The sequence below is a fragment of the Ziziphus jujuba genome, chromosome 6 (assembly GCF_031755915.1).
Source record: "Ziziphus jujuba cultivar Dongzao chromosome 6, ASM3175591v1".
Lineage (NCBI taxonomy): Eukaryota > Viridiplantae > Streptophyta > Magnoliopsida > Rosales > Rhamnaceae > Ziziphus > Ziziphus jujuba.
Window position 1 is genome coordinate 29162033 of NC_083384.1, and position 144179 is coordinate 29306211.

Below are 144179 nucleotides of genomic sequence, written 5' to 3' on the forward strand. Positions count from 1 at the left end.
AAACGGGCTTTATGACGAAGGATCGTTCCATCAGGATTGCGTTTTAGTTTAAAGACCCATTTATTACCAACTAACCTTTGAGTAGGGTGAGGGGGCACTAGAATCCAGGTGCGGTTGTCTTGTAAAGCCTTAAACTCAAGTTCCATTGCATGCTTCCATTGAGGACATAAGAGGGCAGACTCAACAGATGGTGGCTCACTAGCTGATGCGGTAGGTTGAAGAGATGCTGAATAGTATTTTGGTTTGAAGATGCCTGCCTTACCACGGGTGACCATGGAATGGGTAGGTTGCAAGGATTTGATAGGATGACTTGATAAAGGAGTGGAATGAGGGGAGTTGGTATGAGTGGGAGTAGGTGGGGAGGTATGAGTGGGAGTAGGTGGTGAAATACTATTTTGTAGAATTCTAATAGCACGAGAAATGGAGGCATGGGGGTCACCTAAAAAGGAGGTTGTGGTAGGTGGTGAAAAGGACGGGTTAGGTGAGGAGGTATGATGCAAGGAAGAAATGGTAGGCATGGAGTCTATTTCTTGATTTGTTTCTGGACGGGACTGATTAGAAAATGGTAAAGTTGGCATGGCTAAAGAAGGCTCCTCACGTGTTGATGCCCCAGACGTGTTGTCCTGCATGGAATTGTTAAAAGGTAAAATAGAAAAAGGAGAGATAGAAGAAGAAGGAGAGGAATTTTGGTTGTGGGTCCCAGCTTTTTCAAAAAAAGGATATACATACTCATTAAAAATTACATTGGAGGATATATATATTTTGCCAGAAACTAAACTCAAGCACCTTTATCCTTTATGAGAAGAACTGTAACCAATAAAAACACAACGTTCAGAATGGAAAGAAAATTTTCTTGAGCGATAAGGTCTTAAAAAGGGAAAACACTCACAACCAAAACTCTTGAGAAAGGAAAAATCAAATTTTTTATGAAAGAATTTTTGAAAAGGGGATTGAAAATTTAAGACTTTAGTAGGGAGTCGATTTATTAAAAATGTGGCAGTTGAACAAGCATCCCACCAATGAGAAAAGGGCATGGAACTTTGAGCGAGCAAAGTTAAAGCAGTTTCAGTAATATGACGATGCTTACGTTCTATTTTGCCATTTTGGTTATGAGTGTGAGGGTATGGATGTTGAAAAAGTATTCCAAAATTGTGTAAAACATTTTTAAGAGGATGATACTCTCCTCCCCAGTCAGCTTGGAAGACTTTAATTTTTTTATTAGTCAAATTTTCTACCATTTTTTTGAAATGAAGGAAAATATTGGTTACTTCAGATTTTTGTTTCATAGGATAAATCCAAGAAAAACGTGTAAAATTATCTTCAAATAAAATATAATATCTATATCCTTCAAATGATTCAACAGGTGCTGGGCCCCACACATCAGAAAAAACTAATTCTAGTGGAGTATGACTAACAGTATGCGAGGGAGGGGCAAAAAGCCTTTTATTTTTGCCAAATTGACAGAAGGGACAAAAGGAATCACAAGAAGAACTAACAGAAAAAGAATTATTGTACTGTGAAGCAACTTTATTCATTATCAGAGATGATGGATGACCAAGTCTATAATGCCACAACTGAGAAATAGGAAACTTAGTATGAAAAGAGTAAAAATGTTCAGGATTATTATGTAAAGATGCTAGAAACAAACTGGAAGTCCTAGAAAAATGATTAGAAATTTTGGGCAGCAACACTTGATAGAGTCCGTCTTTAAGCCTTCCTTGAAGCAATACCTTCTTTGAATCCTTGTCCTTTACAAAAACAAATTTAGAGTTAAACTCCACAATAACATTATTATCTTTAGTTAGACGAGAAATACTCAACAAATTTCGAGTAATATGGGGAACATGCAATATTTTTTGTAAATTAAGTAAACCCGAATGTGTATTAAAACTTGAGCAACCAGTATGTTTAATCTGCAAACCTTGACCATTACCAACAACACGTTTGTCATCTCCCAGATAATCACTTTTTTTGGTGATATTTGAGGGATCAGAAGTAATGTGATTAGTTGCACCACTGTCCATCAGCCATTCAGGATTAGCCACCACATCAGGAGAGGCATAGAAAGCCTTGTTATTATTTTGGGCAGTAAAACTTTCATCATACCGATGCCAACATCTATCTGCACCATGTCCTGGAAGTTTGCATATTTGACAAAAAATTCTATTATTATTATTATTATTATTATTATATTGACCTCCTCTTCCACGTCCTCTGCCGCGACCCCGTGAAGGATTATTACCTCTCATACTTGAAGACCCAATATTTGTATTATAGTCATAGCCACGAGTAGTATCTGTAGCTCTCCCATAATTCATGCTTCGGCCAGAAACAAATTTTCTTCCCTGTCTGTCAGCAACCTGAGCTGACATAATCTCAGGAGAATTGGCTTGAAGAATGCGCACTTCTTGATTCAACAAGAGAGACTGAACCTCTTCAATATCAAGAGATATATGGCTGGAGTTAATATTTGCTACAATTGCATCATACTCCAATGGCAATCCTGCTAATAACTGCATAATAAAATCCTCATCAGAAACATGAAAACCAGCCATAATTAACGAGTCTGTTATGCTTTTTAATTTGGTGAAGTATTCTATCATGGACATTGATTCTTTCTTGGTTGTTTGAAATTGGACTTTCAATTGCATTATTTTTGTTTGTGATTGGCTGCTAAAGAGACGTTCAATTGAACACCAAAGTTGATGAGATGTTAGCGACATTAGTGCTGTTGAAGCCTTAGTTAGCTGTGTGTGAATTTCTGGCGAGATGGAAGATAGTATCCAGCCATGAAGGGCTTGGTCTAGTCTTCTCCATTTGTAAAAGTCAGGATTTGGTGCTGGAGTCTGCACACTTTGTCCATCTTTGGTGGAAGAGACCATAATAGTACTTGGTGGAGGAAGCAAGCTTCCATCAATGAACGATTCCATGTTACCTCCGATGATGGCAGGTGGCATCTGTGATCTCCAAATAAGATAATTATGTTGTTCCAAACGAAAAGGAAAGTTATAATTTGGTAGGCTAACATCTGTAAAATTGGGAATAGCACGAGCAGGAATGACAGCAGAGGACATAATGGAAGATGAGTTGTTGGCCATTGGATTAAAAGAAATAACTCGTTGGAGCTTTAGAAAGGCTCTGATACCATGTAAAATATTAAAAATAAATGAAATAACCAAAGGTAATTGACTTTCATTTCACGTGCAAGGTCCAGAAATATATACAAGAGATGGGAGACTTATCTAAAGCTTGTACAAGTTACCAGATAGATACAAACTCTTGTGAGCTGATATATCACTGCAGATAAAGATAAATAGTACAGCTAATAGGATAATACACAACTACACCTAACCCGGTTGGACACCATTATCTAATAGTCTATCAGCTAGACTGAGGATGTTGCTGACCATGAGGTTCCATCTCCTTGACCAAAAGTCCTGTGGAGACGTGGCGAAATATGGTTAGTCGAACTGCAGCTCCACCTCAAGCCCCAGAAGAACTCAACAAAGGGAAGCAATGATGGCTAACCTGAGCTCCAATATCAAGTATATGTGGGAATAGAATGCACAACCAATATCAAGTTCGGGGTACATGTGTTCAGTGTAGTCGTGCGCACATAAAACCACAAAGCAAGACTTTTCTATCACGTATTTCCCAAGGGATTGATGGGTTTGAGGTTTTATGGATGGTTTTGGAGGTGGTTTTGATCCATTTTGATGGGTAAACAAGCAACCGCGATGAAACTCGGGAGAGATGTTGAATTTGAAGTGTTATTTTTAGAAGATAATGGGCTTCTATGGAAAGCGAAAAGTAAGAGCTTGAAGTTGGCAAGCTAAGCTATGAAGAAAGGTGTGTTGCCTCCAAGATTGGCAGAGAGGTTGAGAGGTAGGAAAAGGAAGAGGGACATAATTGGCAGTAAGGCAAAGAGTCCAGGAATACCTATTGGAACAAACTTAGCCATGGTGTAGCAGTAGCATAGCGATATGAAAACGTAGAGCCATACTTTGCAGAAGTTGATTATCCCCCCCTCCATTTTCTCCATCTTATTTGATCAGCCGGAAAAATGGTTGTTCTTGTATGGTTGTATTATATATATATGAATTTAACGTGAGCTATATAGAGCTTCTAGCTAACTGAAGCAGTGGGTTAGCAAGGAGGATAGTTCCAAGTTGGCGCATGTGTGTTGACTTTTGCTTTGCGTTATATCAAATGGGTGCATGGGTGCATGGCTGCCACCTGGCCAATATCTATAGCCTATAATAAAAGCGCCATGCGTTAAAGTTATTAAAGTTTTTTTAAAGAAATTTTGAAAAATTCTACCGCTGTTAAAACTTAACAACATGAATCACAGATATACAAAGATTACGGTTAAAATTTCTACTGCATGATGCTAACACAGGACAATTGCAAAAAGTTTTTCAGGGACTAGTGACTGAACTTTTTCAGGGATATACTAACACAGGACCATTGCAAGTGCTATGATGCAGAATATTTGCACTTTTAATTTGACACATAATCTAAACTACTTGACAATGAACCGGTAAAAATTGCTTACTGAATATTACAATCCATTTCACAAAAAAAATAAATAAATAAATAAAATAATAAAATAATAAAAATCCAATTTGAGCATTTTCACCATCATTAACAAAACCAGTCTAAGTGAAAGGAGTATACAGAGTTCCACAACATATTTTAGCAAGAAAAATATTTGAGGCTCCCATGTGTTTAGCAGCATGTTGCAATGTTCTTCATGTATTTATTCAATGGTACTTTCCGTAGAAAGATACTTTATGAGACCTTGTAGAGTGAACAATTAGTTGAGGAAATAAATTAGAAGAGAAAATAGCACCAAGCAGTCCAAGCTCCAAGCTCCAAGCTCCAAACAAAACTTTCAAATACATGAAAGTTGAAGCCTCGATCAGAAGGGGGAAAAAAAAAAAAAAAAGAGCAACTATTTGGTAAATGTACATTATCCAATTCAAAGCAAATTATTATGTTGCCTAAAATCTACTGTTGAACAAGTGATGAAAATAAACACTCATTTTGGCAGACAATTCAAATTAACACATAATAACCTACCATGTGCAAACACGTTTTATCAAATACTTGGCAGAGACTAAACATCAAATTAGGAAAAGTCAAAAATCAAGAATTCTCTTTCATTTCCTTTGAACAATACATATATATATATATATATACAGTCTGTCTATGGTGCGGACGGTCCTCATACGGACCACAGTATTGGTGACAGTTTTTCATAGTATTGGTGATGATTTTCTAAGAATCATCGTTAATACTATGAAAAACCGTCACTAATACTGCGGTTCTCATACGGACCGTCCTCACCATAGAATTTCCGTATATATATATATATTGAAACCAAATTAAGAAAAGCATTTTGAATACATATATACAATTGCATGCTCAGAAAGTTACAAGTTAAGAATGTTCAATTAGACGTAAATTAAAATCATATTCATAGGTAATATATGCTTTATTTTATTTCATTTCTCCGCAAATATATGTAGAATGGCTCATAGTAGTTAAAGAAATTTATACACTTATCACACAAACATGGTATTCCAATACCAAGATCAGAAAAGTAAAATAAAAAATATAAATAAATAAAGACACAAGAGGGAAAGGGAACCTTTCAAAGGTACCACATCATTCATTTGAAGCGTAGTGTTAAAGCATTTGCACACTTGACACACAGGTTCTTCATAACCTGAAACCAAAAGAGAAGCCATATTGAGAATAAGGAAAGTTCCCCGACATATATACATACACACACACACACACACACACACATACACACATACACATGAAAAAGTCCATAAAACAATTTTTGAAACAAATAAGTTATGTTCCTTTTTTTCTAGAATAACATTTCAAACAAAAGAAAATTAACTTTGACTTTAATTTGCAAGCAACCACAGGATGAGGATGGCTTATTTTTAAATTAATCGTAGGATATACTCTGTGACTTTTCTTTTTTTTCTTCCTCATACATCAAACCCAACAAAAAAACTCACTTACATTGGTTACAATAATTATTAGCAAAAAGTGTCCCATAGTTGTAGCAGCAAATTGCTCTGTTTTCTAGTTCATCAACATCCAATGCTCTTGCTTGTACATGCCCCAACCAAATTTTACAGGTTTATTTGTAAACAGTCACATAATCTTGAATTTCTTTGAATTAATTGCAGGATTCAATTCATCATCATCATCGTCATCATCTTCCTCATAAGAGCAAACAACTTCACGTCCACTTCCTTCACAATACTCATCGAAGTGTCTCTTCCTCTTAGATTTTAATTTCTGCATCAAATTGCTCCATATCTTCCTTGTTTACCAACCAAATCCCACACTTCTTTAAAAAAAAATTATTTCCCAAGACTCAATAGACTACCAATTTTTTTTTTTTTTAATCCTATGACATGGCTTTAATTATAAATTACTAGTCTCAATTATTTATTCCTTTAAATATTATCTTCTTGTCTCTCCTACTTTTATTGTATAGAAAAGCACTTGGAGGGTTCATACATCATAGTAATTACTTAATCTCAAGAGTTTGATCATCACCAAAAAAAGAGAAAAGGAAAAAATAAATAAATAAATAAGAAGGGGATTTGGTGAAGATTGCCCAACTTATGTGTTTTACAGACAATGACAGAAGCATATAAATTAACTATAACAGAAGCTTTGTTGGAGCCGAGTAAGCAAACCAGTATTAGATCAGGTTATATATAAAAGAATAATCAGAATTCCGAAAAGAAAGAAGTAAGATTTGTATTGCTGCTTATTTAAATAGTAACAAAATTATTGAAACAGATTAAGTGATATTCAGGGAACTGCAACCCTGCTTCACTGCCAGTCCAATATGAAGTAGCGTCCTTACACTTTTAATTTGATACATAACCATAACTAGACAATAAACCTATAAAACTTGCTTACTAAATATTACAATTTGTTTCCATCAAAAAGAAAAATAATACAATCCATATTGAGCAATTTCACAATAATTTTAACAAGACAAGTCAAAATGAAATCAGTCACTATAGATAGAAACCCACACCATACTTTATCAAGAAAAATATAAGGCAGCAAGTGTTCAACTTGATGCTACAATGCTGTCCATGTATTAATTTAATGGTAATACTACTCATGTAGAAAGATATTTAATGAAACTCTGAAGAGAAAATAGTTAATTGAAGGAACAAATTAGAAGAGAAAACAGCTCCAAGCTAACCAGTAATATCATACTTGTTTGACTACTTGGTAGTGACGAAGCTAATATTTCAAATACATGCATACTTGATGCCACTGATCATAAAACCGATATATTTTGAATACATGCATACTAGATGCAACTAATCATAAAATCGATATATTTTGACAAAATGGCATCATCCAGTTCAAAACCAAATCTATGCTGACTCATAATCTACTATTTAGCACCTGATGGAAAGAGTATTTGTTATGACAAAGTACAATTCAAAACACAAAAATGTCCAACCATGCATGAACACATTTTGTCAAAAACTTCCAAAGAAAATAATAACAAAGTAAGAAATTAAATCAGATAGATAAATATTATAGTCAGAATGTTAAGAATGTTCAACAAGATGTAAAGATTTACTTGCCCATAAAAGGCACCATAAACAACTCAGGATCATAATTCTTATGCAATTCATTCTCTATTTCATTTGATTTCCTCTGCAAATATATGTAAAATGGCTCATATGTTTTAAAGAAATTCATATTGATATTATAAAAACAATTATTGCAATGCCAAAATAAGAAGAAAGATAGGAGGAAGAGAGAACTTCTCCAAGACACACTGTACCCTTCATTCATTTGAGGCTATGTGCCATGGTGTCTATAGCTCACACACATATACTTCAAAGCTTGAAACTAGAAAAGACATGCCAAATGGTGATAAATGAAGTTCATCAATATATACATGAAAAGTCCATCAAAATACTTTTCATATCAAATATTTTTTCCCCTCTATGTCTATCATTTCAAACGAAAGACAAAATTTTCCTTAAGAAATTACCCTACAATTTATAAATTTATTAGTTTACATATTAGTACCATTAAAATATTATAAAATGCATGTTGTAAATATTGTGGTTCTCTGACCACTTTAGAGAAGAAATACAGAAAGAAAAATAAAAAGATTTCTATTACCCTCTTGGAAATAGAATACAAAACACAAAACTTCTCTCCCTCAGATTCTCACGTGGAATCTTTCTTTATTTACTATCAAACTCTCTCTCCTGGAGTTTCAACTCTTCTCTCAAGCTCTCTCTGGAGACTTAAACACTCTCTCTTGGAGTTTACTCTTAATACTCCTCACTTAGGATGATATTGAGCTTGCTCAACTTTTTCTTGGAGATGTAATGGGATGGAGCCTATTTATAGGCTCACAAATTTGGTGCATGTCCTCCATTTTCAACCTTTTCTGACATTCAGCACTGGCCTTCTGACATTGCCCACAATTGTTGAGCAAGTTGGAGTTCGGTGTTAAATGTAGCAATGGCCATTGTTAAAAATGGTGAGCTGCTAGTTTTACACTATCGGTGCAATGTGTTACGGCTAGACTTCATAATTCTCCCCCTCCAGCCGCATTTAAACTAATGGTCATCTGCCATCCATTTCAGCTATGTCTCTGCACAGCTTCAGCTTCTCTTGAGCAATGACTTTTGTTAGCATATCCGCTGGATTCTCTTTTGTATGGATCTTCATCAGTTTCAACAACTGTTGATCTATTACTTCGCGTATCTAATGATAGCCGATGTCAATGTGCTTTGTACAGGAATGAGACATTGAGTTTTTGCTTAAATCCATAGCACTTTGGTTATCATAATGTATCTTGTAGTCTTCTTGCTTGATGCCCAGTTCTGTGAAAAAATGCTTTAACCACAACATTTCCTTACCCGCTTCTGCTGCGGCAATGTACTCTGCTTCTATAGTGGATAAAGCAACACACTTCTGCAATCTTAACTACCATGACACAGCTCCCCTTGCAAAAGTGTAGAGATAACCTGATGTGGACTTTTTATTATCAAGGTCTCCGGCCATATTTGCATATGTATAGCCTTCTAAGACTGGATCACCTTTCCCGTAGCAAAAACATAGCTTTGATGTACCTTTAAGATACCTGAGAATCCATTTGACTGCTTCCCAGTGTTTCTTTCTAGGGTTTGAAAGAATCTACTCACGACGCCTACTGCATAAGCAATGTCTGGTCTGGTGCATACCATAGCATACATCAGACTTCCTACAGCTGAAGAATATGGTACTAAAGCCATCTCTTCTATCTCTTCTTTGGATGAGGGACACGATTTCTTGCTCAACTTGAAATGATTTGCAAGTGGAATGTTGACCGGTTTGGCTTTATCCATGTTGAATCTCTTTTATCACCTGTTTAACATACTTCTCTTGAGATAGCAATAACCTTCTATTCTTCCAGTCTTGGATTATTTGCATTCCCAAAATTTGTTGAGCTGGTCCTAAGTCTTTCATATCAAAGGACTTAGACAATTCTTTCTTCAGCTGACTAATCTTCATTGCATCTTGTCCAACAATCAACATGTCGTCCACATATAGCAAAAGTGCAATGAAGTTTCCACTTAGAAATTTTTGAATATAAACACACTGGTCTGCTGCAGTCCTTTTATAGCCTTAACTCACCATAAATGAGTCAAACTTTTCGTGCCATTGTCTTGGTGCTTGCTTGAGGCCATATAAACTCTTCTTTAGCTTGCATACGAGGTTTTCTTTCCTTGAAACCTCAAATCCTTCTGGATGCTCCATGTAGATTTCCTCATGTAAATCATTGTGAACAAATGCTGTCTTCACATCCATCTGTTCAAGCTTCAGGTTTAGACTTGCTACTAAACCAAATATGACTCGGATTGAAGTCATTTTTACCGCTGGTGAAAAAATCTCATTAAAGTCGATTCCTTTCTTCTGAAGAAATCCACCAGTTCCCATAATCTTTGCGAAACTGGAATTTCCAATCTTTATCGTACCAAAGTCTCTTGCTTTGTACGTTTTGAAGAAATCTCTGTGTGGAGTGACATGGTAGGATGCTGTAGTATCAAGTACCCACTTAGCATCTTGGGTTGATATATGAAGGCATGTCTTTTCTTGGGTGGAGCAGAGCGCCACTTCTCCTGTAACAATGACTAGTGTCTCTCCATCCTTCTTCGGCTGAGTACCTTGGAGTCTCTGCTCTCTTAACAACTTTTTGTAGTTCTTCTTTATGTGACCCTCCAGGCCACAATGATAGCATTTATATGATGATTTCCTACCATTTGTAGATCTGCCTCTGCTCTTGCTCTTACCTCTCCTCTTATCTCGACCACCTCTTTGCTGTCTTCCTTTCTCTGTGACGAGGGCATGTGACTGGTCCATGCCAATGTCCTTTCTTTTGGCCTCTTCATTAAATAGGGCATCCTTAACTATAGATATAGTAAGTTTGCCACTCGGGGCCGAATTACTGAGAGAGACTATTAGCGTTTCCTAGCTATCTAGAAGAGAGCTTAGAAGTAGGAGATCCTGATCCTCATCCCCTAGTTGGTAATCTACACCAGATAATTGATTTACGAAGCTCTGGAACTCACTGGTATGCTTGGCTACAGAAGTTCCACTCTGTAATTTTAGATTTACCAATCGCTTAAGCAACAGGGCTTTATTCCGAGTAGTTTTGGCCTGGTACATGTCCTCCAATTTCGTCCAGAGGGCATATGCATCTATTTCGTTAGCAACATGATGGAAGACACTGTGATCGATCTATTGCCTGATATGACCGATCATTTTCTTATTTAATTTCTTCAATTATGCTTCTTTACTGGGATCGGGGTTTACTCCTTTAGCTTCTATAGGATCAAACAAATCTTTACAATTGAGGAGATCTTCCATCTGAGGTCTCCAAAGTGTATAATTTGTGACAGTGAGCTTAACCATAGCTCCCGAAGATAATTTTTCCATTGACATAATGGCTTGATCAAAACGGCGCTAAATTTAGCAAAACGAAGTTAATCGTTGGTCCAGAACGATCGAAAATGGTGGACTTAACTCTTCCGGGGTCAAAATATAATTACCAAAATTTCCGAGGCAAAAATACAATTTCCCAAACTTATGGGGTCAAACTATAAATACAGAAACTATAGGGGTCAATCTGTAATTTCTATAAATACAGGGGCTATTCCACAATTTCAAAAACTTCTGATGACTTGATAGAATGTGATGATGTGTCAACACGTGGTAGATGATGTGGTGATTATGTGGCTGACGAAGTGTCGGGTCGCATGATGTGGTGGCATGCAGTGACATGTCAGCTGATGTGGTCGTCTTCAACCTCCAGACGGCATGTGTGGGGCGTGATCTACTGTAGAAAATTTAAGGCGGCACGTGAAGGCGCGTTTGACTTGTTGTTTCTCTCCAACTAACTTGGTTGTTCTCATCTCGTTGATTAATTTCACCTAGTATCCTCAAATATTTGATTCGAGCAACTTTTTGAAACACCAACTTGAAGAACAGAGGATCTGTTTCCTCAAATTTGGAACCCAACCTCTCAATCTGGAGCTCTGATACCACTTATTGTGGTTCTTTAACCACTTTAGAGAAGAAGTATGGGAAGACAAATAAAAAGAATTCTATTACTCTCTTGAAAATAGAATCCAAAACACAAAACTTCTCTCTCTTAGATTCTCACGTGGAATCTCTCTCTATTTACTATCAAACTCTCTCTCCTGAAGTTTCTACTTTTCTCTCAAGCTCTCTCTGGAGACTTAAACACTCTCTCTCTCGGAGTTTACTCTCAATACTCCTCACTTGGGATGATATTGAGCTTGCTCGACTTTTTCTTGGAGATGCAACGGGATGGAGCCTATTTATAGGCTCACAAATTCGGTGCATGTCCTCCATTTCCAACCTCTTCTGACATTCAGCACCGCCCTTCTGACATTGCCCACAATTGTTGAGCAAGTTGGAGTTCGGTGTAACAACCCAGTCCACCCGCATGAGATACTGTCCGCTTTGGGCCTAGCCCGCACGGTTTTAAAAGGCCTCTTAAAGGAAAGGTATCCAAACCCTCTTATAAGGCCTGCTTCGTTCTCCTTTCCAACCGATATGGGATCTCACAATCCACCCCCCTTGAGGCCCAGTGTCCTCGTTGGTACACCGATCCGGATCCGGCTCTGATACCATTTGTAACAGCCCAGTCCACCCGCATGAGATATTGTCCGCTTTGGAAGCTAGGAGGTGAGCCCAATCCTACCCTTCATGGTTTTACGTTTACTCATGGGAAGGCCTCCCAGTGGTTAGGGGGAATACTCTTCCAACCCCTACCTGCCAGTCCCACTGGCCTGGGCCTCCCAGGCCCAACCGAGATATTGTCCGCTTCGTAAGTTAGGTGGTGAGCCCAATCCTACCCCTCACGGTTTTACGTTCCCTCATGGGAAGGCCTCTCAAGGGACAGGTATCCACACCCTCTTATAAGGCATGCTTCGTTCTCCTTTCCAACCGACGTGGGATCTCACATTCGGTGTTAAATGCAGCAATGGCCATTGTAAAAAATGGTGAACTTCTGGTTTCATATTGTCGGTGCAGTGTGGTGATGCTGGACTTCACAGTAAACGGAGTATACTAACTCATACAAATTAATTTACCAAAAAAAAAATTAAATTGATTTACCTTAGGAGACAAATATTTGATTTTCTTGTTCCATATACATCAGAGCCAATAATGATTTCATAATTAGCTACAAAGCATTTCTTGAAGTTGTAGCACAAAATTTTTCCTTTTTTTTTTTTTTTTTTTTTTGAGTTCCTCAACATCCAATTGCTCTGCATCTCTAAACAGTCATATAACCTTGAGTTTCTTAGAATGTGATTCATGATCATCGTCTTCTTCCTCAAGAGAGTCAACAGCTTCACTTCCATTTGATTCACAACATTCATTGAAGTGTCTCTTATTCTTTCTTTCAGTTTGTGTGTCAGGACCCGTCCAAAATTCCTCACCGGAACCTTAAACAAGTCCTGATCCTAGGAAAACCCTACCGGACCTTCCAATGAAAAATCCAGCAGAACCTCCCCTAAAGGTTGGATTTACCACAAAATGCATGAAAAACACTTCTAGAAACATCCCCCTTATTCCTCCCACCTTACTACAATTTGGTTCCACAAATTTACAGCAATCCAAAATAATAGCAGGGAATCAGTAAGCAATTAAATAAATATCTGTCCAATCCGTATACAGAGCATTATACAAATAAATATGAAATCAATACAATGATAGATGAAGCAATACAAGATGGAGAGGAAAAAGGGAGGAAATGCTTTTTGGACTTTCGACAATGAACTAAGACGTCGGGCTCGTCTCGGATGATCAACATCTCCCAACCTGGGCCTAGAGGAACAGAATTTAAAAATATAAGATGCTAATCATCTCAATGAGTGACCAAATCTATTACACAATTATAATATTAATAATATAACAATAAAAGAAACTTAATTGATCAAAACCAAACAATTAAATAAATAATTATAATAAATATTTGAAATAATGTTTTCTTTCAAAACTCTCACAATTTACTCTGTTAGAAATGTTCTCCTTTTTAAAACGTTTTACAAAACCCGCTATTTATATGCCCTGAAAACCAAGGAAACAATTAGTCTACTAAATATCAAATAAAGTATAATAAATCACGGATCCAAAATTTATAATGAAAATAAAATAGAAATAGAAATAAAAATAATTTTGTAACAATTACTAAATGATTGATAAATGTCATAAACAAATAATACAAAAATATTAATGAAACTTACATTTAGACAATTCAAGAAATAATTAAAATAATTAGAATGAATTAATTAATTGAACAATTAAATAAAGGAATAATTAAACCAAATTAAAACCTCCATTTAAAATAAATGGTAAGAACATAGTAAGATCTCTTTAAAATCATCAAATCAATGTAAATAGTAAAATCAAGATAAAATGCATTGTTAAAACATTAATATAAATAGGTAATTAAAAACATAATAAAATTCCATAAAATTTGTATTAAAATCTCCAATTGAAATAAATAATAAAAACAACATTAAATACATTCTAATTTAAATATAATTTCAAAATATTTATTTTGAAAATCATGTTCCGAAAACCACTTGATGCACCCACTATATACCAGTGGCGCCAATGGTATCCAGCGTCCCGAGCACCGCCAGACAGGAGGTTAAAGAGAGAAACTGGCATACGGTTGCGTGGCGTCCCACAGCACCACTGCTAACAGGCGTCCTGGCCATGGAAGGGCAAGCTACCCTCATTCCGATGACAACCACAGGACAACCTCATAAATCAACTGCGCGCTAATCATATCCATGTGCGCACTAATCACATCCATATACACAGAACACCAGTACATGTATGGTACATCTAAAAACTCATAAATCATAAATCAATATTTTTCAAAATCTCAAAATTTCATAAATATCATCGGGTTTATTCCATCCAATTAAACCCGTAATTTTCAACATTCTCTTTTAAATCATCATTATAAATCCATCAAGTTCAAATCCATCAATTTGAATATACAAATTTTTCAATAGCATAAGGTCAAGCTATTAATATTTCAATGCATAAATATTTTTGAAACATAATAATTTAAATCCATATTTTTCTCAAATTCTCAAAAATCAATTTAAATCAATAATATGAAAATCATATAAATTCCATATATAATTAATTCATATAATTGTGCACAATAATTGAATAATAACCATAGCAATAATTAAAATAAATCAAAACCACAATTTCTTTAAATTCCCAAATATATTCTTTTGGCACCAAAACATATATTAAAAACATTATAAATTGGCAATACAATTCTAGATAGAAATTCTCATAATATCGAACACATAAACATATTTTGGAAATATTCAATTATGAAATATTCCAACAAATTAATTTAATAATTAATAATTTCAATTTCAATTTCATAAAATTCTTTAGATCAAAATATTTATTAATATATAAATATTTTGATTCACTCAATTGAGCATCAAATTTCCAAATATAAATCTACTAAATATTTATCACATAGAATATCAATATCAAATATTCAATTAATACAAAATATTCACAAATTTTATTCCCAAAATTAATTTGAAGGTGGGTCACTCACCTCGAGCACGCAATCCAACTAAGATCCTCCATAGGATCAATTCTACGGCTCACACGTGCTCCTAAAACAGCAATATTATACAGGATCAAATAAATTAATAGTTTATTCGGGTAAATAATACCTGGTACAGGGGGGTTTAACACAAACGGTGTCCAAAATTCGTATATAAGGTATCAACGGAAAGCTAAAGAGACGAGAAATACGTTATCGATCTCCGTTGGACTCAACTTGACTGGAGGTGACCGGAAAGTGGATGGAAGCTTTCGGTCAAACTTCAACTTGTCGTGTCTCCCAAACAGCAGGGAATTGAGCTGAATGGACCTCAAAATCGAGCTCTGGAGATCCAAAATAGGTGGAAAGAAGTATCAATTTAGCCGGGTGGTGGCCGGATCGCCGACGGAGCCAATCTTGTCGTCGTCGGCAACGAAGCCCGATCCGGCTGCATCCGGTGACGGTTGGGCTCCATTTTCCGGCTGCTGATCGGAATCTTCCCCCTCTTCCTCCCCATCAGGCGCGTGTGGCTTCATATGATCGAAAACAAAGAGAAACGGGATGAAGCTGAGAGGGAGAAGGAAGGAAGAAGGAAGAAGGAAGAAGGAAGAAGAAGAAGAAAAGAAAAGAAAAAGAAAAAGAAAGAAATTTTCGTGGGTGTTTCCCCATGTGAGGAAAAAATGATAATTTTTTTTTTACATAATAATAATAATAATAATTAAATAATAAAAATAATAAAATAATAAAATAAATAAATAATATTAAGATAATATAGTATTTAATACGGTTGACATGTGGCATCTTCTCATTGTGACACATGGCACCCTTTTAAGTCACATGTGGCATACTGTTCACATATTTAAAAATAATATTAAAATAATACTGTATTTGAAAAACTTTACAGGTCTATAACTTTTCAACAAAATGTCCAAATCAGGTGTACCACTAGTCTACAGACTCGTATCGATGATTAATTCACATTCGTACATGAGTCAAAGCTCATATCCCCAAAAATAGAAAGTCAACCGGACACCCTTGGAACAATTTGGACCTCAATTTGTTTTGCTCATAACTTTCAAACCGTAGCTCCGTTTTCGACGTGGTACTAGTCTATGAACTCATGCCAACGTATACTTCGTAATGGGATCTCTGTCAATGTGAAATTTGTCAGGATCTGTCTAAATTCCTCACCGGAACCCTAGACAAGTCCTGATCCCAAGGAAATCCTACCGAACCCTCCAATGGAAAATCCGGCAGAACCTGCGCTAAGGGTTGGACTTACCACAAATTTGCTGCACTGAAAACACACTTCTATATACACCACCTTATTCCTCCCATCTTACTACAATTTGTTTCCACAAATTTATAGCACTCTAAAATAATAACAGGGACTTAGTGCAGTATTTAACAAAATGTGTCCAATACAGTATACAAAGCATTATACAAATAAATATGAAATTAATACAATGTCAGATAAAGAAGCAATACAAGATGAAGAGGAAAAAGAGAGGAAATGCTTCTTGGACTTTCGGCAATGAACTGAGACGTCAGGCTAGCCCCGGACGAACATCTACCAATCATTGTATCTAGGGGAACAGAATTTAAAAATATGAGATGCTAATCATCTCAGTGAGTGCCCCTATCTACTGTACAATTATAATAGTAACGATAATTATAGCATATTTGATTAATTAAGAATAAATAAGTAAATAAATAATAACTAAATGAAAATAATTTTTTCTCTCAAAACCCTCATCATTCACTCTGTTAGAAAGGTTCCCCTTTTAAAACATTTTCGCAAAACCCAATCTTTTGTGCCCCAAAAATCAAGTAATAATTAATTAAATAAATAATTAAATAATCCAAATACGAATAAAATATAATGAAATATAATAAAATAAATTCACGATACTTGCATTAAAGAAATATAACATAAAAGTGAAATTCAATATATAATTCATAAAATTTGATTTAATAAATCAAAATAAACAGTACCAAAAATATAATTTAAATAATTACAAACAATCATGTAAAATAAGTGGTAGAAAAATACTCTAGTATTCATTTTGAAATATTCAACCAACCTATATAATATTTTTATGGCAAGATGCATTTTAAAAATATTAATTTAAAATAAGTGACATAAAATATGAATAAATACATTTTAGATCATACTAATTGGAAATATATGATAAAACAAATTAAATACATTTAATTCAAATATGATTTTAAAACTTTAGGATTTGAAATTTATATCTGGAAAATAATACTTGACACACCACACTATATACCAGTGATGCCCTATGATACCCAGCGTCCCGAGCACCATCTGGCGGGAGGTTAAAGAGAGAAACTTGCATACGGTCGCTTCAGCGTCCCGAAAGTGCCACTGCTTAAACCCTCAACCCGGCCATGGAGGGGGGCGGCTTATGTGCACCATATAGAACTTGCCTGCCCTTGGTCCAATGGCAACTCATAGGAGACATTATAACTTGCGTGCTCATCCACATATACAGTACAGAACACCAGTACTGTATGAGTGCGTCTAAAAAAAATAACCAATTTTATTATTAAAATACGTAATTTTTTTCAAAATTCGCCGTGGGAATTATACAATTTTTCAAACTCATCATTCCCACATTTTTCTTTAATAACACCAGCATAAATCCACCGATAATAATATACAAATAATTCTTCCCAAATCATAAAATCAATCAAATAATATTCCAAGGGCAATATTATATGATTTGAAACCACCAAACTTAAACCAATATTTTTCTTGAAATATTTAAAATCAAATCATGCCCAAAAATAATATTAAAATCCAAATACACTTAATTAAATGAAAACACCTTGCTCATGCATAATAAATACAATTAAATCACAATAATAAAAAATCAAGAATTCCTTAATAAACCAAATTTTCATTTAGCATCAATAAACATATATATATATATATATATATAATAAAATTTTTACCATAATTATATTTAAATTCCACCACAAATCCTCAATACCATAAAATAATTTCCACAATGCATAAATTTATATAAATGCATTTTTTATTAATCAAAATAAATTCACAAATAAATTCCGTAATAAATCAAATAATATTACTTTTACAATTCTTTTAAATATCAAATTGTCATAAAATCTAGATTTCCATAATTTATCAAAAAACATATATTTCAGTTTATTCAAATATGGGCATCAAAATTTAATTCACAATTTATCTAACAATTAACATAAAATAAAAACATTCAGATATTAAAATATCACAATATAATTAATTTGACTCCCAAAATTAATTTCAAATGTGGGTCACTCACCTCGAGCACACGTACTCCTAGAACAATAATATTACACAACTCAATAAATTAATATTTTATTCGGATAAATAATACCTGATAACTCGGGGGGTTTAACACAAACGTTAACCAAAATTTATGAGTAATATACCAAAACGAAGTTTATGGAATGAGGATTACGAATCTGGTCTTACTTCCCGGAGATCGGACCCGAGGTGGCCGGAATATCGCCGGAAAGCTCTCGGAATTCAAGTCCTTGATTCTCACAATCCGTTAAGAATCGAGGAAAGTGGACACCAGATTTGGGTTCAGAGGGTCGGAATTAGTGGGAAAGGATGGGTCGTGCAACTGGAAACTCATCGGAAAGATCGACTTCCGGATGAGCCGCCGTGGTCACAGGAATTCGCCACTGCCGGCGGTGCGTCCGGTGGCCACTGGCCGTGATTTTTGGTGGGAAGGTAGATTTGGTGATGGGTAACTCAACAGGACTAGCGATGAGGCAAACGGAGGCCAGAATAGGGAGAAATCTTGGTTTGAAGCAATCGGTGCCACCGCTGGAAAAAGTCTCGATCCCGGCGCGTCGGTGGTCGGTTGGCAGTGATTTTTGGCTATCTAGCCGGTTTTCAGGTGGGCTTCAAGGTGGGGTGGCGCATGTATGGAAAGGGTGGCTGGAAAATGGCTAAGCGGCGGTGGCCGGTTGGTTTCTCTCTCTAGCTCTCTTTCTCTCTCTCTCCTCCCTTCTTTCTCTCTCCTTTCCCCGGCTTCCGTGTTTTGCCAAAATAAAAGCCACCCGTGGGTGACACTGTTCACTCATGGGATTGGCTGAAAAGACGACACGTGGCACACACTGTTCACTCAAGTCAAAATATATTAAAATATTACGATATTCGGAAAACTTTACATGTCCATAACTTTTTAACCAGATGTCCAATTTAAGCGTGCCGCTAGTCTATGAACTCATATCGATGAGTACTTCACAACCATGCATGAGTCAAGCTCAACTTTTCATGAACAAAAAGTCAACTTCGGCACCCCTTGGACAATTTGGACCTCAACTTGTTTTGCTCATAACTTTCAAACCGTAGCTCCATTTTGGACATGCTACTAGTCTATGAACTCGTGCTAATGTGTACTTCGTAACGGAACCTCGGTCAATGTGAAATTCCACTAGAAGAAAAAAGTCAACATTTGATCCCTTCTCGGTCAACAACGGTCAAACCTGGTCAACCTTGGTCAAATTTTAGAAATTTCCTATGTACTTCGGGACGGGGTGTTACAAAGTTCTACCGGAAGCAAAAAGTCAACATTTAACCCCTTCTCGGTCAATGATGGTCAAACCTGGTCAACCTCGGTCAAATTCGAGAAATTTTCGGTGTACTTCGGGACGGGGTGTTACATTTTGCATCACATCTCCCCATGTCTTGTTTGTACAAAAACCAAACCCCAAACTTCTTACCAAACCCCAAACTTCTTAATCTCGGCATACTCATGTCTTGTTTGATCACTTCCAATGTCTAAAGTTTGCTCTCTAATATCAAAATAAGGACGGACAGGGAAAGAGGCCTCATTGCTACACGTGGAGGGCCATTTTAGTCAAAATAAAGATTAGAATCTCCATTTGTGAACACCACGAAATTATCTTCCCAAGCTTCTCTAATTCCTCTCGGCAACTTGGTTCATCATATCATCACGATCTCCTCCTTCCTTCCTATCATCTATCGTTCTTTCTTTCCTTTATAATAACCTAGAATGTCAGGACTCGTCCAAAATTTCTCACCGGAACCCTAGACAGGTCCTGATCCTAGAGAAACCCTACCGAATCCTCCAATAGAAAATCCAGAGAACCTCCCCTAAGGGTTGGACTTACCACAATTTTCTTGCATTGAAAATACACTTCTATGTACACCACCTTATTCCTCCCACATTACCACAATTTAAGTTCCACAATTGGCAGCACTTCGATAACAAATTATTTAAACATCACACATACATTTTTCAGATTACCACATTAAAATAATATTATTTTATCCAAAAATGGCATTTTTCAAAATACTCAATCACAATTCACAAATAAGGTACCAAATCGAAGCTTATAACGAGGACATCAAGAATATACCTTCAATTTGCCCCACCGCCGCCAGAGATGGCCGGAATCCCATCGGGGAGTCACGGTCAGTTTTGAACTCCACAATATCCCACAAACGAGCGAGGTTTGAGCCAATTTGAGCTTGAAAACGGACTCAAGAGGTTTATATTGGTGGGAATGGACTGGTTGCACTGCTGCTAGTAGCCGGAAAACCAGCCGATGGGGAGGAAGCCGATTGCCTACGTTATGCACCGATCTTGGCGCGTTAACCACTCCACCAGCCGGAGATTGAGTGGTTGAGGTCGTGCCATCGTGGGTCACCGGTCTGTCCAATGCGTGTGGCCTGCTGCCGTCTGCACAGTGGTCAATCGGCCGGAGATGAAGGAGGAGGAAGGTGGACCGTTGAGGGGGGAAAGGAAGAAGAAGAAGAAGAAAATCGTGCCCCCCGTGTTTTTCCCCCTTTTTTCCTCACGTGGGGAGAAGAAAAAAAAGAAAAAGGCAAAAGAAATAAAAAGAAATAAAATAAAATAATTAAATAATATTATTGTATAGAATAATAATAAAATAATATGGTATTTAACCATAGTTGACATGTGGCATCTCATCGTTGTGACACATGGCACCTTTTATTAAGTCACACGTGGTACACTGTTCACATATTTAAAAATAATATTAAAATAATACTATATTTGAAAAACTCTACAAGTCCATAACTTTCAAACCACATGTCTAAATTGGACGTGCCGCTAGTCTATGGACTCGTATCGACGAGTACTTCACAACTACGCATGAGTCAAGGCTTAATTTTGCATGAACAAAAAGTCAAGTCCGGCACCCCTTGGACAATTTGGACCTCAACTTGTTTTGCTCACAACTTTCAAACCGTAGCTCCGTTTTCAACATGCTACTAGTCTATGAACTCGTGACAATGCGTACTTTTTAATGGTACCTTGATCAATGTAAAATTTCATCAGGGGCAAAAAGTCAACATTTGACCCCTTTTCGGTCAACGATAGTCAAACCCGGTCAACCTTGGTCAAATTTGAGAAATTTCCAGTGTACTTCGGGACGGGGTGTTACATAGAAAAACAGAGAACCAAAATCAATAACGGTCTTCCTATTTCCTTAATTTATGTATTTGACAAAAAACAAGGACTCCAAAAAGGAAAACAAACGACTTATTTTTTGGGCTTTGAGTTTAATCATTCTTCATAATTATACTTTGAGCTAATTTGGTAAAGATCACCTCCAAATGAACTAATTGAACTTTATGATTGATCTTAAAACCTCTAGCTCTAAATCATCAAGGGTGTTTACAAGCACTTTTGGGTCTGTTTCTTTATAACTATTTCAAATTGGTCTTTGAATATTTTGAGACTCAGTCTTTCAAAATATACATATATATATATATATATATATATATATATGTATGTATATTTTGAGAACCAGAGCTTCTGTGTTCGAAGCGTGCGAGGTTGAAGGAGAGTCAAGAGCAATGAACTTCAATGGCATGCCTAGTAATACTATAAAAACTGAAGGCTTATTACTATTGTTCTTGATCTTGTTGCTAGTTGAATCTAGAGAAGAGCCAACGGGAATTGAAGTTCATGGGCAACCTCCATTGCCCATGGCATCGAGATAGTTGGCCGTTGCTGGTACCCAAAAAGCATGAGATCAGAGAGATGCTTGGAACTGCATTGCCTGGTTTTTACCTCGTATCTCCAACAGGTAGATTTCAACATCAACACGTAGTTTTGACCTCATAGCCATCAGAAAAGGGTGTAGAAGTCAAGTGGCCAGAGTGGAATCTTCAAAGGACATGCGGCATGTGTCGCTGAGCAGAGAGAATGGTGACAAAGGTGACCTGCGCTCCGATAGAAATGAGTCAATTTGAAAATGGAAGATGTTGGAATGCAGTTGCCGGAGTTCCATCATGATTCACAGATGGAGGCTCTGAACTTTTGATGTAGCGGAAGCTTATGAGAAAGACGAGTGTTAATCAAATATGAGCAACAATATTTCAATACTTATTGATTTGCGCATGAATTCCAAAGATTAAAATGAAAATAGAATAATTTTTGAAATTTTATTACTTAATAGCTACCATTACAATTACTAAAATAAAACTTAAATAGAAGAGCTTAAAAGAAAGAGTGCCGCTTTTTAGACGATCTGTTTTGCTTTTTACACTGCATTTTTGTTTGAAATTACTAAAATCCATTTATTTTTTACTTTTGAATGTTCTAGTAAATGTTTGAAATACCTAAAAAGTGAAAAATAATGGTTCTCCATTGGCATTCATATACAGTGTAAAAAATAAAAAATAAAAAAATAAGGAAAATTTAATGATTATGGTTTTAAAAGAATAGGAGGGTATTTTAATATATTTAATGGATATATAACTGCAGAGTTATTTTCGTATTCCAACTAGCAATTCTTTAAAAGAAATTCTAATATCTCAATAATTATTGAAATTATAATAAATACAAAATTTGTTAAAAAAAGAAAGTTTTGCTAAATTAAAGTAATATTAAAATCCAACAATCTTTTGACTTACGAACAGTTGGCAGAATTCAATGTGGACATTCCTAGATCAAAATTTAAGTCAGTCAAAATATGATCAAGAATAATAATTTTGACTTTTTGAGCCTTAAATGATGAAATTTTATCATGGGATCTTGTGGATCAGCTTTATGGCATCGTTTCCCATCAAATTAGGCTAATGGATCAGTAAAATCCCGTACTTTTTGAATTAACAGATATCCATATATATATATGTATATATATATATTTTCCCTTTTAGAAGAAGAAGAAACCAGCCAGCTTTATTTTTATTTTTTTTAATACTTTCTTTTCTTTTCTTTTATTTATTATAACATATATTTTCTTTGCCATTTTTCAGTTATATATTATATTGCCGGTTTTTCAATGCCTATAGTACAACAATTTCAGCTTTTCAGATTTTAGGGAATGTTCAATTACCAATTTATTTTTCTTACTTATATCTAACAGAAATTGACTAATGCTGGAAGTGTTATTGAATTGTTTAAAATTTTTAGGTATAATTTAGAATCAAGGTATAACTTAGAAGGTCCAAGTGAAATTAACCCTTTTGTTTATCATTTATTATGGCTCTTTTCACTAGGGTGGTGTGAAGGGGAGTTCTACAGACGTGGATGTGAATAAGATGCATGATGAGCCGTCCAACCGTGGATGTGAATTAGATGCATGATGAGCCGTCCCACCGTAGTGTTTTCTGTGAAATAGAGACTTTGTTATTTTCTCATATAATTTATTCCGTTGGGGTTTGATGAGTTGTGATCCTCAAGGAATTGGATATATATATATATATTTATATATATATATATATATATGTATATATGTATATATATATACACCAATATAAATTAAGAACACTGAACGAGGTATTCACCAAAAAAAAAAAAAAAGAATTGGAAATCTATTTTATAAACCAGCAAACCAACGTCTAATTAAACTAGATGCTGACTCGGGTAACTCGGCTGTGATTATAATAATCTGAAAAATTGGTTAGCTCAGTGAAGCAAGAATGTCTCATCATCTTGTGTCTTCCTCAATTTTCCTGGAGGTGGGAATATACACAATTAACGACCAAATTTTTAGGTGATCACCGAAAAATTATATTTTATTTGACAAATCCATTCTCTAATTGTTAATTGACAATATTCTTTTCTTTATTTTTCTTTGATTATCTAATTAACAATATTTTTGTGGTAACACTAACTAACAATATTCTTAAGCATATATATATATATATACACACACATAGGTTATATAACTATTAAATTAATTAGACTAAGGAAATATGAGTACTAGTTTTCTTTTTCTTATTTTGAAAAAGAAATATGAACAATGCTTAATAATATTCCATGCAAGACTAAAGCGGCTATCCGTTTTTAGCTTAATTTAACCTTCCTTTTGATACCCAAGGTCACTTTCTTTTATAAATTAATTTGGAAGCACGGCTTATCGGCAATAAGTAATATACTAATATATATAAACACGAAGTCTTTATTTTTTAACCTTTTTTCAACACATCTTGCTGGTTGTGTCGGATTTGTTATATTAAGGCCCATATGTCCTTTAGTCGGCCTTTTTATTTTACGCATCAAGCTTTGTGTTCAAAATATCTAAGGCATCCTATATGCCCTTGGATTGGAATTTTATGTTGTGGTGCCTACTGTTTAATACCTTATTAAAATATAATTCATCATTAGCCATCATTGGATTCTGTTAATGGATTTTATCCTTTAGTTATGTATATGTATATATTGAAGCAATATGTCTATACATATATATATATATATATGAATACATAAATAATAATTTCCAGGTTGGCTTGCTCTTTATCTGCATTCTGTAGTACTTGTCAAATTCAATTACAATTATGGAATGTTTGGCGGGCAATAGAGTTATTTTATTCATTATTGTTCTTTTATCTATGTGACGCTCGAAATGTGGCCTGTAAATTTTACATATAATTTATTTCTTTGGGTTTGATAAGTTAGTGATCCCCTCAAGGATATTTAGTCAAAATTAATAATTTTCCTTTTTTTTTTTTAACTTAAAAAATTTGTTTTATTGTCTTACCATGAGTACGTATGGTTGATAAATCCGGATGCAAAACACATTTTTTTTTTTTTTTTTTTTTTTTTTGGGGTGACAAGCTAATGATCTCTTCAATTGAGGAATTTTTAGAGAAATGATAAAGTAGTCGTCGCTAGTTTAATCGCATTCTCTCACTGCAGTCTGCAGGGCATGTGAGTCTATTAGAAATTTACATTTTATAGTCCTATGGTATGGCTTTACTTATAAATTTTCTAAAGTCTCAATTATTAATTCCCTTTGATACCATCTTCTTTAATTACTCTTCTTGCCTGTCCTATTTGTATGGTATATATAGAAAAGCACTTTAAGAGTCCATACATCATTGTAATTAGCTAGTAATTAACCCCCAAGCTTTGGTGACGTCTGCCCAGTCTATGTATTTTACGGAAAAATGACAGTAGCATATAAATTAACTACCCAAAAAAAATTAAAAAAAAAAGAAAAGAAAAAACTTTCTTGTTGCCCAGTAAACAAACTTGTACTAAATCAGGTTATATAAACATAATATTGATTGCATCTCCTGGATGGAGAAAATCATGAAAATTTGGCTTCTGCTTCATGAACTGGGAAATTAATAAACTTTGCTAAAAAATTATAAGAATCTCAGCAAAGGAAGAGAAATATACCTGTAGATCTTGTACTAATGAATTAGTTGGTTTTTATTGAGGGCCTGTTCTCTCATAGGGATTCTTTGCAATGAGAAACTGGATACTTCAACGACACGAAAGGAAGAGTATTTTTTCAATACATTATTTTTTTTTTTAAAATTTCTCTGCAAATATATGTAAAATGGCTTATAGAAGTTGTTAAAGAAATTCGATTTGATATCACAAAAACAAGTAATCCAATGTCAAAACAAGAAGAAAGACAAGAGGAAGAGAGAACTTCTCCAAACACCATTCATTTGAAGCTACGTGCAGTGGTGTCCGCATAGCTCACACACTTAATTCTTCAAAGCCTGAAACTTAAAAAGATTACAAAATTCACCAATGTATATATATACATGAAAAATCCATCAAAATACTTTTCAAAACAAAATATTTTTATTTTCCCTCTGTGAGTATCAAAAAATTTTCCTTTAGAAATTACACTAAAATTTGTTAACTTATTAGTTTATAAATTACCACTAAAATACTACAAAATGCACGTTGTAAACAGAGTATATTAACTCCTATTAGTTTATATGCAAAAAAGAAAAAAAGAAAAAGGGAAAAAAGAAAAGATGAAATAGACTTACATTAGCATGCGCGGAATATGCTTTGATTTTCTTATTCCTTATCCGTCAGAGCCAACAATGATTTCATAAGTAGCAGCAAAGCATGTCTTGAAGTTATAGCACGGAATTGTTCTGTTTTTCCTCAATGTCCAATTGCTCTGCATCTACAAAACAGTCAAATAAGCTTGGGTTTCTTAGACTGTGATACATCATCGTCTTCTTCCTCAAAAGAGCCAACAGCGTCACTTCCACTTGATTCACAATATTCATTGAAGCTTCTCTTATTCTTTCATTCAGTTTCTGCATCACATCTCTCCATGTCTTGTTTGTATACAAACCGAACCCCAAACTTCTTAATCTCGCCATACTCACTTCCTACGTTGCTGAGCTTCGAGACCCAATCATAATAATCAAGACAGACATGGAAAGAGGCCTCAGTACTACAAGTAGTGGGCCAATCTAGTCCATCCAATCCTTGGCAATATTTCGAAGACTGTCTTTTTACATACCATATGAGCACGTGATCTGAACTAGACTTGTTAAACATGTCGTACTTAGTACAATTATGATATTTGTAAAGACTACCATCGTCGATGGTCTTGAAATTCAGTTTACAATTAGTAATTAACGTTGTATTATTGTCAATTTTATTCCAATGAAAAACAATGCAGAAAGCCAAAGCCAAGAAGTCGTCATTATTCCAATATGGACGAAGCATAATATTATTGATTAAAGTCCCACAAGTTTGATGGTTGAACCACTTTGGAATTTCATCTCCCGGATAGCAAAAACTATGATAATATATGTCCTGTTTCATGACCGTAGGAAACTAATCAACTTGCTCAAAAATTATAAACCATCTCAGCAAACGAAGAGAAATAGTTATACATACCCATGCAACTTTTATACGAGCCAGAATTTGAATTACTGCACGATCAGCTATCATGGTGTTGTGTGTATTCTGATCCCATTTTTCACATCCGTAAAAATCAATAGAATCAGTATAAACATAGATATCGGACAGATGGTCCAATAGTGGGGCGGCACTCCAGGTTGAAATGTTCTCCAGTGACGTGCAGCCACTTGCAGACAAATTCTTACAAAGCGATGGAAGCTCCGGTAAATATTTCAATCTCTCACAATTATCCACACACAACTCGTGCAAAGATTGTGGAAGGGAAGGCAATTTTTTATTTTTTGAACAGTAGGAAAGCGTTATCCTCTTAAGGTTCCTTAAAGTACATAGATAGTTGGGAAGAAACTCAAGATCCTTGCAACCACATGTCTCTAAATATCTGAGGGATACTAGATTTACAACGGACTCTGACAAATCTTTAATCCCTGAGTAAGATAACTTAAGATAACTTAAGCGTTTCATGGGCTTCAAGATTTTGGGAAACTTTTTCAGTTTCTCACAAGCACATAGATTTAATGATTCAAGAGATTTCAAATGACAAATGCTTGATGGAAGACTTTTAAAGTTTCTGCAAGAAAACAAATCTAGTTGCACGAGACCCGAGAGATCCCCAATTGATGGTGGCAGTGTCTCTATAGCTGTCTGACGTAAAAGTAAACATCTTAAATTGGGTGCAAACTTTTGGGAAATGTGACCCTGAGATGAGTAGAGACATAAATTGCCTGTAAAATTTTGGATGCAACTTTTGAGATATGTGAAATTCTTCCAAAGATTCTTAATGCCTCCTAACCTTGCAACATCCAAGTACCCCTCTGCTCTTTTTGATTTATCATCAAGATCTCTGTGTTTGGAGCAGCCATTCAAATTTAGATAAGTAAGCTTCTCAAGATTTTGAAGAGATGAAAGCACCTGAACCAGGCTTTTACAGCCTTCAAGATTTATACTCAGACTCGGAGCCAGAGACAGATTTGATATTTGAGTAAGGAACTTGGAATAGCTAAGATCGATCCTCCTTAATGTTGGAACAGACTGTAATAGAAGGAGAAAAAAAAGGATTAGAGTTAATTAGAATGCAAGTTCATAATATGTAATTACAGTAGAACATATTAAGCATACCTTAACTTCATGATGATTCCAAAGTTTTTGTATATGGCTGCCACGTAGTATCAGTTCAACAAGATTTTCAGGAGAAAACATTGATGGCAAAGATTTTAAAGGGTATAACCAAGACCTTGAGGAAGGTACAGTTTGAACTTGTTTTCATGAATATTGTCAGAAAGACGAGAACCAAGACCTTGGGGAAGCTACAGTTTGAACTTCTTGTCACAATAAATTTTGAGAATTCGTAGATTATACATCTCTGAGAAGGCTGCATGGCACACTTTTATATCTTTACTAATTTTAGACATGTTGAATGAGATGCCTTCAACTGCTGCGGTACCCTGACAGCCAAATGAACAACAACATAGATAAGAATACTATATAATTAAGGATATCTACTAAGAACTCTTATGTAACCTGATAATTTTGTTTCTTGGAAATAATTTTGCATTTAATGTTTCTTTCATAAGAAGATATCAGTCATTTTTAAAAGAAATCAATAGTGTGGTAGCACTTACCGTATTTCTTTCCAAGACATGGCAAACATCTTTAACATCCCACAATCGACTACGTTTACCAGGTTCTCTGTGTTCGTCACGAACAATTGTCTGACCCACTTGCCGCAGTAAATCATGCATCCAGAGCTCGTTGTTTTCACAACTTTCAATTAAAGACTTTTCAATAAGAACAGTTAATCCAATTTTCACAAAGGAGTTACCTGCATCTAACATCTTTTCTGCATCTTCTCTAGTAAAAGACTGGTTAATTAGACATGCAATGTAAAGAAATAGATTTTGCTCCCTTTTGTCTCATCCCTCATAACTGATTCTAAGCACATCTAGGATGTCCTTGTTGGGAATTATTTTCAATTTATTTAATGCACTTTTCCCATTCATCTGTGCTTTTGGAGTGAAGGAAAGAACCCAACACTTTAAGAGCCAATGGATGTCCATCAGCGTAGCGTGTCGCATGGTTTACCAGCATTTCATAATCTTTTGAAGGAGAATTGTTTCCAAAAGCATGCAAATTGAACAGCTCTAAAGATTCTTTATGATTTAACCCTGCAAGCTTGTAAATATCATCAGCTTCTTTTTCAATTAGCACTTGCTTGTTTTTAGTTGTGACAATGATTATACTCCCAGGTGCAAAGTGGTCATATGGTCCAACTATATCATCTAACTGCTTTGAACTATCCACATCATCTAGAACAATGAGGACTTTTAAGCGGCTGAGCTTGCCATGAATAAAAGATGATGCTACAAATGGGGTTATCCATCCTCAAAATAGATTCATCCCTTAATAAGTCAGATAGAAGTTTCGTTCTTATATAATTTGGCCCATGTCTTAAATATTCTTCCCTAACATTCCAAAGAAAGCAAGAACTTTCAAATTGAAAATATGACAATCTTTGAAATACAGCACTAGCAAGGGTTGTCTTGCCAATACCTGCCATACCCCAAATACCTATAATGCGAACATCTTTTGTGCCAATGCATAATTTTGATTCAATTTCCTTGATCTTTTTTTTAATTCCAATGAGTTGCCCATTCATATGCACATTTGATGAAGGATATCTAAACAATTTCTTTGAAATGTCTTCAACAGTTTTATGAACTAATTTGTTTTCGGGCCTACAAAATAATCCAAAGAAAAATATAATTATTAGAAAAATAGAACTGACATAACATTAATTTATATAAAATGTCTTAGGTGAAAAAAGAAATGGAGCAACATTAGTAATATATTTATTTATTTATTTGAATTACACAATTTATATATTTTTACTGCGGTTCTTACCAATTTAGAATTAAAACATAATTTTTTTTTTATCGACTGCATTTTATTATTATTTTATTATATTTTAATATCTTTTATTATCTGAAAATGGAGTTATCAATTTTCTCACATTTTTTTATTCATTTAGAGAAATTTAGTTAAACGATTGTAGAATAGAGAAGTTACCTGCATTCCTTTGAATCCAACCCCGAAAAATTAGAGGCTTCTGTCAAAGCAGCCCTCCACTAATGCACCTTCTCCATTGTATCTCTAAAACATTCTTCAAGTTCAGCAAATGAAACTCCATAACTCCCCGTCTGCTTTCGTACAACTGATGGATCTACACAGTAAAAGGTTGGAATAACAATTTGTCCTCGTTTTTTCTTGCATTCAAGGATTTGCACAAGTTCATCCAAACACCATGTGGATGAAGCGTAGTTTTCCGAGGAAATAATCACCGAAATCTTAGATTGTTCGATGGCTTTGCTAAGTGTTGGTGAAATTTCATCCCCTCTCTCAAGCTTTTGATGTCAGGTGTCAGGACCCGTCCAGAATTCCTCCCCGGAACCCTAGACAAGCCCTGATCCCAGGGAAACCCTACCGGACCCTCCAATAGAAAATTCGGCAGAGCCTCCCCTAAGGGGTGGACTTACCACAAATTACCTGCACTGAAAACACACTTCTATACTCATCCCCTTATTCCTCCCGCAAACTACAAATTGTTCCACAAATTTCAACACTTCTCAACAATAACAACAGTCCAGTGCATAAATAAAACATAAGTGTCCCAATAGTATACAGAGCTTTAAGAAGTGCTAAACAACAGAAATACAACAAGGATGAAATAAATAATACACTGAAATGAAAGAGTACAAAAGTACTTCTCGAAACTCGATAGCAGCGGAAAATTTGTTCGCTCCGAAAGGACGTCTACCACCACTTGCACCTAAGGGAACGGAACTTAAAAATGTGAGATGCTAATCATCTCAATGAGTGACCTTAACTACTGAACACTTTTAATGATAATAAAATAATAATAATAATAACAATTAAGGAAATTGAATAAATACCAACAATTAATAAATAAATAATAATAACTGTTGGAAATAATAATTTCCCTCAAAACTCTCACCAATCGCTCCGTTTGAAATGTTCCCTTTTTAAAACCTTTTCACAAAACCCGATGTACGTACTTCCCGAAAACCAAGGGATTAAACCATTTGATAAACAATAAATAAATAAATACATACCCCAATATATAATTAAAATGTAATAATTTATAGTAAATAATTTTTGAACACCTTTTGGGTTTAAAACATTATTTGCAAATTACACCTGACGCACCACACCATATACCGGTGATGCCCTCCGATACCCAGTGTCCCGAGCACCGACTGGCGGGGGGGTTAAAGAGAGAAACTTGCAAACGGCACTTCGGCGTCCCGACAGTACCACTGCTGAAACCATCTCCCAGCCAAGGAGGGGGGCGGCTGTGGCCAATAACAAACTTGCCTGCCCACGGTCCAATGGCAACAACGGGAGAAATAATACCTGCGCGCTAAACCACATAATACTTGCGCGCTACCACGTGTCCATACACCAGAACACCAATACTGTATGAGTGCGTCTAAAAATAAACATTATTAACCAACCGTACCGTTTTCCAAAATTATCGTGGGAAATATATATTAAATTCTCACACTTACCATCCCACATATTTTTATTTAACACATCGGTACGAACCAGCGATAACAACAAACCACAATTTTCTCGAAATACGAGATGCAACCATAAAAATACCGCAGGCATAATTTATAAAATTTAAACAAATATTTTCACAAAATATTTAACCCAATTATGCCCAAAAAATATTACTTAAAACCACGTACAATTAACACCGAAACATACTTTGCTCATGCATAATAAATAAATTAAACCACAATAAAACCATAATTAAATCATACCACATGAGCATAATTCAAATACCAATTAAACATAATTAATTGCCCAAAATAATTTTTGAAGGTGGGTCACTCACCTTGAGCGCGTAAATCAACTAAGATCCTCCTCAGGATCAACTCCACCACTCGTACGCGCACCTAAACAACCGTAGTGTATCAACCAAAAAAATATTAATATTTTATTCGGGTAATTCCCAAACGGGTACCCGGGGAGCGAACACCAAACGATATCTAAAAGTTACGAGTTATATACCGAATCGAAGCTCGAGTGATGAGGATCACTGATTTGGTCTTACTTTCCGGTGATCGGACTCGACGGGGTAGGAATCTCACCGGAAAGCTTTTCGGGTTTCGGCTCCACAATTCTCCCAAACCATCGCGAATTGGCGGAAACGGATGCCGGATTCAGGTTCAGGAGCCAACCATCGCCGGCGGCGGCGCGTGCAGTAGCCGTTGGCTGTGATTTTTTGCAGATTTGTTGATCGTGGGGAGAACAATCCAATGGGACCGACGGTGAGGCAAACGGAGGCCGGACGGCGGAGAAATCACAGTTTGAAGATTTCTGGCCCTTCGCCGGAAAACTCTCCGATCCCGACGCGTCGATGGTCCGGTGGCCATGAAATTTGGTGGGTCGGCCGGACTTGAGGAGGTGGTGATGGCTAGCTGACGCATGTGGCCGGAAATGGGCCAATCGGCGGTGGAGGGAAAAAGTCGCCGCCGATCTTCGAACGCTCGATCCGGGCGCGTCCGGAGGCCAATCGCCGTGAAACTTTGAGGTTTTGCCGGAAATGGGGAGGGGAATCTTTCTGGCCAGCACGTGTACAGTAGATCGGCCGGAAAATTTGAAAATCTCCGGTGGTCGGTCGGATTCTCTCTCTTTTTCTCTCTCCTCTCTCTCTTTCTCTCTCTCCCCCGAGATTTTTATCAAATAAAAGCCACCGTGTGATACTATTCATGCCACGTGGACCAATCAGGAGCTGACATGTGGCATCACTGTGCACTTAAGCTAGATATAATAAAATATTATGGTATCCGGCGAACTTCAAACGTCCATAACTTTTTAACCAAACGTCCGATTCAAGCGTGCCGCTAGTCTATGAACTCGTATCGACGAGTACTTTACAACCGTACAAGAGTCAACACCAAATTACACCACAAGAAAAAGTCAACTCTCGGCACCTTTTTAGACTGTTTGCACCTCAACTTGTTTTGCCTATAACTTTCAAACCGTAGCTCCGTTTTCTACGTGCTACTGGTCTACAAACTCGGGGCATCATGCACTTCGCCACGGTACCCTGGTCAACTAGAAATTCCAACTAGAACAAAAAGTCAACTTTTGACCCACTCGGTCAACGGTCAACCTCGGTCAATGTGCACGGATTTTGGTGCAATTTGGGACGGGGTGTTACATCAGGACCCGTCCAAAATTCCTCATCGGAACCCTAGATAAAGCCTGATCCCAGGGAAACACTATCGGACTTTCCAATGGAAAATCCAATAAAACCTCCCTTAAGGTTGGACTTACCACAAATTTCCTACACTGAAAACACACTTCTATATACACCATGTTATTCCTCCCACATTACTACAATTTAATTCCATAAATTTGCTGCACTCCAAATGAATAATAGGAAATCAATGCATAACTAATAAATAAATGTCCAAGATAGTATACAGAGTTTCATAGAGTACAATTAAGTATGGAAGTTATACAACAAGGATGAAAGAAATATTACAATAGAAATAAATGAAAATAAAGAGAACTCCTTGAAATACGACAGCAACGAAGATTAAGCTCGCTCCGGACGAACGTCTACCAATCCTTGTATCTAGGGGAACGGAATTTAAAAATATGAGATACTAATCATCTCAATGAGTGACCCTATCTACTGTACAATTATAATAGTAACGATAATTATAGCACATTTGATTAATTAAGAATAAATAAGTAAATAAATAATAATTAATTGAAAATAATATTTTCTCTCAAAACCCTCACCATTTACTCCGTTGGAAAGATTCCCCTTTTAAAACATTTTCGCAAAACCCAATATTTTATGCCTCAAAAATCAAGGAATAATTAATCTAATGAATAATTAAATAATCCAAATATGAATAAAATATAATAAAATAAATTTAGAATACTTGCATTAAAGAAATATAACATAAAGGAAAAATTTAATATATAATTCATAAAATTTGATTTAATAAATCAAAATAAACAGTATCAAAAATATAATTTAAATAATTACAAACAATCATGTAAAATAAGTGGTAGAAAAATACTATAATATTCATTTTGAAATATTCAACCAATCTATATAATATTTTTATGAAAAGATGCATTTTAAAAACATTAATTTAAAATAAATGACATAAAATATGAATAATTACATTTTAGAAAATACTAATTGGAAATAGGTGATAAAACAAATTAAATTCATTTAATTTAAATGCTGCTTTAAAACTTTAATATTTGAAATTTATATCTGAAAAATAATACTGATGCACCATATTATATATCAGTGATGCCCTACGATACCCAGGTCCCGAGCACCATCTGGCGGGAGTTTAAAGAGAGAAACTTGCATACGTTCGCTTTGGCCTCCCGATAGCGCTGCTGCTTAAACCGTCATCCCGGCCATGGAAGGGGCGGCTTATAGCCAATATCAAACTTGCCTGCTCTCAGTCCGATGGCAACTCACGGGAGACATTATAACTTACACGCTCATCCATATACACAGTACAGAACACCAGTACTGTATGAGTGCGTCTAAAATAAATAACCATATTTATTATTAAAACAAAATTCACCTTGGGAATTATACCATTTTTCAAATTCACAATCCCACATTTTTTCTTTAATCTTCATCATAAATTCATCACTTTAAAATCCATCAATTTCACCATAAATAAATCAATTCCATAATATTTAAATGCATAAAAATATTATTGAAGCATAATACTTTTAAAACAAATATTTTTCTTCAAATCCTTAAAATCAAGCTGTACCAAAAATGATATTAAAAACTATATCAAATCCGAATGCAATTAAATTTATATAAATCACCATCATAACGCCAACATTAAACTTAACAATAATTAACTAAAAACCTTAAACCATAATTCCTTTAAAATCCCAAACACATTTTTCGCAACAACACATATATTAAAACCATTATAAATCGGCATTGTAAAATTAAATAGAAATTCCTTCAAATATTAAACATATATTAAAATTCACATGAAAGCATTTCTAATTACATAATATTCCAACAATAAAATTTAACAATTATTAATAAAATTCCATATCCATAAAATTCTTGAAATCAAAATATTTTTTTTTTTTTGATGCACAAATAATTATGATTCATTCAATTTTTGGCATCAAGATTCCAAATATAAATTTACTAAATATTCAACACATCAAACATATTTTTCAAATAATCAATTAACACAAAATATATATATTTTAACATCCCAAAACAATTTTGAAGGTGGGTCACTCACCTCAAGCATGCAATCTAACCAAGATCCTCCATGTAATCAATTCTACGATGCACACGTGCTCCTAGAACAACAATATTACATAACTCAAATAAATTAATATTTTATTCGGATAAATAATACCCGGTACCTGGGGGGGCTAACACAAACGACAACCAAAATTTACGAGTAATATACCGAATCGAAGCTTGTGAAACGAGAATTACGAATTTGGTCTTACTTCCCGGAGATCGGATCCGAGGTGGCCGGGATCTCGCCAGAAAGCTTTCGGAATTCAAGTACTCGATTCTCTCAATCTGTTGCGAATTGGAGGAAAACGACCTCGGATTTGGGTTTAGGGAGGTCGAATTAGTGGGGAAGGATAGGTGGGGTGATCAGAAACTCACCGAAATTAGGTTTTCCGGTGAGCCGCCTTGGTCCCACAATCTGCCACCGCCGACGGCGCGTCCGGTGGCCACTGGTCGTGATTTTTGGTGGGAAGGTAGATCAGTGAATGGGTGACTCAACAGGACCAGCAATGAGATAAACGAAGGTCAGAATGGAGAGAAATATGGGTTTGAAGTAATCGGTGCCGTCACCTGAAAAAGTCTCGATTCGAGCGCATAGGCGGTCGGTTGGCCGTGATTTTTGGCTGGCTGGCCGGTTTTTAGGTGGGCATCAAGGTGGGATGGCACGTGTATGGTTCTGGTGGCCGGAAATGGGTGGACGACAGTTGGCCGGTTGGGTTTCTCTCTCTCTCTCTCCTCCCTTCTTTCTCTCTCCTTCCTTAACTCACGTGTTTTGGCCAAAATAAAAGCCACCCGTGGGTGACACTGTTCACTCATGGTATTGGCTGAAAATACAACACGTGGCACACACTGTTCACTCAAGTCAAAGTATATTAAAATATTACGTTATTCGGAAAATTTTATATGTCCATAACTTTTTAACCAGATGTCCAATTTAAGCATGCCACTAGTCTACGAACTCGTATCGACGAGTACTTCATAACCATGCATGAGTCAAAGCTCAACTTTGCATGAACAAAAAGTCAACTCGGGCACCCGTTGAACAGTTTGGACCTCAACTTGTTTTGCTTATAACTTTCAAACCCTAGCTCCGTTTTTTACGTGCTACTAATCTGTGAACTCGTGACAACGTGTACTTTTTAACGGTACCTCAGGCAATGTGAAATTCCATCAGGAGCAAAAAGTCAACATTTGATGCCTTCTTGGTCAACGATGGTCAAACTTGGTCAACCTCAGTTAAATTTTAGAAATTTCGATGCACTTTGGGACGGGGTGTCACAATCTTCACCCCTTACAAAAATTTCATCCTTGAAATTTTATACGTCACAGAAACGCATAAGAATATTGATTGCGGATTTGTGCCTCGAGCTTCCACGTCGCTTTCTCGACTAGATTAATTCACCATGAGACTTTTGACTTGAGAAAATAGTCTTATTGACCCATACACATTCTTCATGATTTAAAATCTGCACTGGTCGCTCCTTACATGACAGGTCTTCGATGTCTTTTTGTAGTTCCGATGCGTGAAATATGTTACATACCTATGTTAACTCTTCCAAAAATGCTAACTCATACGTTACAACACCAATTCTTTTGCTAACCTCGTAGAAACCAAGATAATGAGAACTTAGCTATCTCTGTCAACCAAAGCGTACGACTCTCTTCTACAGAGATAAATTCAAAAAAAGCTCAATCTCGGACTTCGAATTCAAGATCTTTTCCATGCACGTCGGCTGAACTCATTTGTCGATCTTGAGCGGCTTTCAAACTCTCTCGGATGACTTTCACCTTATTCATAGTCATTCGTAGGTGTTCATATCCAATTCAAGTTGGTCGTCGTATGGTGCTTCTCCTCACCCACTTCACTTCAACACTGTGGAGTTCGGCGTTGTCTCTTATATAGAGCTTCGTACGAAGACATTTCAATACTCGCTTGGTAGTTAATATTACAACGGACCTTATCAACGAAAATTGCTTATTCCCACTTCATTCGACATTACATAATGCACGGTCTCAGCATAACTTCCAAAGTATAAATTCTGCACTTCGCTTGTCCAATGACCTGTTGTGGAAGGCGATGCAGTAGTTAAGCCTCGCTCCAAGTGTATCTGTTAACCTTCGTCATAGTCTTGAAGTAAAGCTCGAATCTCAAATAGTCGTGATGGTGATTGATGCTCCGTGCAGATTCATAATACGCTTTACGAATAGCTCGACCGACTTGTCTCAATGAGAACCACTCTCCTCCCAATAAAAAGTGCGCTAACATTTCTTCTTCCCGCTTCCACTTGTCGGCAACTTACATACCTTGATTCTAATTCGGCAACTTCCTTTATCGTGCCAATCCACCAATAATACTTAGTGAGCGTTCGATACATTTTCACACCTTTGGAGTGTATCGCATATATCGAATCACGTGCTCCCTTTAGGATCTCCTTTTGTTTAAATTCAACGATATCCTACTCTTAAATTCTCAATTGGCAATATTTAAACCTTAAGTTGCTCTTGGAAAACCATAATATAAAACAAATAATAAAATATATTTTTCAAATATACCACCAACATAAAATATATGCAATTTATCAATCCAAATTAAATTTCCAAACTCCTTCAAAAATCAAAATATAATTTATGAAATTTACTAATTAAATCAATGAAATAATAAATAATAAGGAAATTATTTTACTTAGTTTAAAATACCTTAACTTGCATAGGCAATTGTTAAAATTCCATATTGAAACAATAATAAAAACATGAATAAATGCATTTTAATAATCATTTTAAAATAAGTATAATAAATCGATTAAATAATAAAAGAAATATTTAAAACATGCATTTACAATAAGAGTAACAATATAATAAAATTTATTTTAAATCATCCAAACAATTTAAATAATGCACTTTAAAACATTAATTGAATAAATGATAAAAACACATTTTATGTAACCTCTCATAATTAAGGTAAATTATAAAAACATGTTAAAATATATTTTAAATCACAATTTTAAATAAATAATAAAATCAATGCAAATGAAATTCATGCTAAAACATCGATTTAAATAAATAATAAAAACATGAATAAAATACTTTTAATTTCAAATATCACTTTGAAAAGCATTTAATTTTTCATAATCGATCGGAAAAATATCTTGACACCTTGAGGTTGATTGACATACATTCATACTCGGCAACGGGTATCGATTATGGGTGGTCACCTTGTTAAGTTGTTGGTAGCCAATATACACCCTTAGGCAACCATCCTTCTTCTCCATGAGCGAAACGGATGTCATTCACGATGATATGATTGATCTAGCGAAACCTTTATTCACCAAATCCTGCAGCTAAGCCTTTAAGCTCCCTTAACTCTTATGGAGCCTCACGGTATGGCGGTAAGGAAAATATATCGGTATCCAAAGCCAATTCAATGGTGATTCGATATCCTTTTTATGGTCGTAATCCAGGTAACTTGTTGGGAAAACGCTTTCGAATTGCTTCCCACTATGAGCACTTCAACGATCACCATCTACTTGGGCATCAACCACATGGGTTAAATACCCTTGACAACCATTCTTCGATAGCTCATTGGAAACGAGGATAGAAATTAACCACGGTAAAGGCCTTCTAACTCCTCCATGAAGCACCACTTCAGGTAAGCTGCTCCTTTATGGTAGCAGTCCATAAACATAAGATTCATAACTACTCAATTTGCATCTCGGGCTATTTAAACCCAAAAAGGTCCAACTTAATCAGGTCTCCTCCTCTCACTTGAGCTTTAGTAAAGAAGAGGCAATCGTTGACCATCTAGCTAGGCCAAACGAATTCCCTGTTAGGATAGGTGATTCTAATTGGCACCCTCGAAGATTAGAGTTATTCAAACTTGGGCAACGAATTTGCCTCGAGACAAGAGAAATAATGCTTCAAGACAGGTAAAATGAGAGATTAGACACGGATGGGATGCATAACAATGCACAGTCCCTTAGGAATACTAGAACCTAGAGCTCTGATACCAACTGTCAAGATCCGTCCAAAATTTCTCACCGGAACCCTAGATAAGCCCTGATCCCAGGGAAACCCTACAGGATTTTCCAATGGAAAATTCAGCATAACCTCCCCTAAGGGTTGGACTTACCATAAATTTTATTCCCAAAATTATTTTGAAGGTGGGTCACTAACCTCCAACATGCAATCCAACCAAGATCCTCCATGGGATCAATTCCACGATGCACACGTGCTCCTAGAACAACAATATTACTTAACTCAAATAAATTAATATTTTATTCGGATAAATAATACCCGGTACTCGGGGAGGCTAACACAAACGACAACCAAAATTTACAAGTAATATACCGAATCGGAGCTTGTGAAACAAGGATTACGAATCTGGTCTTACTTCCTGGAGATCGTACCCGAGGTGGCCGGGATCTCGCCGGAAAGCTCTTGGAATTCAAGTCCTCGATTCTCTCAATCTGTCATGAATTGAAGGAAAACAACCTCAGATTTGGGTTTAGGGAGGTCAAATTAGTGGGGAAGGATAGGTGGGGTGATCGGAAACTCACCGGAATTAGGTTTTCCGGTGAGCCGCCGTGGTCACCGAAATCCGCCACTGCCGGCGGCACGTCTGGTGGCCACTGGTTGTGATTTTTGGTGGGAAGGTAGATCGGGGAATGGGTGACTCAACAGGACTAGCAGTGAGACAAACGGAGGTCGGAATGGAGAGAAATCTGGGTTTGAAGTAATTGGCGCTACCGTAGAAAAAAGTCTCGATTTGGGCTCGTCGACGGTCGGTTTGCTGTGATTTTTGTCTGGCCGGCAGGTTTTCAAGTGGGCGTCAAGGTGGGGTGATGCGTGTACTATTCTGGTGGCTGAAAATGGGTGAACGATGGTTGGCTGGTTGGGTTTCTCTCTCTAGCTCTCTCTCTCTCTCCCCTCCCCTCTTTCTCTCTCCTTCCTCGGCTCATGTGTTTTGGCCAAAATAAAAGCCACTCATGGGTGATACTGTTCACTCAAGGGATTGGCTGAAAATATGACATGTGGCACACACTGTTCACTCAAGTAAAAATACATTAAAATATTATGGTATTCGAAAAATTTTGTATGTCCATAACTTTTAAACCAGATGTCCAATTTAAGCGTGCCACTAGTCTATGAACTCGTATCGATGAGTACTTCACAACCATGCATGAGTCAAAGCTCAACTGTGCATGAACAAAAAGTCAACTCGGCACCCCCTGGACAGTTTGGACCTCAACTTGTTTTGCTCATAACTTTCAAACCGTAGCTCCGTTTTCAACGTGCTACTAGTCTTTGAACTCGTGACAACGTGTACTTTTTAACAGTACCTCAGTCAATGTGAAATTTCATCAGGAGCAAAAAGTCAACATTTGGCCCTTTCTCGATCAACGCTGGTCAAATCTGGTCAACCTCGGTCAAATTTTAGAAACATGAAAGTTAAGATGTGCTTTGCTGATAGAGCTCCATAAAGATAGCTAGCGAATGTATTGCGTGTGTCCTCACCTCTGAAACTGAGAAGCACATCGTACTTTTCTTGAAAAGAAAGAGAAGAAGAAGCCATGCTTTCTATAACCAGCTGCAAATCCACAAGTTAAAGGAAAATATCAATTGGAAAATTAAACCTTAATCAGAAACTCTCTCTTCAGTGAAGAAGGGTAGAGATATAGTAAATTAGAAATATAATTAAGCTTACCCTTAGATTTAGCATTAGCAAGCAAACAAACTTTTATTGCTTTAATGACTTGGTTACGACAACTAGACCGTGTGGGGTTATACCAACTTTTCGCCTTTTTTCCATGCATTTCGACTTTTTGCAAAAGATTCCCTTCCTTTTTCCCCTTTGCTATTGTGGACTTGAAGTACACGGCTTAAGCTAAGATTATCTAAATTTATATATATTGAAAATGGCCAATAAGATCACTGTTTTTTTTTTTTTTTTTTTTGGGAGATTGAGAAAGGCAGAGTATTTTGGAAGTAGTAGAAAGGAAGTGGATGATACTAATTATATAACCTCACTAAAATCTCTCCTATATGCCACCAAATTGAGCGGCTCCTCAAGAGACAGAGGAAAAAGCAGCTTAAAATGATGAGGTGTTTAAGTTATCATCTTCTCATTATTTTTGTAAGATTTGAACATTTTAGATAAGTTCTATTAGGATCGAAGCAGAAGGCTAGCTAGACAACTAGTTTTTGATACCATATTAAGTTATCATCAGCTCAAAAATTTAAATTCTTAAGAAATGACCCAAATTATGTAGGCTAGCTATCACATAAAGTGGCAAGGGGTAATTAATAATTTATGTTAGCATGATCGTGTTGATGAATGTGGTGTGTCATTGTCACATGTGTTTCTTTCTATTCTATACACCTTCTCCGTTACTCAAATATATATGTAAAATCTTTAATTGAAAATTCAGACTTTGATCATAGAAATAGCTGTGCAGAATTTTGATAATGTCAAGTTCAGGTTGGATGTGATTTCTGCTTAATGGGTATAAAAGGAAAGCAAGTGTATAATGAACACGCTGAGACTCATGATTGTTGCTTTTATTAAAGGTCTTTTAACAAACAAATTATGAAGAAATTGAGGTCCTCCTGCAGATCTTGAATTCATAAAGTTGGTTTTTATTAAAGGTCTCTTTAATCTGAGGCATTCTTTGCATAGGAAACCGGTTACTTCTAGGATACAGAAGAAACAGGAAGGAACACATGAAATAAATTGTCATTTTTCTAGATTTGAATCTAGTTGTCAAGTAGTAGTTAAAATCCGTTCAAACTTTATATGGAAAAAAACACTTGAATAGCTACAGACAGATACACGGCATAGAATAGGAATGCCAATATTTTGCAGTTCACGTATTTTGCGGACAACCACATAAATCAACTCCAACAAAAGCTTTGTTGGATCCCAGTGGTTAAAGAATTCATACTTCTATCACAAAAACAGGGCATTCCAATGCGATGATCAGGAAAAAAAAAAAAAAAAGTGTATTTTACACTAAAAAAACATGTAAACAAAATTAATGTGTCAAGGCTGCCCAGTACATGTCAAAATTGTCATCTCTCTATTCATTCGAAAGCAACCGTTTTGGTGTCTGCATAGCACACAAACAGATTCTTAATTTTATCTAATTTTCTCTGCAAATTAATATTTGTAAAAGCAAAGAAATTCATATTGATTTCACGAAAAACAAGCAATCCAATGCCAAAATAAGATGAAAGACAAAAGGAAGAGAGAACAGAGGAAATGCATTGAAACATGTAAACAGAGTCAGAAAACAGAGGAAATGAAAAGGAAGCAGAATCAGCAAGAACAATAAGAAAGGAAAGAGGAAGTTGGTTTGTGAAGGAAAGCAGTTTGGGGAATAACAGCATGAGGGTTAAAATTGTTGTGACAAAAGAAGAGCTAGAGTGGTTGATGCTTCAGCTCAAGAACAAAGGAGGGAAGAGTTTAGAAGATGTTTTGGAGGAGATTGAGAGAAGCAGAGAGAAAGCTGAAGGTTGGATATCATGGAGTGCCCTGAAGTTCTAGAGATGGATAGATCATCATGAGTCATTTAAAACTACAAAAATTTTTTGTTGAATTTGTAAATTAAACGATGAACCAATTTTTGTAAATATATTTTTAAGAGAGCTCTAGTAGTTGAGGTTCTTGAGATATATACAATATTAAATATATATATATATATATATATATTTGTTTGTGATTTTGTTGTGCTTGTTTGTTTTTTTTCGCACATGGTTCATGAATATATGCTTGCATATCCTTATTTTTCTAGTATATGTAAGACACGGTTTCTTTGGGGTGAATTTGAATACTGCTTTTTCTCAGAAGTGTGATAGCAAATATATGATGTTTTTGTGCTTCAAGATTAACATTATTTTAAGGGAAAATTGACACAAAATTTACAGTGGTGGGATGATTTAGTTGTTGAAAACCACCCTCTAAAAGTCCTTTGTATAGTATGTCTTCAATGATTACACTTGGTTGATGTGTTATAAGGTAAAGGTTTAGCAGTTGATTCTGAACCCAAGGAGAAAAACCAGAAAGAAAGTTGATGTTCTTTAAATAAACCCACTAAAACATTTAACAGCACCCAATTGAATCGGTAACTCAACTGAAATTTCCTCTCCTAAGTAGTCCTCTTACTTTACAATTTGAACCTATTGTGAAGTTAAGGTCAATTCTGGATACCGACGGAATATTAATTAGACAACTTGGCTAAAGAAACTTAAAAGAAAATCTATAAGCTGTCTTCATTTTATTTTATTTTTTGGCTTTTTATTTATTTATTTCATTTATTTATTTATTTATTTATTTTTTAATGTTCAAGCACTCAAAACAGCTCTGCTATTTGACTTTAGGGAATGAATTATACTTAAAAACTTTGACCAAAATTCATAATCAATTTAGACTTACCAATCTAGGGCCCTGATATTAAAGTAATGAGTAATTAGAAACCAAAATTTGTGCATTGAACAAATAATATTGGTAAGATAGATCTTGATGATGAATGAGATATATGATGTGGTTTGACCACATGTCTCTTTCTATTCTCATGTGATCTTTCCATGACTAAAATTTACTGGTCATTTGGATCTATACTAATTTGGAAAATTACGGTCAAGTTTAATTTCTTAGTCAACCAAAAGTAAAAAAAAAAAAAGTCTTTTCTTTTACATGGTCATATTGGATCATTTTTACCCAAAAAAAAAAAAAAAAGAAAGAAAGAAAAAAAGAAAAAAGAAAAAAGAAAAAAAGGTCATATCGGATAAGAAAATTCAGTTTTAGACATAGAAATGTTTATGCAAAGTTTTGATGATCTGAGTTCTGTCCATTAGGGAGGATTTCTGTAATTCTTACGAAGGAAAGCAACTTAAATGCTGGGTATATAAGCCTATAACATTTATGACATGCATGATTTGAAGAATCTTAGGTCTTTTTGGCAGATCTTTGCAGTAATGTCCTTGATTTTATTAATGAAAATCCAATCCGATATTTCTACTTGAAGGAATCAATTATGGAAGTTGGAAAAGCCCATAGGTCCATTTTTCCAAGGCCCTTATATATGAACCAAAAATCTAAATGCATACCCAAATTGTCATTTGTTGGGCTTGAATCTCCTTGTCAAGCAGTAATTGAAATTTGTGCAAACTTTATATGGTGAAACACCTGGAGAGTATGCTCATTGATGAAAACTTTCTAAAATTATATATAAAAAAAAAAAAAAAGGGATAAAGAAACAATTAACCTCAAGGACTTTGTCAAGACTACCTCATGAAATGGTCAAAACACATCATCTTTGAGATGTTTCCAAAAAGATTTTGAAGCATCTCTCTGCTTGCCTGTAATGTCCCTTTCAAATTCATACCGTCTCTCCATGACTCAATTTTTTGGTTACCTGTTTCTTGATTTATATAATTGCAGGTCAAAACAAAAATAAATATCAAGTAAATTTTGATACTCTCAGTAGTAGCATAATATGATCCCAGGTGATTTACGAAACACCTACTGTGATGTGTGTCACATATTTCTTTCTGTTTCTGCACTCTATATCCATGACTTAATTTAGTGGTTCCATGGGTCTCCATTTATAGTTTATACGATTGCGGTCGAGTTTAATAGTCAACCTTTAAACCGATTAGTCCCTTCTCTTACAGGGTCAGCTGGTTGGATCGGGTATTTTGATTCAGATCACATAAATGTTTGTTTTGGCAGGATTTTGTTGATCTGCATTAGTTTTTTCCTCATGTGCTGTCTCTTTGGGACAATGTTCTGTTTAATTGATACTGAAGAAAGCTAGATACTGGTATTCTGCATTATTCTACAGTATCTAAGGCATTTTTATACATCTTTCAGTAATGAGCTTAGTTAATTTATCAATGACCTGTAACACTTGAGCTTTTCCTTCCATAGGAAACTGAGTGATTCTAGGACATGAAAGAAAGACATAGAGACATAAGGACTAAAGAATCCCATAGAAGTTTCTGATTGCATAGCCAAACTATCATTTATTGGATTACAATCCCTCTGTCAATTAGTAACTAAAATCTGCAAAAGCGTTTATATTGAGTATACCTATTGGCTACAATGTAGCAACTTTGCTCAATGGGCATTTAAGGTTTATAAATAACCCTTATTTCCTTCTCTTCCACATTACATATACATATATTAGCTGAAGTGCACTCAGCTCTATATATTAGCCGAATGAAGTGCATTCACACTGAAGCAAGATGATGGAAGCTCTGGCAATATGTACTTCCAAAATGTTCAAAGCTGGTGGAAAAGGAGGCAAGTTTTCAAGCTTTGAACAAATGGGAGGCACATCCTTGAAGTTTCCTTAAATTACAAAGATTGTTTGGAAGAAACTCACTGTCCTTATACATATACACATGTAATTTCTCGAGGGAAGTCAGTTTCTCAATTGACTCGGGTAACTCTTTAGTGGTTCCACTATTGATAAGATATGTCAAGTGCTGCATAGACTCTAAGAGTACTGGAAAATTTTCCAGTTGTCTACCACCACCCAGATCTAGTGATTCAAGAGATTTCAAATTACAAATGCAGCTCAGAAGACTTTTAAGTCTTTCCCAAGAAGCCAAATCTAATCAAACAAGACTTGAAGACAACCAAATATTTTGTAATCCTATAATATGGCTTCAATGATAAATTACTGAAGTCTCAATTATTAATTCCCTTAAATATTATTTTCTTGTCACTTCTATTTTTATTATATAGAAAAGCACTCGGAGAATTCATACATCATTGTACGTACTCAAGGATTTGCTGAATACTGCCCAATTTATGTATTTTATTGACAATGACAGAAGCATATAGATAATAGATTAACTACAAGAAAAGCTTTGTTGCAGACCCGTAAGCAAACCAGTACTAAATCAGGTCATATATAAAAACATGAATCAGAATTCAAAAAATAATGAGGTAAAATTTTCCAGAGATACAGCTTAACTTATCCGGAGATAGTCTTAACACTGCATCACTGCCAGTTCTATATGAAGTAGAATCCTTACACTTTTAATTTGACACATCACCATAACTTGACAATGAACCTATAAAACTTGCTTAGAAAATATTACAATCTATTTCCATCAAAAAGAAATATATGAAATCCACATTGAGCAATTTCACAATCATTTTAACAAAATCAGTCAAAGTGAATTGAGTCACTATGTATAGAGTCCCACACCATATTTTATCTAGAAAAATCTAAGGCTACCAAGTGTTTAGCTTAATGTTACAATGCTGTCCATGTGTTAATTTAATGGTAGTACTGCTCATGCAGAAAGAAATTTGATGAAACCCTGTAGAGAATAATAAGTCGACTGAGCATATTTGAAGAGAAAACAGCTCCTAGCTGACCCATATATCATACTTGGGTGTATAACTTCTTGGAGATAATCAAGCTAATATTTCAAATACATGCATACTAGATGCAATTGATCATAAAATCGACATATTTTGGCAAGTTGACATTACCCAATTCAATACCAAATATATATGCTGATTATATGTTTAGCAACCGATGGAAAGAGTATACATTATGGCAAAGTACAATTCAAAAACACAAAAATGATCAACCATGTATTAAAAATATACTTTATCAAACACTTTGGTAGAAAATAATTACAACTAAGAAATTAAATCAAATAGATAAATATTATACTCAGAAAGTTAAGAGTGTCCAACTAGATGTAAGGATGGATTTACCCATAAAATGCATCAAAAACAACTAAGAATCATAATTCTTCGGTAATATATCCTTTATTTAATTTAATTTTCTCTGCAAATGCATGGAAAATGGCTCATCTAGTTATTAAAAAATTCATATTGATACCATAAAAACAAGTAATGCAATGCCAAAATAAGAAGAAAGACTACGAAGAGAGAACTTCTCCAAGGTACCGTACGATTCATTTGAAGGTAGGTGGCGTGGTGTCTGCATAGCTCACACACATATTCTTCAACGCCTGAAAGTAAAAAAGACACGCAAATGGTGATAACAAAGTTCACCAATATATACATGAGAAATCCATTAAAATACTTTTTATAACAAATATTTTTATTTTCTCTGTATATATCATTTTGAACAAAAGACAAAATTTTCCTTTAGAAATTACCTTACTATTTGTAAACTTATTAGTTTATATATTAATGCAACTAAAAACTACGAAATCCCATGTTGTAAACAGAGTATATTAACTCCTACAAATTAATTTCCCAAAAAAAAAAAAAAAAAAAAAGAAAAAAGTTTAAACCAACTTACCTTAGCAGAGATGGAATATGCATTGATTTTCCTATTCCTTATCCATCATAGCCAACAATGATTTCATAGTTAACTTCAAAGCATGTGTCAAAGTTGTAGCAAGGAATTGTTCTGTTTTTTGGGTTCGTCAACATCCAATTGCTGTGCATCTTCTAGACAGTCAGATAACCTTGAGTTTCTTAGAATGTGATTCATCATCATCTTCTTCCTCATCATAAGAGCCAACAGCTTCGCTTCCACTTGATTCACAACATTCATAGAAGCGTCTCTTATTCTTTCTTTCAGTTTCTGCATCACATCTCTCTAAGTCTTCTTTGTATACAAACTGAACCCCAAACTTCTTAATCTCGTAATACTCATTTCCATTGTTGTTGACACAGGGCAAGATATGGAAGGAGGCCTCAGTGCTACAAGTCGAGGGCCAATTTAGTCTATCCAAATCTTTACAAGATTTCATATTCCATTTTGAAGATCGCAATGTCGATTTGGCTACATACCATAGGACCACGTGATCCGACCTAAAAGCCTTTTCTCCCAACAATATCCCAATATAATCATGATATCTGTAAAGGCGATCATCATCGATGGTTTTGAAATTCAGCTCACACTTAAAAGCAAAGGACATATTTTTGTCAATTTTATTCTGACGAATAACTTTGCAGAAAGCAAAACCCAAGAAGTCGTCGTTGTTCCAATATGGAGGAAGCATAATATTATTGAATGAACTCCCACAAGTTTGATAGCTGAACCACTTTGGGATTTCATCTCCCGGGTATCGAAAAACTTGAACACTTGGAAGAATAACACTTGGGTCCTGTTCCATGAACACGTGGGATATTAATCAACTTGCTCAAAATTATCAATCATCTCAACAAAGGAAAGAAAAATAAATATGCATACAGTGTTTACAAATATAAGACGAGACAAAATTTTAATTACTGCGTGATCAGCTAGCATGGAATTGCGTGTATTCTGATCCAATTTTTCACATCCGTAAAAGTCAATATAATCAAGAAAATCTCTATTTCGAATGATATCTAGATCGTGTAATAGTGGAGCCCTCAAATTTGAAATGTTCTCCAGTGACGTGCAGCCTTTTGCTTTCAAACTCAAACACTGTGATGGAATCTCTGGTAAAGATTTCAATCTCTCACAATAGCGTAATGACAATTCGAGCAAAGAAGATGGAAGGGAAGGCAATTTTTGAAATTTTGAACAATTGTCGAGCCATATAATCTTAAGGTTCCTTAATTTACATAGGTTGTCAGGGAGAAACTGTAAGTCCCCGCAATGTTGCATATATAATCTTCTAAGTGACACTATATTTTCAATTGACTCTGGCAACTCTTTAATGCCCGAGTAATCTAACCAAATATCTATCAAGTGTTCGATAGGCTCCAAGATTTCTGGAAACGTTTTCAGTTTCTCACAACCACACAGATACAGTGTCTCAAGAGATTTCAAATGACAAATGCTTGTCGGAAGACTTTTAAGTCTTTTGCAATGCTCCATATCCAACTCAACAAGACCCGTGAGATACCCAATTGATGGGGGCACTGTTTCTATTGCTGTCCCACGCAAAATTAAATATCTTAAATTGGGTGCAAACTTTTGAGAAATGTGAGTCTGAGATGAGTAGAGACATAAATTGCCTGTAAAACTTTGGATGCAACTTTTGCGATATGTGAAATTATTCAAAACATTCTTAATGCCTCCAAACCTGACAATATCCAAACACCCCTCTGTTCTCTTTGATATATCTTGAAGATCTCGGTGTTTGGAGCAGCCATTCAAATTTAGATAAGTCAGCTTGTCAAGATTTTGAAGAGATAAAAGAACCTGAACCAAGCTTGTACAGCCTTCAAGATTTATACTCTCCAAATTTGGAGCCTGCGACAAATCGGGTAGTTGACTAAGGAACTTGGAATAACTAAGATCAATCCTTCTTAAGAACGGAAGATTCTGTAAAATGAAGAAGATAAGTGGTTAATTATTACTTCATTCATATATGCATGCACTTTAAAATCTAATACAATATAAGCAAATTAAGCATACTACCTGAATTTTACGGTTATTCCAAAGCTTTTCAACGTGGCTGCCACGAAGTACAAGTTCAACAAGATTCTCAGGAATAAAGTTTGATGGCAATGATTTCAAAGGGTAAAGGTCCCACTGAAAAGACCTTAGCTTATTAGAAAGATAAGAATCAAGGTCTTGAGGAATGGACAGTTTGAACTTGTTACTAATACAAGCATCATCCCTATGATAAATTTTGAGAATTCGTAGGTTGCGCATATTTGAGAAGGCTTCATGACACACTTTCACATTTTTTTTAGTATCAAACATGTTGAATGATATGACTTCAACTGCTTTGGTCCCCTGGCATTTAAGATGAACGTCAATGTTATATATAAGGATACAGTTAAGGGAAATTTATTTAGAACTAGTTGGCATGGATATAATTTTGTTTGTTTGAAATGGTTTTGCAAGAAGATCATTAATCAAACAATTTTAGTAGAAATCAATAATGCGTTTATACTTACCGTATTATTTTCCAATACCTCGCAGATTTCCATGGCATCGCACAACCTACTACAATTACCAGTTCTTTATCTTCATCACGTACAATTGCCCGACCCATTTGGTGCAGCAAATCGTGCACATATAGTAGCTCGTTGTTCCTGTACATGTGACTTCCAATATCTTCAATTAAACACTTGTCAATGAGAACACTTATTTCTATTTTTATAGACGAATTACCATCATCTAATATGCTTTCTGCATGGTCTCTTGTAAAAGATGAATCAAATAAGCAAGCAATGTCAAGAAATGTACCCTTGATCGTTTTATCATCTAGTCCTTCATAACTGATTCTCAACACATCTTGAATTTCCAGGTTTGGAAATCTTTCCAACTTCTTCAATGCACTTTCCCAATCATTTTTACTTCTAGAGCAAAGGAAAGAACTCAAGACCTTCAGAGCTAATGGATTGCCATTTGCATAATTTATCACTTCCAACACCATTTTGTCATCCACTGCTGTAGAATTTTTACTAAAAGCATGCAAATGGAAGAGCTTAAGAGATTCGATGTGATTTAACCTCTCAACCTTGTAAATATAGTCTGCTTCTTTTACAAGCACTTGCTTATTTCTAGTTGTAACAATGATTCTACTTCCACATGAAAGTTGGCGATATCCTTCAACTAAAGCATCTAATTGGATTGATCTATCCACGTCATCCAAAACAACCAGTACCTTCTTACGTCGAATTCTGTAAAGGTTAAAAGGTGATGCTACACCTAAGGTATCCAGCTTTACATTAGCTTCAACATTTAATAAATTAGATACAAGTTTCCTTCTCAAATGATCTAATCCGAATCTTCCATATTCTTCTCTAACATTCCAAAGAAAACAACAAGCTTCAAAATTATTAGAAGATGATAAATTATGAAATAAATATATAGCAAGGGTGGTCTTACCAATACCTCCCATGCCCCAAATACCCATGATGCAAACAGCTTTTGTGCCATTGGATAATAGTGATTCAATTTCTTTGATATGCTTTTCAATTCCAATGAGCTGTCCCTTGATATTCTCATCCAATGATAGATATTTTGACAATTTTAATGAAATGTCTTCAACAATTTTTTGAACTAACTTATTTTCAGGCCTGCAAAAATGCTTGAAAAATATATAATTGTTAGAAAAATAGAACTGACACATATTCATATGAAGTGTCATATGTGAAAAAGGGAATGGAGCGTAACTTTAGTAATAGATTTATTTACTTATTCGAATTACACAACTAATTCCCACTATGGTTCTTGCCAACTTAAAATGAAAATAATGTTTTTTTTATTGAATGCATTTCATTATTATTATATTATTTTAATATATTTCATCATTTTAAAATGGAATCTATCAATTTTCTCTCATTCTCTCATTCATTTAGAGAAATGTAGTTAATATTGTAGAATACAAAGTTACCTGAAATCCTTTGAATCCAATCCACATAGATTGGATGCTTCTGTTAAAGCAGCTCTCCATTGATTCACCTTCTCAATTCTATCCTTGAAACTTTTTTCATGTGAATCAAATGCAACTTTGTAACTCCCTTCCTGTTTTCGTACAACAGATGGATCTATGCCATAAAAGATTGGAATAAGAATCAGGCCTCTTATTTTCTTGTATTCAAGTATATGCACAAGTTCATCCAAACACCATGTGGATGAAGCATAGTTTTCCGAGAAGATGATCACCGAAATCTTGGATTCTTTGATGGCTCTGCTTAGTGTTGGTGAAATTTCATCCCCTCTCTTAAGCTCATGATCCATGAAAGTTAAGATTTGGTTTGCCGATAAAGCTGCATAAAGATAGCTAGCGAATGTGTTGCGTGTGTCCTCACCTCTGAAACTGAGAAACACATCGTGTTTTTCTTCAAGAGAAAGAGAAGAAGAAGACATGCTTGCTATAAACAGCTGCAACTCCACAAGTAAAAGGAAAATTTCGATGGGAAAATTAAAGTTTTATTAGCTTGATTTTTTTGTCTATTAATATACACTCAGAGATGACAATCGAAACTCTCTCCTCAGTGAAGAATGATGGAGAAAATTAATTAAAGTTATCACGAAAAGAGTAACACTTTACTGCATATCCACAATTAATTAAGCTTAGCACTAGCAAGAAAGACCAACTTTAGCACTACATATTTGACTCGGTCACGCTGTTCTGATTATAATAAAATGAAAAGTGGTAGAAATTATTTAAAAAAAAAAAATGCTTCTCCTTTGGTACCGTAGGCTATATGAATATGTAATACAGTTGGTGATTTATAAATTTAAAAGTAAAGCAGAATACGAACAATATAATAAACTACAAAACCAGGGAGAAAGAAAAGATTGATTTAAAATCTAAAACTGGCATTTTATGCGGTCCTTGTTTATTGTTTAATATATAACTAATAATTGTCAAGTTGGCTTTTTATGCGGTCGGTGCTTATTGTTTAATCTATAATTAATAATTTTCAAGTTTGCTTGATCTTTATCTGAAGCACTTGTCAAAATCAATGAGGGGTTTTTGGAGTGTAATAGAGTCATTTAGTTTATTATTGCTCTTTTTTCAACCTTGAAAAGCTTCAATTTTGAGATTTGAGATTGATAGAAGAGAACACTTTTGCATTAAATAGGTTATTAAAATGATCGTTTTTGTCAACTAAACTATAGTAATTTTGAATACGTCACATATTTGAGGAATTATAAAAAACTTTGTAGCTTAAAAAATAATAAAAAAAACTTCTTTATATTTCACAGGTTTTAATTTGAACAATAAGCTTCGTATAGATAGTGTCATATATTTTTTTGTCATTTATTTTTGCCCTCAAGTTACACCAGGTGGACCATTTTATATTTATATAGACAACTTGTAACAAAGAAAAAATACACACACACACACACACACACACACACACACACACACACACGCTCTTTTTCATTTTCCCATTTTTATCGTAAAATAATCTTTAAACAAAGCATATTCTCTATGTAATGTGTAACAACCCGCCAGGCTTGTTATTTTTACATATTATTTATTCCGCTGGGGTTTGTTTAATTGTGATCCTCAAGGATAGTAAAAATGAAATGATTTATTTATTATTTTTTTTAAAGTTAACAATTTTTGGTTTTTATGTCGTAACAGAGTATGGTTTATAAATTGGGATGCAAAAGGCCCTTCAATCGAGGAATATTTAGAGAAATGATATGGCTGTTGCAAGATTAATTGTATTCTCACACTGCAGTCCGCGGGGCATGTGGCTAGCTATATAAAAAATGTTATTTTATAATCCCATGGCATGGCTTCAATTATAAATTTCAATTATTTATTCCCTTACATATTATCTTCTTTAACTACTCTTCTTGTCTCTCCTGTTTGTAGTATGTAGAAAAGCGCTTGGAGAGTTCATACATCATTGTAATTGCTAATCAACCTCAAGTATCCGGTGAAGACTTTTAATTTGCAAAAAATGAAACAAAAAAGATATCATCATCCATGGTTTTGAAATTTAGCTTACAACCAATAAACAGAGATATATTGTAGTCAATTTTATTTGGAACAACAATGATACAGAAAGCCAGACCGAAGAAGTTGTGATTATTCCTATATGGATTCTAACAGCATCTCCAGTTGTAAGTGTAGATTGCTGTTTATGTGATATAAAAATTAATATCATTTTAATTTAGATGATATAAATATGTAGTTAATTTTAAAATTGTTCTTCATTTAAAACATGTAAAAGTTTCTTTTATGACTATTAATTACTTGTATATATATTATCAAAGTTTTTTTGAAAAAATTGACTTTTTAAAAAATTTTTTGCTTTTCAAGAAACTTTACAATATTTGAAAAAATCTTCAAAAATAGAATGTCACCTTTACAGTGTTTATTTTTTTCTTGCTATATCAGTTTGACAAAGTATTTATGCAGACTCATAGAAATTTTTTTTGGAGTAACTATCTAATTTTTTGATTTGATAAAAAAAATTTAGAAATACAAAAAGCCATTAAAGATGCTGTGAAATCAATTTTTGGAGCTTTAAGGACAAAATCACCAAAAGCAGTGCTTTCTCTAAGAGGAAAGGAGGTTCTTTGCACTAGAAAACAGAGGAGATGAAAAAGCAGAATCAGTAAGAAGAAGAATAGGAAAGAGCAAGTGCATTTGTGAAGGGAAGCGGGAACAAATAGCATGAGGGTTAAGACTGTTGTGATGAAAGAAAAGCAAGAGTGCTTGATGCTTTAGCTCAAGAACAAAGGAGGATTTTAGACGATGTTTTTGAGAGTATCATTGTTAGGAATACAGAGAATTCACAAATTGTGAATTCATTAAATTCATTAGCAAAATTGTGTATAAGAATTGCTTTACACGTGGCTTATGCCCACCCACTGGTTTTGTCTTTTCTAGAGCAGATAACCTTGTATATAACATATATCCATATAAATAGAATTGTTTTCCTCTCTCAGCCGTCATTGAGTTGGGATTTCACAGAGCCATTTTTCCTTTGTAATCAAAATCTTCACTTGGTATCATAGCCCTCTAAGGCATACGCTATCTTAAAAAAAAAAAAATTACAGATCAAATCAAAATGTCTTCAGAAACAAATCGCATAAGCACCCATTCCTCTCCAGCTCAATTAGGTGAGATGACAACCCAGGGGATTCTTCTTGCTGGAAACAATGTGGCTCACCTTTTGGAAATCTTCTTAGTTCTCTTCTCTCGGTCAGGTTGGATCGAGACAACTTTCTACTGTGGCGTTCAATGGTTATTCCTCTAGCTCAAGGACAGTGTATGGATGGTTTCTTACTAGGAACTAGACCTTGTCCTGCAAAGTTTATTCAAGGCTCAAACTCAGAACTCATACAAAATCCAGAGTATGAACAGTGGGTCACTCTTGACCAAGCTCTTATGGGATGGCTTCTTGGCTCAATGACTCCTCCCGTGGCCACTGAAGTTATGGATTTGAATACCTCTAGAGATGTTTGGAAGGCATTTGAAGTCTTATTTGGCACAGCAAATAGATCTAGAGCTAATCAACTTAGGATGACTCTTCAAACTACAAGGACGAGGACAATGAAGATGGAAGATTACCTTATTCTAATGAAATAAAATGCTGATAATATGGCTCTTGCTGGAGAACCAGTATCAATAAATTCATTGATTTCATGTGTTTTCGCAGGATTGGATGCTGAATATCTTCCTGTTGTTTGTCAAATTAATGCTAAAGAATCAATTAAATGGCAAGAGTTTTGGGCAACACGCATGACCTTTGAAAACACTCTAGAGCAGTTGAATCTTGTCAATGCCAATCTTACACCAGCAGTTGCTAACCGGGCTATCAACAAACAGGGAAACTACTCATGGACAACATCAAAATCAGAGCCAACCTTCAGGTACAGGACAAACATCTGAAACCTTTAAAGGTGGAGGTAGACACAGAGGTCTTGGTGGTAGATTCAATGGTGGATGATTCGATAACTCTAAGCCAACTTGCCAAGTCTATGGCTTGTATGGACACTCAGCTGCTTTTTGCTACCATCGTTTTAATGAAAGCTACATGGGCTCCTCAAGAAACCAAAGTGGTGATAGAAAAGCTGCTGCTTATGTTGCGTCACCAGAGATAGTTGCAAACCAAGCTTGGTATGCTGATAGTGGAGCAACAAATCACACAACCCCTGATATGAGCCATCTCAATCAACATATTGAATATCATGGTAATGATTTTTCGACTGTTGGAAATCGCTCTAAATTAAAAATTTCTCACATAGGGAAATCTATTGTTCATTCTAGAAGTTCACATATTTCACCAAGTCATCTCAAACAAATTGTGCATGTTCCAAAAATCACAAAAAATTTATTGAGTATATCTAGACTCACAGCAGATAATAATGTAGTTGTTGAATTTCATGCTAATTCTTGTTTTGTGAAGGACAAGCAAGCCGAGAAGGTGGTGTTGCAAGGGAAACTTAGAGAAAGCTTGTTGTGAGATCCCACATCGGTTGGAAAGGGAAACGAAGCATGCCTTATAAGAGGGTGTTAATATCTTTCCCTTGAGAGGCCTTTTAAAACTGTGCGGGTTGGGTCCAAAGTGGATAATATCTCATGCAGATGGACTGGGCTGTTACAGTTGGTATCAGAGCCAGACCCGGATCGATGTGCTAGCAAGGACACTGGGCCCCAAGAGGGGTAGATTGTGAGATCCCACATCGGTTGCAAAGGGGAATGAAGCATGCCTTATAAGAGGGTGTGGATATATTTCCCTTGAGAGGTCTTTTACACTTGTACCAACTTGAACTTCCACTCAGTATTCAAAATCAAAGACTTAGAGGTGAAAACACAAGGGTGTCTAACTTTTAGCAAGCTTGTATAGTTTCTTGTTCAAGAGATGTCAAACCATGTATCTTTAGTCAAAGTTTAGAGTCAACAAATGATGTATGGCATAGGAGATTAAGTCATCCATCTCATAGAGTTTTGAGTCAAGTCCTTAAATCTTGCAATCAAAAATTTCAGTTTAATGAAAATCCAAGTTTCTGTGATACATGTCAATTTGGCAAATCTCATTCTCTGCCCTTTAAAACTGCTGATACTCACACAAATTCACCATTGGAGCTGATACACTCTGACCTTTGGGGTGCTTCATCTGTGACCTCTCCATCTAATTTTAAATATTATGTTAGCTTTCTTGATGACTTTACTTGGTACAAATGGATTTATCTTTTGAAAAACAAATCTGAAACTTTAAATGCGTTTATTCAGTTTAAGGCTCTTGTTGAAAACAAGTTTGATAAGAAAATAAAAACTTTTCAAGCAGATTGGGGTGGAGAGTTTAGAAACTTTGTTCCTTTTCTAAAACAAATTGGAGTGGAATTTAAACATCCATGTCCTCACACTAGTGAGCAAAATGGAGGAGTAGAAAGAAAACATAGATATATAGTGGAAATGGGATTAACCCTTTTGGTCCAAGCTTCCATGCCTCTGAAATATTGGTGGGAAGCCTTTCAAACTGCTGTCTGCTTAATAAATCGATTTCCAACACCCATCCTTCGAGGTATTTCACCTTGGGAAAAACTCCATAAAAGAATTCCAAATTACTCTCAACTTAAAGTGTTTGGTTGTGCTTGTTTTCCTTGTCTTAGACCATATCAAAACCATAAGTTTCAGTTCCACTCAACCAAATGTGTTTTCTTGGGTTATAGTGACTCACACAAAGGTTTTAAATGTTTAAGCTCCAGTGGTAGAATTTATATATCTAGGCATGTTCAGTTCAATGAGAAAGAATTTCCATTTAAAGTTGGTTTTCTAAATATAAGAGTCTCAGAGTCAACATCCATACCAATGGCAATTAATTGCCTTCAGTTTCCTTTAAGTACGACCTCTTTTGAGCAACCAAACACTCTTGCCCCTTTGACTGAAGGTCAACCATCAAATAATTCAAATTCAAATGCACTAAATCACTTGGTTGGTATAAGCAATACTCAAAATTCCAATGCAACAAATCCTACCCAAACTCCTTGCTTACAAGAAGATTCATTGTCTAACAGCAACATAAGAGAAAATTCCCCCTCAACTATTGAGCAAACATTTCCTGGCTCTGATAAAGAAGAAATGGCAAGTCATGAACTAGCTCTTGAAATGACTCAACAACAACATGAATCTTTGCCTCGATTACCATGTCATCCTATGGAAATAAGATCCAAAAGTGGCATCTTCAAGCCAAAGACATATTCAGTACATGCTCAGAAACATCAAATTTCACAAGAAATTGGCTCTTTTGAACTTGCAGCAGTAAAAGAAACCTTACAGTCAAAAGATTGGGAACATGCAATGGATGAAGAATATCTTGCTCTCATAAAGAATAAAACTTGGACCTTGGTGCCTTACTCTTCTCATTTCAATTTGGCTGGAAACGAATGGGTTTTTTGAACCAAATATAATGCAGATGGGAGTGTACAAAGGCACAAAGCTAGATTGGTTGGAAAGGGATTTCATCTAAATCCGAGAATCGACTTCTTTGAGACATATAGCTCTGTGGTCAAAGCTCCAACTATTAGAGTAACCTTAGCTATTGTTGTTGTTGAAAATTGGGAAGTACGACAACTTGACATTAATAATGGCTTTTTGAATGGTTTCTTGGAAGAAGAATACACATGCACCAACTTGAAGGCTATATTGATCAAACCAAACCTAATTATGTGAGCAAACTAAATAAAGCATTATATGGACTCAAACAAGCTCCTCGAGCATGGTATGATAGATTGCGAAGCACTCTCTTGAATTGGGGTTTCAAAAATTCAAAAGCTGATACATCTCTTTGCTTTCTTATTCAAAAGCCAACTGTGATATTTGTGCTGATATATGTGGATGACTTTATAGTGACTAGCAGCAATACTCAGTTTATTCAGAATTTTATTAAAGCATTGCTTCGGTTATTTGCTTTAAAGGATCTAGGACAACTCCATTACTTTCTTGGTGTGGAAGTCACAAGAGATAGCTCTCGTTTGTATCTCACACAAGGAAAATATATTGATGATTTACTTAAAAAGGTTGAAATGGAAAATCTGAAGCCTTGCTCTACACCTGCTGTAGTTGGTAAATACTTAACAGTAATTGAAGGTGATGTTTTGGAAAATCCAACTACTTATCGAAGTGTGATTGGTGCTTTACAATATCTTTCTCACACAAGACCCAACATAGCCTTCATTGTAAATAAACTCAGCCAATATCTTCACACTCCAACTTTAACCCATTGGCAAGCAGCAAAACGAGTGCTCAGGTATCTTAAAGGAACCATGGACTATGGTTTACATATATCACCTTGTGACAGACTTACCTTAACTGGTTTCTCAAATGCAGATTGGGCTTGTAGTCCCGATGATAGAAAATCCATTGCCATATACTGTGTATATTTGGGTGACTCTTTAGTCTCTTGGTCTTCTAGAAAGCAACATGTAGTAGCGAGATCAAGCACCGAATCAAAATATAGAGCACTTGCTCATGTAGCAGCTAAAATCGGTTGGATTCAATCACTACTTACGAAGCTGAAAATTGTTCCTCCTTCTTGTCCAATAACCTGGTGTGATAATCAAAGTGCCATCTCTCTTGCTTCAAATCCTGTTTTTCATGCACGAACTAAATACATTGAGGTGGATGTTCACTTTATTCATAATAAAATTCTTGGGAAAGCATTAGAAGTAAGATATGTTCTTTCTAGTGATGAAGTTGCTAATGGTTTGACAAAAGCTATCTCTGCTACTCGTTTTCATGAATTCAGGCATAAACTCGGAATGATACCTTCACCCTCTCGTTTGAGGGGGGCTGTTAGAAATACAGAGAATTCACAGATTCATTAAATTTATTAGTAAAATTGTGTATAAGAATTGCTTTACACGTGGCTTATACCCACCCACTGGTTTTGTCCTTTCTAGAGCAGATAACCTTGTATATAACATATATCCATATAAATAGAATTGTTTTCCTCTCTCAGGCGTCATTGAGCTGGGATTTCACAGAGCCATTTTTCCTTTGTAATCAAAATCTTCACTATCATGGAGTGCCCTGAAGATGTAGAGATGGACAGATCATCATGAGGCATCAAAACCCAAAAAAATTGAGTTTGTAAATTAAATCATGACCTATTTTTGTAATAATTTTCTTTTATGAAAACTTTTTTATTTTTGTGATTTTGTTGTGCTTTGTGTCTGTTTTTAAATGTAGTTCACGAAATATATGATTTTTTTATTCTTATTTTTATAATATAAGCTAGACTTGCTATGTTTATATTGCATAGTTATGAAATATAATTTTTTATATTTTTATTATAATTAATCATATTTTAAATATATTTTCAAATATATAAAAATATTAACGGATAGTAATTGATTATATGCACATATATTATGAAAAAACAGAATATTGGCCACAATAAATGGAGTGCCGTAAAGTCTATATTTAGTAAGTAAATGTTTTTAGCTACAGAAAAAATCGTTATTAGGTTCTGGCCAATGATGCTGTGGCTAGAAGTTTCTAACGACAACATATTATGGTTAAAAATTTATAACCACACTTTTGGCAACGACAATTTTAATAATTAAATTTAATTATTAGGGCTAAAAAGCTTTTTATTGTTGCCAAAAATGATTTTAGCCACAATAATTTATGGTAGCTAAGTTCGATGGCTAATGCTCTCTCTTTTATTATTATTATTATTATTTGTAGTGATATGACATATTTCTTATTTATGTATATATATATATATATATTTATAAAATGATATAGGTTGGGGGGAAAAAAAACAGGTGGTTCGGTTGAAAATTTAATGCAACTTTACATATGGAAGAAAGTCATACGTTTCTGACGCATGTGGAAGGAAACCTTTTTTTTTTTCCCCCGTAAATTACTTTTTTGACGTAAGATTTCCTTCCACGTCACACAGAGAAAAAGTAAAATTATAAAAATTGATAAGCTATAATAGTCTATTCAAGTGATACACATCATTTCATCCACAACCAAAAAAATAAAATAAAATAAAATAAAATTGCTGATAATTAATTAATTAATTAATTACTTTTTTCTTTAAAAAAATTTAAAAATTATGTAATAAAGAGTCTGAAAAGGTTACAAAATTATGGACTATTTAAGCGACCAAGTGAAAGCGAACTGGCCCGAGCAAATCTTCTGGATAGTGCACCTTTTTCTTCCGTTAAGAAAAAAATCTAAAACCTAATTTGGGTGAAAATTTGAAATTTTTTAGATTTGGACCATTTTTATGGTAAAAAAATTGTTAGTCCCAAGGAAAGTAAACTTCAACATATGGGAAAATATGATAGAAAATATATTCCGCAAAAAAAAAAAAAAAGTGATTTTGAAATTCCTATAATTTTATATATTTTATTAAAAACAATCATTTTTTTAAAATTTAAAGCACAAATTAATTAATTATTTAATACTAACTAAAATTTTAAAAAATTATTTATAAAAAAATTAATTATTAACAAATTAATTCTCAAGAAATCAATTCTTTTTAACTCCTTTTAAATTTCATTTTCTAAACGGGTTAATTCTGAATATAAAAAGAGAAAGAATTCCATTGGGATCATCAATTTGGGATAGTTGGAAGGTAAATAGCGTCATTTTGTTTCTCGTTGCTCAGAATTCCATTGGGATCATCAATTTGGGATAGTTGGAAGGTAAATAGCGTCATTTTATGCTCTTTTTTTGTCTATGTAATAGTGCGCGGTAAACCAAGAAAATGCAAAATTATGAGGCCCTCAGTTTTTTGAGAGTTGATTATCTTCCAAAACTAGCCGTTCTGCCTCATGGGCTTGAAGGTCTTATAAGTTTGCAAGAACTCCATATTTGGCGCTGCAATAGAAAGAGCCTTCCATATTGGATCAGCGAACTTGTATCACACAAAAGATTTGAGTATTTTGGTATGTCCTCATTTGGCTTGATATGTCCTTATTTGGCATCCTACCCTGGCGGAATAAGTAGAGACTCTTCTTTCAACATACTGGAGATTGTGGGTTTTCCAATCTTATTGCAAGGATGCCAAAGTAGAAAAGGTGCTGATTGGTATAAGGTTGCTCATATCCCAAATTTGAAATTTCCGCACTTTCAGTCTTTCATTGCGTCTTTAGATAATCGGAAGGTAACCTACTCATCAATTAATTTGGTCTTTTTGTACCTATTTATCACCACTCATTTATGTTATATATTTGTTTCTTATAAAAGTACTTCCTCTTTTCTTTGGAAGATAATTCTAGATTCTTGTCCTTGTATATTAGATAGAATGGCTAATTACAGAAGTCAAATACAATATGTATTTCAGATGGTCACTGCCAATGTTTATGTCCTCCCTCAGAGATTTTTATGCTTGAACAAGTTTTTGTTTAATTAATGTTATATTGCAGGAACTGGATCTTATTCAAAACTTTTGGACTCTTCAATTATGAGCATGCATTGAGAGGTAATTGTACAATTTCTGCTTTCCTTCCATTAAATTTCTTATATCTATGTACGACTTTAGAACTATGTAACTTGAATCTTGAACTAGATTGATGGGCTTAGTGTATTTTGATAATTTTCCATTTGATAAATGCACAAAATAAGTTGAATTTTAATCTCAATAGTGGCAGAGTAGAAATATGGTGGAGGATCCAAATATCAGCCATTTGACATTTTGTTATGGGTATACCTAGGTCATTTAATACGCTTTTTGCGATATCCATTATGAGCATAATGTTCTTTGCCTTCAGAAGTAAACATATTCTGAGGATGTTCTAAATCTTTTAAAAGTATGTTTAATATTTCAATTTGTGAGAAAAAGTAAGAGAGATTTTTTAACCCAAAAAAAAAAAAAAAAAAAAATCCTAGCTACATGATCATGCTCTCAGAAGCCCCAGCTACCCTTTTTTTTTTCCTCGTAGTGAAGGCTCTGCTATCTCTCTGTCTTCAAAAGTATACAAACTTTGAGCATGTCTTAAATCTTTAGAAAAGTATGATTAACCTATAATATTTTCAATTTGAGAGAAAAACGAAAAGATATTTTTTAACCAAAAGAAAAAGAAAAACAAAACAAAAACCATCCTATTTATATGATCATGCTCTTAATTGTTCTCTCTTAAATGGAATAATGGGGTTGAAAGGCTAAAGAGCCCCTGCTATCTCTCTGTTTTTTGAAATTTGTTAACTTTTACTTATTTATTTATAATGGAATTTATTGAAAGATATTGTGGGATACTCTCGGTGGAGAAAGGAAAGGAGAGAGGAAATAAGAACACTTATACAAAATATCTTCATCAATCTCCCAGCCTTATTTGCCACCTAAGTAGTTCTAGAATTCTCTTTAGAAATGTGCAGCATTAATTGCAACAATTTATCTTGAGCTTTTCTTTCTACACAAGACTGAGTAATACTCGGACATGAAAGAAACAAAAAGGGACACATGGAATGAAGAAATCTACAATCTGACCACTACCACTTGTTTGAAGTGAAAGGAATGGATGGAAGTTTCTGAATGCATAGCCAAACTATCGGTTGTTGCATTATAAAAACTTGATACATTGTTTACAATATTGTTCAATTTGTTTAGTATAAGACTTTCCAGTTTATGTATTTAACATACAATGGCAGAATTTATTTAATCACATAATCTATGATCGTGTTCTAAAAGATTTATGGCATCTCTCTGCTTGCAAGGAGCCCGGGATACAAAAGAAATTATCTCCTACCTGTCATCGGTCAGCTTGTTTATAACTTTTCTCTAATAATCCACCATGTAATTCTTTAATTTGGTGATCTATGCATATATGATCAAATATTGTTTCAAAAAGAAAGCACTCCCAATATTCTTTCTCACGATCGCATGCAGCCACCGTCGCGTACTCATTAGATGTTGTAACATCAGCGTTACACTGGAGGAGCGGTGAAAAGAAAAGCCAAGACGCCGTAACCATAAGGAATCCAATGGTCAACGGCCTTGATATCAATCTTGATAGCCGGAACTTTCGGGGTCAAAACCTGTTTCAAACAAATCTCAACCCCCAAACAAGCCCCATAAAGGATAGAGAACCAGGTGACCTCCCAAATAGTAAAACATGAGCTCATGTATGATCTCCGACACCGTAAATTTTAACATGATCGCCGGAAGTGAAAGCCCACTTTCGGCCGGTGACACTTGCCGAGAGCTTTAACGATGGTTCCTTAGACAGCAAGACTGAGGATGTTGCCGATCATGAGGTTCCATCTCCTTGACCAGAAGTCCTGTGGAGACGTGGCGAGATATGGTTCATCGAACTGTGGCTCCATCTCAAGCCCCAGAAGAACTCGACAAAGGGAAGCAATGATGGAAAGCGAAAAGTAAGAGCTTGAAGCTGGCAAGCCAAGCTATGAATAAAGCTGTGTTGCCTCCAAGATTGGCAGAGGAGAGTTTGAGAGGTAAGAAAAGGAAGTGAGATATAATTGGTGGTAAGACAGAGTCCAGAATACCTATTGGAACAAACTTAGCTATGGTGTATCAGTGGCATAGAGATATAAAAACGTAGAGACATACCTTGCAGAAGTTGTTTCTCTCTCTCCATTTTCTCCATTTTATTTGATCAGCTGGAAAAATGGTTGTTCTTGTATGGTTGTATTATATATATGAATTTAATGTGAGTTATATAGAGCTCCTAGCCAGCCGAAGCAGTGGGTTACCAAGGAGGATAGTTCCAAGTTTGCGTGTGTGTCTTGACTTTTGCTTTGCGTTATATCAAAGGGTGCATGGCTGCCATCTGGCCAATAACTATAGCCTATAATAAAAGAGCCATGCGTTAAAGTTGTTAAAGTTTTTTTAAAAAATTAAAAAAATTTCTACTGCTGTTAAAATTTAACAACATGAACCACAGATATATAAAGATTACTGTTAAAATTTCGACTGCATGATGCTATTATAAGTGACTAAACTTTTTCAGGTATATTAACACAGGACCATTGCAAGTGCTATGATGCAGAACATTTGCACTTTTAATTTGACACATAATCTAAACTACTTGACAATGAACCAATAAAAATTGCTTACTGAATATTACAATCCATTTCACCAAAAAAAAAAAAAAAAAAAAAAATTCCAATTTGAGCAATTTCACCATCATTAACAAAACCAGTCTAAGTGAAATGAATATACAGAGTTCCACAACATATTTTAGCAAGAAAAGTATTAAGGCTCCCAAGTGTTTAGCAGAATGTTGCAATGTTCTCCATGTATATAACTCAATGGTACTGCTCCGAAGAAAGATGAATGAGACCTTGTAGAGCTCCAAGCTAACCCATATATCATACTTGGGTGTTTAACTTCTTGGTAGTAATCAAGCTAATAGTTCAAATACATGCATACTAGATGCAATTGATCATCATAAAATCGATATATTTTGAGAAAATGACATTATCCAATTCAAAACCAAATCTATGCCGACTCAGAATCTACTATTTAGTACCTGATGGAAAGAGTATTTGTTATGACAAACTACAATTCAAAAACACAAAAATGTCCAACCATGCATAAACACATTTTGTCAAACACTTCCAACAGAGAATAATAACAAAGTAAGAAATTAAATCAGATAGATAATTATTATTCTCAGAATGTTAAGAATGTTCAAGATGTAAAGATTTACTTGACCCATAAAATGCACCATAAACAACTCAGGATCGTAATTCTTATGCAATTCATTCTCTATTTCATTTGATTTCCTCTGCAAATATATGTAAAATGGCTCATAGTTATAAAAGAAATTCATATTGATATTATAAAAACAATTGTTGCAATGCCAAAATAAGAAGAAAGACAGGAGGAAGAGAGAACTTCTCCAAGGCACTGTACCATTCATTCATTTGAAGCTACGTGCCATGGTGTCTGCATAGCTCACACTCATATTCTTCAAAGCCTGAAACTACAAAAGACATGCCAAATGGTGATGAACGAAGTTCATCAATATATACATGAAAAGTCCATCAAAATACTTTTCATGTCAATTTTTTCCCCCTCTATGTCTATCATTTCAAACAAAAGACAAAATTTTCCTTAAGAAATTACCCTACAATTTGTAAACTTATTAGTTTATATATTAGTACCATCAAAATATTACAAAACGCATGTTGTAAACAGAGTATACTAACTCATACAAATTAAATTTACCGAAAAAACAAAGTAAATGGATTTACCTTAGGAGACAAATATTTGATTTTCTTGTTCATATACATCAGTGCCAATAATGATTTCATAATTAGCTGCAAAGCATTTCTCGAAGTTGTAGCACAAAATTGTTCTGTTTTTTTCGTTCCTCAACATCCAATTGCTCTGCATCTTCTAAACGGTCATATAACCTTGAGTTTCTTTGAATGTGATTCATGATCATCGTCTTCTTCCTCAAGAGAGTCAACAGCTTCACTTCCACTTGATTCACAACATTCATTGAAATGTCTCTTATTCTTTCTTTCAGTTTCTGCATCACATCTCTCCATGTCTTGTTTGTACACAAACCGAACCCCAAACTTCTTAATCTCGGCATACTCATGTCTTGCTTGATCACTTCGAATGTCTAAAGCTTGCTCGCTGCTATCAATAAAAAAAGGACGGACATGGAAAGAGGCCTCAGTGCTACAAGTGGAGGGCCAATTTAGTCCATCCATTTCTTTGCTAAATTTATTGCATTCTGAATATTGTAAAGACCGTTTTTCTACATACCATATGAGCACGTGATCTGATCTAACATTGTTTTCCGATATCCACCAAGAATAATCATGATATTTGTAAAGACGGCCATCATCGATGGTTTTAAGATTTAGTTCAGAATGAATATAGAAGTCTATACCATGGTCAATTATATTCCGACGAAGAACAATGCAGAAAGCCAAAGCCAACAAGTCATCATTATTCCAATATGGAGGAAGCATAATGTTATTGATTGAAGTCCCACAAGTTTGATAGCTGAACCACTTTGGAATTTCATCTCCTGGATGGCGTAAAACTAGAACATTAATGTAATCTGTGCCCTGTTTCATGAACGTGGGAAATTAATAAACTTGCTCAAAAATCATAAAGCATCTCAGCAAACGAAGAGAAATAGATATACATACATCTGTTACAAATTTTAGACGAGACAGAATTTGAATTACTGCAAGATTAGCGAGCATAGTGTTGCATGTGTTCTGATCCAAATTTTCACATCCATAAAAGTCAAAAGTTTGAAGAGTATCACCCTTACTTCCAGTGACATCAATACCCAGATTGTCTAATAGTGGAGCCCTCCATTTTAAAATTTTCTCCAGTGACGTGCAGTATTTTGCATACAATTCCAAACACAGTGATGGAAGCTCGGGTAAAGATTCCAATTTCTCACAATAATTCAGAGACAAGTAGAGCAAAGACGGTGGAAGGGAAGGCAATTTTTGAAATTTTGAACAGTGGTCGAGCGCTATCGTCTCAAGGTTCCTCAATTTACGTAGACGGTTGGGTAGAAACTCAAGGTTTGTGCATCGATGTATATATAATTCTTTGAGAGATACTAGATTTTCAATCGACTCTGGCAACTCTTTAATCCCCGATTCATCTAACCAAAAAGTTCTCAAGTGTTCCATAGGCTCCAAGATTTCTGGAAATGTTTTCAGTTCCTTACAACCACTGAGAACTAAAGATTCAAGAGATTTCAAATGACAAATGCTTGATGGAAGACTTTTAAGTCTTGTGCAATAACTCAAATTCAATTCCACAAGACCTGAGAGATGCCCAATTGATGGGGGCACCGTCTCTATAGCTGTTTCACTTAAAAGTAAACATTTTAAATTGGGTGCAAACTTTTGAGAAATGTGACCCTTGGATGAGTAGAGGCAAAAATTGCCCATAAAACTTCGGATGCAACTTCTGAGAAATGTGAAATTAATTAAAAGATTCTTAGTGCCTCCTAACCTTGCAACATCCAAGTACTCCTCTGTTGTTTTTGATATCTCTTCAAAATCTCTGAGTTTGGAGCAGCCACTCAAATTTAGATATGTAAGCTTGTACAGATTTTGAAGAGATGAAAGAACATGTACCAAACTTTTACACCCTTCAAGATTTATACTTTCCAGATTCGGAGCCAGAGACAGATTTTGTATTTGAGTAAGGAACTTGGAATAGCTAAGATCGATCCTCCTTAATATTGGAAGAGACTGTAATAGAAGGAGAAAAAAAAAGGATTAGAGTTAATTAGAATGCAAGTTCATTATATCTAATTACAGTAGAACATATTAAGCATACCTTAACTTCATGATAATTCCAAAGTTTTTGAATATGGCTGCCACGTAGTACCAGCTCAACAAGATTTTCAGGAGAAAACTTTGATGGCAAAGATTCCAAAGGGTATAAATCCCACCGAAGATATGTTAGCTTATCAGAAAGATAAGAACCAAGACCTTGGGGAATGTACAGTTTGAACTTGTTCTCATCAATATTGTCACAATGAATTTTGAGAATTCGTAGATTATACATCTCTGAGAATGCTGCATGGCACAATTTAACATCTTTACTAATCTCAGCCATGTTAAATGAGATGCCTTCAACTGCTGCAGTTCCCTGATGATCAAATGAACACTAACATAGATAAGAATACAGTATAATTAAGGATATGTATTAAGAACTCTTATATACACTTTATAATTTAGTTTCTCGAAAATGATTTTGTATTTAGTGTTTCTTTTATAAGAAGTTATCTGTCATTTAAAAGAGAAAAAAATAAATAAAGCATTTGCACTTACCGTGTTTCTTTCGAAGACATGGCAAACATCTCTCACATCCCACAATCGGCTACGATTACTAGGTTCTCTATGTTCATCAAGAACAATAGCCCTGCCCACTTGCCGCAACAAATCATGCATCCATAGCTTGTTGTCTTCATGACTTTCAATTAAAGACTTTTCAATAAGCACAGTTAATCCTATTTTCACAAAAGAATGGCCTGCATCTAACATGTTTTCTACATCATCTCTAGTAAAAGATTGATTAAGTAGACATGCAATGTCAAGAAATAGATTTTTGACCTCTTTATCATCTAGTCCTTCATAACTGATTCTCAGCACATCTAAAATGTCCTTGTTGGGAATTGTTTTCAATTTATTTAGTGCACTTTCCCATTCATCTGTGCTTTTGGAGCGAAGGAAAGAACCCAAGACTTTAAGAGCTAATGGATTTCCATCAGCATAGCTTGTCGCACGGTTTAACAGCAGTTCATAATCTTTTGAAGGAAAACTGTTTCCAAAAGCATGCAAACTGAACAGCTCGAAAGATTCATTCTTATTTAACCCTTCAAGCTTGTAAATATCATCAGCTTCTTTTTTAATTAGTACTTGCACATTTCTAGTTGTGACAATGATTCTGCTCCCAGGTGCAAAGTGATCATATCCTTCTACTAAAGCTTCTAAGTGGGTTGAACTGTCCACATCATCTAGAACAATGAGCACCTTTTTCCGGCTGAGTTTGTCATGAATAAAAGGTGATGCTACAAATGGAGTGTCCATCCTCAAAATCGATTCATCACTTAATAACTCGGACAGAAGTTTCTTTCTCAAATAATTTGGTCCACACCTTAAATATTCTTCCCTAATATTCCAAAGAAAGCAGTAACTTTCAAATTGAAAATACGACAATCTTTGAAAAACAGCACTAGCAAGGGTTGTCTTGCCAATACCTCCCATGCCCCAAATACCTATAATGCGAACATCTTTTATGCCAGTGCATAATTTTGATTCAATTTCCTTGATCTTTTTTTCAATTCCTATAAGATGTCCATTGATATGCATATTTGATGAAAGATACTTAGGCAATTTCTTTGAAATGTCTTCAATAAGTTTTTGAACTAACTTGTTTTCAGGCCTATAAAAATGATTGAAAAAGATATAATTGTTAGAAAAATATAATTGACATATATATATATATATAGTGTCATGTGAGAGAAAAGAAATGGAGCAACTCTAGCAATATATTTATTTATTTATTTGAATTACACAATTTATTTTCACTCAGGTTTTTACCGCTTTAACATGAAAACAGAATTTTTTATTTTTTTTTTAGACAGCATTTTATTGTTATTATATTGTTTTAATACATTTTACCATCTTAAAATGGAGTTCGTCAAATTTCTCTCATTTTCCCATTCATTTAGAAAAATGTAGTTAATGATTGTAGAATAGAAAAGTTACCTGAAATCCTTTGAATCCAAGCCACATAGATTGGATGCTTCTGTTAAAGCAGCTCTCCATTGATTCACCATTCCCATTCTATCATGGAAACGTTTTTCATGCTCAGAAAATGCAATTTTGTAACTCCCCTTCTGTTTTCGTACATCCGATGGATCTATGCCGTAAAAGATTGGCATAACAACCTGCCCTCTTCTTTCCTTGCATTCAAGTATCTGCACGAGTTCATCCAAACACCATGTAGAAGAAGCATAGTTTTTGGAGAAAATGATCACCGAAATCTTGGATTCCTCGATTGCTTTGCTAAGTGTTGGTGAAATTTCATCCCCTCTTTCAAGCTCATGATCCATGAAAGTTGAGACTTGCTTTGCTGATAAAGCTGCATAAAGGTAGCTAGTGAAAGTATCGCGTGTATCCTCACCTCTGAAGCTGAGAAACACATCGTACTTTTCGTCAAGTGAAAGAGAAGAAGAAGAAGAAGTCATGCTTGCTCTAATCAGCTGCAAATTCACAAGTACAAGGAAAATATCAATTGGAAAATTATAGATTTCTTGGCTAGCTTTTCTTGTATATAAGATACCACAGATCGAAACTCTCTCCTCAATGAAGAAGGGCAGAGCACAGATAATTAATTAAAGTTATCAGAAAATAGTTAAACTTTACTATAGTCTCGATCGGAGAGAATATAATTAAGCTTAGCATTACCATGTAGACCAACTTTACTAAAACATTTGACTCGGTCACGCGGTTTTGACTATAATAAACTGAGAAAAAGTAGAGCCCACGGCAGAATAGACAAAAAAATTTCTTTCCAGTAATTGTTTTTTTTTTTTTTGGGGAAAAGAATTAAAAATATTATTATTATTATTAGGTTAAATGATCATATGGAGTACGAATGTGAATTATTGATTCAAAATTAAAGCACAATACGAAGAATATAATAAATTACAAAACCAAAGAAAGAAAATTTTGATTTAAAATCTAACTTTGGCATCTTATGTGGTTAGTGCCTATTGTTTATTATACAATAATTAATAATTTTCAAGTCGGCTTGTTCTTTATGTGGAACACTCGTGAAATTGAATTAGGAGTAGTCGGAGTGTAATAGAATCATTTTGTTTATGGTTAATATCGCTTATAGCATACGAGGTTTACAGCCATTTCAAATTATGTCTAAAATTTTAAAAAATTCAAAAATGCCTTTTAAAAATTAACTTGTGACCAAAATCTTTTTTCTTTCTCTCATGTGATATGATAAAATGATTTAAGTCCCCTTAGAATAAAAAAAATTAAATTCTTTCACCATTTGTTTTATAACTATCATTTTAAATGTTTTATTTTATAGATAAGAAAACAATAATTTTTTTTTGGTAACTATAAAAATAAAAGTTTTATCATCTTTCATTATAATATATGATCACATATCTATTTTTTCATTAGAAGAAGAAGAAGAAGAACCTTTGGGAACACCTTAAAAATACATTTGATATGTTATATTATATTAGTTTGTATTGTATCAGTTTGTATTATATTCTAATTATAACTGTATAATGAACTTATATTTTATATGTATTTTTTATATTACTATTTAAAATAAATTATCAAAAATCAGTTTATATGAAAAAAAATAAATAACATTTAACCAAATACTCTATTTAAAACTTTAAAACTGCAAAAAATTAACAAATAATATTTGTAAATGCAATATTTATAATATAAACTATTTTAGACCTATGGTAAAATATTAGAAAAAAAAAAAAAACTTCATCCATAGCACAATAAAAATAGTTAGTGATTGAACCCTTTTATTATAAAAATAAAATAATACAAACGAATTAAAAATATATTAAAAATAAAAATTAATAATATTTGATTTTTTTTTTTAGTTATCGAATCCTATTATAATAACCCAATAAAAGCATATCATTTATCCAAATTATCATTATTTTTTATTATTATAATTGAATTTTTAAATAATTATATTATTTTTAATATAGTAGACGAAATTTTGATTATAATAATAATAATAATTACATATTAAATGAATTTTTTAAAAAATAAATTGAAAAAATGTATCCAATTTTATTCTTCGTGCTTGGTGAGGCAAAGAGGGAAAAGAAAAAAAACAAACAAACAAACAACAACAACAAACAAAAGATAAAAACAAAAAAAGGGGTGATTTTTTGGGGGGAGGAAAAGAGAGGGAGCGGAAAGGTTAATACAGCCTAAATCCAGCTGGCAAGTAAAAAGAGAGAGCCAGAGAACTCCAGCTGATTTGACCAAAAAAGGACCCCCCAAGAAAGGCCAATAAATGACTGATTTTTTGGGCTTTCAATTCAACCCTTCTTTATAATTATCCTTTGAGCTATTAGACGGAAGATTCAACGGTCCGATTCCGATCAAATTTAACATTATGATTGATCTTAAAGCCTTTAGGTCCAAATGATCAAAGGTATTTGCAAGGACTTTTGCTTCTTTTTCTTCATAAGTATTTCAAATTGCTCTTTGAATATTTTGAGACTTAGTCTTTCAAAATATATATATATATATATATAGGGAAAGTCTAGAGTAAGGACCGACCGCATGCATTCTTTATGGACCAAAAACGTGAGAGAATAAAGACCATTGGATTTTCATAGCTAGCGTCAACGGTCCAGATGGAATTGCAACTCTCATGTGAGAATTTTGGCAAAATCTCCCCTTCCCGCTCACAGCAGCTCGCATTCCCGCTCGTATCAGCTGAAACCACATTTGCCAAAATTCCTCTTCTCCTCTGCTTCCACCCCCTTCCCACTCGCATCTCCCCGTTCGGAACCAACCCAACCAGCCACCAACCTGATTATTTCAAAAATCTCAAATCCAGCCCAACCAGCCACCCTTCAGAACCAGAAAGAGTCGCCGCCGTTAGTGCCTTGCCGTTGGAGTGTGGGTTCTTTGCCATTCCTTCCTTCCTCTCCTTCATTTTGATTTTTCTATACCTCTGTTTGTGTTTTTATGTTTTATATATATATTTTTTTTGCATTCTGGTTCAGTTCTGTTCTTTTAAATAATAATAATAATAATGTTTCTCTTTTTGTTTCATTGCTTTTAAAGTGTTTTTATTTTTTATTTTTTTTTTTGGGTAATCACTTAATGTATATAGTTATTCTTATTTACTTAGGCTTCTAGAAATCATAATGTAATAAACTCTTTTGAATTATTTTGTTTATTCTATGGATCTCATTGTTTACTAGGAGCAAATATTCAAGAAATTGCTTTCTTTTTTAAGATTGTGGCTCCAATATCTAGAGTTGAGAAGCTTGTTAGATTTCTGTGGATGATGGAATCGACCAAATCCTAAAATGACAGATCTGGCAAAGCTAAAGCCTTCATTCCGGCAGGATGGGTCAATAACAGCAGGTATTAAAGATAGAAATGGATTGGTAGAATTTTTTTTTCTTTTTTTTTTAAATTTTTATTGGTCATATCTATCTATAGAGTTGATTATCAGTAGTTGTATTGACAATGAAGTTCATATTTTTTTGGGAATTCCATTCAGTTGAGTGATGGTGCTGCAGCAGTGCTCCTCATAAAAAGATGAGTACTAAAATGCAGAAGGTACTTCCTATTCTTGGTGTTTTCAGGTATATTGGTGAAGCTACGTTTATAACAAGGAGGTAAATACCAAAATAATAACTAGTTGGAACACAGTCGTATGCAGCATGGTGAATGGGAAGGGGAGAAATGTGCAAAAAAACCCACACATGAGGGAAGCTTCAATTTCCACCGTCCGTGATAGATATAACAATCGAAAGGCAGGGAATTTCAGTATGTTTTTGGATTGCATAGGAGCCATACGGACGGACCTCATATTAGACACTCCTTGTATGTATATATTTATGTGCGATGTTATTTATTTAGCATTACTGCTATGTAGCATTAATCATAAGTTTTTTTTTTTAATTTTATTTTTATGTAAATGTTTGAATTTTGCTCAGTTTTTATTGTTCTTTTCCTGAACTGTTCTGTTTATTGGAATTTAGGATTCAGATTTATGAAATTTTACTTGGTTTTATGTATTGGATTCCACTGAATTTCTTAAAATGGTCAGATTCCTCTTTCGTTTTCTAGTAACATATTGTTGATTGATTTACTATAATCAAAACTGGGGATGTTGAAATGCTGCTTTAATAATGTATATTGTCTATTTGTGGGAAGATAGTTTATAGTTCATAAGCTTTCGAATCAAAAGTTGCTCATCTATTTTGGAAATAAATAATCTTAATTCTAGGGAAGGTAAAAAATTTTAGAGGTACTTAGATTTATAATTTTGTTATGAATATAGCCATTGCAATGGTGTCAAAATATTGACTTTCTGGTGTGCAATTTGGAGGATTTTGCCATGGGACATCATTTTTAATGTTTAAGCTTGTTGCTTGGTACATGATTCCAGGTGTCTCATATCATTTAAAATATTAGGAGCTGACTTGATACTCGCATTGCTTATATATTGTTGCGTTCCGTTTATTTTGTGAAGAATTCCCAATTAGATATTGTATTGTTTGTTTTAGATTCTCCTTTCGGGTTTTCATATTTGGCTGTTTAGTGTACGTCAATAATGAGGTGGATTGGTCAAAGTTTTATGATTTCTGACTTCATTGCGGGTAGACCATGGGATCTACAATTGTAAGCCTCCTAACAAAGCTAAGATAAAACTAAGGCAATATGAGTGCCAACAAAATTGCTTCTTTATTTATCAAACACATGTTCTATTTTTAGAAACTTCCATTATGCAAATTTTCGCAAAATTCATTGAATTATAGGAAATCGATGAATTTGCAAAATTCATTGACTTATAGGAAATCTATGAAATCAACTAACTCAATAATTGTAAATATTGATTCTTCACACTTGACATCCCTACTATGTATGATCCATATACGGGCTAGGGCTGCCAAATACCAATGTGCATCTTTAAGTTTGAGAATGAAGGGTCAAATTTTCATTGAAGTTGTATGTTGTGGAAGACGTACAATGTTAGTAGTATGTAATTTTCTTTTCTCATTAAGAGACTTGGGGTGTAATTAGCCCCAAACTGTAATGTGACATTTCTGCCAGCAGGCTGCTTTCTGTTTTCTTTCTACTTGGTTCTTCTTTCTTTTTTCTTGGATTTTACCTCCAACTTCGTTATTGCCTAGTGGCTAAACTGGAAAATATATTAAGGTACTCTTGAATTTATTTTGAGATTCCGATATTGCATTTATTTTCTTTAGGACCATTTCTTAGCTCACATTATAAGATACGATGCGCTATCCTTTCACTTTTAGAGAGGAAAAAAAAAATGAAGAAGAAGAAAGTGCTATACATTCACATGATTTGCATCTATATATCCATGTTGCTTAGTTGGAAAATAGTATTTTTCCATCTTATGCAACAATAAAATGTTGTAAGAAATTTGAAAGATATTCAATATTGTGTTCATGGAAGTGTTGTGTATTGCCACACCAAGTCTGTCCCCTAAGATACGCAACAATGATATATATATTGTTAAGTCCATGAATGATCATAGAATGCTATCGAGCTTCTATCCCTGAAATTGATATATCATTAACAATGTAGGCTCCTGGATTCTCTGACATGTTTTTTTTATCTGCTCTTTTGAGGATAGAGAAAGCTGGTTATTTTGGATGTGGGGGAGTTACTGCATATCCTCCAAGCATTGACACAACATCTGCCATGTTTGGTCTATCTGCTGCGACTTCTTGCACACACAAGAGAGCAACTTGGGCACGCCGTATAAATTCATCTGTCAAATTACATGTTTCTACTTTTGCCTTATATTTAGTGGTTGTTGCTGCTACCGAGCTTGCTGTGTTACTGCTGGTGCTGTTGCTGGTGCTTCTGTATTGCTGCTGGTGCTGCCGAGCTTGTTGTTGCTGTTGCTGAGCTTGCTGTGTTGCTGCTGGTGCTGTTGCTGGTGCTGCCGAGCTTGCTGTGTTGCTGCTGGTGCTGTTGCTGGTGCTCCTGTATTGCTGCTGGTGCTGTTGCCGAGCTACTGTATTGCTGCCGAGCTTGTTTTTGCTGTTGCCGAACTTGCTGTGTTGCTGCTAGTGCTGTTGCCGAGCTACTGTTTACGTGTATTATTCACGTGCACTGTTCATGTGTACTGTTCACCTTATCTTTTTTTTTTTTGCTAAAATATCTGCGTATAAATATCAATCTCCACCTTGTGTTGCTGCCGAGCTATTGTTTATGTGTACTGTTTATGTGCACGGTTCATCTGTGTTTAAACATCTTTTTTTTTTTTTAGATTTTTTTAAATTTTTTTTGGGGCTAAAATACCTATGTATAAACATCAATCTCCAGCTTGTGTTGCTGCCGAGCTACTGTTTACGTGTACTGTTCATGTACACTGTTCATCTATGTTTAAACATCCTTTTTTTTTTTTAGATTTTTTTTGGGCTAAAATATCTGTGTATAAACATTAATCTCCAGCTTGTGTTGCTGCCGAGCTACTGTTTACGTATACTATTCACGTGCACTGTTCATCTATGTTTAAACATCCTTTTTGTTTTTTTAGATTTTTTTTTTTGGCTAAAATACCTGTGTACATCAATCTCCAGCTTGTGTTGCTGCCGAGCTATGTTGCTGCCAAGATACTGTTTACGTGACTATTCACGTGCACTGTTCATTTGTGTTTAAACATCTTTTTTTTTTTTTAGATTTTTTTTAAAAAACATTTTTGGCTAAAATACCTGTGTATAAACATCAATCTCCAGCTTCTCTTTCCTTCTAACTGAAGTAAACCACATTGGTAAATAAACGGCAAACTAGACTAAAAGCAAACTAGCATACATTTAGTCAAATAATCAAACAAGACTTCATGTTTCCAATACATGACAATTTAAGAAGTCTATAATCATAACTCAACTCTCTTTTAGTAACTAAGCTGATAGTTATTGCAATATGACAAAAAAAGAAAAAAAAATGTAACAAAAAGAGGAATGTTTAAACGCAGGTAAAGAGTTTACGTGAACAATACGCATGAACAGTAATCACAAAGCTTGCTTTCTTAAGTTTCTTGCTTTCTTAAGTTTTCTGTACTAGTTTGTACTATGGCTTTTTTATCCTAGTTAACAAATATACCAACCAATGATAGAATCCCATGAAAATAATCTAGTTTTCTACAAAACCAACAAACATAATATCAGCTTTTTGTTCTCTGCAGAATTTACCACAGCATTGAGCATCCTATTCCTTAAAGCACTTTCCTTTTTCGTTTCGATTATTAATGTCCCATAGGATATTTCTGTGTGCTTCATCTAGCTTAGGACTTTTTAGATCTTTTTTTGAGATGCCAATCTATCCATTGACAAACACACCTAAGTAGAGGCTAGAAAATTCCTAATAAGCATAAGTCCAATAAACAGGCATAGAAAAAACATGAGAAAGATGAAATAAACAGGCCAATAAGTCTTCTATCAAATAAACTAAGGTGGTGAAGTACAATGTGGCATTTTAGAAGTAAATCAATAACATGACAGATTAGAATATTGAAGTAGAGCAAAATGGCAGTGGTATGTGGAAGAAGATAATCTGTTGCAAAAATGGCTGCTCTTCTCTTCATTTGTCATGATGTAAAGAAATTAAACGTTCCAAACATAAAGAGTAGCACGTGAATATACGGCAAAACCAGTATACATTCAATCCAATAATCAAAACACATCTCTATTTTACTTAGTCAGCTAATAGTGCTTGCTATAAGATAGAAAATCCCAGACAAGCACACCAAAATAAAAAAACAAATTCTTCTCCCAAATCTGTTGCAAGATAGGTCATCCTTTCGCTTTCTCATGCAGACCTGCCAAAGTCCAGCAAGTCCTTAGATTAGCAGCATGTTAGTTCAATAAAATATCGAAGACCATATGATACCACTTAGTTTCATACCTGTGGAAGACAAACTATCAGCTTTAGAATCATATTCCGAGGCGTGCTGAGGACTTTCCTCATTTTGTGAGGACCTATATAGATGAGTAACATGGTTTGTACAAAGTATGATCATACAAATTGCATAAGAATAATAAATAGTAAATGTATTATTTTCTTACGGATTGTTAAGGAGTGGATAGTTTCTTCTGTCGTGCGATTGCCCAATTTTTCCACATCCATTGCAACATTGACCTTTATACTTTGCGGCATTTGTTGCCTTCTCCTTTCCCCTTTTTAATCTTTGTCCGCATCCTTTTGCCCTCACAGCAGATGGGTCTATCAAAGCCTCATAGTCATGAGCAGTGCTACCTTTTTCAGAAATGCCTCCACTTTTCGTGTTGCTAACTATGGATTCAATCTTGCCTAGCAAACTTTGAAGACCATCATTGACAATTACACTTGCCTCTTCATATATTATGGCTTTATCAATGACTTCCGAAGCAAGTTGGAATAGTTTAGCTCGCCAAGTCAACATTGAACTACGCTATCCACCTATCTCAACACCTTGCTTATCGGTTATTATTTGACATTTTGCACCTCTAGTCCACCTTTTCATTATATATTGATTTGGCAAAGGAATGTTATCAAACAGTCTCAAGAATGCCAAGATATGTCTACAAGGAAGTCCTTCACTCTCAAACTTCTTACATGTACAAGATGCAAAGTCCAATTCTTTATCATAAGCAATTTTTTGCACTCTACGAACACGTTCTTTTGGACTCTCGACCACATACATTTTGTGTGTAGCATTTTCACGAACAAATTGTGCCATTATTACTAAGCTATTCCATAACTCATCTTGAAACTTAAGAAAAATCTTGCGTGTGTAAATCTCAGCCATTTGCTTTTCCATTTCCAATGGCAATTTCAAAACAAGCTTCTCATTAATATCAACGTGATCAGCCCCTAACTCTTCGTGACGTTGATGTGCAAGCGCCCTATTAAATCGAAGTATGAAATCCATCAATAAGTTTCTCTTCGAAACATATTTCTTGAAAAATGCATGAGAGCTTTCCGCACGTTGTCTACTTGACATTCCAGCTGAGAATATATGGTTAACATATGCAGGCACCCATCTTGAATGTAGCTCAAATATTGATTTTAACCAATCATTGTTATCTAGGCTTGCCTTCTCGATGGTAGTCACCCATTTTCTTTCAAACTCTTCAGGGCATTTTGATTCCCAAATGCATTGTTGGAAGTCCTTATAAAAAATCTCTATAGGTAATCACATTTAAATACGTAGAGAACTTCTCAAATATGTGCCAACTACAATACCTATGAAATGTATTCGGTAAGCTCTGAACTATAGCCTTTGTCATTGCAGGATCTTGATCAGTAATGATCATTTTTGGGTTTTTCGTCGGCATGCTATCCTTTAATAGCTCAAACAACCAAACAAATGATTCCGTTTTTTCATCACTTAAAAAGGCACATGCAAAAGGTACCATTTGACCATGATTGTTCACCCCCACCAAGGGTGCAAATATCATACCATATTGATTAGTGTTGTAAGTTGTATCAAATACAACTACATCACCAAAACATCCATAAGCTCTTCTAGACACTGAATCAGCCCAAAAACAACGCTTCAATTTACCATCATCATCTACATCTATTTTAAAAAAGAAGCATGGATCCTTTTCTTGCTCGGTTAGGAAATATTCCTTTAAAAGTTCTGCATCTTGTCCTCTTAATTCATTCCGCACTTTAGCTTCATGGTTATATATATCCTTCTTTGTACACCCAATATTCTCTATACCTCTAGCTTCAAATTCAAGAATGCTTATTTGTTGATGAGTCAACACATTTGCTGTTGAAAACTGCAAAGTTAGTGACTTCTTGGCTTCAGACACACTACGATGTGATCTCAATAAATGCACTCTTCGAGGGGTTGATAATGGATGACTATATTCTTCAACAAATACAGTGATGACAAATTTCCCCGTTTTTGACCTAACCACAGCAAGTTTAGCTTTACAATTTTCTCTTGTCATCTCCCGACACCTTTTTCTCTCACCATCCTTTATAAAAGATACTCCTTCCTTAAAACACACAAATTCTTTCCTGACAACTTCTTTTGCACCTTTACATCTCTTAGTCGAACTGCTATGAACACTAAACCCCGCCTCTTTTGCATATTTAATGTAGAACTCATGTGCCCCATCTATCGATTCAAACTCTTGTCCAACCTTTAGTTTGCAGTTTTCAGCCACTTAGGGAATATAAACGTCATCCACGGATTTTGAATGTGACAGCAAGGATATGTCTTCAACTCGTCTACAATCTGAATTTGCTTCCAACTGTTCTACACTCATGTTTCCAATCTGAATTTGCTTCCAACTATTCTACACTCAAACCAGCTTCTTATTGATCAATTTGTAACCTGGTAGACGGCAGAGCAAAACCATCATGAGAGGTGGTAATATCTTTTATTTTAAGAAAGTTTAGTTTCTAAATAGAAGAGAAAAATATTGCAAAAATAAAGGATCTTCAGCCAAAATCTGCCGAGTTTGCATTATGGTTGCTGATCCAGTACACTCTATAACGAAAGAAACAAATATGCGTGCATCAACAGAAAAAAAAAATAAATAAATAAATCTGAATCATGGGGTTCAAAAAGGTTAATAGTACATATAAAAATGAAAAATATAAGTTGCAAAACAATGAAATAATTACATCTTTGCTAGATAAATGGAAAAAAAAAAATATTGATACATAACTCTTTAATCAATGAGAGGTTAACAAATCTACGCAAAGGCTATTAAAAGAATAAAAATAAAAAGCAATGATATCAATTTAATCTATTGACTCTATGTTTCATGCATATTAAAGGGATTATAATTATTCAAAGTTCTTATTCAAGGATATATATACATATGTCTTTATGTGTGTGTGTGTGTGTGTAGATATAGGAATTACAAAATAGAATTACTTTGTGTTCCAATTATAACAAACTTATTTTCTCTTGTATAGCATGCATCGATTGGCCATTCATATACTCCAAAAACAAGTGGTGTAAATATCTCTTTCGTGTTAGTATTATGATAGACTAAGTGAATTGATTATTACACAATGAACAGTATGCGTGAACAGTAGCATGAACAGTATGCGTGAACAGTGGTATTTATACACCAGGAAAGAAAAATAACATGCATACATTCATGCTTTTTCTGCGAAAAATATCATTTTCTAAATTTTCGAAAATTATCATGAAGATTGGCCTTCGTTCAAGTTATTTCTCAACCCAAATCACAATCCCACATTTAACAACTTCAACTATGCAAGACTACATAAAATCACCAACATAAAAAACAGAATGAAAAAAAAATTACAAAACATAAACTCACTCAATTACTCACAGATACGAAGAGCCAGAATACAGACATGCAGAGTAGAAGATTATGAGCTAGTGGGTACAGAGAAGGGTGGCAATCGTGGTGCGAGCTGGTGCGTTTGCAAGATGGCAATGCTGTGGCAATGGTGGTGCGATCTGGTGGGTTTGCAAGGATGGCAATGCTTGTTGCTACTGGTGCGATTGGGAATTTTGGCTGGTTGCTGCTGGTGCGATTGGGAATTTTGACAAAGTCCTTTCGAGCTGGTGAGAGCAGGAATGTAACAGCCCAGACCACCTGCATCAAGATATTGTCCGCTTTGGGGTATTCCAGACCGTAGCCCCCTTTAAGGTTTTACGTTCCCTGTCAACGCAGCGGAAGGCCTCTTGAAGGAAAAGATATCCACACGCTTATAAGCCATGCTTCGTTCCCCTTTCCAACCGATGTGGAATGTTACAGGGAATGTGAGCGGGAAGGGCTCAGGGGAAATTTGGCCAGCCATTCTCACATGCGAGTTGCTGTGAAGTTGGGCCGTAGATGCCAGCAGTGCAAATCGAAGGGCAGAAAATTTCATCACATGTTTGGTCCACATATAACCCATGCGGTCGGTCCTCAGGCTAGCCTCTCTCTCTCTCTCTCTCTCTCTCTATATATATATATATTGAGAAGCAGAGCTTCTATGTTTGAAGCGTGCAAGGTTGAAGGAAAGTCAAGGTCAATGAACTTCAATGGCAGGCCTGGTAATACTATAAAAAATGAAAGGTTATTACTATTGTTCTTGATCTTGTTGCTTGTTGAATCTAGAGAAAAGCCGACGAGAATTGAAGTTCATGGGCAGCCTCCATTGCCAATGGCTTGAAGATAGTAAAGAATAAATCTGTGAATTGTTGGCCGTCGCTGGTACCGCAAAGGATGAGATCGGAGAGATGCTTGGAACTGCATTGCCTGGTTTTTACCTCGTATCTCCCCCAGGTAGTTTTCAACATCATCACCACCTGGTTTTTACCTCGTAGCCATCAGAAAAGGGTACGAATGACAATGCAGTGGCCAAAGTGGATCTCCAGTGGACATGCAGCATGTGTCGGTGAGCATAGAGAACGGTGACAAAGGTGACCTGTGCTCCGATCGAAATGAGTCGATTTACAAATGGAAGATGAGGGTTGGAATGCAGTTGCCGGATTCCACCATGATTCACAAATGGAGGCTTTGAACTTTCGGTGTCGAGGAAGCTTATGAAAGACGAGAGTTGATCAAATATGGACAACAATATCTCAATAGTTGTTGATTTGCGCATGAATTCCTAAGATTAAAATGAAAAGACAATAATTTTTCACATTTTATTAGTTAATAGCTGCCATTATAATTTTAAAAATAAAACTTAAATAGAAGATGTTAAAAAAAAAATCCTAATACATCAATAATTATTAAAATTATAATAAATACAAATTCGTTTAAAAAACGTTTTGTTAAATTAAACTAATGTTAAAATTCACAATCCTTTTAGTAGAACTAAATTTGGTCATTCTTAAATTTCAATGAGTCAAAATATATTAAAAATAATATTTTAACTTTTTAAAGTCCTAGATGATGAAGTTTTACCATAGAACCCCGTCAATCAGCACCAAAGCCACTGGGTATGATTTGTGACATTGTTTCCCATCAAATTAAACTAACGGATCATTAAAATTTCACACTATTTGAAGGACCCATTCATAAAAACATTAGCAACTATTTATATTTAAAATACTCAATGTATTCCGTATAATTTAATGCTAAATGCACTATATTTACTCTGCCGAGTTTTTTTATAACCTTTTTACAACACATCACCGTTCACTATGCTCACCGACACATGCGGCAATAAGTAATATGCCAATATATATGAATAGGATGTCTCTATTTTATAAGCTTTTTTCAACACATCATGCTGGTTATGTGGGATTCGGCCTTTGTTTTATTAAGGCCCATATGTCCTTTAATGGGCCTTTTTATTTACGCATCCAGCTTTGTATTCAAACATCTAAGGCAACCCATATGCCCTTAGAATGGAATATTATGTTGTGATTGCCTGTTGATTAATACCTTATTAAAATAAAATTATCATTAATGATCATTAGATTTTGTCAATAAATTTAATTTATTATTAATGATCATTAGATTTTGTCAATAAATTTTATCCTTTAATTATGTGTATGTATATATTGAAGATATAAATAAATTTTATCCTTTAATTATGTGTATGTATATATTGAAGATATATACATATATATATATATGAATACATAATTAATAATTTTCAAGTTGGCTTGTTCTGTATTCTGTAGTACTTGTCAAATTCAATTACAATTAGGGGGTGTTTGGAGGGCAAAAGAGTTATTTTGTTTATTATTGTTCTCTTATCTATGTGACCCTAGAAACAGTGGCTTGTCAATTTTACATATAATTTATTCCGTTGGGGTTTGATAAGTTGTGATCCTCTCCAGGATATTTAGTCAAAATGAATAATTTTTTTTTAACTTAGAAAATGTGTTTTATTTTCGTACCATGAGTACGTATGGTTGATAAATTCGGATGCAAATCACTTTTTATTTTTTTATTATTATTATTATTTTTTGGTGAAAAGCCAAAGATCTCTTCAATTGAGGAAGTTTTAGAGAAATGATAAGGTGGTCGTTGCAATATTAATTGCATTCTCTCATGCAGTCTGCAGGGCATGTGAGTATATCAAAAATTATAATTTATAGTCCTATGATATGGCTTTACTTATAAATTTTCTAAAGTCTCAATTATTAAGTCCCTTTAATATTATCTTCTTTAATTACTCTTTTTGCCTCTCCTGCACTTTGGAGAGTTCATACATCATTGTAATTAGCTAGCAATCAACCTCAAGGATTTGGTGAAGTCTGCCCAGTTTATGCATTTTACGAAAAATGACAGAAGCATATAACTTAACTACAAAAAAAAAAAAAAAAAAAAAAAAAACTTTATTGGAGCCCAGTAAGCAAACTAGTACTAAATCAGGTTATATGAACGTAATATTGATTGCATCTCCCACAAGTTTGATTGGTGAACCACTTCGGATTTCATCTCCTGGATAGAGAAAATAATGAAAATTTAGCTCCAGTTTCATGAACTGGGAAATTAATCAACTTTGCTCAAAAATTATAAAAATCTCAGCAAAGGAAGAGAAATAGACGTACATACATATAGTTGTTCCAAATTTTATGCGAGACAGAATTTTAATTACCGCACGATCAGCGAGTGTATATGGTGTTGGGTGTATTCTAATCCAATTATTCACAAACATAATAAAAGTCAATATCATCAGAGAAAAAAATCCAATTATTCACAACCATAATAATCTAGAATTACTTATGCTCAAAGTTAAAAACATGTGGCTGTAAAATAAAGTAGAAGTTTGATGGTTCTAGATCGATTGAAATCAGCCACAAGGTCAAGTCGGTTAAAGTGGTTGACACTAATTGTACATGTGAAGAAAACCGACTTTACCATCCTACAAATAGCTATTTGCTGTACATGTGTAGTGTCAACTAGCCATTACTAAGCTAAGATTACCTAAATTCCACTAAATTGAATCACTAAGGGTTCTTCAGGACACAAGGGAAATAGCAGCTAAAAATGCTGAGGTTATAAGTTATATAGCCTCATAAAGTTTATAAGATTTGAACTTTTGTTAATAACTTTAAGTTCTATTAGAATCCAACTAAACCATGTAAGTTAGCTCTCACACAAGTGAAAAGTGACAATTAATATTTTTATGTTTGGACGATCCTGTTAATGAATGTGTGTGTGTGTCAGTGTCACATATGTTTCTTTCTATTTCATGATTTATCTCTCCATTACTCATATTCAGATCAACATATGACTGTGCCGAGACTCATGATTGTTACTAAAGTGGTTCTCATCCATATAAGATGTTTTAACATACAATTTATGAAGAATTTGAGACCCTTCTGTAGATCTTGTACTATTGAAGTTGGTTTTTAATAAGGGACTGTTTTATCCTGGGCATTCTTTGCAATAAGAAACTGGAAGCTCCAACGACACGGAAGAAACAGTATTTTTTTTAATTCATTATTTTTTAAAAAAATTTCTCTGCATATATATGTAAAATGGCTCATAGAAGTTATTAAAGAAATTCATATTGATATCACGAAAACAAGTAATCCAATGTCAAAATAAGAAGAAAGAGAAGAGGAAGAGAGAAATTCTTCAAACACCATTCATTTGAAGCTACGTGCAGTGGTGTCTGCATAGCTCACACACATATTCTTCAAAACCTGCAACTAAATACTACAAAATTCACCAATATATATACATGAAAAATCCTTCAAAATATTTTTCATAAGAAAATATTTTTATTTTCCCTGAATGAGTGTCACAAAAATTTCCTCTAGAAATTACCTTACAAGTTGTTAATTATTAGTTTATAAATTACCACTAAAATACTGCAAAATGCATGTTGTAAACAAAGTTTATCAACTCTTATTAATTAATATACAAAAAAGAAAAAAAAAAGTTTAAACGGACTTAAATTAGCATACGTCGAATATGCTTTGATTTTTTTTTAGTAGCAGCAAAGCATGTCTTGAAGTTGTAGCACGGAATTGTTCTGTTTTTCCGGTTCCTCAATATCCAATTGCTCTGCATTTTCAAAACAGTCACATAAGCTTGAGTTTCTTAGAATGTGATTCATCCTCGTCTTCTTCCTCAAGAAAGCCAACAGTTTCACTTCCACTTGATTCACAACATTCATTGAAGCTTCTCTTATTCTTTCTTTCAGTTTCTGCATCACATCTCTCCATGTCTTGTTTGTATACAAACCGAACCCCAAACTTCTTAATCTCGTCATACTCACTTTCATTGTTGTTGACATAATCTGAAAAACTATGAGAGACATGGAAAGAGGCCTCAGTACTACAGGTAGAGGGCCAATCTAGTCCATCCATTTCTTCGCTAGATTCCAAAGACCGTCTTTCTACATACCATATGAACACGTGATCTGAACTAAACTTGTTGTACTTGCAGGATGAAGTATAATCATGATATTCGTAAAGACTACCATCATCGATGGTTTTGAAATTCAGTGTACAACTAGGAATTAACATTCTATTGTTGTCAATTTTATTCCAATGAAAAACAATGCAGAAAGCCAAAGCCAAGAAGTCGTCATTATTCCAATATGGAGGAAGCATAATATTATTGATTGAACTCCCACAAGTTTGATGGTTGAACCACACCGGAATCTCATCTCCTGGATAGCAAAAACTATGATAAGTTGTGACCTGTTTCATGAACATGGGAAATTAATCAACTTGCTCAAAAAATTATAAACCATCTCAACGAATGAAGACAAATAGATATACATACCCTTCCAAATTTTATACGAGCCAGAATTTGAATTACTGCACGATGAGCTATCATGGTGTTGTGTGTATTCTGATCCAATTTTGCACATCCGTAAAAGTCAATATAATCCTCATAACTCGCATATTCAATGATATCACCCAGATGCTGTAATAGTGGAGCCCTCCAGTCTGAAATGTTCTCCAGTGACGTGCAGCTACTTGCAGACAAACTCAAACATAGCGATGGAAGCTCTGGTAAAGATTTCAATCTCTCACAATCATCCAATTTCAATTGACGCAAAGACGGTGGAAGGGAAGGCAATTTTTGAACTTTTGAACAGACGAGAAGCCATATCTTCTCAAGGTTCCTTAAATTACATAGACTGTTGGGGAGAAACTTAAGATCCTTGCAACCTTCTATAAATAAATCTTTGAGGGATACTAGATTTTCAACAGACTTTGGCAACTCTTTAATCCCCGAGAAATCTAAACAAAGATTTCTCAAGTGTTCCATGGGCTCCAAGATTTCTGGAAACGTTTTCAGTTTCTCACAACCAGTCAGATCTAGTTCTTCAAGAGATTTCAAATGACAAATGCTTGTTGGAAGACTTTTAAGTCTTTTACAAAACCCCAAATCTAATTTAACAAGACCCGAGAGATATCCAATTGATGGGGGCACTGTTTCTATTGCCGTCTCACGCATAAGTAAAGATGTTAAATTCGGTGCAAACTTTTGAGACATGTGAGTTTGAGATGAGTAGAGACATAAATTGCCTGTAAAACTTTGGATGCAACTTTTCAGAAACGTGAAATTATTCAAAACATTCTTAACGCCTCCTAACCTTGGGGAAGGTACAGTTTGAACTTCTTGTTATCAATATTGTCACAATAAATTTTGAGAAATCGTAGATTATACATCTCTGAGAAGGATGCATGGCACATTTTTATGTCTTTACTAATTTCAGACATGTTGAATGAGATTCCTTCAACTGCTGCCGTACCCTGACAGTCAAATGAACACTAACATAGATAAGCACACTATATAATTAAGGGTATCTATTAAGAACTCTGTATATAAATTTGATAATTTTATATTTTTGGAAGAAACTTTTTATTTGTGTTTCTTTTCTTGGTAAGAAGATATCTGTCCTTTTAAAAAGGAAATCAATAGTGCATATGCACTTACCATATTTCTTTCCAGGACATGGCAAACATCTTTAACATCCCACAATCGACTACGTTTACCAGGTTCTCTGTGTTCATCACAAACAATTGTATGACCCACTTGCCGCAATAAATCATGCATCCATAGCTTATTGTCTTTACGACATTCAATCAAAGACTTTTCAATAAGAACAGTTAATCCTATTTTCGTAAAGGAGTCACCTGCATCTAACATCTTTTCTGCATCATCTCTAGTAAAAGACTGATTAATTAGACATGCAATGTCAAGAAATAGATTTTGCTCCCCTTTATCTAATCCCTCGTAACTGATTCTAAGAACATCTAGAATGTCCTTGTTGGGAATTCTTTTCAATTTATTTAATGCACTTTCCCATTCATCAGTGCTTTTGGAGTGAAGGAAAGATCCCAAGACTTTAAGAGCTAATGGATTTCCATCAGCATAGCTTATCACATTGTTTGACAGCATTGCATAATTTTTTGGAGGAGAACTTTTTCCAAAAGCATACAAATTGAGCAGTTTTAAAGATTCAATCTCATTTAAACCATCAAGCTTGTAAATATCATCAGCTACTTTTTTAAGCACTTGTGCATTTCTAGTTGTAACAATGATTCTGCTTCCAAGTGCAAAGTGATAATATCCTTCTACTAAAGCTTCTAACTGGGTTGAACTATCCACATCATCTAGAACAATGAGCACCTTTTTACGACGGAGTTTGTCATTAATAAAAGGTGATGCTACAAATGGTGTATCCATCCTCAGAATAGATTCATCATTTAATAACTCAGACAAAAGTTTCTTTCTCAAATGATTTGCTCCGTATCTTGAATATTCTTCCCTAACATTCCAAAGAAAATAGTAGCCTTCAAATTGAAAATATGATAATCTTTGAAATACAACACTAGCAAGGGTGGTCTTACCAGTACCTCCCATGCCCCATATGCCTATAATGCGAACATCTTTTGTACTAATTGACAGTCGTGATTCAATTTCTTTGATATGTTTTTCAATTCCAATTAGATGTCCCTTGAGCTGCTCATTAAATGATAGATATTTAGGCAATTTGAATGAAATGTCTTCAAGGATTTTTTGAACTAACTTGTTTTCAGGCCTACAAGAATGATCAAAAAAGATATAAATGTTAAAAAAATAGAACTGAACATATATATATATATATATATTCATATAAAGTGTTGTATCCGAAAACAGAAATGGAGCAACTTTAGTAATATATTTATTTGAATTATACAATTTATTTTCACCGTGGTTCTTATCCATTAAAAATGAAAACAGAGTTTTTTTATTTTTTATTTTTTATTGACTGCATTTTATTATTATTATATTAAATTTTAATATCCTTTATCATCTTAAAATGGAATTTATCAATTTTCTTTCATTTTCTCATTCCTTCAGAATTAGAGAAATGAAGTTAATGATTGTAGAATAGAAAAATTACCTGAAATCCTTGGAATCCAACCCACAAAGATTAGACGCTTCTGTCAAAGCAGCCCTCCACTGATGCACCTTCTCCATTCTGTCTCTGAAACGTTCTTCAAGTTCAGCGAATGAAACCCCATAACTTCCCTTCTGTTTTCGTACAACTGATGGATCTATGCCGTAAAAGATTGGAATAACAATATGCTCTCTTGTTTTCTTGCATTCAAGGATTTGAACAAGTTCATCCAAACACCAAGTGGACGAGGCGTAGTTTTCCGAGAAAATGATCGCCGAAATCTTGGATTCTTCGATGGCTCTTCTAAGTGTTGGGGAAATTTCATCCCCTCTCTCTAGCTCGTGATCCATGAAAGTTAAGATCTGCTTTGCTGATAAAGCTGCATAAAGATAGCTAGCGAATGTATTGCGTGTGTCCTCACCTCTGAAACTGAGAAACACATCGTACTTTTCTTGAAAAGAAAGAGAAGAAGAAGCCATGCTTGCTATAACCAGCTGCAAATCCAAAAGTTAAAGAAAAATATCGATTGGAAATTAAACCTTAATCAGAAACTCTCTCTTCAGTGAAGAAGGGCAGAGATAGAGTTAATCAGAATATAGTTACACTTTACTATAAAGTAGCTTGATCGATCAATCGGAGAAAATATAATTAAGCTTACCCTTAGCATTAGCATTAGCAAGCAGACAAACTTTTACTGCTTTATTGATTCGACAACCAGACCGTGTGGGGTTATCGTTACCAACTTTTCCCTTCTTTTTCCACTCGTTTCGACTTTTTGCAAAAGATTCTCTTCCTTTTTCCCCTTTACCTTCACTATTGTGGACCTGAAGTACACGGCTTAAGCTAAGATTGTCTAAATTTATATATATATTGAAAATGGTCAATAAGATCACTGTTTTTTTTGTTTTTTTGTTTTTTTTGTTTTCTGTTTTTGGGAGATTGAGAGAGGCAGAGTATTTTGGAAGTCGCAGAAAGGAAGTGGATGATACTAATTGTATAAGCTCACTAAAATCTCTCCTATATTCCACCAAATTGAAGGGTTCCTCAAGACGCAGAGGAAAAAGCAGCTCAAAATGATGAGGTGTTAAGTTATAATCTCATTATTTTTATAAGATATGAACTTTTTATATAAGTTAAGTTCTATTAGGATCGAAGCAGAAGGTTAGCTAGACAACTAGTTTTTGATACCATATTAAGTTATCATCATTAGCTCGAAAATTTTAAACTCTTATGAAATTACCCAAATTGTGCAAGCTAGCTATCACACAAAGCGGCACATGGTAATTAATAATTTTATGTTAGCATGATCGTGTTGATGAATGTGGTGTGTCATTGTCACATGTGTTTCTTTCTATTTCATGCACTTTCTCCATTACTCAAATATATATGGAAAATCTTTAATTGAAAATTCAGATATTGATCATAGAAATGGCTCTGCAGAATTTTGGTGATTTATAGTTCAAGTTCGGGTTGGATGTTATTTCTGCTTAATAGGTATAAAAGGAGCAAGTGTAATAATGAACACGCTGAGACTCATGATTGTTGATTTAGTTGTTCTCATCCTTATAACTTGTTTAACAAACAAATAATGAAGAAATTGAGGTCCTTCTGCAGATCTTGAATTCATAAAGTTGGTTTTTATTAATGGTCTGTTTAATCTGAGGCATTCTTTGCATAGGAAACTGGATACTACTAGGACACAGAAGAAACAGGAAGGAACACATGAAATAAATTGTCATTTTTCTAGATTTGAATCTAGCTGCCAAGTAGTAGTTAAAACCTGTTCAAACATTATATAGGAGAAAAAAAAAAAAAAACACTTGGACAGCTCGTACTTGTTACTGGCTACAGACAGATACACAGCTAAGAATAGGAATGCCAATATTTTGCAGTTCATATATTTTGCGGACAACCATGTAAATCAACTCCAACAAAAGCTATGTTGGATCCCAGTGGTTAAAGATTTCATACTGCCGTCATAAAAACAGGGCATTCCAATGCGATGATCAGAAAAAAACAAGTGTATTTTACATAAAAAACAAGTAAACAAAATTAATGTGTCAAGGCTGCCCAGTTCATGTCAAAATGACATCTCTCCATTCATTCGAAAACAAGTGTTTTGGTGTCTGCATAGCACACACACACAGATTCTTAATTTTATTTGGTTTTCTCTGTAAATTAATATTTGTAAAAGAGCTCATAGACATTATCAAAAAAATTCATATTGATGTCACGAAAAAACAAGTAATCCAATGCCAAAATAAGAAGAAAGACAAAAGGAAGAGAGAACAGAGGAAATGCATGGAAACATGGAAACAGTGTCAGAAAACAGAGGAAATGAAAAGGAAGCAGAATCAGCAAGAAGTAGAAGAAAGGAAAGAGAAAGTAGATTTATGAAGGAAAGCAGTATGGGGAAAAACAGCATGAAGGTTAAGATTGTTGTGACAAAAGGAGAGCTAGAGTGATTGATGCTTCAGTTCAAGAACAAAGGAGGGAAGAGTTTAGAAGATGTTTTGGAGGAGATTGAGAGAGGCAAACAGAAAGCTGAAGGTTGGAAACCTTCTCTAGAGAGTATCATGGAGTGCCGTGAAGTAGTAGAAATGGATAGATTATCAAGAGGCATTAAAAATGCAAAATTTTTTTGTTGAATTTGTAAATTAACTGATGAACCAATTTTTGAAAATATATTTTTAGTTCAACGGAGAGAGCTCTAGTGGTTAAGGTTCTTGAGATATATAAGACATTAAGTACTTATTTATTTATTTATTTTTGTGATTTTGTTGTGCTTGTTTGTTTGTTTTTGTACATAGTTCATGAATATATGCTTGCATATCCTTATTTTTCTACTATATGTAAGACGCGCTTTTTTTAGGTTGCATTTGAGTACTGTTTTTCCTCAGTAGTGTTATAGCAAATATATGATGTCTTTGTGCTTCAAGATTAACATTATTTTAAGGAAAAATTGACTCAAAATTTACAAAGGTGGGATGATTTAGTTGTTAAAAACCACTCTCTAAAAGTCCTTTGTATAGTATGTCTTCAATGATAACACTATGTTGATATATTCTAAAATAGAGGTTTAGCAGTTGATTCTGAACTCGACGAGAAAAACCACAGAAAGTTAATGTTTCTTTAAATAAACTCACTAAAACTTTCAATTCACCCAATTAAATCAGTAACTCTACTGAAATTTCCTCTCCCAAGTAGTCCTCTTACTTTACAATTTGAACCTTTCATGAAGTTAGGGTCAATTCAGGATATCGACAGAATATTAATTAGACAACTTGGTTAAAGAAACTTAAAATAAAATCTATAAGCTGTTTTTATTTTATTTTATTTTACTTTTGATTTTTTGATTTTTTTGTTTGTTTGTTTTGTTTTTGTTTTGGTATACATATATATATATATATTTTAAAGCTCAAGTACTCAAAACAAGGTCTACTATTTGACTTTCGGGAATGAAATATACTTCAAAATTTTGATTGAAGTTCATAATTCAATTCAAACTTATTAATCAAGGGCCCTGATATTAAAGTAACAAGTAACTAGAGACCAAAATTTGTGCGTTGAATAAATAATATTAGTCAGATAGATCTTCATGATGAATGAGACATATGACGTGGTTTGAGCCACATGTCTCTTTCTATTCTCATGTGATCTTTCCATGACTAAAAATTACCGGATTGGATTTTCATTGATAAAACCAAGACCATTACTGCAAGGATCTGTCAAAAATGCCCTCAGATTCTTCAAATCATGCATGTCATAGATGTTATAAGCTTGGATATCCATCATTTAAGTTGCTTTCCTTCGCAAGAATTACAGAAATCCTCCCTAATGGACAGAATTTAGATCATCAAAAACTCTGCAAAAATATTTCTATGGTCTAAAACTGAATTTTCTTATCCGATATGACCTTTTTATTTTATTTTTTTTGGGTAAAAATAATCCAATATGACCTTGTAAAATAAAGGACCTTTTTTTTTTTTTTTAATGGTTGACTAAGAAATTAAACTTGTCCGCAATTGTCTAAATTAATATAGATCCAAATCATCGGGTGCTTTTCTACTTGAAGGAATGGATTTACGGAAGTTGGAAAAGGCCATACGTCCATTTTCCGAGGCCCATATATCTAGTGATTCAAGAGATTTTAAATTACAAATGCAGCTCAGAAGACTTTTAAGTCTTTCGCAAGAAGCCAAATCTAATCAAACAAGACTTGAAAGACAACCAAATATTTTGTAATCCTATAATATGGCTTTAATTATAAATTACTAAAGTCTCAATTATTTAATTCCCTTAAATATTAGTTTCTTGTCTCTCCTATTTTTATTGTATAGAAAAGCACTTGGATGGTTCATACTCATTGTGGTTACTAATTAACCTCAAGGATTTGGTGAAGACTGCCCAATTTATGTATTTTACAGACAATGACAGAAGCATATAGATTAACTACAAGAAAAGCTTTGTTAGAGGCCAGTAAGCAAAACAGTACAAATTCAGGTCATATATAAAAATACGAATCACAATTCAAAAAAGAATGATGTAAAAAGTTCCATTGCTGCTTATTCAGTACTTTTAGTTAGAAAAATTACCGGAAGAGATACAGCTCAACTTATCCGGGGATAGTCCTAAGCACTGCATCATAGCATCACTGCTAGTTCTCTATGCAGTAGAATCCTTAATGTCACGAGCTTAACTTTTCCAACACTCCCGTACGGCACTTAGCACCTCCCTTGCTAAGTAAGTTTTGCTCACAAGCTATTACAATGAGGAAGCTAAGAGTAAGAGAGTGGGAAGTAGGAGAGTTTGAGAGAATGTGGAGAATACTTGTATTGCTAGAATTCTTGGATATCTTACAAATGAGAGTCCAACCCTTTATATAGAGGGTTTGGCACGTATCACAAAGAATACTTGTATTGCTAGAATTCTTGGATATCTTACAAATGAGAGTCCAACCCTTTATATAGAGGGTTTGGCACGTATCACAAAAATATAAGGTTCTAGATATGTACACATGTCACCTATCTAGTTAGGGTTCTAGATTATTCTAGGGTTATGTACAAGATATTTACATGGAGTATTCTAAAGAGATTCCAATCTACATTAGTCTAGGTTTCTCTTGAATTTTCTAGAATCTTCCGGGCTTTCTTGAATCTTCATGGAGAGTGTAGAACCTTCCGGTTAAACCTCAAGGATTCCACTCCTTTTGCACAGAACGTGACACTCTCCCCCACCTAAACTAGCGACGCCCTCGTCACGCCTTCTTCCTTGCCCGCCGAATGTGATCTTTAAGTTGCCGTTGTGTATCTTCGTGCTCCCCACTTACTTCACCATCTAGCAGGTTCTTCCCCTTCACCAAGTATTTGGTGTAGTTAGGCGCGCCTCTACGTTGAACGACTTGATCCGCAGGTGTGGTTTCCACATTCTTGTTGGGTGAAGTCACTATCACCATGGGTGCCCTTCTTGACTTATCTTTATTTGGGGCTTGCTTGCCCCCTTTCCCTACAATGGGAAGTGACCTCTCATAGGGTCCTATCACCCCCTTATGCTCCTTGTGTAGTTTTTTAGATTGTTGGGGTAGCGGCCTGACTAAGTTCTTTCCCTTAACCTCTACATGCTTCGTCTCGTTGTCTCCACAACTTGAGGCCAATGCATGCAAGCTCACTTGCTCCAGCTCCTTTGGTACATCTTGCACCTTAGGAGATGTCTTAGCATGGCTTGGAGCATCCTTGCTAGGATCTTGGACAGCAACTAGGTTGATTTGCTCCTCCTTCTCAACCTGCAGTGCTGACAAAACTTTAGCCCCTCGTTTGCTAGCTTGTTCCATAGGCACCATGCACATCACTCCCCCATCTATGATGCATAACATGTTTGCAAATGGGAATGGGAAAGCCTTTACTTGGTCCATGCCAAGGACAACCTTGTAGTCATCCATGGACACAACAGATAGGTTCAATTGGCCATCCCAGTCTCCGATGGTGGTTTTCACGCTTCTAGCAACTCCTTGAGTGGCTTTGCGTCCGAATTTACTGCCTTTACGGAGCCCATTTCTTTTGTTACCTTAATCCCAAGCCTTTGTGCCTCCTCCACCGATAGGAAATTATGTGAGGCACTCGTGTCCACCAATGCCTTGGTGGGCACTCCATTGAGTTTTGCCTTTACGAACATTAGGCCACCTTTCTTTGCCTCCTTAGGAGTAGCCTTGATAGCATTCAACAATTGTAAGGAACCTATACTAGTTCCTTCCTCTTTCTTCTCCTCGTATTGGGTAGTCATGGCATTCAAAGCCTTCTTCTTCGGACAATCCCTAACCCAATGCAGTCCATCACATAAGAAATAGGAGTTTTTGGGTTTAGAAGCATCCTTACCTTCTTTAGATGCCTTCCACCTTGAGCTTTTTAGCTTATGTGGACTTTCTTCCCTTTCATCCTCTTTGGACCTACTAGGTTCTCTCCCACCTTTTCCATGGTTGTCTTTCCATTCCTTTGGCTTTGGAGAGTCTCTTTGATTGGAATAGTCAATGAAGCATTTGGCATACGCAATGGCATTAGCCAAATCTTGTACTCCACACCTTTTTAACTCCGTCTTTGCCCAAGGTTGTAGACCATCCATGAAGTAGAAAAGGGAGTCTTTATCCGATAAATCCGGGATCTCCAACACCAAGTTGGTGAACTCCTTGATGTATTCCCGGATATGGCCCACTTGCTTGAGTCGTCGAAGGCGACTCCTTGCCTCGTCCTTGGCATTCTCGAGATATAATTGTCGTTTTAGATCCTTTTTAAAGTCATCAAAGGTATGAAAAGTGCACGTACCTTGCTCTATGTCACTATGCCTTCTCCTCCACCACAACATGGCCGTGTTGTTAGGGTAGAGAGTGGTAGTCCTAATCTTTGAAGCATCATCCACAATGCTCATCGCTTCAAAGTATTGCTCCAAGCCCCAAAGGAAATTCTCGAGCTCAACCCTTTATATAGAGGGCTTGGCACGTATCACAAAAATACAAGGTTCTAGATATGTACATATGTCACCTATCTAGTTAGGGTTCTAGATTATTCTAGGGTTATGTACAAGATATTTACATGGAGTATTCTAGAAAGATTCCAATCTACATTAGTCTAGGTTTCTCTTGAATCTTCTAGAATCTTCCGGGCTTTCTTGAATCTTCATGGAGAGTGTAGAACCTTCTGATTAAACCTCAAGGATTCCACTCCTTTTGCACGGAATGTGACATTACGCTTTTAATTTGACACATCACCATAACTTGACAATGAACCTATAAAACTTGCTCACTAAATATTACAATCTATTTCCATCAAACAGAAATATATACAATCCACATTGAGCAATTTCACGATCATTTTAACAAAATCAGTCAAAGTGAACTGAGTCACTATATATTGAGTCCCACACCATATTTATCAAGAAAAATCTATGGCTCCCAAGTTTAGCTTGATGTTACAATGCTGTCCATTTATTAACTTAATGGTAGTACTGCTTGTGTAGAAAGAAATTTGATGAGACCCTGTAGAGAATAATTAGACGAAGGAACATATTAGAAGAGAAAACAGCTCTAAGCTGACCCATATATCATACTTGGGTGTTTAACTTCTTGGTAATAATCCAGCTAATATTTCAAATACATGCATATAGATGCAATTGATCATAAAATCGACATATTTTGGCAAGTTAACATTACCCAATTCAAAACCAAATCTATATGTTGACTCAGAATCTACTATATGTTTAGCTACTGATCGAAAGAGTATTCATTATGGCAAAATACAATTCAAAAACACAAAAATGATCAACCATGTATAAAAAGACACACTTTATCAAACACTTTGGTAGAAAATAATTACAAACTAGGAAATTAAATCAAATAGATAAATATTATACTCAGAAAGTTAAGAATGTCCAACTAGATGTAAAGATGTATTTACCTATAAAATGCATCATAAACAATTCAGAATCATAATTCTTTGGTAATATATCCTTTATTTTATTTAATTTTCTATGCAAATACATGTAAAATGGCTCATATAGTTATTAAAAAAATTCATATTGAAGAAAGACAAGAGGAAGAGAGAACTTCTTCAAGGTAATATACTATTCATTTGAAGCTAAGTGCCGTCGTGTCTGCATAGCTCACACACATATTCTTCAACGCCTGAAAGTAAAAAAGACACGCAAATGGTGAAAACAAAGTTCACCAATATATACATTAGAAATCCATCAAAATACTTTTCATAACAAATATTTTTATTTTCTCTCTCTGTGTGTATCATTTTGAAAAAAAGACATAATTTTCCTTTAAAAATTACCTTACTATTTGTAAACTTATTAGTTTATATATTAATGCAACTAAAATACTACTAAATGCCTGGTTGTAAAACAGAGTATATTAACTCCTACAAATTAATTTGCAAAAAAAAAAAAAAAAGTTTAAATGAACTTACCTTAGCAGACACGGAATGTGCTTTGATTTTCTTATTCCTTATCCATCAAAGCAACAATGATTTCATAATTAGCAGCAAAGAATGTGTCAAAGTTGTAGCACGGAGTTGTCCTCTTTTTTTGGTTCCTCAACATCCAATTGCTGTGCATCTTCCAAACAGTCACATAAACTTGAGTTTCTTAGAATGTGATTCATCATTGACTTCTTCCTCACAGGAGCCAACAGCTTTACTTCCACTTGATTCACAATATTCATAGAAGTGTCTCTTATTCTTTCTTTCAGTTTCTGCATCACATCTCTCTAAGTCTTCTTTGTATACAAACCGAACCCCAAGCTTCTAAATCTCGCAATACTTATTTCCATTGTTGTTGACACTGGGCCAAATATGGAAAGAGGCCTCAGTGCTACAAGTCGAGGGCCAATTTAGTCTATCCAATTCTCTACAAGATTCCATATTCCATTTTGAAGATCGCAATGTCGATTTGGCTACATACCATAGGACCACGTGATCTGAACTAACAGCCTTTTTTTCCGACAATCTCCCTGCATAATCATGATATCTGTAAAGGCGATCATCATCGATGGTTTTGAAATTCAGTTCACAATTAAAACCAAAGGATATATTTTTGTCAATTTTATTCTGACGAAGAACTTTGCAGAAAGCCAAACCCAAGAAGTTGTCATTATTCCAATATGGAGGAAGCACGATGTTATTGATTGAACTCCCACAAGTTTGATAGCTGAACCACTTTGGGATTTCATCTCCTAGATATCGAAAAACATGAACGCTTGGAAGAACAACATTTGGGTCCTGTTTCATGAACACTTGGGATATTAATCTAACTTGCTCAAAAATTTTAAACCATCTCAACAAGGGAAGAGAAATAAAATATACGTACAGTGTTTACTAATATCAGACGAGACAAAATTTTAATTACTGCATGATCAGCGAGCATGGAATTGCGTGTATTCGGATCCAGTTTTTTACATCCATAAAAGTCAATATAATCAAAACAATTTCTGTTTCGAATAATATCCAGATCGTGTAATAGTGGAGCCTTCAAAGTTGAAATGTTCTCCAGTGATGTGCAGCCTCTTGCTTTCAAACTCAAACACTATGATGGAATCTCTGATAAAGATTTCAATCTCTCACAATAGAGCAACGACAATTTGAGCAAAGACGATGGAAGAGAAGGCAAGTTTTGAAATTTTGAACAGTTGTCGAGCCATATCCTCTCAAGGTTCCTTAATTTACATAGGTTGTTGAGGAGAAACTCAAAGTCCTTGCAATGTTGTATATATAATTTTCTAAGTGAAACTATATTTTCAATTGACTCTGGCAACCCTTTAATGCCCGAATAATCTAACCAAAGTTCTGTCAAGTGTTCCATAGGCTCCGAGATTTCTGGAAACGTTTTCAGTTTCTCACAACCACACAGGTACAGTGTCTCAAGAGATTTCAAATGACAAATGCTTGTTGGAAGACTTCTCAGTCTTTTACAATGCTCCATATCCAATTCAACAAGACCCGGGAGATACCCAAGTGATGGGGGCACTGTTTCTATTGCTGTCCCACTCAAAATTAAATATCTTAAATTGGGTGCAAACTTTTGAGAAATGTGAGCCTGAGATGAGTAGAGAAATAAATTGCCTGTAAAACTTTGGATGCAACTTTTGAGATATGTGAAATTATTCAAAACATTCTTAATGCCTCCAAACCTAACAATATCCAAACACCCCTCTGTTCTCTTTGATATATCTTGAAAATCTCTGAGTTTGGAGCAGCCATTCAAATTTAGATAAGTAAGCTTGTCAAGATTTTGAAGAGATAAAAGAACCTGAACCAAGCTTGTACAGCCTTCAAGATCTATACTCTCCAAATTTGGAGCCTGCGACAAATCTGGTAGTTGACTAAGGAACTTGGAACAACTAAGATCAATCCTTCTTAGGACCGGAAGATACTGTAAAATGAAGGAGAAAAGTAGTTAATTATTACTTCATTCATATATGCATGCACTTTAACATCTAATACAATATAAGGAAATTAAGCATAATACCTGAACTTTACGACTATTCCAGAGCTTTTCAACATGGCTGCAATGAAGTACAAGTTCAACAAGATTCTCAGGAATAGAGTTTGATGGCAACGATTTCAAAGGGTAAAAGTCCCATTGAAAAGACCTTAGCTTATTAGAAAGATAAGAATCAAGGTCTTGAGGAATAGACAGCTTGAACTTGTTACCAACATAAGCATCATCCTTACAATAAACTTTGAGAATTCATAGGTTGCGCATATTTGAGAAGGCTTCATGACACACTTTCACATTTTTTTTAATTTCAAACATGTTGAATGATATGATTTCAACTGCTTTGGTCCCCTGGCATTAAGATGAATATTAATGTTACATATAAGGATATAGTAAAGGGAAATTTTTTCAGAACTAGTTGGCATGGATCTAATTTTTTTTTTTTTTTGGTGAAATGGTTTTGCAAGAAGAATTAATCAAACAATTTTAGAAGAAATCAATAATGCGTTTATACTTACTGTACTATTTTCCAATACCTCGCTAATTTCCATAGCATCACACAACCTACTACGATTACCAGGTTCTCTATCTTCATCACGTACAATTGCCCGACCCATTTGGCGCAGCAAATCGTGCATCCATAATAGCTCATCGTTCCTGTACATGTGACTTCCAATATCTTCAATTAAACACTTCTCAATGAGAACACTTATTTCTACTTTTATAGATGAGTTACCATCATCTAATATGCTTTCTGCATGGTCTCTTGTAAAAGATGAATCAAATAAGCAAGCAACGTCAAGAAATGTATCCTTAATCCTCTTATCATCTAGTCCTTCATAACTAATTCTCAACACATCTTGAATTTCCAGGTTTGGAAATCTTTTCAGCTTCTTCAATGCACTTTCCCAATCATTTTTACTTCTAGAGCAAAGGAAAGAACCCAAGACCTTCAGAGCTAATGGATTGCCATTTGCATAATTTGTCACTTCCAACACCATTTTGTTATCCACTGCTGTAGAATTTTTACCAAAAGCATGCAAATGGAAGAGCTTAAGAGATTCAATGGGATTTAACCTCTCAAGCTTGTAAATATAGTCTGCTTCTTTCATAAGCACTTGCTTATTTCTAGTTGAAACAACGATTCTACTTCCACAAGCAAGTTGGCGATATCCTTCCACCAAAGCATCCAATTGGATTGAACTATCCACATCATCCAAAACAATCAGTACCTTCTTACGTCGAAGTCTGTCAAGGTTAAAAGGTGATGTCACATCTAAGGTATCCATCTTTACATTAGCTTCAACATTTAATAAATTAGATAAAAGTTTCCTTCTCAAATGATGCAATCCAAATCTTGCATATTCTTCTCTAACATTCCAAAGAAAGCAACAACCTTCAAAATGATTCGAGGATGATAAAGTTGAAATAAAACTCTAGTAAGGGTGGTCTTACCGATACCTCCCATGCCCCAAATACCTATGATGTGAACAGCTTTTGTGCCATTGGATAACAGCCATTCAATTTCTTTGATATGCTTTTCAATTCCAATAAGGTGTCCCTTGATATGCTCATCCAATAATAGATGTTTAGGCAATTTTAATGAAATGTCTTCAACAATTTTTTGAACTAACCTGTTTTCAGGCCTACAAAAATGATTGAAAAAGATAAAATTGTTAGAAAAATAGAACTGACATGTATTCATATGAAGTGTCGTATGTGAAAAAAGCAATAGGGCAGAACTTTAGTAATATATTTATTTATTTATTTGAATTACACAATTAATTTTCACTATGGTTGCCAACTTAAAATGAAAACAATGTTTTTTCATTGAATGCGTTTCATTATTAATATATTATTTTAATATATTTTGTCATTTCAAAATGGAATTTTCAATTTTCTCTCATCTTCTCATTCATTTAAAGAAAAGTAGTCAATGATTGTAGAGTAAAAAGTTACCCGAAATCCTTTGAATCCAATCCACATAGATTGGATGCTTCTGTTAAAGCAGCTTTCCATTGATTCACCTTCTCCATTCTATCCCTGAAACTTTTTTCATGTGAAGCGAATGCAACTTTGTAACTCCCCTCCTGTTTTCGTACAACAGATGGATCTATGCCGTAAAAGATTGGAATAACAATTGCCCTCTTGTTTTCTTGTATTCAAGTATATGCACAAGTTCATCCAAACACCATGTGGATGAAGCATAGTTTTCCGAGAAGATGATCACCGAAATCTTGGATTCTTTAATGGCTCTGCTTAGTGTTGGTGAAATTTCATCCCCTCTCTCAAGCTCGTGATCCATGAAAGTTAAGATTTGGTTTGCCGATAAAGCTGCATAAAGATAGCCAACGAATGTGTTGCGTGTGTCCTCACCTCTGAAACTGAGAAACACATCGTGTTTTAAAGAAAGAGAAGAAGAAGCCATGCTTGCTATAACCAGCTGCAAATCCACAAGTAAAATGAAAATATGGATGGCAAATTGAAAGTTTTATTAGCTTGCTTATTGTATATTAAGATACACTCAAAGATTACAATCGAAACTCTCTCCTCAGTGAAGAATGGCGGAGATAATTAATTAAAGTTATCACAAAAATAGTTACACTTTACTTCATATCCACAATCAATTAAGCTTAGCATTAGCAAGAAAGATCAACTTTAGCGCTACATATTTGATTCGATCACGTGGTTCTGATTATAATAAAATGAAAAGTGGCAAAAATAATAAAAAAGAAAAATGCTTTTCCTTTGGTACGTTGGTTATGTGAATATGTAATAGAATTGGTGATTTATAGATTTAAAAGTAAAGCACAATACGAACAATATAATAAATTACAAAACCAGGTAGAAAGAAAAGATTGATTTAAAATCTAAAATTGCCATTTTATGCGGTCAGTGCGTATTGTTTAATATATAATTAATAATTTTCAAGCTGGCTTTTTCTTTATCTGAAGCAGTTGTCAAATTCAATTAGGAGTGTTTGGAGTGTAATAGAGTCATTTTGTTTATTGCTGCTCTTTTTTATATGTCACGCGTGAAAGGGAGGCTTATTGTTTTTTCATATTATTTATTCCACTTGGGTTTGTTGAATTGCGATCCTTAAGGATAGTCAAAATGAAATGATTTAAATATATATATATATATATATATTTTTTTTTTTTTTTTAAGTTTACAATTTTGGTTTTTATGTCGTAACAGAGTATGGTTTATAAATTTGTATGAAAAATGTCCCTTCAATCGAGGAATTTTTAGAGAATTGATAAAGTTGTTGCAAGATTAATTGTATTCTCACATCGCAGTCTGCGGAGCATGTGACTAGGTATATGAAAAATTTTATTTTATAATCCTATGGCATGGCTTTAATTATAAATTTCAATTATTTATTCCCTTACATATTATCTTCTTTAACTACTCTTCTTGTGTCTCCTATTTGAAGTATATAGAAAAGCAATTGGAGAGTTCATACATCATTGTAATTACTAATTAACCTCAGGGATATGGTTTAGACTTTTAATTTGCTAAAAACGACTGAAAAAAAGATCATCATCCATGGTTTTGAAATTGAGTTTATCGCCAATAAAAAGAGATATACTATAGTCAATTTTATTTGGAACAACAATGGTACAGAAAGTCAAATCAAAGAAGTTGTCATTATTCGAATATGGATTCTAAGAATATCTTCAATAATGAGTGTGGATTGCCACCATTGTGATATAAAAATTGATATTGTAACACCCCGTCCCAAATCGCACCGGAATCCGTGCACGTTGACCGAGGTTGACTGTTGACTGTTGACCGTTGACTGAAGGGGTCAAAAGTTGACTTTTTGACTCGGTGGGAATTTCGAGTTGACCAAGGTACCGTGGCGAAGTGCACGATGCCCCGAGTTCGTAGATTGGTTGCACGTAGAAAACGGAGCTACATTTTGAAAGTTATGGACGAAACAAGTTGCGGTCCAAATTGTCCAAGGAGTGCTGGGATTGACTTTTTGTTTATGGGGAATTGAGCTTTGACTCGTGCATGGTTGTGAAGTGCTCGTCGATACGAGTTCACAGACTAGCGGCACGCTTAAAACGGACATCCGGTTAAAAAGTTATGGACATTTGAAGTTTATCGGATACCGTAATATTTTAATGTTTTTGGGTCGGTGAACAGTGAAACGCCATGTGTCAGCTTCTGATTGGTCCACGTGGCATGAACAGTATCACATAGGGGTTTTTATTTGTTAAAACTCTCGGGGAAGAGAGAGAAAGAGAGAGAGAGACCGCCGGCCACCGGAAGTTTTCCACTGTTCCGGCCGATCTACAGTATGCGCGCCGGCCAGAAAGTTTCCCCTCCCCATTTCCGGCAAAACCTCCAAATTTCATGGCGAACGGCCGCCGGACGCGCCCGGATTGGACCTCCGAAGTTCGGCGGCGAGTTTTTCCCTCCACCGCCGGCCACCGCAAATCAACCCACTTCTGACCATTTTCCGACCACATGCGCCATACACCCTTGATCCTCTCCTCAAGTCCGGCCGACCCACCAAAAATCACGACCATCGGACCACCGACGCGCCGGGATCGGAGCGTTTTCCGGCGAGGGCTTGGAAATCTTCAAACTGATATTTCTCCGCCGTCCGGCCTCCGTTTTGCTCACCGTCGGTCCCGTTGGATTGCTCTCCTCATGATCTACAAGTCTGCAAAATTTCACGACCAACGGCCACCGGTGACCGCGGCGGCTCGCCGGAAAGTACTGTTCCAGCGAGTACCCAGTTTTCCGGCTAGCTCCAGTCCGTTGTGTTCGACCTCCTGAACCCGAATTCGGCTTCCGTTTCCGCCAGTTCGCGACGATTTGGGAGAATTGCGGAGCCGAAATCCGAAAAGCTTTCCGGCGAGATACCGACCCCGTCGGGTCCGATCACCGAAAAGTAAAACCGAATCCGTGATCCTCATCACGCGAGCTTCGATTCGGTATATAACTCGTAACCCTTAGATGTCGCTTGGTGTTCGCTCCCCGGGTATCCATTTGGGAATTACCCGAATAAAATATTAATATTTTTGGTTGGTGCACTGTGGTTGTTTAGGTGCACGTACGAGTGGCGGAGTTGATCCCGAGGAGGATCTTAGTTGATTTGCGTGCTCAGGTGAGTGACCCACCTTCAAAAATTATTTTAGGCAATTAATTATATTTAATTGGTATTTAATTTGGTATTTAAATTATGCTCATGTGGTGTGATTTAATTATGGTTTTATTGTGGTTTAATTAATTTATTATGCATGAGCAAAGTGTATTTCGGTGGTATTTATACGTGGTTTAATTAATTGGGTTAAATATTTTACGAAAATATTTGGTTATATTTTATAAATTATGCCCGTGGTATTTTTATGGTTGCATCTCGTACTTCAAGGAAACTGTGGTTTGTTGGTTATCAATGTTTCGTACCGGGTTGTTGAATAAAAATATGTGGGATGGTGTTTTGTGAAAATTTGGTATACTTCCCACGGTGGTTTTTGGAAAAACGGTACGGTTGGTTAATAATATTTATTTTTAGACGCACTCATACAGTATTGGTGTTCTGGTGTATGGTGTATGGACACGTGGTAGTGCGCGGTTATTATGTGGTTTAGCGCACGGTTATTACTTCACCCGTGAGTTGCCATTGGACCGTGGGCAGGCAAGGTTATTGTTGCGCATAGCCGCCCCCCTCCTTGGCCGGGTGATGGTTTTTAGCAGCGGTACTGTCGGGACGCCGAAGTGACCGTTGCAGGTTTCTCTCTTTAATCTCCCGCCAGTCGGTGCTCGGGACGCTGGGTATCGGAGGGCATCACCGGTATATGGTGTGGTGCGTCGGTGTAAATTGCAAATAATGTTTTAAACCCCAAAGGTGTTCAAAAGTATTTACTATAAATTATTACATTTTTAATTATATATTGGGGTATGTATTTATTAATTATTGTTTATCAAATGGTTTAATCCCTTGGTTTTTGGGAGGTATGTACATTGGGTTTTGCGAAAAGGTTTTAAAAAGGGAACATTTCAAACGGAGCGATTGGTGAGAGTTTTGAGGGAAATTATTATTTTCCAACAGTTATTATTATTATTTATTTATTAATTGTTGGTATGTGTTCTATTCCTTAATTGCTATTACTATTATTTTTATTATCACAAAAGGTGTTCAGTAGTTTGGGTTACTCACGGAGATGATTAGCATCTCACACTCTTAAATTCCGTTCCCTTAGGTGCAAGTGGTGGTAGACGTTCTTCCGAAGCGAACCAAGTTTTCCGCTGCTGTTGTATTTCGAGAAGTACTTCTGTACTCTTTCATTTCAGTGTATTATTTCTTTCAGCCTTGTTGTATTTCTGTTGTTTAGCACTTCTTAAAGCTCTGTATACTATTGGGATACTTCTGTTTTATTTATGCATTGGACTGCTGTTGCTTTTGAGAAGTGCTGTAATTTGTGGAACAGTTTGTAGTCTATGGGAGAAATAAGGGGATGTTGTTAGAAGTGTGTTTTCAGTGCAGGTAGTTTGTGGTAAGTAAATCCCTTAGGGAAGGCTCTGCCGGATTTTCCGTTGGAGGGTTCGGTAGGGTTTCCCTGGGATCAGGGCTATCTAGGGTTCCGGGGAAGGAATTCTGGACGGGTCGTGACAGATATCATCTTAATCTAGATAATATAAATATGTAGTCAATTTTAAAATTGTTTTCTATTTATAACATGAAAAGGCTTTTTTATGACTATTAATTACTTATGTATATTTTATCAAGTTTTTTTTCTTTTGTTTGGAAAATAAATTGACTCTTTAAAAAAAATTTTGCTTTTAAAGATAGCAGTGTTTATTTTTTCTTGCCATATTAATTTGATAACGTGTTTAGGTAGACTCATTGGAATTTTTTTTGAGTAGCTATCTATTTTTTTTTGATTTGACAAAAAAAAAAATCTAGTAATAGATAGAGCAATTAAAAGATACTTTAAAATCAATTTTTGGAGCTTTAGGATAAAATCACCAAAAGCGTTGCTTTCTGTAAAAGGAAAGGAGGTTTTTTGCCCTAGAAAACAGAGGAAATGAAAAAGACAGAATCAGCAAGAAGAAGAAGAATAGGAAAGAGCAAGTGCGTTTGTAAAGCGAAGCAGTTTGGTGAAAAATAGCATGAGATTTAAGATTGTTGTGACAAAAGAAGAGCTAGAGTGGTTGATGCTTCAGCTCAAGAACAAAGGAGGATTTTAGGCGATGTTTTTGAGAGTATCATGGAGTGCCATGAAGATGTAGAGATGTATAGATCATCATGAGGCATTAAAATTCAAAAAGTTTTGAGTTTGTAAATTAAATCATGACCCAATTTTTGTAATAATTTTTTTTATGAAAACTTTTTTATTTTTGTGATTTTTTTGTTTTGTGTTTTTTTTTTTTTTAAATGTAGTTCATGAAATATATGATTTTTAATTATTTAATTTAAAATATTAATAATATTAAATTCAAATTGATAATTTTTTAAAGGAAAATATAAAAAAATTTTAACAGATAGTAACTGATTATACGTAAATATATTACGAAAACCAGGGTATGGGCCACAATAAATATAATGGCTAAAAATCTATATTTTGTAGATAAATGTTTTTAGCTACAATATACAGAGTTCCACAGCATCTTTTAGCAAGAAAATTATTAAGGCTCCCAAGTGTTTAGCAGCATGTTGCAATGTTCTCCATGTATTAACTCAATGGTACTGCTCCGCCAAAAGATACTTATCAGACCTTGTAGAGTGAACAATTAGTTGAAGAAATAAATTAGAAGAGAAAACAGCACCAAGCAGTCCAAACTCCAAGCTCCAAACAAAACTTTCCAATACATGAAAAGTTGAAGCCTTGATCAGAAGAAAAAACAAAAAAGAAAAAAAAAGCAACTATTTTTGGCAAATTGACATTATTTGTAACATCCCGTCCCAAAGTACAACGGAAATTTTTCAACTTTGACCGACGTTCACCGTTGACTGTTGACCATTGACATTGACCGTTGACCTAAGGGGTCCAAAGTTGACTTTTTGACTCTGATGGAATTCTAGGTTGACCAAGATACCGTTACAAAGTACACATTGGCACGAGTTCGTAGACTAGTTGCACGTCGAAAATGGAGCTACGGTTTGAAAGTTATGGGCAAAACAAGTTGAGGTCCAAATTGTCCAAGGGGTGCCGGAGTTGACTTTTTATTCGTGGAAAGTTGATCTTTGACTCATGCATGGTTGCGAAGTGCTCGTCGATACGAGTCCGTAGAATAGCGGCACGTCCGATTTGGACATGTGGTTTGAAAGATATGGACCTGTAGAGTTTTTCAAATACTGTATTATTTTAATATTATTTTTAAACGTGTAACAATGTGCCACGTGTGACTTGATAAATGTGACCATGTGTCACCATGTTGAGATGCCACATGTCAACCATGCTTAATACCATATTATTTTATTATTGTTATTTTATATAATAATATTATTTAATTATTTTTAATTTATTTTTTCTTTTTCTTTCTTTTTCTTTTTCTTTTTTCTTTTTTTTTTTCCTTTCCCCCACGTGGGAAAAATGCCCAGCCACCCCGAAGCCTTCTTCTTTCTTCTTCTTCTTCCTCCTTCTTCTTCCTTTCCTTTCCTTCCTCCTCTCGGGTTCTTGCCCTTTTTTTTATTTCGGCCACCACCTTGCTACACGCGCCGGCCAGAGATGAGCGGGGGATGGAGGCGAGCTAGGCTGCAAAATTTCACGGCCGCTGGTGGCCGGACTCGCCCAGATCGGGTCGGAGAAGCCGCTGGCCGGAAAATTTTCTCTCTCCTCTTTTCTTGTGTTTTCCGGCCAACCCAGCTCGACCCATACCTCTATCCCACCATTTTTGACCCCTCTGAGTCCATTTCTGCGGTTAGATTGCCCAAAATCCCCACCGTTTGAAAGATCCCTCAAGTTTAAACTCGGCTGAAGCTTTCCGACCAAATTCCGGCCACCCCCGGTTGAATTGAGCTCAATGGAGGTCGGTAATATGATCCTCATCTCACAAGCTTTCCATAGACATATAATTTGTCAATTTTGGTTAACGTTTGTGTTAGACCCCCGGGTACTGGGTATTATTTACCCAAATAAAATATTAATTTATTTGACTGTGTGTGAATTGTGTTCTAGGAGCATGAGTGAGTCTTGGAATTGATCCCATGGAGGATCTTAGGTTAATTGCGTGCTCCAGGTGAGTGACCCAATTCTAAAAATATTTTGGGGTAATTAATTATATTTATTGGTGTTTAATTGATATCTGCAATTATGCTCATGTGGTGGAAATTTAATTATAATTGTGGAAAATTATTATTTTATAAGTACGTATATGTTTGTTGGTACTAAACGTAAATTTTGGGTTATCCAAAAACCCCGATTTTTATTATTGTGATTTAATTGTATTTATTACACATGGTATTTTTAGTAATAAATCGTATGTGATTTTAATATTATTTTTGGGCATAATTGGTTTAAATATTTTAAGGAAATTATTTGTTTAAATTGGTGGTTTCAAATTTGATAATTATGCCCGTGGAATATTAATTGTCGAACCTCGTGTTATGAGAAAAATTATTTTTATATTGTTATCGATGGTTTCGTACCGGCTATGTTAAAGGAAAATATGTGGGATGGTAAATTTGAAAACTGGTATATTTCCCACGATAATTTTTGGAAAATCGGTACGGTAATAATTATATTAATAATTATTTTAGACGCACTCATACAGTATTGGTGTTCCGGTGTATATGTGGTTAGCGCGCAAGTATTATGTCTCCCATGAGTTGCCATTGGACCGAGGGCAGGCAAGTCTTATATATTGCGCATCAGCAGCCCCCCTCCTTGGCCGGGATGACGGTTTCAGCAGCGTACTGTCGGGACGCCGAAGTACCGTATGCAAGTTTCTCTCTTTAATCTCCAGCTAGTCAATGCTCGGGACGCTGGGTATCAGAGGGCATCACTGGTATATGGTGTGGTGCGTCAAGTATAAATTTTTGGATAAAGAAATTTCAAACCCCAAAGTATTCAAAATTTATTTATTATATCTTATTACATTTTATTTTTATTTGGGATATTTATTTATTGTTTATTAAATTAATTGATCCCTTGGTTTTCGGGAAATACGACTATCGAGTTTTGTGAAAATGTTTTAAAAATGGGAACATTTCCAACGGAGTGAATAGTGAGGGTTTTGAGAGAAAATATTACTTCAATTGTTATTATTATTTATTTATTTAATTGTTGTGTTAATTAAATTCCTTTATTTGTTATATTATTAATATTAAAAGTGTTCAGTAGATAGGGTTACTCACTAAAATGATTAGCATCTCATATTTTTAAATTCCGTTCTCCTAAGTCCAGTTTGGGAGACGTTGATCGTCCGGGGCGAGCCCGACATCTCAGTTCATTGCTGAAAGTCCAAGAAGTATTTCTTCTCTTTTTCCTCTCCATCTTGTATTACTTCTTTATCTGTCATCGTATAAATTTCATATGTATTTGTATATTGCTCTGTATACTGTATTGGACGCATTTTATTAAATACTGCACTGATTTCCTGTTATTTATTTTGAAGTGCTATAATTTGTGGAATTAAATTGTAGTATCGTGGGAGGAATAAGGGGATGTGTATAGAAGTGTGTTTTCAGTGCAGGAAATTTGTGGTAAGTCCAACCCTTAGGGGAGGTTCTGCCGGAGTTTCCATTGGAGGGTCTGGTAGGGTTTTCCTGTGATCAGGATTTGTCTAAGGTTCCGATGAGGAATTTTGGACGAATCCTGACATTATCCAATTGAAAAGCAAATTAATATGTTGCCTCAAAATCTACTATTTAACAAGTGGTGAAAAAAAAAAAACTCATTTTGGCAGACAATTCAAATTAACACAAAATAACCTACAGTGTGCAAACACATTTTATCAAACACTTTGCCGAGTAGGGGTGGGCATGGATTGGGTTGGTTCGGTTTTTGACCGAAATACAATCCAATCCATACATATCGGTTTTTCTAATTTACAATCCAAACCAAACCATTGAAACATTAAATCCAAACCAAACCAAACCATTTATGATCGATTGGGTTTGGATTGGTTGATCGGTTTGAAACTTACTAATTTATAAATATATAATACAAATAAAAAATTTTCCAAATATAAAATATAAATAATAAATTATAATTATCCAAATATAAAATACAATTAGAATAATACAGCATAGTCTACAATGGAAAATAAAGAAGAAAATGTAGCAAATGATACACATCATGCACTTATTAAATAGCAAACATTAATGTCATCATCTCACTCCTATAAAATCAAATTAAAATTGTTAGAACAAATAATATAAAATAATACATTCGTCAAAATTCATTCACTCAAGAATCAATGCATAATTCTTTTTTTTTTCTTAACCTTAAAACTTTGGTAAATCATAAGTCAATCAATGTTGACAGGTTCATTAATTTTAGTTGATTTTGTAAGTTCTACAAAGATCAAAACAATAAAATTAGTAATAAATTATATTTAAACATTTATATATATATAAGTAACAATTGGATACAATATATATATATATATACGATGGGGATATAAAAAATATATATATATTATGGTGATAGTGATAGACTGGTGGTGAACAACAACAAAGGTAAATGTTTAGTTTAGGGTTACAACTTACAATTTGATTTGAGATTTGGGATATGGGGATGTAAAAGAAAAAAAAAAAATATATATATATATATATATTAAAAATCAATATATAAAAATGGAAAAAAAATTAAAAATTAATGTATAAAAATGAAAAAAAATACTCTAAAATTAATATATAAAAATGAAAAAAATAAAAAATATATAATTTTTTAGTTATATAATATATTATTTGGATTGGATTGGATTGGATTGGATTTATATTTCCAATCCATAACCAATCCAATCCATACAATTTATAATATTTTGAACCCAATCAAATCCAATTGATGTAAAAATCCAATCCAAACCGTTAAAAATGGATTGGATTGGGCGGGTTGAACGGGTTGGATTGGATTTTGCCCACCCCTATTGCCGAGACTAAACACCAAATTAGGAAAAGTAAAAAAAAAAAAAAAAAAAAAAATCATGAATTCTCTTTCGTTTCCTTTGAACAATATTTTTTCTTGAAACCAAATTAAGAAAAGAATTTCAAATACACATATCTGATATCATACTCAGAAAATTAAAAGTTAAGAATCTTCAATTAAATGTAAATTAAAATCATATTCCGTGGTAATATGTGCTTTATTTTATTTAATTTCTCTGCAAATATATGTAAAATGGCTCATAGTAGTTAAAGAAATTTATACACTTATCACACAAACATGTTATAAGGTATTCCAATACCAAGATCAACAAAAAAAAAAAAAAAAAAAAAAATTAAAGACACAAGAGGGACAGAGAACTTTTCAAAGGTACCTCATCATTCATTTGAAGCGTTGTGTTAAAGCATTTGCACACTTGACACACAGGTTCTTTCATAACCTGAAACCAAAAGAGAAGCCGTATTGAGAATAAGCAAAGTTCCCCCATATATATATATAAATATATACACACACACATGAAAAAGTTCATAAAACAATTTTTGTAATAAACAAGTTGTGTTCCTTTCTTTTTTTTCTTTAGTATAACACTTCAAACAAAAGAAAATTAACTTTTACCTTTAATTTGCAAGCGGCCACAGGATGAGGATGGCTTATTTTCAAATTAATCCTAGGATATAATCTGTGACTGTCCTTTTTTTCTTCCTCATACATCAACAAAAAACTCACTTGCACTGGTTACATAATTATTAGCAAAAAATATCCCCTAGTTGTAGCAGCAAATTGCTCTGTTTTCTAGCTCATCAGCATCCAATTGCTCTGCATCATACATGCACCAACCAAAATTTACACGTTTATTTGTAAGCAGTCACATAATCTTGAATTTCTGTGAATTAATTGCAGGATGCGATTCATCATCTTCCTCATGAGAGCAAACAACTTCACATCCACTTGCTTCACAGTATTCATCAAAGTGTCTTTTCCTCTTCTAATTTCTGCATCAATTGCTCTATATCTTCCTTATTTACTAACCAAATCCCACACTTATTTAGATCAAAAATATCATTTCCCCAGACTCAAGAGACAACCAATTTTTTTTAATCATATGATATGGCTTTAATTATAAAATACCAGTCTCAATTATTTATTCCTTTTAAGTACCAGTCTCAATTATTTATTTCTTATAAGTATTATCTTCTTGTCTCTCCTCTTTTTATTATATAGAAAAGCACTTGGAGAGTTCATACATCATTGTAATTACTTAACCTCAAGAAAGCAAAACTAGGATTTGGTGAAGACTGCCCATTTTATATGTTTTACAGACAAGGACAGAAGCATATAAATTAACTACAACAGAAGCTTTGTTGGAGCCCAGTAAGCAAACCAGTACTACATCAGGTTATAATAAAAACATAATCAGTAGTCTGAAAAGAAAGAAGTAAAAATTTGCATTGCGGCTTACTCAGTACTGATGGTAACAAAATTATTGAAACAGATTAAGTTATATCCAGGGAACTGCATCTCTGCTTCACTGCCAGTTCAATATGAAGTAGAATCCTTATTCTTTTAATTTTACACATAACCATAACTTGACAATGAACCTATAAAACTTGCTTACTAAATATTACAAGTTGCTTCCATCAATAAGAAAAATAAATCCATATTGAGCAATTTCACAATAATCTTAACAAGACCTGTCAAAATGAAATGAGTCACTATAGATAGAAACTGACACCATATTTAACCAAGAAAAAACTAAGGAACCCAAGTATTCACCTTGATGCTACAATGCTGTCCGTGTATTAATTTAATGGTAGTACTGGTCATGTAGAAAGATATTTGATGAAATTCTGTATAGAAAATAATTAGTTGAAGGAACAAATTAGAAGACAAAACAGCTCCAAGCTAACCCATATATCATACTTGGGTGTTTAACTTCTTGGCAGCAATCAAGCTAATATTTCAGATACATGCATACTAGATGCAATTGATCATAAAATCGATATATTTTGGCAAAATGACATTATCCAATTCAAAACCATATCTATGCTGACACAGAATCTACTATTAAGCTCGTGATTGAAAGAGTATTTGTTATGACAAACTACAATTCAAAAACACAAAAATGTCCAACCATGCATAAATACATTTAATGAAACACTTTTCGCAAAGAATACTAACAAACTAAGAAATTAAACAAATAGAATAAATATTATACTCAGAAAGTTAAGAATGCTCAACAAGATGTAAAGATGTACTTAAGCCATAAATTGCTTCATAAACAACTCAGACTCATAATTCTTATGCAATACATTCTTTATTTTATTTGATTTGCTCTGCAAATATATGTGAAATGGCTCATTGTTATTAAAGAAATTCATATTGATATTATAAAAACAAGTAATGCAATGCCAAAATAAGAAGAAAGACAAGAGGAAGAGAGAACTTCTCCAAGGTACAATACCATTCATTCATTTGAAGCTACGTGCCATGGTGTCTGCATAGCCCACACACATGTTCTTCAAAGCCTGAAACTAAAAAAGACATGCCAAATGGTGACAAACGAAGTTCACCAATATACACATGAAAAGTCCGTCAAAATACTTTTCATAGCAAATATTTTTATTTTCCCTTTGTGTGTATCATTTCAAACAAAAGACAAAATTTTCCTTTAGAAATTACCTTACAATTTGTAAATTTATTAGTTTATGTATTTAATACAATTAAAATACTACACAATGCATGTTGTAAACGGAGTATATCAACTCATACAAATTAATTTGCCCCAAAAAAAAAAAAAATTAAATGGATTTACCTTAGGATACACAGAATATGCTTTTGATTTTCTTGTTCCATATACATCAGAGCCAACAATGATTTCATAATTAGCAGTAAAGCATTGCTCGAAGTTATTGCACAGAATTGTTCTGTTTATTTGGTTCCTCAACGTCCAATTGCTCTGCATCTTCTAAACAGTCATATAACCTTGAGCTTCTTAGAATGTGATTCATGATCATTGTCTTCTTCCTCAAGAGAGTCAACAGCTTCACTTCCAATTGATTCACAACATTCGTTGAAGTGTCTCTTAATGTTATACTATAATCTAGATCGGAGAAAATATAATTAAGCTCAGCATTAGCAAGAAGACCAACTTTACTAAAGCATTTGACTCGGTCACGCAGTTCTGATTATAATAAACTGAAAAGTGGAGCCCACAGCAGAACAGACAAAATTTATTTGTTTCCAGTAATTATTAATTTTTTTTTTTTGTTTTTGGGGGGAAAAAATTAAAAAATTATTATTATTATTGTTTTAGGTTAAATGATCACATGGAATACGAGTGTGAATTATTGATTTAAAATTAAAGCACAATACGAAGAATATAATAAATTACAAAACCAGAGAAAGAAAGTTTTGATTTAAAATCTAACGTTGGCATCTTATGTGGTCAGTGCCTATTGTTTATTATGTAATAAGTGATAATTTTCAAGTCGGCTTGTTCTTTATGTGGAACACTTGGAAAATTAAATTAGTGGTGATTGGAGTACAATCGAGTCATTTTGTTTATGGTTAATTTCGCTTATAGCTTATGAGGTTTACCATTACTTTTAATTATACCAAAAGATTTTAAACAATTCAAAAAACCTTAAAAAAATTAACCTGAAGACCAAAATATTTTTGATAAAATGATTTAAGTCCCCGTAAAATAAAAAATTAAATTCTTTTACCGTTTATATTATAACTATTATTTTAAATATTTTATTTTATAGATAAAAAAAACAATAAATTTTTTATTTTCGCAAATAAAAAAATAGTTTTATCACTTTTCATTAAAATATGTTATCACATATTTATTTTTTTAATTAGAAGGAGAAAAACCTTTGAGAACATCTTCAGGGTACATTTGATATGCTATATTAAATTAGCTTATATTGTATTAGCTTGTACTGCATTATCTGCATTATCAATATACGGTGTTTGGTGTAGAATTATATAATGAATTTGTATTATATATGTATATTTTTATATTACTATATTAAATAAATTATCAAAATCGATTTATATGAAAAAAAAAATTTAATTATATACTCTGTTTAAAATTTTAGTACTGCAAAAGATTAACAAATAATATTTGTAAATGCAATATTTATAATATAAAGTTTTTTAGAACTATGGTAAAATATTAGAAAATAATTCATCCATAATACAATGGAAATAGTTAGTGATTGAACCCTTTTATTATAAAATAAAACTAGTGTAAAACCTGTGCGATGCACCAAAGTATAATCACAATAGATGATTTTGATAATAATCAATAAAAGTTAATTATTTATAATCAAATCAAATATTAAAGTATTGTACAAATAATATTCCATAAATAAAATTTTTAATTGGAAAATATTTAAATTTTAGAAATTATAAATTAACATAACTTTTAAATCTTTTGACATGATATACTTAGAATATAATAATTACTTTTAACTACCATTAATCTTACCTACAAATTCACCCACAAATATATCTAAGTTTGTTTTATCTGAAAAATATATTATGTAAATTAGATTATCATTATATATTTAAAATAATTATGAATGAAATGACTCTTGCCTTTGAACTATAATATCAAAGAATTTGTTTGCCTTTCTACAAAATTCTTAGCACTTAGTAGAATCTTTAACAACTTCTTCTTCAATTATATCTTCAACAAAATTGATAAAAAAAAAAAAAATCAGTTATAGAAGCATAAATCATTATATAATTAACTTTATACTTACCAAACAATTCATATTAATCATATTCAATTGTATTTAAAATATCAGCAAACAATTTGAAAGTAAGATTTTATATTAAAAAATCTTCATCTATAATATTTACAACATTAAATTTTCACATAACTCCTATACTTATATCAATGTTTTTTTTTTCTATGTACTTTTCCTTTTGTTTATTTTTTTTTTCACTTTTTCTCTTCTACGTATTTTTTAGCATTTTTCTACTATTTTTCCAATATCTTTTTCTTTTCTGGTTTCTCCCTTTATTTCTCCATCTGTTTATAAAGTTGTGAAACTTTTGATAAAATATGATTTTTAATTTCATTTTTTTAAATTCAAATTTGACTTTTAAATTTAAATTCTTAAAAATTATATTTTGAAATATAAATTTAAAATATATCTTATTTCTCCTTATAAAAGATTTAATTTGATTCGCTAAAAAAATTAATTTAAATTGAATAATTGTATTCCTCGAAATCTCTTCCTTTCTAATATACTTTTTTCCTTTTAATTTTAGAGATATTTTCTTTTATATGTATTTTAAAATCTTATTATTAATTATATATATCAATTTTATTATTTTATAATAAAATTTCATTTATTGCATATTCATATATAAATATGTATTAGTATATGGAATTTTTATGTGTAATATCTTTAATAATAAAAATATCTTTTATATATACATGTTTTTTACCTTAACTTTGAAAAATTCTAAAAGAAACTAAATAAAGAGAAAAAAAATTCCTATTGTCAAGTTTCATTTCATCATCAAAATTAAAATCTCCATACCTACATATTATGGAAATTTTAAAAAATAAAGATTGTAAAATTTTTATTTGTGAAAATATTATTTACATAAATTATTTGTGAAAATATTATTTATATAAATTATGCTAAAACCGTTGTACATGTTATTGCAAATATTTATAACCAAATTTTAATAATGCCCACGTATTAGGAAAATTTTCAAAAATCAAAATCAAATTATTCCTTTCAAATTTTATTAAAATTGTGTATTTTTTTAAACAATTTTATTTTTAAATTTTATTTTTTTGTAATAATTTTGGAAAGAAATAAAATGAATATAAAAATAATATATGACAATGATTTTAAAATTGTGAAAATTTTAAAATAATTTTATTTTTGAATTTTAACTTTTTTAATGCTTTTAAAAGAAAAATAGAATAAATATAAAAATGATATGTGATAAATTTTTTTACTGAATATCTTACTTATATATATTATATAAATAGTATAAGAGAATTAAAAATATATCTAAAATAAAAATTAATAATATTTGATTTTTTTTTCTATACTTATTGAATCTTATTATAATAAGGCAATGAAAGCATATCATTTATCCAAATTATCGCTATTTTTTATAATTATAATTGGATTTTTTAAATAATTCTATTATTTTTAATATATTAGATTGAATTTTGATTGTTATTATTATATAATAATTACAAATTTAGATGAATATTTTAAAAAATAACATTGAAAAAATGTATCCAGTTTTATTCATTCTACTTGGTAAGGCAAAGAAAAAAAAGCTAAAAGGAAAAAAAAAAAAGTGACTTTTAAAAAAAAAAAAAAAAAGAGAGGAAGGGTTAATACAGCCGAAATCCACCTGGCAAATAATATAAATATATATATATATAGAGAGAGAGAGAGAGAGAGAGAGAACTCCACCTGGCAAGTATAAAACAAAAAAAGCGAAAAAAAACAATTAAGAAGGAAAGGCTGACTGATACAGCCGAAACATCGAAATTGATGATAAATGAAAGTTGAGATTTTGTCAGCAGATAAAAGCTTCATGGAGATAGCTAGCAAATTGATTACCGGTGTCCTCACCTGTGAAACTGGGAAGCCCGCAATCAATTTGCTAGCTCGAAACATCATAGAAACATCTTATTAGCTGTTGTAGATTGTATATATAGGATTGATAAAATTAATGGTGAAGCATATCCTATAAACATCTTTATAACTAGAGGAAGTAATAGAAAATGGAGTGTCCAGAATAATCTGGAATTACTTAAGCTCAAAGATAAAAACATGTGGCTGTAAAATAAAGTAAAATTTGGATGGTTATAGATCGATTGAAATCAGCCATAAGGTAAAGTCGGTTAAAGTAGATCGTTTGAAGAAAACCGACTTTACCATCCTATAAATAGCAGCTGCTGTGTACGCGTGTAGTGTGCTAATTAACCACTGCTAAGCAAAGATTATCTAAATTTATATGTATTGAAAACGGTGAATAAGAGCTCTGGTTTTTTTGGGGGATTGAGAGAGTATTCTAGAAGTAGTAGAAAAGGAAGTGGAGAACACTAATTGTATAAGCTCACTCAAATCTCTCTTGAATTCCACCAAATTGAATCACTAGGATTCTTCAAGACACAATGGAAAAAGCAGCTAAAAACGCTGAGATTATAACCTGATAAATTTTATAAGATTTGAACTTTTCCTAATAAGGTCTATAAGAATCAAACAAGAAGATTAGCTAGACAACTAGTTTTCTATACCATATTATGGCCCAAATTCTGTAAGTTAGCTCTTACACAAGTGACAAGTGACAATTAATAATTTTATGTTTGGACGATCGGTGTGGTGTGTTAGTGTCACATATGTTTTTTTCTATTTCATGCTTTCTCTCTCCATTACTCAAATATATATATATATATATATATGGAAAATCTTTAATTGAAAATTCAGACTCAGATCAAGATTATGACTATGCCGAGACTCATGATTTTTACTTTAGTTGTTCTCATCCTTATAATATGTTTTAACATACAAATGATGAGGAATTTGAGACCCTTTTGTAGATCTTGTACTAATGAAGTTGGTTTTTATTGAGGGTCTGTTTTCTCTTAGGTATTCTTTGTAATGTTTGCAACGTTTTTTTTTATTTTGAATGATTTTGAATTAATGGATTTTAATGGGCTTTTATGTGCATTATTTGTGGTCTTTTAACTTTCCAAATGTGGGTTTTGACTTGATGGATGAATTTTTAGTAAAAAATAAGTTTTTGGAATAATAATTCCCAACGGGAGAATCGAAGGGAAAGACAAAAAAGAGAAAAATTAGTTTTCTGCACATTTTGGTTAGTGAGTGTGGTAAAAATCAGGTACTCTGAAAGTTCGAGGGAAATTCAGATGGTGTTTTGTCTGAGATTTAGAATCTGTTGTATCCTGAGAGACCGCCATCGGAAAACACCAGCACCGATGGGACGGAAATAGTTTTAAGGATATTGTGGTACCACATAGGCCTCGAACCAATATTTCAACAAGCAGATCAAATCTAGAAAAATATAGGTTCCCAATCTTTTTTATTTACTTGCTTATTTATTTTATTTGATCTTTTTTTTTTTTTGGTATTTTTATTTGTATCTTCATTCCACATATACATTCATATATTATGTATATTTCTGATAACATTCTTAAGACTAAACCATGAATATATGTTTATGTATGTGGGATTGAGTAAAAAAATAAATAAATAAATAAATAATTGCTTTCAACCCGTGGAGATTTAATGAATGGGTGTGTTGTTATTTTAAGTTCTGTTTAATTAAAGGAATTTTATTTAAATGGTTTTATTTTTATACATGCCTATGATTTCATCTCTTTATTATTATTGGGTATGAAAGCAATATATTTATATATTTTATGTTTTTAATTTCTTATCTTCAAACCCGGATACAAATTGGTGAGGGGCTTCTATTTTAATTATTTATTTTGTTTTATTCTAGTAAATTTGATGCCCATGATTTGATGATATTTAGAGTTTTCAAATTTTTTGTGTATCGGGTTTGAAAAAAAAAAAAAATTTGTTTCCCGTGGGTTTGGAATTTTTTGGGCAATATTTAGTTTTGTTTTAAATCAAAATATTTTTCTAAAATTGAGTTGCCCATGAAATTCTAAACCTTTTGGTGTTTTTCCGACAATTTTCCGGTGTCGAAATAGTGTAAAAAGCAAGAAAAATAGTGAACTGGGTAAAAAAATACGTTTACCAGTGAAACGGGTTGAAAAAACTTGGCTGGAGATTGAAGATGGATCAGAAAAAAGGTTAATGGGTCGGAAAAAAAGGTTTGGATAGGTTTCTGGGTCAGTGGGCCTAAATTTTAAATTTTAATGGACTTGGCCCAGTTCCAAAGCCCAGTCCGTGGTTAGAACAGGTACTGTTCAGACCAAGCCCAGTCTAGATCCAGGCCTAATGAAATTCGGTCCGATTGGATATGCCATGTGTCGCTGTAAAAGATTTCCATGTGGCCATATGAAACGACGACATATGGCTCACCGTGCGAGGCCGCGTGTCGTACAGTAGTGAAGCCACGTGTCTATATCTCCACGTGTCGGATTCCATGGGAGCCATGTGTCGGCCTTTTGCTGGTGCCACGTGTCAACCTGTTACATGTGACAAGTGTCACGTTCAAAGCAAGCCACATGTTGTGCTAAAGATTATCCACGTGTCAATCTGTAGCAGATGACATGTGGCCGTCCAAGAGTGTGGCACGTGTCGATCTTCAGTGCGACACATGGCGGTATCACATGGTGACATGTGGTAGTGAAAAGTAACAATGAACAGTAAAAGTGAATAGTATGCATGAACAGTGACATATGAATAGTAATTTGTGGGTGTATACAGTAATTTTTGTGGTGTATACAGAAACCCTAAAAATCACATTTTTGTATATTTTCGTTTTGGAAATTGGTTTAAATTAGTTTGTTGAAATAAAAATAACAACTAATTGATTTATGTTTTTGTGAAAAATACAGGAATGGCTAGTGAAGATGTGCCTGTTGCACAAGTGCCTTCACAAACTCCTGTTTTTCAAGTGCCTCCACCTGCAGACCATGCAGAAAGACCTGAAAAGTTCGATGGAGCAAATTTTAAGAGGTGGCAACAGAAAATGCTGTTCTACTTGACTACTCTAGGTCTTGTGAGGTTCCTAATTGAGGACGAACCACCAAGTGATGAAAAGAGTGACAAAAAAACTCTGATGGCGGTGGAGGCGTGGAAGAATTTCGATTATTTATGTCGGAATTATGTCCTAAATGGCCTATCTGATGCCTTGTACGGAGTGTATTGTGGCACGAATTCAGCAAAAGAGCTATAGGAAACTCTAGACCAGAAATACAAGACTAAGAATACAGGGTCCAGAAAGTTTGTGGTAGGCAAATTCTTGGACTCTATGATGGTGGATACCAAGCCACTGATGAGTCAAGTACATGAGCTGCAAGTGCTCATCCAAAAACTTCTTGCCGAAGGGATGTTCATTAATGAAGCCTTTCAAGTTACTGTAATGATTGAGAAGCTGCCTCCTAGTTGGGGAGACTTTAGAAATTATCTTAAGCACAAGAGAAAGGAAATGGACATGGAGGCTTTTCTTGGAAAGCTTCGAATAGAAAATGACAATAGGAGGTCTAATAGAAGATCCATGAAGGCTGGAATGAAGTGGAGCATGGAATAAAGGCTAATGTTGTAGAGCATGGTAGTAGCTCCAAGAACAAGAAAAAACCTGGAAAGAGTTCCAAGTTAGGGCCTAAAGGAGGCATCTCCAAGAAGGCCAAGTTCCAAGGAAAATGTTTCAATTGTAACAAGATGGGTCACAGAGCGGCCGATTGTAGACTGCTAAAGAGAAAGAGGAACATAAAGATAACGATGATGGAGCACATCACAAGAGAGGTTGATGAAATTGACCTAAGCGGTGTTGTCTCTGAGTTGAACCTAATGGGTTCTAACCCAAGAGAGTGGTGGATAGATACAGGTGCAACCTGCCACGTGTGTGCAGATAGAAGCATGTTCACCTCCTTCGAACCAAAGGCAAATGGAGAGAAGTTGTTCATGGAAAATTTTGCATTTTTAGAAATCCAGGGGGAATGCAAGATTGTCCTGAAGATGACCTCTGGGAAGGATCTGACTTTGAATAATGTACTGTATGTTCCAGATATTCGTAAGAATTTGGTGTCTGGAACGTTGCTAAGCAAACATAGTTTTCGCTTAGTGTTTGAGTCAGACAAGGTTATCTTATCCTAGTATGGGATGCTTGTGGGAAAGGGCTATGTAGTTAATGGTATGTTCAAATTGAATGTAATGATTGTAATGCGAAAGAATATTAATAATAAAGCTAGTACTTTTTCCATTTACTTGTTTGAGTCTTCTATTTTGTGGCATGGTAGACTAGGTCATGTTAATTATAATTCTCTGCTGAGGTTAATTAACTTGAATCATATTCCCACGTTTGATATTGATACCACACATAAGTGTGAAACTTGTGTAGAGGCAAAATTAATGAGATTATCATATCAAACAATTGAAAGAAATACTGAACCTTTGGATTTAATACATAGTAATGTATGTGATTTAAAGTTTGCACCAACTAGAGGTAGTAATAAGTATTTTATCATCTTTATTGATGATAGCACGAAATATTGCTATGTGTACTTGCTTAAGAGCAAGGATGAGGCTATAGAGAAATTTATTCTCTATAAAACGGAAGTTGAAAATCAACTCACCCGAAAAATTAAAGTAATCAGAAGTGATCGTGGTGGAGAGTATGTGACCCCATTTGGAGAGTATTGTGCTCAACATGGCATAATACATGAAGTTACTCCACCATACTCGCCACAATCAAATGGTGTGGCTAAACGGAAAAATAGAACTTAAAAAGAAATGATGAATGCAATGTTGATAAGTTCTGGAGTACCTCAGAACTTGTGGGGCGAAGCAGTTTTGTCAGCAAACGACCTTTTAAATAAGGTGCCCTAAAAAGACCAAGTAAAGACACCCTATGAATTATGGAAAGGAAGACAACCTTCCTATAATTACTTACGAGTGTGGGGGTGTCTAGCTAAAGTTGTAGTACCCACTCCGAAGAAAGTGAAGATAGGTCCTAAAACAGTTGATTGCATTTTTATAGGATACGCACAAAATAGTAGTGCATATCGGTTTCTTGTGTATAGGTTAGAAATTCCTGATATACACAAAAATACGATTATGGAATCGAGAAATGTATCATTTTTCGAACATATTTTTCCTTATAAAGTGAAAGAAGGACAGAGTTCGTCGAAATGAACTTATGATACTATCGATGAAGATAATCATGATAGTGATCAAAACCAAGAAACTGATGTTGAGACGGAGGTTGCACTTAGATGTAGCAAGATAGTAAGAATGGAAAAATCCTATGGTCCGGATTTTCTTACGTATATGCTAGAAAGTGAACCTCAAAGCTTCCAAGAGGCTATAAATTCTTCTGAAAGGAATTTATGGAAAGAATCTGTGAAAAGTGAGATAGATTCTATTTTATAAAATCACACTTAGGAGTTAGTAGATCTTCCTCCAGGTTGTAAACCTTTAGGTTACAAATGGATTTTTAAAAGGAAGATGAAAGCAGATGGACCTATAGACAAATACAAGGCAAGGCTTGTAATTAAAGGATACAAGCAACAAGAAGGTTTTGATTACTTTGACACTTATTCTCCAGTAACGAGAATAAATTCCATAAGGATGGTACTAGCGATTGCTGCACTGCGAGATCTAGAAGTATATCAAATGGATGTGCAAATAGCATTTCTTAATGGAGATCTAGATGAAGAGATCTACATGGAGCAACCCGAGGGTTTCTCCGCTCCAGGACAAGAAAAGAAAATCTGTAGATTGGTGAAGTCCTTGTATGGATTTAAATAAGCTCCAAAGCAATGGCATAAAAAATTTGATAATGCCATGCTAAGTGATGGATTTAAGATAAATGAGTGTGACAAGTGTATCTATGCAAAGGATACAGAGAATGGATATGTCATTCTTTGTTTGTATGTAGATGATATACTCATTGTGGGTAGTGGCGACCATATGATCCGAACTACGAAAGTCATGTTAAATTCTAAATTTTATATGAAAGACATGAGACTTACTGATGTAATTTTAGGAATAAAAATCATAAGGACTTCGAATAGAATCATTCTTAGTCAAATGCATTATGTGGATAAAATATTGGCTAAGTTTAGTAAAGACAATACTAATATAGCCAGAACACCCATAGATGTGAGTTTACACTTATCCAAGAATAACGGAGATAGTGTATCTCAAGTCGAGTATGCAAGGGTGATTGGAAGTCTAATGAAAGGAGATAGTGTATCTCAAGTCGAGTATGCAAGGGTAATTGGAAGTCTGATGTACTTAATGAATTGTACAAGACCAGATTTAGCCTACGCTATAAGTAGACTAAGTAGATACACGAGTAATCCAAATGATGATCATTGGAAAGGAATCGTTAGAGTATTAAGATACTGACGATATACTCATGAATATCGACTGCACTATACGAGATATCCATTTGTATCAGAAGGATACAGTGATTCAAAATCCACTAGCGGTTATGTATTTACATTAGTGGGTGCAGCCGTAACATGAAAATCCTTTAAACAGACAATAATAGCTCGATCCACGATGGAATCTGAGTTCATCGCATTAGATAAATGTGGTGAAGATGCCGAATGGCTACGCCAATTTTTGGAAGACATTCCAAGGTGGCCTAAACCTATGCCAGCAATAAGTATACATTGCGATAGTTAATCTGCTATTGGCAGGGCGCAAAATATTATGTATAATGGAAAGTCTAGATATATTCATCGTAGACATAATTCTATTAGACAACTAATCTCAACTGGAGTTATCTCGATAAACTATGTAAAGTCAAAAGATAACATTGCGGATCCGCTAACCAAAGGATTAAATAGAGAATTAGTTGAAAAATCATCGAGAGGAATGTGATTAAAGCCCGTGAGTAAAGTTGATACGACGGAAACCCAACCTAATTGACTGGAGATCCCAAGATCCAGGTTCAATAGGACAACACAATTGTAAAGACTAGTATGTTTCACTGTGGGGGTTAATCCTTTGCCTATTTCTGTGAGGAAACAGTGATAGAAAGAGGTTAAACATAAAGTATGCTTTTAATGATTCCTATAAGTGTGTGTATAGTAATCTTTGCATAGTGATGCTGATTACATTGGAAAAGGAATCACCTATGTGAGAGAGAAGAGTGGCCGCTTCAAAGGAGAATTATTAAGGGTACAATTCTCTAAAAACTCTCGCAGAACCAAGCAGGTGTTCAAGGCCAAAATGAACACAACAGTGAGAACTGAAGTGTACTAGGAAAAATTCTGTGTGAATTATGTTGTCATTTACACAAATGATGAAATGGTTTAAAGATATCGCATCTGCCATTAGTCAGTAAAGAAGATATAGTCTCATAAAGGAACGTTCAAAGAGTAATATCTACCTATCCTATGCAGGTTCCAACTGCAGAACTTTACCAGTAGAGTCTTACATAGTAGTTAAATCATTCATGGGGGATTGTAACGTTTGCAATGTTTTTTTGATTTTGAATGATTTTGAATTAATGGACTTTAATGGGCCTTTATGTGCATTATTTGTGGCCTTTTAACTTTCCAAACGTGGGTTTTGACTTGATGGATGAATTTTTAGTAAAAAACAAGTTTTTGGAATAATAATTCCCAACGGGAGAATCAAAGGGAAAGACGAAAAAGAGAAAAATTAGTTTTCTGCACATTTTGGTTAGTGAGTGTGGTAAAGATCAGGTACTCTGAAAGTTTGAGGGAAATTCAGATGGTGTTTTGTCTGAGATTTCGAATTCGTTGTATTCTGGGAGACTGCCGTCGAAAACACCAGCACCGATGGGACGGGAATAGTCTTAAGAACACTGTGGTACCACACAGGGATCGGACCAATATTTCAACAAGCAGATCAAATCTAGAAAAATACAGATTCCCAATCTTTTTTATTTATTTATTTTATTTGATCTTTTTTTTTTGTATTTTTTTTTTGTATCTTCATTCCACATATATATTCATATATTATGTATATTTTTAATAACATTCTTTGCAATAGGAAACTGGATACTTCAAAGACACGAAAGAAAGAGTATTTTTTTAATATATTATTTTTTTAAAAAAATTTCTCTGCAAATATATGTAAAATGGCTCATAGAAGTTGTCACAGAAATTCATTTTCATACCACAAAAACAAGTAATCCAATGTCAAAATAAGAAGAAAGACAAGAGGAAGAGAGAACTTCTACAAACACCATTCATTTGAAGCTACGTGCAGTGATGTCTGCATAGCTCACACATTTATTCTTCAAAGCCTGAAACTAAAAAGGATTACAAAATTCACCAATATATATACATGAAAAATCCATCAAAATACTATTCAAAACAAACTATTTTTATTTCCCCTCGGTGAGTGTCAAAAAAATTTCCTTTAGAAATTACCTTACAATTGTTAACTTATTAGTTTATAAATTACCACTAAAATACTACAAAATGCATGTTGTAAATAGAGTGTATTAACACCTTTTAGTTAATATGCAAAAAAGAAAAAAAGGAAAAAAGAAAAGTTGAAATAGACTTACATTAGCATGGGCGGAATATGATTTGATTTGCTTATTCCTTATCCATCAGAGCCAACAATGATTTCATAAGTAGCAGCAAAGCATGTCTTGAAGTTGTAGCACATAATTGTTCTGTTTTTCTCGGTTCCTCAATATCCAGTTGCTCTGTATCTACAAAACAGTCAAATACGCTTGGGTTTCTTAGAATGTGATTCATCATCGTCTTCTTCCTTAAGAGAGCCAACAGCTTCACTTGCACTTGATTCACAACATTCATTGAAGCTTCTCTTATTCTTTCTTTCAGTTTCTGCATCACATCTCTCCATGTCTTGTTTGTATACAAACCGAACCCCAAACTTCTTAATCTCACCATACTCACTTCCTAAGTTGCTGAGCTTCGAAATGAAACGTCCAATCTGCTCATAATAAGCAAGACAGACATGGAAAGAAGCCTCAATACTACAAGTAGTGGGCCAATCTAGTCCATCCATTTCTTGGCCAGATTCCGAAGACTGTCTTTTTACATACCATATGAGCACGTGATCTGAACTAAACTGGTTAAACATGGAGGACAAAGTACAATTATGATATTTGTAAAGACTACCATCGTCGATGGTTTTGAACTTCAGTGTACAACTAGTAATTAACATTCTATTTTTGTCAATTTTATTCCAATGAAAAACAATGCAGATTGCCAAAGCCAAGAAGTCGTCATTATTCCAATATGGAGGAAGCATAATATTATTGATTGAAGTCCCACAAGTCTGATGGTTGAACCACTTTGGAATTTCATCTCCCGGATAGCAAAAGTTATGATAAGGCGTGTCCTGTTTCATGAACATAGGAGATTAATCAACTTGCTCAAAAATTATAAACCATCTCAGCAAACGAAGAGAAACAGATATACATACACTTCCAAATTTTATACTAGCCAGAATTTGAATTACTACACGATCAGCTATCATGGTGTTATGTGTATTCCTATCCAATTTTTCACATCCGTAAAAATCAATATAATCAGTATAAACAAAGATATCGGACAGATGGTCCAATAGTGGGGCGGCACTCCAGTTTGAAATGTTCTCCAGTGACGTGCAGCCACTTGCAGACAAGAACTTACATAGCGATTGAAGCTCCGGTAAATATTTCAGTCTCTCACAATTATTCACATACAAAACATGCAAAGATGGTGGAAGGGAAGGCAATTTTTGAAGTTTTGAACAGAAGCCAAGCCTTATCGCCTTAAGGTTCCTTAAATTACATAGACCGTTGGGGAGAAACTCAAGATCCTTGCAACCACTTGTATCTAAATTTATGAGGGATACTAGATTTACAATGGACTCTGGTAACTCTTTAATCCCTGAGTAAGATAACTGAAGAAATCTTAAGCGTTTCATGGGCTCTAAGATTTCTGGAAACGTTTTCAGTTTCTCACAACCACATAGATTTAATGATTCAAGAGATTTCAAATGATAAATGCTTGATGGAAGACTTTTAAATTTTCTGCAAAAAGACAATTTTAGTTGCACAAGACCCGAGAGATCCCCAATTGATGGTGGCACTGTCTCTATAGCTGTGTGACATAAAAGTAAACATCTTAAATTGGGTGCAAACTTTTGGGAAATGTGATCCTGAGATGAGTAGAGACATAAATTGCCTGTAAAACTTTGGATGCAACTTTTGAGATATGTGAAATTCTTCCAAAGATTCTTTATGCCTCCTAACCTTGCAACATCCAAGTATCCCTGTGTACTTTTTGATATATCATCAAGATCTCTGAGTTTGGAGCAACCATTCAAATTTAGATAAGTAAGCTTCTCAAGATTTGGAAGAGATGAAAGCACATGAACCAAGCTTTTACAGCCTTCAAGATTTAAACTTTCCAGATTTGGAGAATGTGACAGATCTGGTAGTTCAGTAAGCAACTGGGAATAACTAAGATCGATCCTCCTTAACATTGGAAGAGACTGTAACAAAAGGAGAAGAAGGGATTATAGTTAATCAGTATGCAAGTTCATATATATTACAGTAGAACATATTAAGCATACCTTAACTTCATGATGATTCCAAAGTTTTTGTACATGGCTGCCATGCAGTATCAGTTCAACTAGATTTTCAGGAGAAAACTTTGATGGCAAAGATTTTAAAGGGTATAAATCCCACTGAAGATATGATAGCTTATCAGAAAGATAAGAGCCAAGACCTTGAGGAAGGTAAAGTTTGAACTTCTTGTTATGAATATTGTCAGAAAGACGAGAACCAAGACCTTGGGGAAGGTACAGTTTGAACTTCTTTTCACAATAAATTTTGAGAATTCGTAGATTATATATCTCTGAGAAGGCTGCACGGCACACTTTTATATCTCTACTAATTTTAGACATGTTGAATGAGATGCCTTCAACACCTGCGGTACCCTGACAGTCAAATGAACACCAACATAGATAAGAATACCATATAATTAAGGATATCTACTAAGAACTCTTATGTAACCTGATAATTTTGTTTCTTGGAAATGATTTTGCATTTAAGGTTTCTTTTATAAGAAGATATCAGTCATTTTTAAAAGAAATCAATAGTGCAGTAGCACTTACCGTATTTCTTTCCAAGACATGGCAAACATCATTAACATCCCACACTCGACTACGTTTACCAGGTTCTCTGTGTTCGTCACGAACAATTGTCTGACCCACTTACCGCAGTAAATCATGCATCCAGAGCTCGTTGTTTTCACAACTTTCAATTAAAGATTTTTCAATAAGAACAGTTAGTCCAATTTTCACAAAGGAGTCACCTGCATCTAACATCTTTTCTGCATCTTCTCTAGTAAAAGACTGATTAATTAGACATGCAATGTCACGAAATAGATTTTGCTCCCCTTTATCTAATCCCTCATAACTGATTCTAAGCACATCTAGGATGTCCTTGTTGGGAATGATTTTCAATTTATTTAATGCACTTTCCCATTCATCTATGCTTTTGGAGTGAAGGAAAGAACCCAACACTTTAAAAGCCAATGGATGTCCATCAGCGTAGCGTGTCGCATGGTTTACCAGCATTTCATCATCTTTTGAAGGAGAACTTTTTCCAAAAGCATGCAAATTGAACAGCTCTAAAGATTCTTTATGATTTAACCCTGCAAGCTTGTAAATATCATCAGCTTCTTTTTCAATTAGCACTTGCTTGTTTTTAGTTGTGACAATGATTATACTCCCAGGTGCAAAGTGGTCGATTTTACTCCCAGATGCGAAGCGATCATATGGTCCAACTATATCATCTAACTGCTTTGAACTATCTACATCATCTAGAACAATGAGCACTTTTAAGCGGCAGAGTTTGCCATGAATAAAAGATGATCCTACAAATGGGGTATCCATACTCAAAATAGATTCATCCCTTAATAAGTCAGATAGAAGTTTCTTTCTCATATAATTTCGCCCATAAATATTCTTCCCTAACATTCCAAAGAAAGCAACAACTTTCAAATTGAAAATATGACAATCTTTGAAATACAGCACTAGCAAGGGTTGTCTTGCCAATACCTGCCATGCCCCAAACACCTATAATGCGAACATCTTTTGTGCTGATGCATAATTTTGATTCAATTTCCTAAATCTTTTTTTCAATTCCAATGTGTTGCCCATTCATATGCACATTTGATGAAGGATATCTAAACAATTTCTTTGAAATGTCTTCAACAATTTTTTGAACTAATTTGTTTTCAGGCCTACAAAATAATCCAAAAAAATATAATTATTAGAAAAATAGAACTGACATACATTAATTTATATAAAGTGTCTTAGATGAAAAAAACAAATGGAGCAACATTAGTAAAATATTTATTTATTATTTGAATTACACAATTTATATATTTTCACTACAGTTCTTACCTATTTAGAATGAAAACGTAGTTTTATTTTTTTTATCGACTGCATTTTATTATTATTTTATTATATTTTAATATCTTTATCATTTGAAAATGGAATTATCAATTTTCTCTTATTTTTTCATTCATTTAGAGAAATTTAGTTAAACGATCTTAGAATAGAGAAGTTACCTGAATTCCTTTGAATCCAACCCAGAAAGATTAGACGCTTCTGTCAAAGCAGCCTTCCACTGATGCACCTTCTCCATTCTGTCTCTGAAACGTTCTTCAAGGTCAGCAAGTGAAACTCCATAACTCCCCGACTGCTTTCGTACAACTGATGGATCTATGCAGTAAAAGATTGGAATAACAATCTGTTCTCTTGTTTTCTTGCATTCAAGGATTTGCACAAGTTCATCCAAACACCATGTGGACGAAGCGTAGTTTTAAGAGAAAATAATCACCGAAATCTTGGATTCTTCGATGGCTTTGCTAAGTGTTGGTGAAATTTTATCCCCTCTCTCGAGCTCATGATCCATGAAAGTTGAGATGTGCTTTGCTGATAGAGCTGCATAAAGATAGCTAGTGAATGTATTGTGTGTGTCCTCACCTCTGAAATTGAGAAAAACATCGTACTTTTCTTGAAAAGAAAGAGAAGAAGAAGCCATGCTTTGTATAACCAGCCACAAGTTAAAGAAAAATATTCATTGGAAAATTAAACCTTAATTAGAAACTCTCTCTTCAGTGAAGAAGGGCAGAGATAGAGTTAATTAGAAAATAGTTACACTTTACTATAAACTAGCTAGATCAATCAGAGAAAATATAGTTAAGCTTACCCTTAGATTTAGCATTAGCTAGTAGACAAACTTTTACTGCTTTAATGACTTGGTTATTCTTGCACCTGGAAATTAAGCTCCGACAACCAGACCCGGGGGGGGGAGGAGAGGATGGTGGTGTTATACCAACTGTTACGGAATTGGGAGAAAAAACAAATAGCAACGGAAACAAAGAAAGCGAAGAACAAACACACAATTTACGTGGAAACCCTTGACGGGAAAAACCACCGGGCAGGGAGAAGCAAATCCAATATCGAAAAATTGGTACAAAGGTGAGCAAAATTGCGCGATATCCTAAAACTCCAATTACAGCCAAAAAACCCCAAAAGCATCAAAATATATATTGTACGGAAGACACCTTAAAATTGAACAGGTCCGTACCGCGGGGGCGCTGCTTCTGCACCCCCGTCGGGCTCAGTGGTGGGCTACGGTCTCGGGCCTATCGGTCCGAGACCTCCGCTTCCACCACAGAGCCCCAAATTTTTCTCCAAAATTAGTTTCACCAAATGAGTCACACCGCGAGCTTTTCGGGTCGGGTCAACAAGAATTCGGGTCACTAACTCTAACAATATCAACCTTGACACGAATTCCATATAAGGAATGAAAAAAAAAAAACATACAAAACTCCAATCTTCGATAAAAGTTGCCATCCTCTTCCACAAAAGCCCCTAAAGGCAAATCTCAACAACAAACACCAACCAAGTCCAAGCAATGCTCAAACTTGGCTACTGGAAGTGCCTTGGTCATCATGTCAGCAGGATTATCATGAGTACTCACCTTGCTGACAACAATATCTCCACGAGCAATAACGTCACATACAAAATGATACCGAACATCTATATGTTTTGTCCTCTCATGAAACATCTGATCCTTAGTGAGATAGATAGCACTCTGACTATCACAATTGATGATCGTACTCTCCTGCTCAGAGCTCAACTCACCTATCAACGCCTTTAACCAAATAGCTTCTTTCACCACTTCAGCTATAGCCATATATTCAGCTTCTGTAGTTGATAGTGCAACTGTTGCTTGCAAAACAGACTTCCAACTGATAGAAGTATCTCCAAGAGTAAATACATAACCAGTAGTGGACCTCCTTCTATCAAGGTCCCCAGCAAAATCTGCATCAACATATCCACTTACACCCTCCTTACTTCCACCAAACTCTAAACAAGTGTTAGTAGTGCCTCTCAAGTACCTTAGAATCCACTTGATAGCTTGCCAGTGTTGTTTGCCAGGATTAGCCATATACCGACTCACAACACTAACAGCATGTGCAATGTCAGGACGGGTACACACCATAGCATACATCAAACTACCAACAGCACTAGAATAAGGAACATGTGACATATACTCAATATCTCTATCCGACTGTGGTGACATATCAGCAGACAATCTAAAATGAGTAGCTAATGGAGTACTTACAGGTTTAGCGTTCTTCATTCCAAAACGCTCCAGAACTTTCTCAACAAAAGATCTTTGAGTCAAGAAAAGTTTACCTGCAGATCTATCTCTCTCAATCTCCATCCCAAGAATCTTCTTTGCCGCTCCCAAATCTTTCATCTCAAACTCACCACTCAATTCTGCTTTTAATCTGTTGATATTGGATTTCTTCTTGGCCACTATCAGCATATCATCAACATAAAGCAAAAAATAGATAAATGAGCCATCTTCCAACTTCCTAAAATACACACAGCTATCATATTGGCTTCTAGAATAGCCATGGCTAACCATAAACCCATCAAACCGCTTGTACCACTGATGAGGGGATTGCTTCAAACCATACAAGGACCTTTCCAACAAACACACATGATCCTCTTTTCCTTCAACCTCGAAACCTTCGGGTTGCTGCATATAAATTGTCTCCTCAAGCTCACCATGCAAGAAAGCGGTCTTCACATCTAGTTGCTCCAACTCTAAATCATGCATAGCAACTAGCGCTAACAAAGCACGAATAGAAGTATGTTTAAAGACAGGGGAAAATATATCATTAAAATCAACTCCCTGTACCTGTGAATACCCCTTCGCTACTAAACGTGCTTTGTACCTCGCATCTTCAACACCAGGAATGCCTTCTTTCTTTTTGTAGACCCACTTGCATCCCACAATCTTCTTACCCTCTGGAGGTAATGCCAACTCCCAAGTGTGGTTCTTATGAAGCGACTCCACCTCTTCCTACATAGCAATTAACCACTTTGCAGAATCCTCACATGAAATGGCTTCATAATAGTTGCAAGGATCACTGGGACTCTCGATCTCCTGTGCTGCAACATAAGCAAAAGTGACATAGTCAGCTAAACTAGAGGGCTTCTTGATCTCCCTGCGAGGTCTATCCTTGGCAATCGAATGCTCCTGCACCTCCTCAATTCTCTCTTCTTCCACATGAGTGGGTGTCTCAAATGGGCCTGAAACTGAACCATTCTGTGAAGTACTTACTTCCTCCACTCTAAACTCCACCTGCTTTGGCACACTGTCTGAAACAACGAGCTCCTTTTTCGGATGCAGCATTGCCATCTCATCAAACACAACATCCCTGCTAATCACAACCTTAGATGACTTTGGATCAGGAAGCCAAACTCTGTATCCTTTTACACCCTGCGGGTAACCAAGAAATATGTCCTTCTTCGATATAGGCTCAAGCTTACCATCATTAACATGAACATAGGCAGGGCATCCAAACACCTTCAAATCTAAATAATTAGCAGGTTTTCCAGACCATACCTCTTCAGGAGTCTTGCAATCGATTGCTGCCGATGGAGAACGATTCACCAAGTAGCAAGCTGTAGCAGCTGCTTCTGCCCAAAAGTCCTGTGCTAACCCAGAATTCGACAGCATGCATTGGACTTTCTCCATAAGAGTTCTGTTCATCCGCTCAGCCACACCATTTTGCTGCGGAGTTCCTCTAACTGTGAGATGTCTAACAATCCCTTTGTTTCTACAAAACTCATTGAAAACACATCACAGAACTCCAATCCATTATCTGTACGAAAGCGCTTCACCCTTCTTTCCGTCTGCTTCTCTACCAAAGCTTTCCATTGCTTGAAGATAGCAAATACGTCATTCTTGTGCTTCAAAAAATATACCCAGACCTTCCTGGAGAAATCATCAATGAAGGTCAACATATATCTGCCACCACCCTTAGAAGCAGTACGTGCGGGTCCCCAAAGATCTGAATGAATGTAGTCTAGAGTACTTTTGGTTTTGTGAATTCCAGTACTGAAGCTAACTCTCTTCTGCTTCCCAAACACACAATGTTCATAAAACTCCAACTTCGAGATACTCCGATCACCAAGCAAACTCCGTTTGCTCAACATCGCCAAACCTTTCTCACTCATATGGCCCAATCTCATATGCCACAAATGAGTAACATCCGAATTTGACATGGACACTGAAACAGCAGCCGACCCCATTACCACAGAACCCTGTAGCCTGTATCATGTACTAACCAGGCTAGCTTTCATCACCACCAAAGAACCCTTTAGAACCCTCAAAACTCCACCTCCACCAGAAAAAAAACAACCAGACTTGTCTAAAGCAGATAAAGAAATTAAATTTTTAGACATATTTGGAACGTGACGTACCTCAGATAGTGTTTTGATAATTCCATCATGCATCTTCACCCTTACAGTTCCAATGCCGATGACACAGCAAGGATGATCATCTCCCATCAGCACAACACCTTTATCCACTGGAACATAAGAAGAGAACCAATCCCTGTGGAGACAGATGTGAAACGAACAGGCTGAATCCAAAATCCATCCCTGCTTGCCCGAACTATCCTCAGTCACTGAATAAACATCTCCATCTTCAATTTCCTCATGTGCGACACTGGCTTCGGCATTTTCCTTACCCTTTTCATTATTTTTATTCTGAAGTTTACGACATTCAGTTTTGATGTGCCCTTTTTTCTTACAGTAGTGACAAATAAGGTTTCTGAACCTTGACTTCGATCTTGGCCGACTACCACCATTGTTATTTTGATCTCTAGATGATGTTCTACCTCTAACAATCAAACCCTCTCCTCCGGAACTCCCAAAGTTATTGTTATCCGAACTGCTGGTCAACTCCTTATCAAACAACTCCTTAGAATACAAAGAAGCTTTCACGTCCTCCAATTTTGGGGTTTTATTACTGTAAATCAAAGTCTCCCTAAAATTTTTATACGACGGAGGTAAGGAACGCAGTAGCATTAGGGCCTGATCTTCATCATCATATTTAATGTCCATGTTCGCCAGATCCAACAAAATAGTAGAAAAGTCATCTATGTGTGTTTTAATAGATGTACCTTCAACCATAGAAAGGGTGTATAGACGGTGCTTCGCAATCAGTTTCGTTGTGAGATTCTTTGTGATGTACAAAGATTCCAACTTGTCCCATAAGTCCTTTGTTGTCTTCTGATCAAGGACCTCCCTCAAAACTTCATTGGACAAGCATAGCTGAATGGTGGATAGGGCACGCTCATCAACCTCGGCTTTCTTTTCGGCATCCCACGAAGACGGCATCTGCTCCTTGCCAACCAACGCCTTGTGTAAACCGTTCTATGTCAAAATCGCCTTCATCTTGACTTACCACATGGAGAAACTCATGTTGCGCTCAAATTTCTCAATGTCGAACTTTGTTACCATGATGGAAAAAAAAAAATTCCCAAATAGATCGACGCGTCTCTGATACCACTTGTTACGGAATTGGGAGAAAAAACAAATAGCAATGGAAACAAAGAAAGCGAAGAACAAACACACAATTTATGTGGAAACCCTTGACGGGAAAAACCACGGGCAGGGAGAAGCAAATCCAATATCGAAAAATTGGTACAAAGGTGAGCAAAATTGCGCGATATCCTAAAACCCCAATTACAGCCGAAAAACCCCAAAAGCATCAAAATATATATTGTACGGAAGACACCTTAAAATTGAACAGGTCCATACCGCGGGGGCGCTGCTCCCGCACCCCCATCGGGCTCAGTGGTGGGCTACGGTCTTGGGCATATCGGCCCGGGACTTCCGCTTCCACCACAGAGCCCCAAATTTTTCTCCAAAATTAGTTTCACCAAATGGGTCGCACCGCGAGCTTTTCGGGTCGGGTCAACAAGAATTCGGGTCACTAACTCTAACACCAACTTTTCCCCTTATTTTCTAACTCATTTTGACTTTTTGCAAAAGATTCTCTTCCTTTTTCCCTTTTGCTATTGTGGACCTAAAGTACACGGCTTAAGCTAAGATTATCTAAATTTATATATATTGAAAAAGGTCAATAAGATCACTGTATTTCTTTTTCAGAGATTGAGAATGGCGGAGTATTTTGGAAGTAGTAGAAAGGAAGTGGATGGTACTAATTGTATAAGTTCACTAAAATCTCTCCTATATTCCACCTAATTGAACGACTCCTCAAGAGACCGAAGAAAAAGCAACTCAAAATGATGAGCTGTTTAAGTTATTATCTCATTATTTTTGTAAGATTTGAACTTTTTATATAAGTTCTATTAGGATCGAAGTAGAACGCTCTCTAGACAACTAGTTTTTGATACCATATTAACTTATCATCAGCTTGAAAATTTTAAACTCCTAAGAAATGACCCAGATTATGTAGGCTAGCTATTACACACAGTGGCAAGTGGTAATTAATAATTTTATGTTAGCATGATCGTGTTGATGGATGTGGTGTGTCATTGTCACCTGTGTTTCCTTCTATTTCATGCACTTTCTCCATTACTCAAATATATATGTAAAATCTTTAATTGAAAAATCAGATTTTGATCATAGAAATGGCTGTGCAGAATTTTGATGATCTCAAGTTCAGGTTGGAAGTGATTTCTGCTTAATGGGCTTGTTTAACAAACAAATTATGAAGAAATTGAGGTCCTTCTGCAATCTTGAATTCATAAAGTTGGTTTTTATTAAAGGTCTGTTTAATCTGAGGCATTCTTTGCATAGGAAACTGGTTACTTGTAGGACACAGAAGAAACAGGAAGGAACACATGAAACAAATTGTCATTTTTCTAGATTTGAATCTAGCTGTCAAGTACTAGTGAAAATATGTTCAAACTTTATATGGAAAAAAACACTTGGATAGCTTGTACTTGTTACTTACTATAGACAGATATTTACACAGCTTAGAATAGTGTTGTGGATTCAGACAAACAAGAATGAAAGACAGTAATGAACACAAAACAATTTTAACGAGGTTCGGCCAAAAGAATTGCCTACGTCCTCCTGCTCAGGTTCTGAGCTTCTGCTTTTATTACTGAACGAGGAAATCAAGAGCTTAACAAAACCTTCAATGGCGAATCACACAGAAATCACCCAAACCAACCCGTAGCCCTTTTACACCCTCACTCAGCTTACATATAATGCTTTCACCTCACAGAATTGATATAACGAAGAAAGATTCAAACTTTCTTTCTCTAACTCTGAAAACCAACTCAATTTCTATGTTCTGCAACTCTGAAATTCGACACCACGAAGAAGAAGACGAAGACTGCTTATATAACCGTTTTCCAACTGACGTGGAAGAACTTGTTGACGTGGACCAATTGCTTTTAATCTTTCCCATAACAATATTAACAACCGTGCATGTCTCACACGTGACTTAGTTAATCTGTTAGAACTGCTTAGTTAATCTGTTAAAACTGCTTAATACCAAAACGTCGTTGTCCCTCTTAAACTTTATAAGCTGGCTACAAAAATGTTGTCGTTTTGTCCTAATCTGTTTTTCACTTCGAGCACAGGTTCGACTATCTGAAGCTGAAGCATGATAGAATTTCTCAATTCCTCAACTCTTTAAGGATTAGTTCTTCACAAATAGGAATGCCAATATTTTGCAGTTCACGTATTTTGCGGACAAGCACATAAATCAACTCCAACAAAAGCTTTGTTGGATCCCAAAAACAAGGCATTCCAATGCGATGATCAGAAAAAAACAAGTGTATTTTACATAAAAAACATGTAAACAAAATTAATGTGTCAAGGCTGCCCAGTTCATGTCAAAATTATCATCTCTCCATTCATTCGAAAACAACTGTTTTGGTGTCTGCATAGCACACAAACAGATTCTTAATTTTATCTAATTTTCTCTGCAAATTAATATTTGTAAAAGGGTTAAACAGAAGTTATCAAAGAAATTCATATTGATGTCACGAAAAACAAGTAATCCAATGCCAAAATAAGATGAAAGACAAAAGGAAGAGAGAACAGAGGAAATGCATGGAAACATGGAAACAGAGTCAGAAAACAGAGGAAATGAAAAGGAAGCAGAATCAGCAAGAACAATAAGAAAGGAAAGAGGAAGTTGGTTTGCGAAGAAAAGCAGTTTGGGAAAAAAACAGCATGAGAGTTAAGATTGTTGTGACAAAAGAAGAGCTAGAGTGGTTGATGCTTCAGCTCAAGAACAAAGGAGGGAAGAGTTCAGAAGATGTTTTGGAGAAGATTGAGAGAAGCAGAGAGAAAGCTGAAGGTTGGAAACCATCTCTAGAGAGTATCATGGAGTGCCCTGAAGTTGTAGAGATGGATAGACCATCATGAGTCATTTAAAACTGCAAAAAAAATTTGTTGAATTTGTAAATTAAACGATGAACCAATTTTTGTAAATATATTTTTAAGAGAGCTCTAGTAGTTAAGGTTCTTGAGATATATACAATATAAAGTACTTTTTTTTCTTTTTTCTTTTTTTTATTGTTTGTGATTTTGTTGTGCTTGTTTGTTTGTTTTTTGCACATGGGTTATGGATATATGCTTGCATATCCTTATTTTTCTAGTATATGTAAGACACGATTTCTTTGGGGTGCATTTGAATACTGCTTTTTCTCAGAAGTTTTTGTGCTTCAAGATTAACATTATTTTAAGGGAAAATTGGCTCAAAATTTACAGTGGTGGAATGATTTAGTTGTTGAAAACCACCCTCTAAAAGTCCTTCGTATAGTATGTCTTCAATGATTACACTTGGTTGATGTGTTCTAAAGTAGAGGTTTAGCAGTTGATTCTGAACCCAAGGAGAAAAACCAGAAAGAAAGTTGATGTTTCTTTAAATAAACCCACTAAAAACTTTTAAAATCACCTAGTTGAATCAGTAACTCAACTGATATTTCCTCTCCTAAGTAGTCCTCTTACTTTACAATTTGAACCTTTTGTGAAGTTAAGCTCAATTCAGGATACCGACAGAATATTAATTAGACAATAAACTTAAAAGAAAATCTATAAGCTGTTTATATTTTATTTTATTTTTCTTTTTATTGTTTGTTTTGTTTTTTTTTTTTTTTAAGCTCAAGTACTCAAAACAGCTCTACTATTTGACTTTAGGGAATTAATTATACTTAAAAACTTTGATCAAAGTTCATAATCAATTCAAACTTACTAATCAAGGGCCCTGATCCTTGCAGTAATGGTGTTGGTTTTATCAATGAATACAATTACATGAGACTTACCAGCTCTAACTTGTCAAGAAACTCAGTCTCATCTTCGTCGAGAGATTTGGGGGGGTCCTGTAAGTGTTATAGTGGAATATTAATTTGGGGACAGGGAGGGAGAGATTAATATAAATAAATAATTAATTAATTAAAAAAAAAAAAAAAGGAGGCAAGTGGAAATAAAACAGACTGTGCTTGAAGCGTTCGTTAAACTCAGCATCCCGCTTGACTCAGCATCCCGCTTGTCTTTATTTTCCTTTAAGATCTGCGGTTGGTTTTGAGTAGGAAAAATGAAGTGAGTGTTTACCCAAAACAAGTACAAAATTCAACAACTGAATATTGGGAGAGAGAGCAGAAAGTAGAGAGAGAAAGCGACAGAAATAAACCTCGTAAAGGGGTCTGTCCCTCTAAGCAGTGCCATCTTCCACACGCTCACTCCTTGTTCTCTTTGCTTCATCCAACTGCTCCAAACCATTTTCGATTTTGCTTTCAACAATAAAAAATTACATGCTTTATTATTATTTTTTTAATATAGTCAAACATTCTAGGGTTCCTAAATGTTTCAAAAATAATGATAATAGTAATAATATAAGAAGATAGAGAGGGAATTATTACCTGGTCCTGGAAACAAAATTCATAAGCCTGATAGGACGCGTAGTCGTAGATTCTTCAGCCATTTCAAACGCAGTGCTTTTTATTGGACCTTCGACCTTCAACTTCGATTGATGTATGTTTCTGCAGCATAACACCCACACCCGCCACCCCCGCCACACTAGCAGCAGGGCTGGTACATTCCCCTTAGTCAATTGGGTTGGGTTGGGTTGGGCCACCATGGTGCTTTTATAATTCTGGGCCTGCGTCAAACGACCATTTGCGTACGCATTTTGGACGTGCTGTTCTTTTTGTACCGCCGCAATTCCTTGTCCCACTCCAACTGTTTATTTACAATTTTAACTCTGCATAAGATTATTTAAAAGAACTATTCTACAATACATTATTTAATACAACACCTTAAATGATTCCTCTAAACAACCTCTATAATGTTCTGTTGTACTCATCGGAATATTACAAATGTTGGTTGGAATAATAAAAATCGTGTGGTTTTTAGTTTTAAACTAGTTTATGGATTTAGGGTATTTCATAAATTAAGTAAATTGTAGATAGATGTTTACAGTAAAATTCTTTTTTAAACAGTGTAAATAGAAGATATAGTGGGGGAGAAATTTTGGTCATGTAAAATTGTGGGAGGAGAAATTTTAAACCTGAAAAAGAATGACTCTTTCGATTTTGGTTACAATATCACCCCAACTTATTTTCCTAAAAAAACAAATATTCGCATATCATATAACTTTGTTTGATTGCATAACAATGAAAACAAAAGAAAATTCCCCCACCCCCCCCCCCCCCCCAAAAAAAAAAAAAAAAGAAGGAAAAAATTATATATTTTCTTTCCCCAAAGGATTTCAAACTTTTTTTCTTTTTTTTTTTTATTTTGACAAACAAGGATTTCAAACTTGAAAGAGAAATGTGCTTATAGGACCACATGCATATTCAAATGTGCTCTTACTGAGAAACTTGCTTGCACACATAAAATTTTTAATTCTCCTTTGGGAAGAACTGTGAACTTCCTAGCCTATAGAAAAGTGAGTATATCTTCGTTCAATGAAAAAAGAACACGAGTAATCCAAGATTAGGGGACGAAAGAGAAGGTGAAAGTTCACAAGGGAGTGTCATGTTGGATCTAAAGGCGGAGCAGTGGAAGTCAAACACGTAGGTTTAATAGGTAATGGTCATTGCTGCTTTGCATTGTTGAAGGATCGTGGGTATGCTTTATATCACAAGGGGGCATTTCACATGGGTTAAGTGACATATTCTGTTTCTTATAATGCATTATATCAACGTTTATATACATATCAAACCTAGTAGCAACAAGGAACCACAGACAAACTTAAAAGAAAATCTATAAGCTGTTTTTATTTTACTTTTTATTTTTTGCTTTTTTTGTTTGTTTTTGTTTTGGTTTTCTTTTTTTTTTTTTTTTTCCTTTTTTTTAAAGCTCAAGTACTCAAAACAGGTCTATTATTTGACTTTAGGGAATGAATTATAGTTAAAGACTTTGATCAAAGTTCATCATTCAATTCAAACTTACAAATCAAGGGCCCTGATATTAAAGTAATAAGTAATTAGAGACCGAAATTTGTGCGTTGAATAAAGAATATTAGTAAGATAGATCTTGATGACGAATGAGACATATGATGTGGTTTGAGCCACATGTCTCTTTCTATTCTCATATGATCTTTCCATGACTAAAAAATTACTGATTATTTGGATCTATTTTAATTTAGACAATTGCCGTCAAGTTTAATTTCTTAGTCAACCATTAAAAAAAAAAAAAAAAAAGTCCTTTTTCTTTTACAAGGTCATATTGGATCATTTTTACCTCCAAAAAAGAAAAAAGAAAAAAAGTGATATCGGATAAGAAAATTCAGTTTTAGACTATAGAAATATTTTTGCGGAGTTTTGATGATCTGAATTCTGTCCATTAGGGAGGATTTCTGTAATTCCTGAGAAGGAAACCAACTTAAATGCTGGATATCCAAGCTTATAACATCTATGACATGCAGGATTTGAAGAATCTGAAGGCATTTTTGGCAGATCCTTGCAGTAATGGTCTTGTGTTTTGTCAATGAAAATCCAATCCGGTACTTCTACTTGAAGGAATGGATTTTTGGAAGTTGGAAAAGCCCATAGGTCCATTTTCCCAGGCCCATATATCCACTGATTCAAGAGACTTCAAATTACAAATGCAGCTCAGAAGACTTTTTTAAGTCTTTCGCAAGAAGCCACATCTAATCAAACAAGACTTGAAAGACAACCAAATATTTTGTAATCCTATAATATGGCTTTAATTATAAATTAATAAAGTCTCAATTATTAATTCCCTTAAATATTATTTTCTTGTCTCTCCTATTTTTATTATATAGAAAAGCACTTGTAGAGTTTACACTCATTGTACTTACTAATTAACCTCAAGAATTTGGCGAAGACTGCCCAATTTATGTATTTTACAGACAATGATAGAAGCATATAGATTAACTACAAGAAAAGCTTTGTTGGAGACCCGTAAGCAAACCAGTACTAAAACAGGTCATATATAAAAATATGAATCAGAATTCAAAAAGAATGAGGTAAAAATTTCCATTGCTGCTTATTCAGTACTTGTAGTTTCAAAAATTATTGGAAGAGATACAGCTTAACTTATCCGGGGGTAGTCTTAATCACTGCATCACTGCCACTTCTATATGAAGTAGAATCCTTACACTTTTAATTTTACACATCACCATAACTTGACAATGAACCTATAAAACTTGCTCACTAAATATTACAATCTATTTCCATCAAAAAGAAATATATACAATCCACATTGAGCAATTTCACAATCATTTTAACAAAATCAGTTAAAGTGAATTGAGTCACTATATATAAAGTCCCACACCATATTTTATCAAGAAAAATCTAAGGCTCCCAAGTGTTTAGCTTGATGTTACAATGCTGTCCATGTATTAACTTAATGGTAGTACTGCTCATGTAGAAAGAAATTTGATGAAACCCTGAGCGAATAATTAGGCGAAGTTCATCTTAGAAGAGAAAACAGCTCCAAGCTGACCCATATATCATATTTGGGTGTTTAACTTCTTGCTAGTAATCAAGCCAATATTTCAAATACTTGAATACTAGATGCAATTAATCATAAAATCGA

The 144179-nt window shown here is 34.6% G+C and overlaps 12 protein-coding genes and 1 long non-coding RNA gene across 19 annotated transcripts; all 13 read right to left on the reverse strand.

Annotated features, from left to right (window-relative positions):
* Positions 1–26183: 26183 nt before the first annotated feature.
* On the reverse strand, positions 26184–70894 carry LOC125418183 (TMV resistance protein N-like). Of its 7 annotated transcripts, none has more exons than XR_009639315.1 (7): positions 70274–70894; positions 68834–69947; positions 68337–68651; positions 67178–68248; positions 65922–67093; positions 64614–64851; positions 64335–64468 (listed from the first exon to the last, which is right to left on the reverse strand). XR_009639315.1 is itself a non-coding variant. In XM_060818216.1 (5 exons), the coding sequence occupies exons 1-5, from the start codon at positions 70753–70755 to the stop codon at positions 66416–66418; spliced, it is 3660 nt and encodes a 1219-aa protein (XP_060674199.1). In that variant the 5' UTR covers positions 70756–70894; the 3' UTR covers positions 64866–66415. The 7 variants fall into 7 exon arrangements, 1 of the variants encoding a protein (XP_060674199.1); XR_009639316.1 differs by having other exon boundaries at positions 64444–64851; positions 65922–65991; positions 66263–67093; XR_009639318.1 differs by lacking the exons at positions 64335–64468; positions 64614–64851 and adding an exon at positions 26184–26201 and having other exon boundaries at positions 66263–67093.
* Positions 26743–29229, reverse strand: LOC107424096 (disease resistance protein RPP2B-like). Its single transcript, XM_060817951.1, has 5 exons — positions 28989–29229; positions 28678–28811; positions 28486–28600; positions 27346–28398; positions 26743–27051 (listed from the first exon to the last, which is right to left on the reverse strand). Exons 1-5 carry the CDS (start codon positions 29199–29201, stop codon positions 26743–26745), a joined length of 1824 nt encoding a protein of 607 aa, XP_060673934.1. The 5' UTR covers positions 29202–29229.
* Positions 29341–29923, reverse strand: LOC132804058 (disease resistance protein RPV1-like). The gene is made up of 2 exons (XM_060817952.1): positions 29917–29923; positions 29341–29726 (listed from the first exon to the last, which is right to left on the reverse strand). Exons 1-2 carry the CDS (start codon positions 29921–29923, stop codon positions 29341–29343), a joined length of 393 nt encoding a protein of 130 aa, XP_060673935.1.
* LOC132804329 (disease resistance-like protein CSA1) lies at positions 47281–49022 on the reverse strand. Its single transcript, XM_060818574.1, has 3 exons — positions 48916–49022; positions 48016–48829; positions 47281–47719 (listed from the first exon to the last, which is right to left on the reverse strand). The coding sequence occupies exons 1-2, from the start codon at positions 48970–48972 to the stop codon at positions 48176–48178; spliced, it is 711 nt and encodes a 236-aa protein (XP_060674557.1). The 5' UTR covers positions 48973–49022; the 3' UTR covers positions 47281–47719; positions 48016–48175.
* Positions 49037–50310, reverse strand: LOC132804059 (probable WRKY transcription factor 19). Its single transcript, XM_060817953.1, has 3 exons — positions 50074–50310; positions 49292–49977; positions 49037–49145 (listed from the first exon to the last, which is right to left on the reverse strand). Exons 1-3 carry the CDS (start codon positions 50308–50310, stop codon positions 49037–49039), a joined length of 1032 nt encoding a protein of 343 aa, XP_060673936.1.
* Positions 49848–53363, reverse strand: LOC125418991 (disease resistance protein RPV1-like). The gene is made up of 4 exons (XM_048463741.2): positions 52004–53363; positions 50559–51686; positions 50074–50394; positions 49848–49977 (listed from the first exon to the last, which is right to left on the reverse strand). The coding sequence occupies exons 1-3, from the start codon at positions 52477–52479 to the stop codon at positions 50337–50339; spliced, it is 1662 nt and encodes a 553-aa protein (XP_048319698.2). The 5' UTR covers positions 52480–53363; the 3' UTR covers positions 49848–49977; positions 50074–50336.
* LOC132804060 (uncharacterized) lies at positions 63587–66301 on the reverse strand. Its single transcript, XM_060817954.1, has 4 exons — positions 66263–66301; positions 65716–65793; positions 64271–64447; positions 63587–64065 (listed from the first exon to the last, which is right to left on the reverse strand). The coding sequence occupies exons 1-4, from the start codon at positions 66299–66301 to the stop codon at positions 63796–63798; spliced, it is 564 nt and encodes a 187-aa protein (XP_060673937.1). The 3' UTR covers positions 63587–63795.
* An 8549-nt stretch (positions 70895–79443) lies between the features above and the next one.
* Positions 79444–82867, reverse strand: LOC132804061 (protein FAR1-RELATED SEQUENCE 5-like). Its single transcript, XM_060817955.1, has 3 exons — positions 82580–82867; positions 81601–81870; positions 79444–80430 (listed from the first exon to the last, which is right to left on the reverse strand). Exons 1-3 carry the CDS (start codon positions 82865–82867, stop codon positions 79444–79446), a joined length of 1545 nt encoding a protein of 514 aa, XP_060673938.1.
* Positions 82868–85965: 3098 nt separating this feature from the next.
* LOC107430143 (disease resistance-like protein DSC1) lies at positions 85966–87684 on the reverse strand. Its single transcript, XM_060818220.1, has 2 exons — positions 86965–87684; positions 85966–86879 (listed from the first exon to the last, which is right to left on the reverse strand). Exons 1-2 carry the CDS (start codon positions 87682–87684, stop codon positions 86256–86258), a joined length of 1344 nt encoding a protein of 447 aa, XP_060674203.1. The 3' UTR covers positions 85966–86255.
* LOC125419926 (disease resistance protein RUN1-like) lies at positions 87477–90397 on the reverse strand. The gene is made up of 4 exons (XM_060818219.1): positions 90237–90397; positions 89582–90072; positions 88129–89236; positions 87477–87944 (listed from the first exon to the last, which is right to left on the reverse strand). The coding sequence occupies exons 1-4, from the start codon at positions 90249–90251 to the stop codon at positions 87780–87782; spliced, it is 1779 nt and encodes a 592-aa protein (XP_060674202.1). The 5' UTR covers positions 90252–90397; the 3' UTR covers positions 87477–87779.
* Positions 90398–99151: 8754 nt separating this feature from the next.
* On the reverse strand, positions 99152–102491 carry LOC132804062 (disease resistance protein Roq1-like). The gene is made up of 6 exons (XM_060817956.1): positions 102240–102491; positions 102023–102153; positions 101543–101709; positions 100600–101459; positions 100094–100294; positions 99152–99997 (listed from the first exon to the last, which is right to left on the reverse strand). Exons 1-6 carry the CDS (start codon positions 102489–102491, stop codon positions 99152–99154), a joined length of 2457 nt encoding a protein of 818 aa, XP_060673939.1.
* A 24846-nt stretch (positions 102492–127337) lies between these two features.
* Positions 127338–130392, reverse strand: LOC125419073 (disease resistance protein RUN1-like). Its single transcript, XM_060818218.1, has 4 exons — positions 129915–130392; positions 129372–129737; positions 128235–129290; positions 127338–128150 (listed from the first exon to the last, which is right to left on the reverse strand). Exons 2-4 carry the CDS (start codon positions 129702–129704, stop codon positions 127506–127508), a joined length of 2034 nt encoding a protein of 677 aa, XP_060674201.1. The 5' UTR covers positions 129705–129737; positions 129915–130392; the 3' UTR covers positions 127338–127505.
* Positions 130393–140301: 9909 nt separating this feature from the next.
* LOC107430145 (uncharacterized) lies at positions 140302–141207 on the reverse strand. Its single transcript, XR_007238700.2, has 4 exons — positions 141035–141207; positions 140806–140905; positions 140610–140684; positions 140302–140494 (listed from the first exon to the last, which is right to left on the reverse strand). It is a non-coding gene; the product is annotated as an uncharacterized LOC107430145 (long non-coding RNA).
* Positions 141208–144179: the final 2972 nt, after the last annotated feature.

Coding starts and splice junctions, on each gene's coding strand:
- LOC107424096 (XM_060817951.1), bottom strand. CDS start 29,201: ATGTTAGATGCAGGTAACTCCTTTGTGAAAATTGGATTAACTGTTCTT. Junction 28,399..28,485: donor GGAATCATCATGAAGTTAAG/GTATGCTTAATA, acceptor CTTCTATTACAG/TCTGTTCCAACATTAAGGAG. Junction 27,052..27,345: donor CTCGTATAAAAGTTGCATGG/GTATGTATAACT, acceptor CTGAATTTCAAG/ACCATCGACGATGGTAGTCT.
- LOC132804329 (XM_060818574.1), bottom strand. CDS start 48,972: ATGCTAGCTGATCACGCAGTAATTAAAATTTTGTCTCGTCTTATATTT. Junction 48,830..48,915: donor GTCTTATATTTGTAAACACT/GTATGCATATTT, acceptor TTCATGGAACAG/GACCCAAGTGTTATTCTTCC.
- LOC132804059 (XM_060817953.1), bottom strand. CDS start 50,310: ATGCGCAACCTACGAATTCTCAAAATTTATCATAGGGATGATGCTTGT. Junction 49,978..50,073: donor GGAATAACCGTAAAATTCAG/GTAGTATGCTTA, acceptor TTCATTTTACAG/AATCTTCCGTTCTTAAGAAG. Junction 49,146..49,291: donor CAACATTGCGGGGACTTACA/GTTTCTCCCTGA, acceptor AATCTTTACCAG/AGATTCCATCACAGTGTTTG.
- LOC125418991 (XM_048463741.2), bottom strand. CDS start 52,479: ATGTCTTCTTCTTCTCTTTCTCTTGAAGAAAAACACGATGTGTTTCTC. Junction 51,687..52,003: donor TTGGATTCAAAGGATTTCAG/GTAACTTTGTAT, acceptor GCATTTTTGCAG/GCCTGAAAATAAGTTAGTTC. Junction 50,395..50,558: donor AGGTATTGGAAAATAATACG/GTAAGTATAAAC, acceptor CTTAAATGCCAG/GGGACCAAAGCAGTTGAAGT.
- LOC132804060 (XM_060817954.1), bottom strand. CDS start 66,301: ATGTATATGAACAAGAAAATCAAATATTTGTCTCCTAAG. Junction 65,794..66,262: donor TCAAATATTTGTCTCCTAAG/GTAAATCCATTT, acceptor ATATATTTGCAG/AGGAAATCAAATGAAATAGA. Junction 64,066..64,270: donor GCAACATCCTCAGTCTTGCT/GTCTAAGGAACC, acceptor TGACCCCGAAAG/TTCCGGCTATCAAGATTGAT.
- LOC125418183 (XM_060818216.1), bottom strand. CDS start 70,755: ATGACTTCTTCTTCTTCTTCTCTTTCACTTGACGAAAAGTACGATGTG. Junction 68,652..68,833: donor ATGTCTTCGAAAGAAACACG/GTAAGTGCAAAT, acceptor TTTGATCATCAG/GGAACTGCAGCAGTTGAAGG. Junction 67,094..67,177: donor GTCTAAAATTTGTAACAGAT/GTATGTATATCT, acceptor TTCATGAAACAG/GGCACAGATTACATTAATGT.
- LOC132804061 (XM_060817955.1), bottom strand. CDS start 82,867: ATGCGCAAATCAACAACTATTGAGATATTGTTGTCCATATTTGATCAA. Junction 81,871..82,579: donor CCTTTTCTGATGGCTACGAG/GTAAAAACCAGG, acceptor ATCTTGATGCAG/GTGGTCTGGGCTGTTACATT. Junction 80,431..81,600: donor TATTCTGGCTCTTCGTATCT/GTGAGTAATTGA, acceptor TGCAAACTAAAG/GTTGGACAAGAGTTTGAATC.
- LOC107430143 (XM_060818220.1), bottom strand. CDS start 87,684: ATGTCTCAAAAGTTTGCACCGAATTTAACATCTTTACTTATGCGTGAG. Junction 86,880..86,964: donor CTCGTATAAAATTTGGAAGG/GTATGTATATCT, acceptor TTCATGAAACAG/GTCACAACTTATCATAGTTT.
- LOC125419926 (XM_060818219.1), bottom strand. Junction 89,237..89,581: donor TTGGATTCCAAGGATTTCAG/GTAATTTTTCTA, acceptor TCATTCTTGTAG/GCCTGAAAACAAGTTAGTTC. Junction 87,945..88,128: donor ATGTCCTGGAAAGAAATATG/GTAAGTGCATAT, acceptor TTTGACTGTCAG/GGTACGGCAGCAGTTGAAGG.
- LOC132804062 (XM_060817956.1), bottom strand. CDS start 102,491: ATGGCTTCTTCTTCTCTTTCTTTAAAACACGATGTGTTTCTCAGTTTC. Junction 101,710..102,022: donor TTGGATTCAAAGGATTTCGG/GTAACTTTTTAC, acceptor TCATTTTTGTAG/GCCTGAAAACAGGTTAGTTC. Junction 99,998..100,093: donor GGAATAGTCGTAAAGTTCAG/GTATTATGCTTA, acceptor TTCATTTTACAG/TATCTTCCGGTCCTAAGAAG.
- LOC125419073 (XM_060818218.1), bottom strand. CDS start 129,704: ATGTCTAAAATTAGTAGAGATATAAAAGTGTGCCGTGCAGCCTTCTCA. Junction 129,291..129,371: donor GGAATCATCATGAAGTTAAG/GTATGCTTAATA, acceptor CTTTTGTTACAG/TCTCTTCCAATGTTAAGGAG. Junction 128,151..128,234: donor CTAGTATAAAATTTGGAAGT/GTATGTATATCT, acceptor TTCATGAAACAG/GACACGCCTTATCATAACTT.